At 36.2% G+C, this 144,179-nt stretch overlaps 1 pseudogene; it reads left to right on the top strand.

Moving 5' to 3' along the window:
* The first annotated feature begins 47,804 nt into the window (after window positions 1-47,804).
* Window positions 47,805-112,211, top strand: LOC122915432 (annotated as a pseudogene).
* Window positions 112,212-144,179: the final 31,968 nt, after the last annotated feature.

The following is a 144,179-nucleotide window of genomic DNA, read 5'->3' as shown; positions in this document are numbered from 1 at the left end:
CAAAGTAATTTGAAAATCTTTCTAATCATTGTCCATCTGATATTTCTATTTTAATTTTTATTTACATGTCTAGTAATAACTTTCTTAAATACTAACTAGTCACTTGTCCAGGTTTGTATTTGGGAGATTTAATCTGTCTCTTGATTTACAAGAAGATAACTTAGTTTTTTTTTTTAACATATTGCACAAATTTGTCTTTTAACATCAATCTTTCGCAGACAGTGTATATAAAATGTATGCTGTCATACCTAAAAAAAATAATCTACTATTGATTTCGCCTTTAATCAGATCTTTTTAGATCCAGTTGAACAACAGATGATTAAAACAGCATTCTAATATCACAATGGAACTTGGAGAGGGCTAAAGAGTTTAATTAAAACAGTCCTGGCAGATAATTTCATGTAATATCATACAAAGACAATCTCTCCGAAACCTCGATTTCCATATTTGAAAAAAGAAAAAGAAAGAAAGAAAGAAAGAAAGAAAGAAAGAAAGAAAGAAAAGTACTGGGAATAAAAATGTTTGTCTTGTATAGAGGGATCTTGTGTTGATGGGTTAATGTATATGCTAGAAATTTCTTACTATGTGAGGTACAATTCAAGTGATGTGTTTTCATCCTCTTTTTATCTACTCCAATTATAGAAGCCCAATATGTTATGGCATCTAGTTCTCTAATCTGTATTGCAGAACCAATATCTTTATTTCTTTTCAGAATGTACTTCATATTCACTCTTATGGGACTCCTGCCTTTTTCCGTGATTCTTAAACGTCACTGGCAACATTTCGGACAATCGTAAATGCAAGTCATGTCGGTGCTTAAGATTCAGTTCATCTTTGTCTAGAGACAAAAATACATGTAAGGTCTCTGGGGGCACTCTTGCTACTTCCTTACCTCATCTGAGTTTTCAATTCCCTCTTAAACACTTTTGTTATCTCTTTTGCAGTTTGGAAATTATTCTCCTTGAAGAAAAAGACAGTAGTTTTGTTTTCCTCCTTATCACTAGTTTCTAGCAGCATGATTTCTATTCCTGCTTTTCCTTTGAATATAGCTCGAGACACCCTGTGGTTATGTTGGTGATTTTTTTCAAACTCTCTCCTATGTGGGATTTAACTTTCCAAAATAATTTCTTATGTCTTTTTTTCCCTCAATCTTTTCTGTATTTGTTCTAGGATATGTCCCATTTCCCAATCTGTCAAGATATTATGATTAGGGAAACTGGTTGGGCCAGGTACATTTTGCTAGAGACCACAGAATTTTCTCACCCAAAATCTTGGGAAGTGCCAAAGCCAGGGAAGAAGTTGTAAGAAGAAAAAAACCAAAAAAGTAATCTGGAGGTGTACAGCCAATAGACGAAAGGCCATTGTGAAGACAGCAACCAGAGAGATTAGGTCAAATGAAAACGGAACAGAGAAAACTAATCACAAGGAACCTGCTAAAGCCAAGAGGAGCTGTGTTTGTGCTTGCTTTTAAGAATTGGCTGGAGGGTGGTTTAAAAATGAATATTCTTGCACTCTTGTTCACATGCAGGCCCAAGATTCAGAAATGGCTACGCTTTTGATTCCAGTTATCATCCTCTCTGATATGGACATGGCTGTCCACAGATGAGTGGTTCAGCTTTGTGAAAATGTTGGTCTTGTATAGTTGGCTCGTAAGATTGGGAATCAATAGAAAGTTAGCAGTCCTTTGAATTGGCATACATTAGTTCTGTCACAGGTCATTGGGAATGTGAAAGGAGATTTGTTCCGTTGTAAAGTGCTCTGGTCCTTTGAGGGGAAGATGAAGTCTCCCCAAATGTTGGTATCAAAATAATGGTGGAAGAATTCAACTGAAGGCTGGAAAAATCAAATATGCTGGAGTGGCAGGTGACAGGAAACTACCATTTGGCAGGATTTTATTGCAATCTGATTCCTATACAACAATATAGAGAGAACCGATCTCTTGACAATCGTGAGTGTTCTAATCCATGAGTGTGGTATATAAGCACTTTCACTTAGATCTTCTTGAATTTCTCTTAATAATGTTTATATAGGTTTACATGTTTTTCAATAAATTTATACTTAGGAACTGGATGTAATGATGCTATTGTAAATTATGTCTTTTAAAATTTTATTTGTTAATTGTAACCAACAAATAGAAATAAATTATCCAATGACTTTGATAAATACACTTATTGTTTTTACTGTAGTTTAGTTTTATTGTACATACAATTGTCATTTGTGTAAGATAGACTTTTAAATTTTTTTTTTTTTAGATAAAACCTACATTTTGTAGATAAACTTTTTGGGAAGAGGAATAATATGTACTGGAAGTAGAACAAATAAAATGTAATCTGTTTCTAGGTACTTGGTAAGGACCAACAGGAAGCATGGATATTGTATGAGAAATTACACCAGGTTTTCAGAAATGTCACCATGTGAAGTTTGATGAGGGGATCTCATATATCCCTTCATCTCCCATATAGGAACAGATTCCATTCAATAAAGTTGTAATAGTTGGCATTTCTAAGCATTCAATATGTGCCAAACGTAATATGCTTTGAATTTTAACTCATTTCAATTTCCAAGCAATCCAGTATGATATAAACTTATTCTTAATTTCCAGATGAGAAAACATAGGCACAGAGGGGTTAAATAACTTTCTTACGATAATACAGTAAGAGAATGAAAATGATACAAATTGAGATTCTGTTTCTAAAATTTGTGCTCTTAACCACTGTTACCCTATTTTGAGTTGACCTTTTGGGTCATAGCTTCTTTAGAAAAGCTATTACATATCTCTTCATCTAGTCTGAGGAAGATAAACCCTGTGAATGATCAAATAAAATTCAATTTACCACTTAACAGCTAAAGCCAGGTCACCATGGGTATTTAGGACAAATTCCAATACTTGTCCCTCTTATGGCAGGCTATTAACTTACCCGTTGGTGGTTGTGGTATTGTTTGGGCCAGTATCATGCACATGACTGGCATTGTTACACTAAAGAGGAGATCAACAGCAAACCCAATGGCAGGAATCAGTAGCCTCAGCAGCCAATAAGTTTCCAGATACAGCTTCATGAATTTCCAGCACACCTTGACTTAAGAGACTGCATTCCCCATAGTGGCAAAGCATGACCAGATCCCTTAGTCAGATATGGTTCTTTGCACAACCTAGGAGCTATCAGAAGTCTCCAAACTCACACACAAATCAAACATTACTTAGAGATGGATACTTGTAGCTACTGAAGCTACGTTATCACTTCAGCAGCTCCCAGGAGGGGCCTCTAAATTAAATTTATACCGTTAAATCAATCTAATCCAGATTGTTCCATGTTGACTTTACCCTAATCTTGGAAGTCCAGGAATTAAGGGCTTGCAGCATTTTAGTTTGGAGAGTTTTCAAACATAGTAGGAAGTTAGGAAGTAATATTTAGTTTCAGGCCTGCCATTTCACTAGTACTTGCAGTTTGGTGTGCTGGGAAGGCTGCTCTAATTATAGAAGAAGGATTAGTTACTTTTGTAAAAATATTAGCCATTTTCAAATAGGACTAATATTTCCCATATCCAACTGTTTAATGACAAATGGTCTACATCTTAGCAACCCCAGCATTCGTAAATGAGTAAAGCAATGAACCGATAGGCAGCCCAAGATGTTCAAATCTACTAATCTACTAACACAATCTACTAAAAATTTTGAAGGTCTTCTCAGAGACCATGAAAATGGTGCTCAAGGCCACAGCCACAGCATCGTCTATGGGGACTTAGAGAAGAAAGTGAAAAATGAAATATGTTGTTTTTCGGAATATAGGTGTAACACATCTTACTGTAATATGTTTATTTGCTGATGAATTGTCTATTTGCAGACTATGCATAGACCATTCTACCCAGATTTTTCAAAAGTGAACACCAGAGAGTGAATGAGTTGGGAGAGCTAATGGTCACATATCCAGGGTAAGTATTTTGAAAAGATTATGCTATAATGCATTGGCACGCTCCAATGATAAGAAGACAGATATGATAAAAATGATGACAGTAGCTTTCTCTTGCTACCTGAAAGCTAAGTCAGGTAATAAGAGAGGTGTTAAGTCAGGGGAAAATACACATAAAATCACATATGAGTAATATCTTTGAAAGGAAACAGTGAAAGTCTTTCCTCTCCCCACAAAATAAATAAATAAATAAAGGGGAAAAAGCAACTATACTATTTACCATGAAATAGCCAGTAAACATAGAACCCCAGCCTGGATTTAAAAGACAGGACTACAGATAAGAAACATCCTCTAATCCCAGGAGAATATGGAACCCCTGTCAAGAAGCAGCAACCTGTGATTGAAATGACCACCTCTGTTTCCCCCAGAAAGTGGCAATTAATCCAGAGTGAGAAGGGTCATGCTTTCCTACAGATCAAAGAAATAGAAAATTTAAGGGTGATACAAGGACAGGAACTCTGGATTTTAAAGGAGAAAGGCAGGTGAGTCTGGAAGGCGTTTGAGTCAAGAAGGGAGAGTATCCATTGGTTTGTGGTTTGTTTTGTTGTTGTTTTGTGGGGTTATTTTGCTTCATTTTAGCTTTGTGTTTGCAATGTTCTTATACTGAGGCTGCCAGTGTGGTAGGAACCAAACATCCATTTTCTCATTTAAGACCAAGTTAACTTGGCGAGACACACATTTTCACTCCCGTTTCACAGATCAGTAAACAAATGTTCTGTCCCATTAAGTCCCTTGATGGAGATAAACAATTTAATTATTCAGTGAAGGAGCCAGAATTCAAACCCATGTTTCCTGGGCTACACATGCTGGAAACTTCCTTTTGCCACATATCAGATGTACAAAGTCGAACGGCTTCAATTTCTTCACCAACACAGGTGGACTGTAACACAGGTTTGAAATGGTTGTTATGAGAAATATTTGGGGATGATCCACAGGAAGAACTCAGGACAGGGCTTGTCAGAAAGCGGGGCTCGGGAACTGGTGGTGGGAAGGTTGGAGCCGTGGAGTGCAGTCGAGGACTGGGGCAAAGCCCCAGGCGGGTGCTTTACTAAGAGGTGGGGTCCCAATGGAGAGGGGGACATGGAACAAAGCAATTTTGAAGGAGGAAGATAGAGACATTTTTAAAATGCAGATCCACTTTGAGGAAACATCTAGACAGCTTATCTAAATGAGGTCTACAGGCAAACAGAAAGCAGGATGAAGGAACTGAGCCCTCAGAAGAGCCAGCAGGGAAAAGGAAAGGAATGAAAGCACATTGATCCTATAGAAAAATAAATGAATAAAGAGGTGGGCTTCTGCTGAAGCTTTGTATTTTCCCTCCAACCATAGACAATGTCCCTACTTCCCAGCAGTCATCCTGAAAATGTATTTGAAATTACCCATGTGAGGAAGAGTACAAGAGAATGTGGATAGAATAGTGGAAAATCCACTTTGCTATTGGGAAAGCAGTGCAGACTACTTCCCTGATTTGGTTCAGTGCCATTGTTCCACACAGAGTAAGTCATTAGAGCGCAGATCCCCCAGCGATGTTATACAACCAGATTATTTACAGCTACTATCCAGCACCACCTACTGGTAAATCAACAGAAAATAGAACTCGAACGCTACACTGTTAACACTGAGCAAGCTGGTTGTAAAAAGTTAATCTGTCGTAAGGAAACGATGAAAGGAGACAGCGTACATCCACATAATACAACATTGCGTAGACCTGATGTAATAGGGAGCACGTGCAGAAACATGGGTTTTGGAATAGTGAGTCAAAATTCAATTACAATACTCTAAACAAATACATGAATGTGTGGCTTCAAGGGATTTAGAAGTGAGAGAAAGAGGAAATGCACCTTGTTTGATCAATTGAAAAGTTTCTCTTACAAGTTTTTTTTTTTGTGTGTGTGTGTGCATTGACCACAAACATCCTTCAAAAGTAATCTGTAATCGATTTGCAACTTTATCCAAATATGTATTAAATAATTATTAGAGGGAGAAAGAAAAGAAAGTGGTCATGTATTTTGGGGTGCATTATTTTTTTCTCTTACACTCTATAATTTTATTTTAAAAATTAAACCCTTGTTTAAATTAAAGGGCTAATATATGCACATAGTAAATGAAAACTCTGAATGGGTATGTAGTGAAAAGTAAAGCTCCCTGAACCCAAAACCAGTCCCTTGCCCAGAAATTGATCAGATTTATGATTCTTATTTATTTTTCTAAAACGTTTCTGTGCATATACGTGTGTGTGTGTGTGTACGTGCACCTGCGAGTGCTGCATGTTCTGGTCTGTAGCCTCTGGGACATCCCCTAATTCTATAAAGTAATTTAAGCCTTGGCTAAAAAATTGGCTGGTACAACTGACGATAATAAAATAATTTGAACTTAGGCAACAGAGCTATATTTAATTTTTGTTTGTAGCATTACAGGATTCGTATCAAAAGGATGGGTGAATTTCTTAAACTTGATTTTATTTTTCTCAAAGATGTGCTTGCATGGAGTGAAAGAGATCCAATTCTACAAGGCTCACAGCCAAGATTAACAATCCTTTTTATTGTACTTTGCACCTCACACACATTCCCATTCCTCAGAAGAAACCACTTTTTACTTGTTGAAACCTAACTATATTAGTAACCTTATTTCCATAGAGGATATTTATGGACAAATTTCTTATTTAGTTAACTTTATGTAACACCTACTTCTTTTATACTGTGCAAGAAGAAAATCTAGCTTCTTGAAACTATCCCCCTAAATATACAGGTGCAATTGTCTTTCCCACTCAGCCAGGACAGTTATTTCGTGTTTGGCTGGCTGAATACTCTGTTTCCACCATTACGATTGTGTAACTATTATTTGCAGATGATTTATATTTATGGTTCGGGAGTATCTGGACGTTATACTCGTTTATTTCTTCTTTTTCAAAGACTTTATTTACTTATTTGACAGAAGGAGAGAGAGCACAAGCAGGAGGAGGGAAGCGGCAGGTAGAGGGAGAAGCAGGCTCTCCTCTGAGCAAGGAGCCCCAGGCCAACTTGATCCCAGGATGCTGGGATCCTGACCCGAGCCAAAGGCAGACGCTTAACCAACTGAGCTATCCTGGTGCCCTATTTTCTTTCTTTCTTTTTTTTTTTTTAAAGATTTTATTTGTTATTTATTTGACACACAGAGAGAGAGAGAGAGATCACAAGTAGGCAGAGAGGCAGGCAGAGAGAGGGGGAAGCAGGCTCACCGCCGAGCAGAGAGCCTGATGCGGGGCTTGATCCCAGGACCCTGAGACCATGACCTGAGCCGAAGGCAGAGGCTTAACCCACTGAGCCACCCAGGCGCCCCCCTATTTTATTTCTTGTACACATTTTGCTTTTCCTGGAATTAATATATGTCTTCTTTTAAACTTTGCTTAGATTTCTATGTACCTATTGGTCTTTCCTAAAGTCTCAGATATCTGAAAATTCCCTCTCAGTACATTCAAACACAAGAGATTTTCTGTTTCGTTTCCTTTTCTTTTAGGCAATCCCTGTTCTCTCACTCAAATTTGGGTGGGTTGCCCTCTGGGCCTACTGCCCAGCTGTCATCCTGGATATTGTCTACACTTTTCTGTATTGTATCCCCAGGATACAAATGACTTCATTTGGGGAATAATTTGCTTAGAACCTTTTAAAGAAAAGTTACTTGGGTGTTTTGTTTGTTTGGAGTTTGATAACCTGGATAAAGAAAGAATTGCTAGATGGAAAATAATTTTTCCTCAAAACTTAAAAAGTTTTGTTCAAAAACAATCTATTAAAAATTTTGAAACAGGCAGGTCTTCTCAGGGACTATGAAAATGGTACTCACGGCAACAGCCACAGCATGGTCTGTTGGGACTTAGAGAAGAAAGTGAAAAATGAAATATGTCGTTTTTTTCTGTTTACTGGTTTCAGTGTAAATGTTTATTTTTGTTTCTTTGTTTCTGTTTTGTTTGGAGAAATCTAACACAATTCTAACTCATGATATTTTATATATAACCTATGGTTTTCTCTTGTAGTGCTTGGGGCTCATCTCTTTGTACTCAGGGTTCTGAAGTTTTGTAATTATGTTTTGATGTAGTTCATTCCTCATTCATTTTGAAAAGAATATAGTGGATCTTTTAAAAAAATAATTTCTTCAACGATTGTGTTTTCTAAATTTTGTCCTGTTTCCTGCTCCCTTTTCTAGAACTTATTTTATTAGTAATCAGACTTTCTGGGTCAGTTTTGGAATTCTCTTCTCTTGAAGTTTCTATTTCTCTGTACTTTGAGTCTCTGGCGATTTGCTCAGTTTTGCTTTCCAAAACTTTTGAATTTTCCCTTTCTTTTGTCATATCTTATTTTTCGAGAGCACTTTAGTTCTCTAAATTCTCTACTTTTTTTCTGTTTTTTTTTTGTGACTATCTCTTTTTTCACAGAAACAGTAATTTCATTTATCTCTCAGCCTAAAAGAGCTTCCCCACTCTCTAATTCTATTAAACCTTCCACACGGTTTCTTTTTCCAAGTCTCTTCTTTCCCCCTATTTGTTGATTTTGATCTTTGTCTTTCATATTAAGGACTTTCCTCAACGATCGGGTGATCCTGACTCTATATCATAGCAGACATAGGAAAGAGAGAGGGGGCTAGGAGAGAGATTGAGAGAGAGGTTTATTTAGGGACTCCTGTCAGTATGTGTAGGTCTCTCCTGTTAGGATTGTTTGCCCAGAGAAAAATCCTCAATTATTGTTCCCACTGAATGTAAGCTGCTTTAGGGTTCTAGGGCCAAGCAGAAGAGACTGGGGATCCCATTATTCAAAATGCTGTATTCAGACTCCTATCTCTACCTCTACCCTCCACTGTGTCTGGTGTTTCTAAATCCAGACTTCCTCTTTCCTATTCCCCAGTAATTAAACTTATTATCCCATCATGTTGCAAGAGTCTAGTTTCTCTTTCTGCAGACTTGAGTTCATTAATCTATTTCTTCAGTAAATATTTACTGAATGCCTCTTATATGCCAAACACTGTTTTATATGATATGGATATGTATGTCTATGAGGCAAGCAAAATTCTCTGCCCCGGTGTGGGGCATTCATTCCCAACCAACTCCTCACTTCCAGAACCCATTTATATCTCCAAATTCTGAACTTCAGTGTTCTGTAGTGCACACTGGCTTGCTTCTTCTTTAGCTCTTTGCACACTCTGTTTGGTCTGTTCAGTAAGGAATCACTCATCCTTTGCCTGCCAGTTTCAAAATTGGGTAGCTTTCACGATCTCTTCAATTCTTTTTGTACTTTGAGATTGATTCTATACTCTTGGTTGTTTCAGGGAATTTAGGAAGGAGAGAGAGGTAACTTTGTTTCCAATATACCACCTTGGCTAGAGGCAGCTGTGAGTAATTTCACCCAAAGAGCCCATCACCTGAGCATCTGGCGACCTGTGATGCACTTGGCTTTTGGGTAGCCCCCCCCCCAGTCTCAACAGTTGGGAATCTGGATCTTCTTCTGCTAGGAGTCATTTCTGTATCCAGTACGTATCCAGTCCGTACTACTCTTCTTAGGGTAGCAGCGTCCTCAGACAGGACTGCTATTCCTTTTCTGGCCACTCCACAAGGGATCCAGATTTCTGAGGATGTGTGACTATCAGAACAATGCTGACCCCCCAACCCTACCCCAGGATCATCTATTGCCTGGAACTGAGAGACTTTCTACAACTTCAGTATCTTTTTTTTTCCACTAAGCCTCCTCATATTTTTCCCCTTCTGGATTTTTGTATGCTTAAGGAGGCAGCATGTACATTTGTGTTTTTATCACTATTGTGTGTGTCTCTGTTTTTGAGGAGGGGGGAAACAGTCATTGGTGTCAAAAAGGAAGGGCATTGTCCCTTCTCACCTGGAACAAGAAATTCCTCTTTCACACTTCTCCAATTTTCCAAGTAAAAGAATGTAGACATCTTACATCCTTCAGGAATTCTTCACGGTGGCAGGTCTAGGAGTTGAGGGACGTGGAATCCACTCTGCTGTGGGTGACATGCCTTAGCCCAGTGTGAGTTTTGTTCCAAGAAATCAAAACTGCACATTCTTACATAAAATCTTTATTTTCAGAGTACTGCCTAATGTCTTTCCATATGATCAGAAACTTTGAATTCCTGTACTTTTCAAAACAGAGCGTGGTTCCAGAGATTACAGATCGTGAGGTCTCCTAGGATTTCGACCTTGGGTGCTCTCTTTTATTTGAGCATTAAACCTAGAAAATGCCTTTTAGACTGTGTTAAAGGGATTTAGAGGAAGAGTGAAGGATATACTCATGTAAGCTACTGGGCTACTAAGCTGGTCTGTGAATTCCATACCTGCGGTTGGAAAGGAATGAAGAAACCTAGTGCTTCTGAACTTCTTGTCCCTAAAAATAGCTGTTTTGTGTGAATCTCACAACCCTGAGAGAAAAACCTTTTGAAGGGAACTAAAGAAAATGTCAGAGGATTTTCAAACTATATAAATTAACTATGCAAAAACTAATATTAGAACAGTGAACATTGACAAAGTATAACATTATCTGTAGCAACTCTCTGGCATATATTTATATTTCTTTCAAAATACTTTGCAAATTGACTAGCACTTTAGAAATTATTTTCAGCAAATAAGAAACCCTCATCTATACTTGTTTGAAAACTTTTATACCACCTACAGCACACTTAGGACATTGTAAATATTTATGAATATTTTTTAAGTTGTCCTTTTATTTTCACCCAAGATAAAGAGCAAAGACATCTTCTCTGAAAGGCATATAGAAACACACAAATTAGTTAATCACTTTGTTGCATGCCAAACCATGTATCAGATATTATGATAAGTTTTAAGAGTGTAGGAGTAAATTAGAAGGATGTGGCAATGTATTTCCCAGGTTACAATTGAGTGGTAAAAGGCAGATGATTAAACAAATACAAAATAGGGGATCAGTGCCGTAGTGGCGGAATTGTAAAGCATTTAGATGACATTATAACAAGGGGTTCTATCCTGTTATGGAGGTGTAAGGAGTCTCAGATAAAGCTGTTACTTGATTGACGAATAAATAGGAGCTTTTTAGAAAAAGAAGGGAAACCGGTTTTCCAAGACGGAGAGACTAGCATATGTAAATACTCAGAAAGGGAAAAGGAATAAGTTTTACTGCAGGTAGAACAGATATATGTGAGATGGAGACTGGTAAGAGTAAGCCACTAGGCAAGGAGTCTGCTTGTCCCTTTCTCTCTCCCTCTGCCCCTCACCACTCATGCTCTGACTCTCTCTCAAATAAAATCTTTTAAAAATTACTAAAAAATAACAATTTAACAAAATTGTTGGATTAAAAAGTCAATATACAAACATGAATAGAATTTCTGTAATATACTCTGAAAAAGGTTTTTATTTTTTATTTTTTTTTTGGTGCTCTATATATTACAGAAATTCCATTTGTGTTTGTACATTCAGAGAAAGCCAATTATCATATGATTTCACTCATATGTAGAACATAAGGAATAGCACAGAAGATCATAGGGGAAGGGAGGGAAAACTTAATGGGAAGAAATCAGATAGAGAGAGACAAACCATGAGAGACTCTGGACTTCAGGAAACAAACTGAGGGCTACAGAAAGGGAGGTGGGTGGGGGGATGGGGTAACTGGGTGATGGACATTAAGGAGGGCACATGATGTGATGAGCATTGGGTGTTGTATGCAACTGATGAATCATTGGACACTACATCAAAAACTAATGATGTACTATGTGCTGGTTGATTGAATTTAAAGAAAAAAATAAAAAACAAGCTTATTTATAATAGTTTCAAAAATCAGAAATGAAGGAATAAATTTAAAACACATTTTAATGTCCACACTGAAAACTATACAATATTGCTAACTGAAATTGAAGTTCAAAATAAATTGAAAAATATGCTAATGAATGGATGGAAAAGCTTAAATTTTAAAAAAATATATTTTATTTATTTATTTGACAGAGAGAGATCACAAGTAAGCAGAGAGGCAGGCAGAGAGAGAGAGAGAAGAGGAAGCAGGCTCCCCACTGAGCAGAAAGCCTGATGCAGGGCTTGATCCCAGGACCCTGAGATCATGACCTGAGCGGAAGGCAGAGGCTTAACACACTGAGCCACCCAGGCACCCTGGGAAAACTTAATTTTTAAGAAATTATTTCTCTTAAATGAATTCAAACTTTTAATGCAAGCCCAATAAAAAATTAGGAAAATTTTCTATGGAAATTGATACATGGATTCTAAAGTTTATGCAGAATTGAAATCCTTATTATGTACATCTTTTTTTTTCCTTAACATTTTATTTATTTATTTGACATATAGAGATCACAAGTAGGCAGAGAGGCAGGCAGAAGGCTCCCTGCTGAGCAGAAGCCCGATGCAGGGCTCAATCCCAGGACCCTGGGATCATGACCTGAGCCAAAGGCAGAGGCTTTAACCCACTGAGCCACCCAGGACCCCATATTACATACATCTTGACTAGTCAAAACAATCTCGAAGAAGAAATACCTATTTGGAGGATTTTTCTACCAGGTTTCAATACATATTGTAAAACTACAATAATTAAGACATGATCATATTGGAATTAGGATTAAAAAATATTAGTGGCACAAAATAGGCATTCTAAGTCTAGATTTAAAAATATGCAGTCAATTGATTTTTGTCAAAGGAGTCAGATTCAATCTGAGAAAGGAAATTCATTTAAGGAAATAGTGCTGGAAAAAATAGGTAATCATATGAAAAAATAAACATTGATCTTTCCTCATACACATAAATAGTAATTGAAGTTGGCTCACAGACCAAATGTATAATTTTATTTCATACACTTAGAAGAAAATATGACAATATTTTTCAAGTGTAGAATTGGGCAAAGACTTCTTAGATTCAAGAAGCACTAAATATAAAAGAAAAAATGGTAAATTAGATTTAATTTAAAATGAAAATGTATGCTTATAAAAAAAAGCATTAAGAAAGTGGAAATCAAGCCAAAGTATAGGAGAAAATATTCTCTCTATATATATCTAACAAAGGACAAATATTAAGTTTATATGAAGAATACCTACAACTTAAGAATGAAAGGAAAAATAATATAATTAAAAGATGGAAGAAAAGAGTTGAACAGATATTTCACCAAATTTTATATAACAATATCCACAGAGCTTATGAAAACGTGCTGGGTACTACTGGATCACTGGGAAAATGCATGGAGATATACATTCAGTATTTGTATATTTCACTACAGGCAAATTATATGTCAGTAAAGTACTCTTGGCATTTTAAAAGAAGGAAGAAAAATTAGTTATCAGGATACAGCTGAAAACCAGGAGAAAGATGATGGTGGCCTGTACCATTGTGGAGGTAATGGGAATGGAAAAATATACAGAGATTTAAGAAATAGTCAGGGGGTGTCTGGGTGGCTCAGTGGGTTAAAGCCTCTGCTTTCTGCTCAGGTCGTGATCCCAGGGTCTTGGGATCGAGCCCCACATCAGGCTCTCTGCTCAGCAGGGAACCTGCTTTCCTCTGTCTTTGCCTACTACTCTGCATACTTGTGACCTCTCTCTGTCTGTCAAATAAATAAATAAAATCTTTAAAAAAAAGAAATATTCAGAAGTAGTATTGATAAGAATTTATGATTAATTTGATGCTGATGTTTAAGATGGCATATCCAGGGATTTTCTTATAACCAAAGTAGATGCAAATGAAATGTTTCATTAGAACCAATGAGGAATTCCAGAGCTAGAAAAACCAGTCATTTCTCTGCTCTGTACAGACATCAGAAAGTTCTCCAAAAGAGGATGGAGATGAGGTTGGAGGAAGCTGCAAGCAGAAGAAGGAGATAGGGGAAAAGTGGACAGTCACCGTAGGATTGAACATCCTCTTATAGTCCAGCCTACTTAGATGTTTCTGTTTGCATGAACTCAAGTACATGCTATGTTTGTTTATTTGTTGTAGTCCTTTGTTTAGGAATGGGAGCCTGTCTTTTTAACCAGGATTCTGCCATTTATTAAGCTTTGCTTGCTCCCTCCACCAGATGTATAACAAACAGCTGGTACATCCTCTTTCTCATCTCAGTTTCTGCCGGAACTTGTCCTAGTTGATGAAAGAAAGGATGATGTTATGTCATTGTACAAATAAGGCTTACATCACTGACTACCTAAAAAGTGGGGCCATTATCCTGCAATGGTGAGAAGGGGAGGCTCTTGGGACCCCTTGCAGAAATGCAACCATGTAAACTTAGAAACCATGCTCTTTCTTGAAACTTAGAGTCTTCAAACCAGTTTGCTCTTACTTGTATGGGCAAAGATGAGGACTTGCCTCATTTGTAAATGATTCTTGTGCTTTTAGTGATTAAAAAAAAAAAAATCTCTCATCATGAATTATATAACCTTTGGGTTTTAGTGGATTCATCTCATGATTCTTCAGTTGAATCTCATTTATCTTATCTTTTTCCACCTCTGTATAGGACTTATATATTCCTTAACTGATGTTCCCATAGGGCTTTCATTCCATTGTATGTGTGGCATCATAAAAAAATAAAGAAAAATGTAAGTTACTTAATGATTGGTTATCTGACTGTTGCTATATTGAAAAAAAAATTATGGCTTAAGTTTTAGATATAAATTAAGAATAACATTTCTAAAAAGATTAAATTTAAAATAGATTTGTCATTAAAAAGTATATTATTGATGATTAGGTTTTTATTTTTCAGGATTACCTAACTGGGAAAACTCATAATTTTAGGATACTGTGAATCTTTGTTCAAGGGTACTAAACTTATTTTTAGCATGGAATGGGATAGAAACTAATGACAAGCATCACTGAATACTGAAGATCTACAGAACTGAAAATCACCATGCATAGGAAATATAAGTCTTCACTATAAAGTAAATAATATAAGGCATCTTACACAAAGAAAACCGCTTATGAATTAAAATAATGATTCCTGGCATGTAAAATAAGTGCTTGTCTGCATAACCAGATCTTAACTATGAGTCATGAGAAGACATTATAATAAGAAAATTCCTATATACTTGGCAAGCTTTTTGTTAGCCACTGTATCAATCATTGTGACAATCCCTTACATCAGCCAGATTCTTTTTATTTCTGTCCCCTTCATTATTCTTGGTGGAGAGTCTAATGAGCAGTGAAATGTCCAAAATGTAGGAAGCAGGAAGAAATGAAAGTCCTTAATAAGTCAGAATGGGAAAGTAAGTTGCTCCTAACGTTTCCTGAAACAAACCAAAAGAGCCAATTATAGGAAAGAGACAACTTTTATCACAATGGTTTATAAGGATTCACTATAATTTAATTTACAACTTTTTCTAGAAATGCCCTACACTAAATAAAAATCATGTAACCTCTTCAACTAAATTTACTTTAAGTAAAATTTCCAATTAATTATTATAATTATTATTTTTAAGACAAACAGCATCTGCGTTGTTACTGCAATCATGGGGGATCTGGATAACTTAAATCAAGGAAAGAAAGCCAAACAACTGGAGGATTAAAAATCTGGGTAGGGACCATCTCTGGAGATTTAATAATAAAGCGCTTGCTTGAGACTCAGACAATATCACAGTTCTTCTGATGCAAATGTAGAAGCTCTCATTGAGACTTAAAAGCTCCAAATATAATAACAGCATGGATTGTCTCCCCAGCCAAGTTCACCTCCATATATAAGGCAATTCATATAATAAGAAAGGGCACGAAGAGACATTCCTTACACTATCTTTTCCCAGGGATCTTCTTCCCTTTGGTAGGCCATGATAGGAAATTCAGTGTCCCCACATCATATATTCCAAGTTCTAAAGTAGATCCTACACATATCAGACGTGTGATGTAATAACCCTCGCCTCTTTTCCATATGTACTTCTGTTTACAGACCTTATCACAGGTCCCAGCTAAATTGTTTCCAGTCTTGAAGGGGAATGTTCTAAAGAAAATCTTTAGGGGAGAAAAAAAGAATAAAAGACCAAAGTCATTATACAAATGTAAGGTCATTCAAAACTTTCCTGCAGGGAAGAGATAAGGTATGAAAATGAGAGAAGGAAGACATTTAAACTTTTCTAGCATGTCTCAGACTATTTTAGTTTTCCTTGATAATGCCAATGTATAACTATTTCTTAATTTTTTTAATTTAATTTTAGTTAAAAATTCTTAACCAATGTATAATTATTACTATTTTCCTATATTCACATACAATGTTCAACATATATCCCCTTTGCCAAATCAAAAAGCCTTTCATTTTTTGCTCTATACCTATATTTATTTGTATTTCTTCTGGATAATTTCAGATATTTAGGCTGTCATATCTAGCCTAAAGAAGGATACAATCTTTTTTTTTTTTTTTTGCTGCTTCAATGATTTAATAAATGGTGAAATAGCTAGATTAAGAGTATTAGAGGTTTTTCTCTAAAATGCCTCCCACCTCTCTAGTACCCTCCTCATTTAAGCAAAATCTTATGACATTTCAAAATATTTCATGGTCTGATTTTGTGGAGCACATTTGATTCCCAACCAGCAAAATTAGAAAATAAACAGAAGTTCTGAGAGCTCTAAAAAGACATGGCATATATCTTAACAAATTTAAAAAAGAGAACTCACACAAATTATGTTCTTAGACCATCACAGTAAGGCAGCTAGAAAATCCCAAAATATTTGGAGATTAAAAAGCATACTTCTAAATAACACATGGCTCAAAAATTCTCAAGAGAAATTTTAAAATATTTTGAGCTAAATGAAAATACAACTTATTAAAATTTATGAGAAAAAGCAAAAAAAATAGAGGTAAATTTTTAGCATTAAATGCAATCATTGGAAAAGAAGAAAAAATTAAAATCAATAACTTAACCTTCAGTGTTAAGAACTAGAATAGAAAAGCAAATTAAACCAAAGTAACAGAAGAAATAAATAATAACAATTAGCTGAAATCAATACAATTGAGAATAAGGAATTATTAAAGAAAAACCAATGAAAGCAAAGACTGCTTCTTTTTTTAAAATTAACATATAATGTATTATTTGCCCCAGGGATACAGGTCTGTGATTCATCAATATTACACATTTCACAACACTCACCATAGTACAATATCCTCCCCAATGTCCATAAACCAGCCAACATATTCTTACCCCCACACACATAAACCAGCCAACATATTCTTACCCCCACACACACCCCAGCAAACCTGTTTGTTTTGTGAGACTAAGAGCCTCTTAGTTTTGCAAAGGCTGCTTCTTTAAAAAAAGATCAGTATAGTTGACAAACTTCTAGCTGGACTAATTAAGAAAAAAAGTGAAAAGCCATAAATCATAAATGTCAGAAATTAAAAAGAGGCAATCATTACTGATCTCATGGACATGAAAAAATAATAAATAATATTCTGTTTACACAAACTTGATAACTTAGATGAAATAGATCAATTGAAAGATAAAATTTATCAAAATTTACACAAGAAGAAAAAAAAATTCACACAAGAAGCAATAGGTAATATGAATAGGTGTTTATCTATTAAAGAAATTGAATCAACAATTAATCTTCCAAGACATAAATCACCAGGCTAAGATGGGTTCGCTGGTAAATTCTACCAAAAATTTAAGGAAGCAATTATACCAAGTGTCTCCAATCTCCCAGAAAATAGAAGCAGAAGTACTTTCCAGCTTGCTCTAGGAGTCAGCATTACATAAATATGAAAACTAGGAAAAAAATTGCAAGGAAGGAATATTATAGATCAGTATCTGTGATGAACATAGATGCAAAAATCCTCAACAAAATATTAGCAACAATATATTAAAAATTATACACCATAACAAAGTGAGATGTATTCCAGGTATGCAAGACTGCGCCAACATTAAAAAAATCAATTAATATAATTTATCAGATCAAAAAGCTAAAGAAGAGAAATCATATGATTTATATCAATAGATGCAAAAAAGCATTTAACAGAATCCAGCACCTATTCTTAATAAAAACCCTCAGAAACCAGGAAGAGAATGGAATTTTTCAGGGTAATGAAGAACATGTATTAAAAAAACTTCCAATAAAATAAACAAATAAATAAATAAAATTAAAATTAAAATTAAAAAACCTCCAATAGCTAACATCACACTTAATAGAGAAAACTAGATGCTTTCTCCCTAAGACTGGCAACAATATAAGGATGTTCCCTCTTTACTCCTATTCAACATTGTATTGCAAGTCCTAGCTAAGGCAATAAACAAAACAAAACAAAAAAACCTAAGAGAGAGAGAAGAAGAAGAAAAGAAATCAATTGTATACATATTGAGAAAGAAGAAATGAAACTATCTTTGTAGATATGACTGTCTATGTAGCAAATTCCAAAGACACACCAAAAAACTGGAATTAGGAAGGTTGCAACATGCAAGGTTAATATAGAAAAGTTGATTGTTTTCCTATAAACCAGTAATGAGAAATTGTAACTTGAAATAAAAAACAATATCATTAACATAGCACAAATAAATTATCTATTAGAAATAAATCTAACAAAATAGGTATACAATCTATATAAGAAAAACCACAATATTCTGAAGAAAGAAATCATAGGTCTAAATTAATAGATCTAAATGAAATATACAAAACTATAAAGCTTCTGGAAGACAACAGGTGAAATCTAAGTGACCTTGGGTTTGATGACGATTTTTTAGATACAATATAAAATCCAATACACAATCCAAGGAAAAAAGCTGCTAAGTTCATTAAGATTAGAAACTTGACACCTGGGTGGGCTCAATTGGTTGAGCGGCTGCCTTAGGCTCAGGTCATGATCTCAGAGTCTTGGGATCGAGTCCCATATTGGGCTCCCTGCTCAGTGGGGAGCCTGCCTCTCCCTCTCCCTCTGTCTGCTGCTCCCATTTGTGCTGTCTCTCTCTGACAAAGAAATAAATAAAATCTTTGAAAAAAAAAAAAAAGAAAGAAACTTCTTCTCTGCTAAAGACATTAATAAGGGAAAAGACTGACCACAGACTGAGAGAAAGTATTTTCCAAATACATGTTCGGTAAAGTACTTGTATCCAAAATATATAAGGAACTCTTGAATCTCAACAATCAGAAGCTGCTAATTATGGACAACATCTAAGAAGACATACCTATGGCAAATAAGGAGATGAAAAGATATTTGATGTATGACATCAGCAGACTGCAAATTTAAACAGTTATGCCCTACCACAGCATACCTATTAGAGGACTAACATTCAAAACACTGTTAACGTCAAATGTTGATGGGGTGTAGAATATCAGGAATTCTCATGCATTGCTGGTGGCAATGGAAAATGGTACAACCACTCTGGAAGACGATTTTCAGGTTCTTACAAGGCAATCACACACTAGATATCTGGGACGAGTTGAAAACTTATGTCCACGTAAAAACCTGCACAACAATATTTATAACAGCCTTATTCATAGTTGTCAAAAATTGGAAGCAACAAAATTATATTTCAATAGGTGACTGGATAAGCAAATTGTGGTACATCTATACAATGAAGTATTCTTCATAAATTAAAAAAAGGAGCTATCTTGCCACAGGACTACATAGAAGAACCTTAAATGCATATTGCTACATTATGTACCAAGAATACATAATATATGATTCCAACTATAAGACCTTCCGGAGAAAGCAAAACTATGGAGAGAATGGGAAAATCAGTGGTTGCCAGAATAAAAGTGCTTTAAAAAATAAAGCCCCCGACCCTTTTAAATGTGGTAGCATTTAAGGAAGTATTTGTTCATGTGATAATATGGTTGTGTTTAAAATAAACATTGAAATAATGAATGTCATTAAGTAGCTGTCTTTGGAAGTAACACACCACCATGTGTCCATTGCTCTAAGATTTTACACAGAAGGAAAGGTGCTTAAGTTTTGGAGGGAGGTGAGGTAGATCTCTTTTATTTGTTCTAGATCCATTTTCCACCTTTCCCCACGTTGCCCTGAAGGTTGTTGTAAGAACCGCATTAGCAGACTCTCTTGTCCAACAATGTGCTCTGACTGGTGGTCGAGTCAGCAAGTGGTGAGCAATGGCAGGGACCAGAGGAAAGATAGAGATTGAGACTGTGTTTACATTCTGTTTGTTCATGTGAGTTCATCTTTGTCTGGCTGGGTCCCTTAAAGTGTCTTACCAGCTAGATGGCACAATTTTTCCTTTTCCTTTGCTTTCCTTTTTTTTTTTTTTTTTTTTAAGAGATTTTATGTATTTATTTGAGAGAATGTGAAAGAGAGAGAGAAAGAACAGGCAAGAGAGGCAGAAGCAGTCTCCCCACTGAGCAGGAAGTCCAACGTGGGCTGGATCCCAGGACCCTGGAATCATGATCTGAGCCAAAGACTCAGACTAACGGGCTGTCCCAACTTTCTGTGTATCTCTGTTTCTCTCTTGGTCTCCAGGTTCCAGTTACCACTTCATCCCCTTACTCTTTCAGGCTAGAAACCTAGATGTTTCCCTGCTGCTCCAAGCTGAACTATTCCTTATAGTCTCCATGCTGTCACAACTTTCCAAGCTATCTTTTTAAGCAAACATCATAGTAATATCATTTTCCTACTAGCAGCATCCTTTCTGATATAGGATTAATAAAAGAAATTATCAATCTAAGCCTTGAATATTAAGGAATTTAAAGACATTCATCAAATCATTAGGTAAATAAGCCCTTTGCCTCCAAAGATAGTGTGAATTTATTGATATTTACTAACTTACCCATACTTCTTTCCTAATATATTTATTTTTTTATTCCTATAATGCTGTATATGTTGTACTGCACAATAAATACAAATGAATTTAATATCCCTTCTCTAACTCAAAGAAATCAATGCATTTTCCTTAAAATGGAATTTTTCTGTATTTAGGAAGAAATTAGGCAAATGAAAAACTATGCCTCTGTGTGTGTGTGTGTGTGTGTGTGTGTATGTGCGTGTGTGTTGTGTGTTTCTTAAGAAACTGGTCAGTTAAGGGAGCAAGGAATCTTGCTTAATGGATATAGTAATGATTTTAATAAATCAGTTGTTACTATTGATATTTTCTATATAATATTGGCTTTAAAACAATTATAGATTTGAACTCTTGTGAAAACAAAGTCACTTCCTTAAAAGGGGTAGACAGCATTGCTTATTTTCTAACAGCCAAATCACCTGATATTTTATGTTTTGCCTCTTAGAAATAATATAAATTTATCTATCTATATATACCAAACTTTTTGAATTTTAGTGGTTTCTTTTCTCTTAATTTTTGACAAAATTTAGGCTTTTCACTAGAATTCTATAACAGCAATTTGAAAGACTCACCAAGAGCTTATTTTATTCAGATCATCTTTTGACTTTACTTTAGAAAAGTAAGCCAGCCTAATTACTCTTATGACTACGTCATTATTATAATAATATTTTAAATTGGTACAGTGCTTTGCCATTTTCAAAATGCTTTCACATACACTGTTTATTCTTACAATGGTTTACAGAGAGCTTGAAATGATTTTTTTTTTTTTTTGGATTACAGATGGGAAATAAAAGGCCAGCTAAATAAATTAAATGAATTTCCTAAGAACAGAGAGTTCTCTAGGGAGAAATTGAATTTGGGGAAAATCTGAATCTTCTAATCTTTTTTAAAAAGATTTTTATTTATTTATGAGAGAGAGAGAGAGAGTGCGTGAGCACAAGCAGAGGGAGAGGCAGAGAAAGAGGGAGAAGCAGCAGCTTCATCCCCAGGACCTGGTTATCGTGACCTAAGCCGAAGGCAGACACCCTACTGACTGAGCCACCCAGGCATGCCTGAATCTTCTAATCTTAATTCTAGTGCTCATATCAGTCAGTCTCGTTTAAAAAATAGCAGCCACATGCAACAATCGAATCAAAATAAAAATATTTTTTCTACAATCTAAAATTGCTGGGTTAAACTAAACAAACACACAAGTGAGCAACCTTCGTTTTAAGGATCCGGGTTCAGGTTGTAGTGGCTTGTTGTATATGCTGACAGAAGGAGGGCACAGAATATTTACCCCGAGGATACTAGCCTAATGACCTTCGGTGAGGCCTTTAACCCTCTGTATCTCAGATGCTTCCTCTAAGAATAATAATTTCTCAGAGTAGGTTTGCCAAAGAGAAGGCATTCCATAAATGGTAGTGGAAGCTGTCATTACCATTTTCACTGCTCTTTTGCCATCTAAATCTGGACTGTCATTTTATGCAGAAAGCCAGAATCGTGCTATTTGTTCTTTGCCCTGAAATTTCAAAAGGTAAGAACTGACATCGTCTGTCTACCTGGATTCATTGGCTTTCTTACTGAGGATGCTTTTATTAGCTCAGCTAATTTACTTAAATATTTTAGGGGTTTCTTTTTCTAAGCTATAAAATGGGAATTCCATTAATATGTATTGATGAGAATTCAATGGTAATGTATGTAAAAATTACTTTGAAAACTGCACATATTATCAGTCCATATGGTAGTTTTGATGAAGAATCATAATGTGAGCTAAATAGTCATTATCCATTTGAAGCCTTATATCACTGTTTTGATGCATTCATAATCAAAATATGTGTTGTAGATAATATATTGGGAATCAAATATGACAAATAATTTGCAGCTGGTAAATACTGTAACATGGACACGGCAGAAAATGTTGGAAGTCCTCTGTTCCCATAATATACACAGGGTGCATTTTTGCTAATGAGCTTCAGAATCTGTAACCTTGCCTTAACCTTGCTCAAGGTCAAACTGATAACATTGTCCCTTATTCTGCCGTCTTTGAAGCTTTCAAATTAATAAAGTCATTTTCAGTCTGGAATTTTATTGGTAGATAAACATTTATCTGAAAGTGGACCAGCGAATTTCAGTTACTGTAAATCCTCTTGATTTTCTGTCTATGTAATTAGACTTCTTTTTTTCTTTTTCCTATCAGTGAATTCTGACACCACTACCCATGCTATTGATGCCTTCTATCCACTAGATGTCACTATTTTCAAAGTAATAAAATGGAATTTGTACCATGATGTAATCCAAAAGCTGGATCTTCAATTTGCTTTTTCCAATCTCTTTCTCTATCCCACCCTTTCTCTCCCTCCATCCCTCTCCCAGTGTCTCTCTTATTTTTTTTCCCCTTCCAACATGTAAATTTTGCCTTAATAATACATAAAAGTAGGTTTCTAAGGACCATTTAGAAAGTAAAGAAAATTGATACGCCCAAACCTTATACATCATCCTTTGATATTGAAGATTATCGTCCTGAAATTTCATGTACTGGAAGAACTAGAGCAAAATAAGCAGGATGTTGCCAAGCATTCCTGAGCATTTCCTAAATAATCATAAACCACTTGCAAAGAGAATGACTGAGAGACAACAAGTTGTGTTAGCGTGAAAGAAAAATTTCCCCATTCCTTTTTTCTTGTATGATAATTTAGAGAAAATTCAGCCTCTGCATTTATATAAATAAAAGAACTCACAGCTAGATATGATTCCGTTCTGGAAGAGATTCAGTAGAGATAGTCAGCATTACAACAGAACTCATAAAATCCTACCTTAGGGGAGGAGAAAAAAAATGGTCTGTAGCTGTTCATTGGTTAGAAGAGTAACATTTTTCAATAGTTTTTTTCGAGGAAAGTAAGCTTGGAGAAACATTATATATTTAAAGTGGTTAATATACAATGGAAGGTATACTTTATGCAATTTTTATATTCTGATTTCTGATTCTCTGTATTTTCCAAAGAACAAGTATTACTTTCTTGTTTGAAAAAATATATAAACTGCACAATAAGCTCTTATAAAAAATTAACATCTCCATCCTCTCTCTGGAATATTAGCAACTGAGAACTCATTGTGCTACAGTGTTAAGCTCTGGACCCATGGAGCTCACCAACCATTAACCTGGTAGTAGAGTGAACAAACTGTAATGTCGGGAGAAACATCAAACATATTTTACTCACCTCACCTTTCTTTCAACTTTGCCTGTTTTTACTTTCAAGCCCAGGGGGCATCTGGGAAGCTGTATTCGATTATCCAGCAAGAAGAGTTACTTGTCAACAAACTTCAGTGATTTTCTATCCCTAACTTTTAGTAAGAAAGAGAAATAGACACGAGCAGTATTAACAGAAAGCAATAAGGAACTCGGAGACATCAACTGTACAAAAACAGAGTCTCTGAAATGGAGTTACTGTAGCTCAATCGTGGCCGGATTCTTTCACCAGGATTCACATGGTTACTTGACTCACTCGCTTGAGCGTGATAAACTTTAGGCAGCTTGTGAAGTGAATGCCCTACCTGGTTGGCTGCTTCTTCATCATTTTACTATACTTCCTGTCCCCCTCTCAAAGGAAATTTAAAAATGTACTGGTCAGAAAAATGAAGTTACGTTATTATAATTTCATGACAAAATTCCCTTTTTGCTGAATAGGTTAGAGCTAAGGTTAGTCTGTATTTTTCACTGCTTGTGGAGGAACTGAGGTAGCAATTTTCTTCAAGTGTTAGAAATCAAACAAGTCTCTTTAAATAATATTCATTCGTTCATTTACCAAATGTTTATTGAGCAACTTACTGTGTCTTGGTGTTATTCTATGGACCTGGCATAGAGCAGTGACTGATAGAAGGAAATACGCGGTGCCTTCATGGAGCTTATATTATAGTACAGAAAATGAAAGGGAAAAAGTGGAATTGTCTACTTTTCTTATTTTTTAATTAAACCTAATTTGATTAAGATATTTTTATAAAAATCCTCCTACTAACACTCTCCTATTAACTATTTTAATATCTAACTAGCACTTCTTTAAAAATATCTATATGAAACCATGAAACCATGAAATATTTATAGTCTTTGTAGTAGTGTTTTACCATCCAAAAGCAGTTATTTTTATTTTGTTTAAGAGCTATATTGTCATCAAAAGAGGATATATATCTTTATATATCTATATAGGTATACATATGTTTTATATATATAGATATACATATACATATATACACACATATACATGAAAATAATGTAAAGAAAGCCAAATTATTTGATTTCTTGATAATATTCGTCATTGGTAAATTATCTAGAAACTATTCTCTATGTCAAGCTATTTTGATATTTACAAAGATGATATATTGTTAGTGCGTTTATAACTATTTTTTCTCTTTTTTAAATTTCATTTTACCTTTAAGTCCCCTTCACCCACATCTTCCACTCTCCACTCCCTGCCTCTTACCACCACCAATCTGTTCTCTGTTATCTATGAGCTTGCCTTTTCCCCGCTAGATTTCACATGTGAGAGGAATTATATGGTCCTTGTCTTTCTTGGTATGACTTATTTCGCTTAGCATAACACCCTTGAGATCTATCCATGTTGTCACAAATGGCAAGATTTTATTTGTTTTATGGCTGAATAATATTCCATTGTGTATGTATATACACACATATATATACACACACAGACACATATATATATACGTACATATGTGTGTGTGTTTCTATGTGTGTGTGTGTGTATATATATATATATATATATATATATCTCACAACTTCTTTATACATTCATTTGTCGACAGATTGTTTCCATACCTTTGCTATTATAGTGTTGCAGTGAATGTGGAGGTGCATCTATCTTTCTAGTTTGTTTTTGTTTTCTTCAGACAAATACCCCAAAGTGGTACTGCTAGATCATATGGTAGTTCTTTTTTTTTTTTTTTCTTTTTCTAAAGGATGTAATCAACCTATCAATACAAAAAAGATTTCCATTGTATGTATTGCAATTGGGGATTTTTTGTGATTAACCTATCCAGTGGTCTTTCCTCAGGTTTTTTTTGAGGGTTTTGTTTTTACATTTTACTGTGATATTAGTAATGAATAATCTTTTATTGGTATTATATATTTTTAAATGTACTCACCAAAATTAAGGCATTAAGTGCAAGAAGTGAAGAACAGAATTATCACACAGAAAAATAAGCCTTCATATCAAGAGAAACTTTACAATCTTAGAACTACTTTTTTTTTTTTTTACTGCCTGCATTATTAAGGCCATTTCTTTTTTCTTTTCTTTTTTTAAAATTTTATTTATTTATTTGACAGACAGAGACCACAAGTAGGCAGAGAGGCAAGCAGAGAGACAGGAAGGGAAGCAGGTTCCCTGCCCAGCAGAGAGCCTGATGCAGGGCTCGATCCCAGGACCCTGGGTCATGACCTGAGCTGAAGGCAGAGGCTTTAACCCACTGAGCCACCCAGGTGGTGCCCCCGTTAAGGGCATTTCTTATTTTACTTCTTATTATGGCCCTTCTGTTTTGCTTTTCCTCAAATATTGGTGATATTTGACCTAGGATCCTGACCGAAGCCAAAGGCAAACTTTTACCAGGCTGAGCCACCCCGGTGCCCCTGACTATTTGTATTTATTAATGAATAAATACACCATTTAACTGGTGAAGGTTTCCTTGGTATTTGATAGGTTTCTTGACTACAGCTTCTCATTTCCGAATGTGAGGGATAAGCGAGATTTTAGGTAAATGCACGGTTTTTCTCTTCAGCAGAATTTCCTCTAAGATCACAACCTCCAAATTGCCAAGTTGATTGTGCTTTTTAAGTAGGATTGCTGAATTCAGTAAATAAAAATACAAAATTCCTTGTTAAATGTTAGTTTTGAATTAACAATGAATAATGTAATGTGAGTGTGTTACATGCAGTAGTTGGGAAATACTTATTCTAAAAATATTTTTTATTGTTTATCTGAAGCTCCCACATCCTTTCTATATTTTATGTGGCAACTCTATTACCAGGTGTTTGTGGAAACAGAGCTATATCTTCAGTTCTGCCTTTCATCTCCCCTCATTCCAGTCATCCATTTCATTGTTCCACAGAACTACAGAGATAAATCTTCTACAGTGATTAGTGAAAGGGGTTGGGGACACCAGCCATGCATGTAGATAGTCATTTCTTTATCCACCCAGTTTGCTGCCCCTGAAACTCCTGCTTCAGTTACTCATGGTCACTCTGCTCATAGCTACCCTGTGAAAATTAGTGCCTTTGTGCTGCTTTTGTGACCTTCATTTTGTCTTCCAGAAATGGTCAAAACACCTGTCCTGAAAATGACATAGTTTTATATTTTTCACACTGCTGTGCATCTAACTGTTTGGTATATTTTTATAGTCTTATGCAAGAGATCTTGGAGAGGCAGAGAGACTATATGGATAGCAAGAGCCATTATCTCTCCATGTGTATCCCTACCTCTCATTTAGAATTGTTGATCCAATCTCCAGAAAAAAAACAACAACAACACATATTTGAAGAATTATTTCAGAGAACTCTTAAGTTCTGACTATATTTCTTTCAGCTGCTAATATATTTTTCTGCTACAGTTTTCAACAAAACCCTTCAAAAGAATTGTTCATATTTTTTGTCTCTAAACCTCCCTGCCATTCTATTGTGAAACAACTCAAATCAGGCTTGCATCCACAACCATCCCATCTTACCACTGAGCAGTCAGAGAATTACCTTCATAGAATCTTCCTTCTGGTTGGTAGTTGTCATCCTTATTCAAATCTGTTGTGGCTTCAAATATAGTCTTAATTCAACAGCAACGTGTATGAGCCAAAGAGGGAAAGCTGATCCTCATTTCACAATTTTTCCCAAATAAATATAAGATGATTTAATTACTTACATAAAAAGTAAAAGTATTAGAAGAAAATGCAATTAAATCTTCAAAAAATTTTGGAGTAAAGAAAATGTTCTCATCCAGGGGAAAAATATTGATAGATTAAATAGCCAAGAAAATGAATACTTTTGTGAATCAAGAGAGAACAGCTGCTGTGTAACACTCGTTTTATAGACTTGGTGGCTTAAATAACAAACCATGATCATTCAGTTCCCTCCTCAGTATCCGTCAGTGTGCCTCTCTCAGGCTACGCCCAACCGATGTTGTGGCTGGACTGGCTCTTGTGGTTTTCATGATGATTGCCAGGTGCCCTTCGGCAGTAACCATCAGGAAACTTAGAGAAAAACAGAAAGGTTTCTTACTTACAAGTTTTGGAAATTACATGGCACACTTGTGGCCACACGGCAAATTGGGGTGGGGGGTGGTAGGAGGAGAGAAAGGGTGAGTAAGCACGGGGCCTGGTTTTATTGAGGTTGCTTTTATTGAGGTTGAGGATGAGAGCCTAGAGTTTTGTGGGGTCACTCTTTATTCATGAATTTGAAACATACAAGTGGATATTTAAAATAAGGGAAGAGTAAAAAAGAAAAAAAAAAAAACCAACAACAACCAAGCAACCCAAATGTCCAGTTATGGAATCAACCAAGATCTCTAAAACAAAGGAGCCTCAAGATAGGGAGGAGGCCTGGCTCTCTATCTAGTATGTAGCTGGCAACTTGTTGATACAGAGATCCGTATTTGAAGTGGATGCCTGGGCAGTCAAGGCTTGCCAGGCCCTTGCTTTACAAAAAAGAGAAAACCCAACTGTCAGGGCTTACACTACAATGCTAGAAAATGTCCAAGCTGCTGAACATAAAACGTCCCCAAATCTTTATGATCTGAAGCCTGGGTACTTGTCTGAGCTCATCCCTTATCATTGTGCTCCTTAATTCCCTTCTGTGTTAGTTTACCAGGGCTGCCATAACAAATTACCACAAACTTGGCAGCTTAACAGTGGAGAAATGTATCCTTTCACACTTCTGGAGGCCAGAAGTCCAAAATTAAGGTGTTGGCTGAGCTGGTTTTCTGGAAACTCTCAGGGAGAACACTCACACCACTCTCCCGGCTTTTGATGGCTGCCAGCAACCTTTGGCATTACTTGGTTTAAGGCTAAACATAATGCTAATCCTTGCATCCATTTTTATATGGCCTTCTTTTTCTTTCTCTGGGTGTCAGCTCCCTGTTCTTTCTTTTATAAGAATCCCAGTCATTGGATTTAGGGCCTACCTTAAATTCAGGATGATCTCATCTGAAGAACCCTAATTGGTCTGCCAAGGCCATATTTCCAGATAGGGTCACATTAGTCTATGCTAGGGGTTAGGACTTGGCTGTATCTTTTTGGAGGACACAATTCAATCCCCTAGACCCTCCTTTCTTATGCTGTAGTATTACTGGACCTCATGAAGCTCCCATACCAGTCCTCTTCCTTTATACACGTTGCAGGTAGGATTCCTTATGCCTAGAATTTTATTCCTCATGTGTTTTGACAACTTTCCACTCACTTTGCTAATTGTATCTCAAGGGCTAATTTGTACAAGACTTTTGTAAGTCTAACATGAAGATTTAGCACCTTCTATCATGCTTCTAATGACCTAATGGCTAGTACATCAAAGCACTGCATTAAGGTACTTTTCCCCATGAGTCTCTACTGAACCATGACTTCTTATAGACAAGGACCATCCATTTCAACCTTTGCATTCCTGGGTCTTTGTGATTAGTCAATAAGCTTCTTTTGGCATAACTTTGTAGCAGACAGTGTGCTATACAATGCTGAAAATCCATGCAACAGATATTATTGAACACTAATTCCTCTATATGACATGCTTCCCAGGACCAACAGAACTGCCAGAGAAATGGAAGACATAGTTTTGACCTTTAGCATTTTCTTATAGAGTAAAAGCAAACTTTGAAAGGATTAAGTAATGAATTGGGACTAGCATATAATTACATAACAAAAGAAATGAAATGAATCATCACCATGAATCGGTAGATTTCACAGAAGATGCAAATTTGGTTGAACCTCAAAGAAAGGGTGGGATTTAGAAGACACTTCAAAACATCCTTTAGAGGATCAGATCACGGGAGGAAGTAGTTTATGCAAATAACCAAATCTTCAGTTAGTTCTGTTCATTTGATAGCTCCCATCCATGAAGACCTCCCATGAGAAGGAAAATGTCATATTGGACAGAGCCTTGAATTTTTTTGTACTACTTCCTAACAATGTGACACTCAGTCTGCATTCTTATCCATAAACTGGGGGTAGGAAATCTTGCCTCTTCTGATGATCATGTGGGTTAAAATGATAGTACATATAGAAGGTGCCAACTTATAAATGTTAATAAAAGTGGGGAATGGGGTCTCCATTTAGTTGTTATTGTTTGTTTTGTTTTTGTTTTTCCAGTAAACTGGTACCGAGGTCAATTTAAGATAGTGACAATATGTCTGTCCAGATGACCAGATGATTTGGAAACAGAACACTGAAAACTTTTTGATTCAGCTAAAGAGAACACTGACAATCTGGACACTTAGTGCTGGACCTAGGCTTGGGGAGGTCATGATAACCAGGCTTTGCCACTGAGCAGACAATAGAGGGAGTGTCAATCACCCACCTTCCCAGCAGGGATAAAGGAAGGGGGAGGGCGTGGTGTTTGCTCAGAGTTTAGAGCTTCTCTGTATGAAGAGGTCAGATTTGTACTGAGTTGGTATCTGGCTGGGATTAAGAGCCTGCTGTAGGTTGGTTTCTGACTTTTCTCATTCTGAATTTACAGAAACCTGGGTAGGCAGAAAAATGAAAGGAATCTTCAAGTTGTGGAATTTCTCTAGCAGGACAGCTATTTATTGGTTTTTTTTGTTGTTGTTGTTTTGTGTTTTTTTTTTTTTTGCTATGCTGGTGGGATGGTACTACACAAATAAGTGTGCACCAGACTGCTCTAGAGGGCTTTTAAGCCTGGATTCCTGGGTGCTCACTCCAGAGTTTCTGGTTTAGGAAATCTGGGGTGAGATCTGATCATTTGCATTTCTAAGAAGTTCAGAGGTGACACTGCTCATCCAGGGTTTATGCTTTGAGAACCACTAGATTTGGAGAAACAACACTTAATCTCATGAAAGGGCTTTGTTTTTAGTAATAAGCTTTAAGTGATTAGCATGTAACTAGAATATGTTCTGTCTTTTTGCAGTATCAGGTAGGAAACATAGGAATTGCTTTACTTTACTCTTAAAGAAAAGACACTACCAGCACCTCAAGTTTTTAGACATGAATTCCTTCTCTAAAACCCACTTGCCCTCTTTTTGCTACACTTGTGATGCCTATATGGTTTATGTAACAGTCAAATTCCAACAGATTGACAAGAGTTACCTGAAGTGCTGTCTTAAGACGGAGTCTGATATAGGGTTGCCAGATAAAATTTAAGATGTTAAATTTGGATTTCCAAAATACAATAGACACTTAAAAAATTCTTTTCAAAGATTTTTTTCATTTATTTGAGAGAGAGCGAGAGAGCATGAGTGTGTGGGGATTGAGCATGAGTGTGAGGGGAGAGGGAGAAGAAGACCCCCCCCTCGGAGCAGAGAGCCCAACAAGGGTCTCTATCCCAGGACCATGAGATCATGACCTGAGCTGAAGGCAGACCCTTAACTGAGCCACCTAGGTGCCCCTAGACACTTTTTAATATAAGACTGTCTTGTGCTATATTTGGGATACACCTATACTAAAAAATTATTTGTTGTTCATTTGAATTTTTAAATTCACCTGGGTGCTTGGTACTTTCTTGAAAGGAATTTTATTTATTGAAGAGAGAGAGCAAGAGAGAGAGCACAAGCAAGGGGAGCAGCAGAGGGAGGGGGAGAAGGAGGCTCTGTGCTGAGCAGGGACCCGCAGGCAGAGCTCTGTCCCAGGACATTGGGCTCGTGACCTGAGCTGAAGTCAGAAGCTTAAGGGGACTGAGACACCCAGGTGCACTTTTCATTTGTTAAACCTGGCCATCCTAGTGATCCTCTACCCAGGCTAACAGGGAATATGTGGCGATTGATTTGCTTGGTCTGCTGGTGAAATGGGAGTGGGGGTTAATGGCTGCATACACAAAGAGTGGAACAATCCTTGTATTGGAACTGGAATTGTCTATCAGCTCCTCACTCATATTCAATGTGGGGAGGCTTCTTATCAGTAGGGGAACAAAGCGACATGTTTTCTGTCATAATATATCAACCACTTCACTGCAAACAATTTGACATTCACTACCTGGAATTCACATGGCATGGGACGTGAGATGAGGAGAACGTTGGCAGCAGCTGCTGTGATAAGTGTTGCATCATTTTGTGCTAATGGCACTTAACAGTGGAAGCCGTCAACTGCTTTAAAATTAGGGCAGCTACAACTCTGCATCAAGTGACTGTCACTACACCGGCCTCAGTCTCACAAACACGGCGGCTCCAGAGAGGGCTACGTGATACATTTGCACTTAATCTGTGGGTTTGACCAAATGCTGTGGTATTTTATAGCCAAGATATCCTTTATCCCCGCAGCTCTGAGTCAGTGTTTGAAGAGGGCCCCTGAAATTTTCTCCATACTGAGTATGTTCCTAAGTGAAACTCTATGTTTTTTCATATCTTGAAATAAACGTGTAAGTATTAAGGGATAGTCTACAGTGAAATGCTCTTTGTCAGTGAAAAATAGCTCGTAAGATCCATCAACATCAATGTTGGTGACCTGGACTCAGATCTTTGGTAAAGGGAGTGTAGTTTCCACTCAAACGTAGAAGAACACATCTTCCTCCCAAAAATGTGTATTCTAGGGGTGCCTGGGTGGCTCAGTGGGTTAAAGCCTCTGCGTTTGGCTCAGCTCATGATCCCAGGGTCCTGGGATCGAGCCCTGCATTGGGCTCTCTGGTCAGTGGGGAGCCTGCTTCCCCCCGCCACTTCTCTGCCTGCCTCTCTGCCTACTTGTGATCTCTGTCTGTCAAATAAATAAATAAAATCTTTAAAAAATGTGTATTCTAAGGAAAATTTGTCTTTGAATTTTTATGAGGCAATATGGACTTGTGCTTCCAAGATGACAGAGACATACTTTTCTCTATTCCTCCTGCTTTGTCCAAGTTAAAAAAAAAAAAAATTCCCTGATATTGTATAAAAAACAAATGTAAGATTTTGAAAGACAGAGAGAAGGGAGACAGACTATGGATGCTGAGACTCAAAGAACAAGATGGTGTGAGTTTCCTGGATTTTCTTTTTGCCTCATATATCCCAGATTTGAAGCAGAGAGAGGTGGCAACTTGAAAATACCATCAGACATTGAAGAAAAAGAAACCCTAAAAAAAGCTTTCTGTTTCTAGTCAAAGGGACAGGGAGAAGGGGCAGCAGTAATGGGGCATCCCCCACTCTCCCCACTGGGGTGATATTAGAGGAAACCTTGTGGTGATGGAGGACTTTTGATAACACCCACTAGATGAAATCACTCCTCCCCACTATCCATGGGGAAGGCCATGTGGGGAGCAATCAGGCACTCCTATCTATATCAGATATATCCAGCCTGGCCCCAGAGCTCTGGGAAAGAAAGAAATATAGCAGCCAAAGCTTTGGACTAGCTGAACTCCAAGTCAGTGCTTGGTACCTATGCGGCTTTGGTCAGTACTTGCTACTTATGTGGCTTTGGTCAAATCACTTCATTTCTCTGAGCATCAGTGGAGGCCTAGCACAGAGGATGAAATCAAGCAATACAATGAACTAAAAGAAAGGAAAATACAACGTATTATAATTTTGGGTACACAGCTAAAGCAGTGCCGAGATGGATGTGATAACATTAAATGCACACATTTGAAAAGAGGAAAAGTTGCAAGTCTATAATTTAAGCTCCTACCTCAAGAACCTAGAAAAAGAAGACCAAAATAAATCTAAGGCAAGTGGAAGGAAAAATAATAATAAAAATAAACACAGAAACCAATAAAATTAAAAATAGAAAAAAAATACAGGAAAGTCAATAAAACCAAAAAGTTAGTTGTTTGAAGAGATGGATAAAATTGACAAATTTGTGACAAGACTGATAAAGAAAAAAAAGAGAAGACATAAATTATCAATATCAGAAATGAAACAGGGGAAATCACAACAGCTCTTTATTTTTTTTTTATATAATATTTTTTTTTTTTTAAAGATTTTATTTATTTATTTATTTGACAGAGAGAAATCACAAGTAGATGGAGAGGCAGGCAGAGAGAGAGAGAGGGAAGCAGGCTCCCTGCTGAGCAGAGAGCCCGATGCGGGACTCGATCCCAGGACCCTGAGGTCATGACCTGAGCCGAAGGCAGCGGCTTAACCCACTGAGCCACCCAGGCGCCCCACAACAGCTCTTTAGATATTAAAAGGATAATAAAGGGAATACTATATACAACTCTATGCACATAAATTTGACAACTTAGATAAAATGAAAAACACAAAATGCTACACTTGCACAATATGAAATAGATCAGTTTAATAACTTTATAACTATTAAGGGAATTTAATTTGTAATTTAGAATCTCCCTAAAACAATTCTCAGGACCCAGGGGGTTTCACTAGAACATTCTGGCAAATGTTTAAAGAAGAATTAACACCGATTATACACAATCTCTTCTGGAAAACAGAAGAGGAAGTACCACTTTCTATTTCATTATATGATGCTAGTATTACCTTAATGCCTAAACCAGACACAAACAGTACAAAATCACAGAAACAGTAGGCCATTATGTCTTATTAATATAGATGCAAACATCCTTAACAAAATATTAACGAATAAAATTCAGCAATTGCTGAAAAACTTTTCAGCAATGTGTGAAAAGAATTATGTGCCATGGCCAAGTGAGGTTCCTTCCAAGGATGCAACACTGGTTCAGTACTCAAAAATCAATCAATGTAATCCATTATACTAACAGATTAAAGATCCAAAAAATCATGTGATTGTATCGATTGATGCTGAAAAAGAATTTAAGAAAATCCAATACCTATTTCTAATAATAAGTATCAGAAAAACAGAAAGAGAGGGGGAGTTCTGCTGCTTGATAAAGAACATCTACAGAAAACTTTTAACGAACATCATACTTAATGGTAGATCACCAAATGATTTCCTCTGAGAAACAAGAATAAAGCAAGGATATCTGTTGTCACCATTTTAATTCAATATAATGATGGAAAGTTTAGCCAGTGCGATAGGTAAAAATGGTAAATAAAAAGGCATAAAGATCAGAAATAAGGGAATAAAACAGTCCCTATTTGAAAATGACATGATTCTTTATAGAAAATCCCAAGGAATCAGGGGAAAAAAACGCCCACAAAACTCCCAGAACTAACAAGTAAGTTTGGCAAGACTGCCGAATACAAACCAACAAACCAAACCCAAATTAGTTATATATTTCGATATACTAGCAATGAGCATATAGATACCAAAGCTAAAAATACATTTCTAATTGCTCATGAAATGAAACACTTAGGTAAAAATCTAGTGAAAACTACAGAATTTACATGTTGAAAACTACAAAATCCTGATGAAATAAATCAAGATAGATCTAAATAAATGGAGAGACACAGGTGTTCATAAATTAGAACAATCGATATAATAAAGATGCCAATTCTCCTCAAATTGATATATAAAGTTTAGTTCTGATAAAACCTCCAGCAAAAATTTGTGTATATCTAGACAGGATTTTTCTAATATTTTTATGGAAAGTCAAGGAGACAGAATAGATAAAACAAATTTGAAAAAAGAAAAACAAAGTGGGAGGAATCACTTTACCTGATATCTTGGATTATTATATTGTTATTGTAGTCCATACTCTGTGGTGTTGGTGGAGAAACAGGTATATACCGAAGGAACAGAATAGAGAATCTGGGAAAAAATCTACAAAATTCTGCTCCACTGATTTTTTTTATTAAGTGTGCAAAAAAAAGTTCAGTAGAGGAAAGACAACATTTTCAACCAATAGCATTGGCACAACTTGACACCCATTACAATAAAGAGAACAGTGACTTAACTGTCATACTTTATACAGAAATTAATTCCAAATGGATCAGGGGCTTAAATGTAAAATGAAAAACTATAAAGCTTTTTTTTTTTTTAAAAAAAAAAAAAAGATATTTGACAAAGAGTATTGAAACTTGACAATAAAAGCATGGTCCATAATGGGAAAAACTTTTTTCCATGAAATATCTCAGAAGATGAATAAACAGCTATGAGAAGAAGAAAACATTTGTAAACGGTATATCCAACAAAGGACTAGTATCTATAATATATAAAGGATTCACAAAACTCAAAAATAATCCAATTAGAAAGTCAGCAAAAGATACAAAGAAGTATTTCTCCCACAAAGGACATACAGATGACTAATAAGCTTATGGAAAGATGTTCAATAACATTAGCTTTTTGGGAAAGACAAATTAAGATCAACATATCACTATGTACCTCTCAGAATGGCTTTAAAAATGTGACACCAGCAAATGCTGGCAAGGATGAGAAACTAGATTATTTATACATTGTTGGTGGGCATGTAAAATCATACAATGACTCTGGAAAATAGTTTCACAGTTTCTTAAAAATAAATGCAACTATAATATGTCCCATGCTCCCAAATTTGCACCTCTGGGCACTTATCCGAGAGAAAAAAAATTATGTGCACTCAGAAATATGGGCATAAATATTTATGCTGCTTTATTCATTATAGCCCCAAACTAGAAACAACTTAAATGTTCTTCAATGGGTAAATTATTAAATAAACTCAGACACCCATATCACAAAATACCACTCGACAAGAAAATGGAATGAACTGTTGATACACATAACCTAGATGAATCTCAAGAGAATTTGGCTGAGTGAAAAAGGTTATCTCCCAAAGTTACATAAATTATGAATCCATTTAGATAAGACTCTTAAAATGACAAATTTATAGAAATGGAAAACATTAATATTTGTCAGTCCTTCAGGAAGGGCTGAAGGGTGAAAGGAAAATAAGTGTGGTTATAAAGACACCATGAAGGATCCTTGTGTGATGGGAATATTTTGTATCTCAATGGAATCAATGTCAGTATCATTGTTGTTACATTATACTACAGTGTTGTAAGATGTTATCATTAGGGGAAACTGGGTAAATGTAAATCTTTCTGTGAGCCTAAAATTATCTCAAAATAAAAAGTTGAAAAATTCCCTGATATTCAGACTCAAGTAATCCTGAAGTAAGAATTATCAGTCATTGTCCTATTTAATTTTCATAGCAACAAGTAAGTAATTAATACTTTTCTCTTAACAATAATAACATTGGCACTCTGACAAATTGCATAATTTTTCTAAGGTTATATTTTAGTAAAAGGAGTATTGAAAATTTTTATGGGAAATAAAAGTCACAGCCAAATTTAAATCAGGATCTTCTCATGTCACATTTTAAATTCACTTCTTTCTCCTTTCATATGATTTAAATAGTAAATATGATGTCCAAACCACTGGAGCTTGTGTCACTTACTTGTCACTGGTGTTCAGTTTTGAAACAGGATCACCCTGTCCATTCTATTGTGAGGTATATATCCAGCCTGCTTCTTCCTTCACAGAATAACCTCAGCTAAGCTCATCATTTTCTATAAACTTCAGCCCTATAACAAACTCTTACTTGGTTTTACCACTTTCGATTTTTGTGTCTTTTAATTTCTTCTTCTTCCTAAAATCTTTCAAAAATATATATTGAATGTTTTCACTCATCTGCTCTGTGGTACATTATTGTTCAACAATAATTTCTGCCTTCTCTACTAGGGTCTCCCTGTGGGAGGATTTTGTTTTGGACTGTGCTGTGGTCAGGCTTAGCCATGTGAATTATTGTGGACTATGAAATGTGAGTAGAAGTGAAATGGGTCACTTGGAAAGAAACATTTAAGGGTTTTTGAAGGACTTTGTCATTACTCTTTTTCCCTTGTCATACAGCTTACATGCCTTCTCTTTCAGCTCTGGTCCTAGAGTAAGGAGATACAGAGCAGAGGCCCTGTGAAGCCATACAGACGATTCATATGAACAAAAAATATACCATTGTTTTGATAACCATGAGCACTTTGGGATTTGTTTGGAACGTCTGATACATGGGCTATGTTCTGTGATAGCTCCCCTGTGCACTTACCAGAGAGTCCATAGCAGCCTTCAAGATAATCTAAGTCTTAGCTCACTCTTAACTCCAACCACATTTCTAACACCTAAAAGTTCTCCAAATGCATGAAATGAATTTCTGTTTATTTAATACATTTACTATGCTGCTGCTGCTACAAGAAACACTTTTTTCCTTCACTATAAGTAAAATTTTTGATTCAAGTTTAATATCATTTTCTTAGAAAGTACTCTAGGACTATCTGCAATCTAAATTATGTCTCTCTTTTACACAATCACAATTCTCTACTGTTGAGGGTATATTTAAAATTTTTAAAAGATTTTTAAAAGATTTTATTTATTTATTTGACAGACAGAAGTCATAAGTAGGCAGAGATGCAGGCAGAGAGAGAGGGGAGGAAGCAGGCTCCCCACTGAGCAGAGAGCCCGATGCAGGGCTCGATCTCAGGACCTTGAGATCATGACCTGAGCCGAAGGCAGAGGCTTAAACCACTGAGCCACCCAGGCGCCCCATAAATTTTTTAGATTTTTAATTGAAGTATAGATGACAGGATATTATATTAGTTTCAGTGTACATAGAGTGATTCAACAATTACATTATGAAATGCTCATCATAAGTGTAGTTTCCATCTGTCACCATACAAAGTTATTATGATATTACTGACTATATTCTGTATGCTGTGCTTTTCATCAAATAACTTTTCTTCTACAAAATAAGTGTACTTGGGAAATTGTGAGGCAGTTGTGATGCTATTTTCACTATTCTCAAGAGAAAAACCAGGGAACAGTATGTGATGAACAGTATGTGATGAGATTTAGTTCCCCAAATTTATCAGACTATATTTCTGAGAAAATATGCACATTGAGTTAAAGATTTCTTGTGCTTAAAGTCTAATCAATAAATATTAAATACAATTAATTTTACACTAACAATTTATCAGGTTTTAAAAATTGAACATTGAATTTCTAAAAAATTACATATAAATAATTAAGTGCAATCTTAGTGCAGCAGAAATACATATGATGAGTTCCATGTTCCAGAATCCATATTGCTATAAAAAAGACCCAGGTTAACCAAGTCTTAGACTTTTGGATGTCAAAATATCCACAGATTCTAGGGCAGGTAGAGTCATAGAAGCACAGATTCTAGGGCAGGTAGAGTCATAGAAGCATAGGATTCGTAATTATAACATTTACATTTGTCTACTTAATATCATAATCTGTTTTCCCCCACTTGAGAGCAAATTCAGCAGAGGCCAGGGTTGTATCATTTTATCCATAGTGCCAAAGATTATAGCTGACACAATGTAGAGGTTTGAATAATAGCACAGTAAAAATTTCTTTTTTTTTAAAGATGTATTTATTTACTTGAGAGAAAGAGAGAACGTGTAAAGAGGGAGGGGTGGGGGAGAGAGAAAATCTCAAGCAGACTCCACACTGAGTGGGGATCATGATGCAGTGCTCGATCTCACAACCCTGAGATCATGACCTTAGCCAAAATCAAGAGTTAAATCCTTAACCAACTGAGCCACCCAGGCGCCCCAAAGATTTCCTTTTGTTAAAATATAGCACAGTAAAGATTTCTTTTGTAGAGATATGCAGTCCCCCTGAATTATCAAGTATAATCGAGTAATAGTGACATTTCTGCAAATATAGTGAATATACAAAAATAGTTCTTCCTATGGATCCTAAAACCACAGGATGTTTGGTGTTTGTTTAGGAAAATAATACCCCATGATTTTTATAAAGGTCATTCTCTGTTGATATTTTATTTGAGCCAAAAATAGCTACTATTTATTGTACACATTCTATGTCAGCACTGTTGAAAAGTATAATATATTCTATACTATTTAATTTTTACAACAATCCTGCAGCATAATTTGTTTTCATTTGACAGACAGAAATTTAAAATTTGATGTTGAGAAATTAAGTGATTCGTCTAAAGCCACATTGGTAGCAAGTACAGATTGGACAGGAACTCAGCTCTATCCAAGTCAGTATCCTTGACTCTACACTACATGCTTCCCTATAACTCCAAGCCCAACATTTTCATGGCTGGTATAGATTTCTGACTGCTTATTTTGGAAAGTTACAGGTTGCTTATACTTACCTCCTTCAATGCTAAATTGAAATAAGAGATTACATCTGCTTTTTATTTTAATTCCACCACACAATGATAGAAACAGAAATTTAATGATGTTGAAAATGCTAATATTTCATGATAAGGAATCTATATGGACAGTTTAGTTGATAACTTAATTGATGCCTTTATCTACTGTGAATATAAAACAGCCAACTTCATTATGTAAACTACCTTCTTCTGTATAACTTGACAGGATCAATACTCTGAGATTCTAAGTTTCAAAGAAAACTAAACAATGGGAAGTTGGTAAGTGAGGTGCACTGTTATCATTGAGAAGCTCACATATTTTTAGGTCATTTTTCTTAAAAAATGTAGATGGGACATTTTTAAAGGAGTAACACAAGGTACCTTAGGATCAGTCAGTAAATGAAAAACAGACCTACGTGGAGTGATATGGAATCCCAAACTCCCATTAGTACTTTCTCCTCCTCTCCTAGGAATCCTGTCTACTTTTAGAGACATTTTTTTAAGTACTTATGTTAGCATTCTTACAAAATGCTTTTACTTGCAATTTATTTTAAAAACACTCCCCCCCAAAATACCATTGCCAGAATACCAAATTCCCAGTCCCATATTCTGTGTGAGGATGGTAAGAGCCTTCCAGAAGTGTCACTCAGTCTACAACAATCTACAGAACTTCATGTCATTCATCTTAGTACTGAGATGGTTGGGTGAATTTATAAAGCTGTGGTAAAAAATTTCTTTAAGAAAAAAATCAAGTATGTGATCTCATGATCTCATAGATACTTATATTACCCTTGGTTTCAATATGGTAGTGTCACTTAAAACAAAGGTCATGATTTTTAAAAAATTTTATTGGGTTTTTAATTTTAATTCCCATATAGTTTATAGTGTTATCTTAGTTTGAGGTGTACAATATAATTCTCTATATTACTCATTGTTCATCATGATAACTGTACCCTTAATCTCCTTCATCTATTTCACCTGCCCCCTACCCACTTCCCCTCTGGTAACTATCAGTTTGTTCTCTATAGTTAAGAGTCTGTTTTTTGGTTTGTCTCTTTTTTTGTTTGTTTGGTTTCTTAAATTCCTCATATGAGTGAAATCATATGACATTTGTCTTTCTCTGATTGACTTATTTCACTTGGCATTACACTGTGTAGCTCCATCCATGTTGTTGCAAATGGCAAAATTTCATTCTTTTTAGTGGCTGAATAATATTACATTTTACACACACACACACACACACACACACACACACACACACCTCTTACCAGACATGCATGGGACTACTCCCAAATCAACAGGTAACCAGAACTCCTGAGATGCTAGTAGATATACAGATTCCTAGGAGGCATCTTGAGAGTTTCTGATATAATAGTTTTGGATAAGGCCTGGAACAAAGCATCTTAGCAAGCATTCTAGGAGTTTCTGATCAGCCAATTCAGGGTAACTTCCAGGATGTAAAGAGAAATGTAATGGAATTCTACCTTCTAGGTGATTTGACTATTGTAAAAATTATGAGCCACTGACAATGGGAATATACAATTTGAATATATTTTGCCTCTATAATTCCACCCCAGTAGACTTTAATAAATTCTCATTCAATTAGAGAGTAAATTCTTTTTTTTTCTTGATAATTATTTTCTGTGTTCTTAAAGATGAGAGGAAAGCAAACAAGGGCTTTGAATGACACAATAGACTAGATGCTCTTCACAGATATATTCAGAGCATTTCATCCTAAAGCAATAGATTATACATTCTTCTCGAGTGCACATGGAGCATTCTCCAGAATAGATCACATACTGGGTCACAAATCAGGTCTCAATTAGTACTAAAAGATTGGGATCATTCTTTGCATATTTTCAGACCACAGTGCTTTGAAACTTGAGCTCAATCACAAGAGGAAATTTGGAAAGAACTCAAATACATGGAGGCTAAAGAACAGTCTACTAAAGAATGAACAGATCAACCAGAAAATTAAAGAATTAAAAAAAATTCATGGAAACAAATGAAAATGAAAACACAGCTGTTCAAAATATTTGGGACACAGCAAAGACAGTCCTGAGAGGAAATATGTAGCAATATAATCCTTTCTCAAGAAACAAGAAAGGTTTCAAGTATACAACCTAACCCAACACCTAAAGGAGCTGGAGAAACAACAGCTAAGAAAGCCTAAATCCAGCAGGAGAAGAGAAATAATAAAGATTAGGGCAGAAATCAATGAAATAGAAACAAAAAGAACAGTAGAAAGCATCAACCAAACTAGGAGCTGATTCTTTGAAAGAAATAAAAGATCGATAAACACCTGGCCAGACTTATCAAAAAGAAAAGGGAAAGGATCCAAATAAATAAAATCATGAATGAAAGAGGAGAGATCACACTGAACAATGAAGAAATACAAACAATCATAAGAACATATTATGAGCAACCATTTGGCAACAAATTAGGTAATCTGGAAGACACGGATGTATTCCTACAGATGTATAAACTACCCAAACTGAAACAGGAAGAAATAGAAAACCTGAACAGACCTGTAACCAGCAAGGAAATGGAAGCAGTAATCAAAAATCTCCCAAAAAACAAGAGCCCAGGGCCAGATGGCTTCCCAGGGGAATTCTACCAAACATTTAAAGAAGAAATAATACCTATTTTTCTGAAGCTGTTTCAGAATATAGAAATGGAAGGAAAACTTCCAAATTCTTTTTATGGAGCCAGATCCCCTAACCAGACAAAAACCCCACCAAAAAGGAGACTTACAGACCCATATCCCCGATGAACATGGATGCCAAAATTCTCACCAAGATACTAACCAATAGGATTCAAGAGTACATTAAAAGGATTATTCACCACAACCAAATGGGACTTAATCCTGCCCCTCAAGGTTGGTTCAACATTCACAAATTAATCAGAGTGATACTCTACATTAATAGACAAAAACCATATGATTCTCTCAATAGATGCGGAAAAAGTATTTGACAAAGTACAGCTCTTTTCTTAACTAAAACTCTTCATAATGTAGAGATAGAGGGAACATACCTCAACATCATAAAAACCATGTACTAAAAGGTCATAGTGAATATCATTCTCAATGGGGAAAAATTGAGAGCTTTTCACCTAAGGTCAGGAACATGGCAGGGATGTCAACTATCACCACTGTTGTTCAACGTAGAACTAGAACTCCTAGCCTCAACAATCAGACAACAAAAAGAAAATAAAATGCATCTGAATTGGCAGAGAAAAATTCAAACTCTCAGTCTTCTTAGATCACATGATACTCTCTCTATGTGGAAAGTTCAAAGGACTTCACCCCAGAATTGCAAGAATTCATACAGAATTCAGCAAACTGGCAGGATATAAAATCAATGCACAGAAATCAGTTGCATTTCTATTCTGAGACAGAAGAAAGAGAAATTGAAGAGTGGATCTCCATTTGCAATTGCACCCAAAACCAAGGAATAAATGTTGCCAAAGAGGCAAAGGATCTCTACTCAGAGCACTCATGAAGGAAATTGAGCAAGACACAAAGAAATGGAAAAACATTTCATGCTCATGGATTGGAAGAACAAATATTGTTAAAAAGTCTGTTTCTTGGAGCAATCTATACATTCAATGCAATCTCTATCAAAATACCATCAACTTTTTTCACAGAGTTGAAACAAACAATCCTGAAATTTGTATGGAATCAGAAAAGACCTTGAATAGCCAGGGGAATGTGGAAAAAGGAAACTGAAGCTGGTGGCATCACAATGCTTAATTTCAATCTGTATTATAAAGCTGTAACATCAAGACAGTACAGAACTGACACAAAAACAGACACATAGATCAATGGAACAGAATAAAGAACACAGAAATGGACCCTCAACTCTACGGTCAACTAATCTTTGGCCAAAGCAGGAAAGAATATCCAATGGAAAAAAAGACAATCTCTTCAACAAATGGTGGTGGGAGACTTGGACAGCCACATGCAGAAGAATAAAACTGTACATTTTCTTACACCATACACAAAAATAGACTCAAAATGGCTGAGAGACCTAAATGTGAGACAGGAATCCCTCAAAATCCTACAGAACAAAGACAACAACCTCTGTGACCTGGACCACAGCAACTTCTTACTAGACATGTCTCCAAAGGCAAGGAAAACAAAGACAAAAATCAACTATTGGGATTTCATCAATACAAAAAGCTTTTGCACAGCAGAGGAAACAGTCAACAAAACCAAAAGATAACCTTCAGAATGGGAGAAGATATTTGCAAATGACATTTCAGATAGAGGGCTGGTATCCAAGATTTATAAAGAACTTATCAAACTCAACACCCAAATAACAAATAATCCAATCAAGAAATGGTCAGAATACTGAAAAGAAATAAAATAAAATAAAATAAAATGGGGGGGAGGGATGGGCAGAAGACATTTCTCCAAAGAAGACATCCAAATGGCCAATAGCCACATGCAAAAATACTCAACACCACTCATCATCAGGGAAATACAAATCAAAACCACAATGAGATACTACCTCACACCAGTCAGAATGGCTAAAATTAACCACTCAAGAAAAAACAGATATTGGTGAGGATGTGGAGAAAGGGAAACCCTCTTACACTATTGGTGGGAATGCAAGCTGATGCAGCCACTCTGGAAAGTAGTATGGAGGTTCCTCAAAAAGCTAAAAATGGAGCTACCCTATGACCCATCAATTGCACTACGAGGGGCTTACCCCAAAGATGCAATGGAATACCACTCAGCCATAAAAAAAATAAAATCTTACCATTTGCCAGGATGTGGATGGAACTAGAGCGTATTATGCTAAGTGAAATAAGTGAATCAGAGAAAGACATTATATGATTACATGATCTCACTCATACGTGGAATTTAAGAAAAAAAACAGGATCATAGGGGAAAAAAGGGAAAAATAAAATAAGACAAAATCAGAGAAGGAGAAAAACCATAAGAGGTTCTTAATCATAGGAAACAAACTGAGGATTGCTGGTGGGGGGAGGAGTGAGGATATATAACTGGATGATGGACATTAAGGAGGGCACATGGTGTATTGAGCACTGGGTACTATAAAAGACTGATGATAATCACTGGCCCCCACCTCTGAAACTCATAATAAATTATATGCTGATTAATTGAATTAAAAAATTAAATTATAAAATATCCAAGTTCTTTGTTTAAATTTTAACCTATTTAAACACATGTTAAGTGTCTATATGGAATGCCACCATAACCATTGCATAATTCCAATAGTGAATGCTCTCATAGGGTTAGGTGGAAAAAGTTCTGGTTTTATGGGGTCTTTTAAGTGTCTTTATTCATTTTTTTAAATTTTATTTGATGTCTACATATTCCTCTGCTCTGGATTCCTGAGGTACTCTTGTTATTATGTAATATGTATTATGAAATTAATAGTTAATACCTATTTAAAACTTTCTATGGACCATTCACTTGTTTTAAGCACTTTACTTCAGCACTTTGAATGTGTCATACCACTCTCTTCTGGCCTGCAAAATTTCTGGTGAAAAGTCAGCTGATAGCCTTATGGGGTTTCACTCATATGTAACTGTTTTATTTTCTCTTGGTGCTTTTAAGATCCTTTATCATCAATTTTTGCCATTTTAATTACTATGTGGCTTGGTGTGGAACTTATTGGGTTGATTTTGTTGGGGGCTTTCTGTGTATCTTGGATCTGGATTTCTGTGGGCATTGTGTAAGGTTCATTTTTGCATGGAAAAGGCAACATTTAGTATTTACAGTGAATTAAGCAAATTAGCAACATGCATAAAATCAAGAAATTCCCAGTTGAATTTTCTTCTCATCAAGGTATTTATACACTGTGACTCACATTGTTTTCCTTGTGGATTTTTAAGTACAATAAATATGCATCTAAACATGGATGTTTGTATGATAATTATTGCTACACCTACCATTTACAGAGCAGTTTCTATGTGTTAGGCACTGTGTAAATATTTCTCATGGATTATTCCAATTAATTCTTGCGATTATCTTGTGAGGTAATTTCTTTATTCCAATTTTAAAGATTAAAATAACAGTTCTAGAGGTGTAACATACGTAAGGTCTAATAAAAGGCAGAACTGGTGGTTGAGTGTAGACATTGAACTTCAGAGATCGCCTTTTCAGCGACCATGCTCAGACTAAAACCAAGTTATGCAGATGAATCCAAACATTGAATATTGGCAGTTGTTGGATGACCACCTTCTCCGTCCCCCAAAGAAATCACCTTATAACTATAGGAATGAGAGATTTCACTTTATACTAGTTTAAGTGGAAACATAAAAGGTCTTATTTTTGGTCAACCATAAGGATAACCGCAACACTTTTAAAAGCTCCTGTAACTTTGAACTGTGCTGATATTTGAATTTAATTCACAAAACATTTTTAATTAATTAATTTTTTAAATTTATTTTTATTAACATGTAATGTATTATTTGCCCCCGGTGTACAGGTCTGTGAATCATCAGGCTTACACATTTTGCAACACTCACCATAGCACATACCCTCCTCAATGTCCGTAAATCTCACAAAACATTTTTTAAGAAAGATTTTATTTATTAATTTAACAGAGAGACAGCATAAGCAGGGGGAGCAGCAGGCAGAGGGAGAGGGAGAAGCAGGCTCCCCTTGAAGCAGGGATCCCCATGCCAGATTGGATCCCAAGATCACCAATCCTTGCACCACGGGATCGTGACCTGAGCCAAAGGCAGACGCTTAACCGACGGAGCTACCAGGTGCCCACACAGAACATTTTTTAAGCATCCACCACATATGTAGCACTGTGCTTAGTGTTAGATTTACAAAGGCTTATAAGATGGACTCACAGCTTCGCGGGAACTTAGAGCCCTACAGGGCTGAGAAAATCTGTCTGAAGCTTGGACACAAAATAATATGTCCTATAACAGAGTCAACAAATGCTACATGAATCTCAAGATGAGAATCATGACTTCTGCTGCATTGGAGAAGAACCTGGGACATTTTCAGAGTGGAGACATTCAGAGGGGAGTTTTAGAGCTGGGTAGGTAGCATTTCTCTAGGCTGAAGGGCAAACGTGGAGGAAGAAACACATGCAGTATAACTGGAGAACAGTTCATCTGATGGCGAAGTGAAGGAGGCAGTGGGTCTGGAGAGTAGATTGGGTCCTCTAGATTACTCAGGGCCCAGACTGCCCTGCCAAAGAGCTTGGATTTTATTCTGTAGACAGTAAAATCTTACTTTAAGCAGGGGGTTATCACTATCAGGTGTGCATATCAGATATAATTAGGGCAGTAAAAGAGCCAGAGGAAACAGTTACAGAGGTGACACAACAGACCTTCATCCAAAGCACTGAACACAGAAGGAAAGTAAGTTTGCGGGGAAACCGTTTGATTTTATATTGTGGAGTCTACAGACCACCCAGGTGACAGATGTTTGGTGGGCAGTATGACGTGCGGGTGAGAGGTTGGAGCAACAGATCTGGAGAGCAGAAGAGAGCTCCTCAGCTGTCCCTTTGTGTAAGTTACAAGTCTGGATGCCTGGGAAGCAGCGTCCTGGGGCTGCTTTGCATTATCTAGATTACAGCTGGATTACATTTTCAGTTCTACCTGTCACCTTTTTAGAACACTGAAAGATTCCCCAAGGGCAGCTAGATGATGAGGAATCTAGACCTACCTTTTCTGAGATGTACCCTTAGTCTAGAAAAGAAAATGCAAGAAAGATACGGTAAAGGTCTTCAGCTGTTGGCAGGGCTTCTTGGAGACAAACATCTCAGCAGAAGAATGCAACTTGAAGTCAATGGCTCCCTCTCAGTAGGAGTTTGCAGAGGGAGCTGCAGCCTAGGAAACAGTAAGTGAACTGGTCATCTGGGCTCTTGGGCAGTGGGACAGAAGTCAAATGGAAAACAAACAAAACAAACAAGATCATTACATTTGGGTGTGGGGAAGACAGCTACCACCAGAGGGCAGCCACACCTTGAGATGCCCAGCAGGCTGAACAAAGCAGCTAGACCTAAGGTTTTGACATGGGGTTCATGGCTACGAGGGAAATGCTGCACAACATGGTCACCAGGCTTCAACACATGGTGGGGCAGGAGGCTGAGGCAGGATTTGGAGCCTACACATTCCCAAGCTGGCAGGTAATTTGATCCCCTTTACCTGGCCATTGAGAATTAGCTGGTTACTTTCTCTACGTGAGAAACTGCCTTCTTTCCTGTCTCTAATAAGGGAAGCTTCCCACTCCTTCCAGAACAGGGAGCACTTGATGAACTAGATTTAGGAAGTAACTACCTTTGTATCTTAAGAAAAGGTTGTGATCTCAGTTACTGACCACTTACAAGTTTAAGAAAATAGGAGAGAATAAAGGTGGAGGCAGAAAGAATGATGTAGCCTCACCTAACACAGAAATATCTGTGGGTTTTAGCCGCAGCTAGCCTTTCTGCAGTGTGAAGAAAGCTAAGGGGGTTTTCTCTTTCAATCATCCTACAACGATCCTGCAAACTATGCTGCGTTACTTTATTGAACAGATGCGTGAACCTCAGTGCGAGTGTCTACCAAACCCAGGGGGTCACAACCAGAAATAGGAGGGCTGAGATTTGAGCCCAGATATGTTTTGGTCCAAAGGCCCTGTTCTTTATTCTCAAATTTTCTACTTTGCGTTCAAGACATTTCCCAAGAACAGCAGGAAGGAAGGAGGAAGAAGGTGTGAAGATACTTCCAGGAAAGTATTAGGGATGTCCTGATGTCCTCCAGAGCAATGAACTCCCTGCCCCCACCCCGGGCAGGGAGACAATGACACCATGCTCTGACCTTTTAATGGATGGAATTTGTGCCATGCCTAATATTTAGGGGCTGTCATTGTTCATCTTAATCTGTTTGGCAATTAAACCACATACTTTATCAGCCGTTTTGCAGGTGATCTTTAATGAACCTAGTCATCTCCAGGGAGGAGGAGAGGGAGGGGTCTGGAAGTCAGCACTAAGGAATATGCTATGGAGGAAAAAATAGATTAAATCCTGCTCTTGGTTTGCCAGAGGAAGGAAGATGGAGCGGAAGCCATGCTCCGCCCTAGACGGGTTTGAAAATCCATGACCCAATTTGAGACGGAAACAGAAAATGTGTGTCCCTTTTGAGGACTTGAGAGGTTGAACTGCACCGGAGTCAGAAGATGACACTGGAACTCTTTATTTTTCAATAATATTATAAAGTATATCATAATAATTATGTATATTATAATAATTATAATATTTTATAATATAATAATGATTATTCCAAAATAACAGGCACCGTCTCAAAGTTAAACACAAAGAACATATGCTTTCTTTCCACAATATTGAACTAATGGTAAAGGCGTGATGCCCTTGCCTGAAAGCAACAATTTTAAGCAGCAATAATAACAGCAAAATAAGCGTTTTTTGAGATTCTCCTTTCCCACCCTGCTGGGTGCCCCTGCTCAGTGCTGTTTCAGTACATCGAGCACACCAGCATATGCAGCTCTTCACTCCGGATAAATGTTTTGGAAGCTGGCGTTGCTAAGCTATGGCTAATTTCAAATGCAAAAATACACTTCTCCTGGAAAAATATGCTTGCTACAACCTTCATGCCACCTTCAACTATTTGTGTAACTCCTAAGTGGAATATGTTTGGTTTATGCAAAGCTGAGGAAAAGGAAAATGGAACAAATAACCAAAAACACATTGCTTTTTCTTTTCTCTGTGAACAATACCGCATTTATTCATAAGAGATGCTGAGCAAGGTCATCACATTTAGCGGACACTAGGTTTTTTGAGTTGGTGATATACTGATCATCATTTCCATCACAGAATCTGAATTTTTTGCAAAGCAAGAATTTATATATTCCTTATTTAAGCTCCATGTGCATGGCTATACTTTACTTATACTTCTATTATTTCTTTCCTAATTTTGTGAATTAGTTTGCATATCACAATTATGTATGGAGAGTCTTTCCTATGTCAGTCCCGGGGTGGCCAACAGAAAGTTTGCCCTTGGACTCTCAAGCTTGAACAATAGCGCAGTTTCACTGTTCACACTTAGAAGTTTGTGATATCTTCCTTGGATGCTTTCTTTTGACTCGTTACTAGTTTTCTATTCCTGCTGTAACAAATGTCAATGAAGTTCATGCCTTACAACAACACAAACTTATTATCTTACAATCCTGCAGGTCAGAAGTCTTAAAATCAAGGTGTCAGCAAAAGTGTGTTTCCATCTAGAGGTTCCAGGGGAGAATTTATTATCTTGCATTTTCTTAGTTTTGGGTCCCTCCTCCATCTTCAAAGCCAACAGCCGGTCTTCTTTCTCTCTCTCTTGCTCTCTCTCTCTCACCTCTTCTGTCTTCACATCTTCTCTGACTCTCCTGCCTCCCCCTTATAATTATGATTACAGTGGGCCCATCCAGATAATACAGGATAATCTTTTCATCTCAAGCTCCTTATCAGAGTCACATCTGCAAAGTCCTTGCGAGCATATGCGGGAACATATATACGGATTCTGGGGATTAGGGTGTGGACTTTTAGGTGTACGGGGGGGCATTAATCCACCTACCATGCTCACATAAGTACACTCTTTATGTTAAAGAGTTAAAATTTCTCTGCGTACACTGTTTTGTGTATTCCTGAAGCATCTTCTTAAAAAGGAAGTGTTTTTGAAGCATTTTCCCCAAAATAACATGAACAAATTTACAACTTTTGGGTCTGTGCATGGAATTAAGCATCAATCCTCTGGACACAGAGGCAAATCTTTTAAGTAGTAGTTTATTTCTAGCCGTTGCAGGAGGAGGCTGTTCACGAGTCCAAATTTTCTCAGCACAGACTCCAAAGAGTTTAGTTTCTCTAGTAAAGGTAAAGGCTCTTTGAATTCTACTGGATGGCACTCCAGGGAATATTTTTTTGTGTTGAACACAATTAAAATTGTAATTCTGTTATTGCATATATGCATATTAAAATAGAAAATCAACTTAATATTTTGAATCTTAATGAGTTTTCTCTAAAAGGAAATCATTACTCACAGTTCACGCAGTGTGAAAACCATGAATGTATGCCTTTGGCAGACTGGGACTTAACTGTGACTCTATTTCCATATTGAATACAAATTCATTTAAAATGTATTCATTAGCTCTGGTGACTGGCTGCCTCAGTCAGTGGAGCATGTGACTTTTGATCTTGGAGTTGTGAGTTCAAGCCCACGTTGGGTGTAGAGATTGCTTAAAAATAAAATCTATGAAAAAATGTATTTATTCTCCTATTCTCCCTGCATTCAAGTTTATGAATGAATAAATGACAGTTGAACAATTCTAAGGATATTGGGTCAAGTTCATATGGACTTGTGCCTGCCAGAAGGATCCTTAGAAGCAAGAGAGGTTAATTAATTTATTTCATGTTGTCTAAACTGAGAGAGAAGCCAGAGGGTCTCATTCTGAGCTCAGAATTTTTAAAACTTTTCTTTCCCCAGACTCATGAAGTATTTGCTTTCTGATACTGCTCCCTCTTAAGCAACCTGATGAGGAGGAAGAGAGAAGTGGTGCCCAGTCTTGAGTGAAAAGAAGGAGTGGATAAGAAGGCATGGGGGATTTAGGTCCATGTTTCCTAGACCCAACTGTAACCTGGTTTCATCTGAAGATGGGGACAGTGTAGCATGGACAGCTGAAGTAGGATCTTGTTCTCTTTAGAAGGTATGTTCTGCAAAGTTTTAGATGAGTTGTGAGCTAGTTGGAAGAAACAACACACACACACACACGCATTTAGTTTAAGTTCATATTTTAAGTAACCAATGATACAATATCTTACTGTGAATACAGTGGCCTAGAGTATGAAGGGATGGAGTGAGGCAGAAATTTCCTGAGCCCCAGAGTCTCTGATAGGGACCCATAACTGTTAATACTACTGTCTCTGCCAGAAGGGGGTTCATGTGCTCAAGAAGACTTGGTTTTTGCTACAGTTAAACTTAAATCATCATTGAGGGAGAATATATCTTCCATTTGACTGAAGGTTTTCAAATATCACAACTTCCATGTTCTTAATATGAATTCTGTGACAGGAAAGAGTAAGAGGTTTGTGTTTTCATCAGTTTATAACACATTTCATATTAGCTTATCCTTTTGGACAATATCATGAACTTAAGTTCTTTGACTGACTCATTGTTGTTAATTGGCAATGATCTGTGTTGGTTTTGATGTTCCACTTGTCATAGTTGGACCAATACCAACCACAGCAAGCCAGTTCTTACAGCCATTTTCATACATCTTTAAAAATTAACCTTGCTTTCCAATAACAGCAAACCATTCTAAGATTATCTTGATCTTGAGTTTTCCTGCCCTAAATTTGGCCTCAGCAGCTCTCTAACATGCTCTGATTCTCTTTAGCAAATACTAATTTTAAAGACCAGACTCTGTATAATAGTGTTGCAGATTGTAATGTTTCTTAGGACAACTGAGAACACATCAGGGTGACAACAGAAAAGAGAAGAATTTAAGTCAGAGAAATAGTAAGAATTTCCTATTCTACAAAAATCTTAATTTATCTTAATTTGCTCTTTATCAAGGTTATTACCTTTCTCTAGTATAAGAGCATCCTTATCTAAAATTCAGCCTTGTCTTTTTATACCAGCTTTAATTATAGTTTATAATTATCATTTGATAGCTACAGTTTGATAAACTTATATATTATCATACCAAACTATGTGCATTCAGAATACAGGCTTCCCCCAACTTAAAAAGTTAGAAAAAGTTAGTAAAAAGTTAGAACTTTCAATTTTCTTTTACACACCTGGCTTGAGTATCTCAAAATTGACCTAAAAGGGATGCAGGCCAAAATCACCCAATATTAATCTTACTTGGGCACCAAATCTCTGCAAAAAGAATAGTAAATAAGAATGGGTTTCTTTCTAGGGCTACACCCAAGCAATCAATCAGAATATACAGATACAGGATCCACATAAAATTATGTGTAATTATTGAAGAAGAAGAGGTATAATGCAAACAAAATATTTTCTACTTATATTTAAATTTTGCTCTGAATACTCTATTTTATGTACACTATTATTATCTCTTATCATAAGTTTGTATAATGTTGATTTCTGCTTTTTAAAGAGACATTTAGATAAATATAGTCATTATTTCAATATAGTCCTGGCTTAACTTCCCCAACCTAACTGCAATACCAAAATAAACAAAATAATAACAAAAATTATCAGACATTTTAAACATCTTAACCAAAAATTTTATGTGAAACCACTTCTGCAGAGCTATTTAATTGCTTAGACACACAGGCACACACACACACGCGTGCACACACACAGAAAACAGATATCTCACACCTGCACATTTGGATTGCAACACTCTTCACAGGCATTTTTACACTCAAGCATTTATTGATTTCAAGTTAAGAAGTGGGCTACTTGAGATCTGCTATTTCCCCTAAGGTAGACAGTATTTTCACCAAAATGAAAATGGACCAGCTAAAATTTCCATCTGTTGTGTATGATTATATTAATGTTTGTTGTAATGTTTACATATATTTTTGAATATGTTGCATTTTATATGTTCTACTAATGAACATTAAGGCAGTTTCATGTTTTGCTATTACACACACTGCTATAAGAAACATGCTAATATTTGACTCCTGATGCAAAATACAGAAAATACAGAAGTCCCTCGAGGTTCTATTCTTATAGCTTATATTTATTTTCAAGTTTCCTGGAAAAATCTCAAGTTGCTTTCTAAAGTGGTTATACCAGTTTACAGTCCTATTGGTGATATAGAAAACTACTTCACATCATTGTTGATACCAAGCATAATCAGACTTCAAGTTTTATTTAAACACTGTTTCACTGTAGCTTGTTTTTCATTTCCCTTATCACCAGTGAGCTTGAGTAGCTTTTCAAATGAACTTTTTTTTGCCACTCTTGCTTCCTACTTTGTGAAATGCCTTTTGGCATCTTTTGCCAGTTTGCCTTTGGGTTATCTGTCTTTTCTCTTTCTCTCTCTCTTTTTAAGATTTGATATAGAGAGAGAACAAGCGCGCACAGAGCAGGAGGGGCAGAGGGAGAAGCAGATTCCGGTGCTGAGCAGTGAGCCCAGGGCAAGGCTCCTTCCCAGGACCGTGAGATCATGGCCTGAGCCAAAGGCAGATGCTCAACTGACTGAGCCAACCAAGCGTGCCTGTCTGTTTCTTATTAATTATTCTTAACTGTGGATGTCTCCAGTAGAGACTTCCAGTACTTTGCAAAATATCTAAACTGCTTCAAGTGTTCTAGAATTGCCACCCTATTATCAGACCCTGTCTTTTGTTGTCTTGTCTCCAAAGGCCTCCATCCTCCTTAGGTGAAAAGTCCAGGAGGTCTAGGCCCTCCCTTCCACCTGTCTTGGGGAAGAATTTAGCAGATATCTTTTATCAGGGATTGAAGATTCTTACAAATCCCTAATCTCAACCTAGAATCTCTTCCCTGACTCTCTAGATCCTCTTTCATTTCCAGCAGAGTGGGGAGAACCTTATTCTTGACAAGTACTTGTTTGATTCTCATCCACCTCTCCCTCTTGTTGCCTCTATCAGATTAGCAAGGTTTGTCCCAGGCACTGTGACTCTTCCTAGAGCAGGTTGTGCAGACACGCCTCTAGCTGTTGGTCACTCCCGGCTCTAGTTCTGAGTGTAAAGCTGCTTTCAACTCTGCTCTTCTCCCATATGCCTTGCCCTGCCTATTTCCGGTGAAGTTGTTAAAAATGATGGGCAGTCTCATCCTTCTCAACTCCCCTTTCATTAATACTAACATTTTACTAAATTTGCTGATTTCACATATTCTTACTGATTAACCTAATAGTCATACTCTTCTAATAGAGTCTATTTCCCCTCTGTAAAACTCTAAAATGACCCAAAAGTGAAAGGTGAAGGGACTTCCTCTGATACATAGCCTTGTCGTCAGCCGTTCACATTATGTCACTGACTTCAATCCAATAAATTTTTCTCTTCTCCTAAATAAAACCCAGTTCAAAACATAATAGTTATTTAAGACTTTGGGGATCATTCTTGAAATGATAAAGTTCTCTACGTTTATCCGCTGAGCCAAATACTTTTGGCCAAATTCCTATTCATTTGTTTCAAGCAGAAGTTTAAAAGAGATATGAATACACCATTATCAATGAAAATATTTAAGGAAACTGTGAAATTTCTAGCCACCATCTATATTTTGTACAAACCATTATAAAGCATGGCCAAACTTTTCTTTTAGGGGAATGCTTAAGTCCTCCTTTATTGTAGAGTGTAATTTATAGTTAAAATTTTTTTATTGGAAATTCTCCTGGGCCACTCTTGTAGGAAAGATAAATAGAAACAGATTTTTCCTTAAATTGAAACTACCCATGTGACATCAAAACCTTGACATATATTTAACTTTCCTTGTTTTGTAGTCCCCTCTCCCCTACCCCTTTCTCTAACTTAGCCTTTCTCCAGCAAATTCAGTTAGTACTCTGCACGTACCTTTCTACAGCCATCCAATTTTTGCCTGGAAAATTGCCTCCTGACAGTCTAAGATCTTGAGAGAGTCCTCAGAGCTTCCCTTAATTCCCTTGCATTTCCAGCTCTCTTTTGAGATCCTCAAGTGTCCTCTCTGTCTTAGCTAACCAGAGTAGGAAAAGCTAGGACATAGGAATTTGGGTTGGCCTGCCTTCACCTATCCACTTGGTCAACCTTTCAGAGGTGCAGAAAGAAGGATGAAGCCCTTTGGTATAGCTCTTTCTTTGGAAACTACCCAATGTTTTCCTTCTATGGCTTATTGAGTCTCCACTTGAACATATTTACCTCATGGTTCTCTTCTTCATTTTCCCTGTGCTCACACCCATCACCCCCCACCCAATATCTGAAAATGTCTTCACTTCATTTCACATCTGACAAATATCAAAGGGCTTTCAGTGGTTTAGTTAAAAACAGAAGTAGATCTACAGTATCTTAGAAAGACTTTCCCTTGTCCCTTGATTCCAAAAAAGATTGAAAGGGTGCAAAGCATCCAGTGACAGTGACCCAAGAGTCTTAGTTTTGGAAAAGCAATTCTTCCTTGTTCCTGTTATACTTGAGGCTTACATAAAGTATCTCAAAAGAACACAAACATTCCGTGATATTTAGTTCAAAGACATATTTACAAACATTGGTCTTTCCAGTGTCCTGAGACAAATTAACAGAAATGTAATCTCACCTGGAAAGAAAAAGCAGAGACAGTAACTGTAAATGCCACAATAATTTCTGTGTCTTGTTTTCCAGCTTTTTGGACAGTCTATTTTCTTATAGTTGGTTTCACTAGATATCCTTTCACTTGATTGATTCTGAGACTGAGTTTAGTCTTATAACAATGGCCAACAGGCACTTAACATACACTTCCCTATGTTCCCTTGAAGACTTCAATAGGCATATTATCTCTTAATTGGGTATAGTAGCTCACATTTATTCAATGTTATCTATGTGCCAGGCTAGGGAGCAAGTGCTCCAGAAGTTCTATCTCAGAAAGTAACTTAACCGCCTCTACCCAGGTATGAAATGATAAAGCCAAGACTAAGCCCAGATGAGCTTGGTGCTTGAACCTTAGCTCTTAACCTCTGTTTTCCACTGGATACATATTACCATAAATGATCTACTGTAACTTCCTTAAGAGGAAGTACTTTACCTCATGTAGAATCCTTGCTTTGAATGCTTCATGTCTTGACGCTCTGCTTACAGTAGCACTTGGTATATCATGTTCCACCTCCACTGTGGCTGCCCTTACATTCTCAGCGGACAGCCTCTCTATGTGTCAGAGGGGGGTCCCAGCAGTTACATTGGCCTGGTCATGATTTATATTTATCACTGTTTTAAGATGTGGTCTCATAAGGTTGCTTGATTTTTCACATAATAGAAGCCTCTGAAGTATTTGCTGAATGAAAAATACTTCAGCTTAATCCAAAAAGCAAATAATTTCTGGAAATATAATCACAGTATTTTTTTAGCTTCTCATTACTCTTCAGTTCACCTGTCTGCTTTGCTTCACTGATTACTAAAAGAAGAAGACAGAAAAGGCACCTTTTTTTCTTTGAAATTGAAAGAAATGCAGAAAAACAAAAACAAGATAAATGGAGGCTTACTCAATAGTTGTACGGACCCTTATCCATACAGGGCAGAAGATGTGATTGACAACAGACATATTAGTGAGCTATAGAAACAGGAAATTCACATGCATTCTAGAAAGAAAAAAAAAATGAAATGAGAGAGAGAGAGAAACTAGGAAATAGAAAAGCAGCAACACAGGGAAGAAAAATGATCATGTCAGAAATAGAGAGAGCTAAAATGAACAGTTAATGAAAGAATTTCTAAGGGAAGGACTGAAACATCACACAAGGAAAGATAAATAGCATCAAGGGCTCCTACCCATAGCTGATCAGACTGAGATGCCTGGGTCCTTTTGTTTGGATGTTATGCTGGAGCATAAGACTGGGTACTAACCCTCATTTTAGGCCCCACTAAAGTATATTAGGGTTGGCTTACAGTATCAGGGATGCTTTAAAGCAATACTGTTAGATCTTTCCATTTTTCCCTAAAACTGCATTATAGGCCCTAAAGAATGTTTTTAGACAATATATTTTATATCAAAGACTGACACAGAGGGAAATATAAATAGCAACAAAAAGTGCAAAAGAAAATTTAATTATTTTTCTCTATAAAACTATGGAATTTTCTGCAAATATAACCTTCAAATAAGTAGATACCATAGCCATGTTTTCATTTTCAGAAAAAGATACATGTAATGCATATGCAGATAGAAGCATGCACATGTACACACACACACACACACACACACACACACACACCCATATATCCATACTTCATTGCTATAATTGACCCTAGAGAAAGAAAAAAACGGGGCAGAAAGAGAAGAAAAGAGAAATAGAAAAATGTAAAACAGATGAGAGTGGAACAGATAAATATAGTCTGAAAGACCCATTGTCTTTCTACTAAAAATTTGCCATATTCTGGCTCATTCCCATACCTCTAGTTTTATACCCTCCAAGACACCATCTACACTAATGTTAGCATCATTTTCATACACAAATCTGATTCTACAATTTTCTTGCCTCATTAATTTGAATGACTCCTTATAGTTTCTTGAATTAAGGCAAAATTCCTTAGCTTGACCTTTCTGAAACCCACTTTCCTCTTTTTTCCCCTTTTTTCTTTTTCTCTTTTCTATTTTTTTAACTATCAACACATTCTACCATCTAGCTACAATAGGAGTAGTACATAGCTACTTGCCATTTCTTTCAAGCATGTTATACTTCTGTGCATACTAGTCTCATTTTTTTTTCTTTAACTGAGTTATGCATGAAGGTAAAGAGCAAAATGCTTCACTTATTGAGGCCAAAGTTTTCTGCCTCTTTCCCTGCTCCCACTCCAGAGACAACCCAATTTTATCTTTTTTTTTTTTAAATTTTTAACATATAATGTATTATTTGTTTCAGGAGTACAGGTCTGTGATTCTCATATCTGTTTATTAATTGCTTTGGTGTTGATCTTAGTTTCTTAATAAAATGTTTATATTGTAGCATCTTGATTTTTTTTCTAGCCTTAATTGTTATTAGCTGATCTCTCCCTTTACCTAGGAATTTAGATGTTTTTAGTTTCCCTTTGTTATCCCCACCACACATGGATGCTCTTCCTATCCCCTTGCCAATATTACCATGTAGGAACTTTTATAAGATACTATTCAGTATTTGTATTATTATGGTGGTGTAAATATGATTCACAGGTGAACCAGTACACACACTATAATTGGTTTTCCCTTTGGAACATCTTTTTATTTTACTGGGAGCTAATGATTGTCATGATTTTTATGTACTCATCAGTGGTAAACTCTTTGCTGATTTTCTGAATGTACTCTGAGAACATTTATTTATCTCACATATGCTATCCATTTCATCTTCTTGCATAGGTGCCTCTTCTAACCTGATCTGGTTGCCCTGTGTATTTGAAGCTCAGCTGTCATGCTGGACTTTCCCTTCACACATATTCAAGGAGTCCCTCTACTTCTATCCTATGTTTGATTTCCTGTTTCCTGTTATCCCATCTCTACCTTTTTCTTAGTTTATGTCTTCATCTTGGTGGAGCACATCCTTCCATAATTTCCTATGAATATATACCTGGGAAGTAGTTTTTTGAGACTTTGTATGTTTGAAATTATTTTTCTTAAATCTCATCCTGTTTCATAATGCATGTTTAGAAATTAATAGAACTTGAGGTTGGAAAGAATTTCTCTTCTTAATTTTGGATGAACTTACACAGTTAAACATGCCTGGGAGAAGACACAAAATCAAACTGACTAGTCTCACTTAAAATTCATGGCCATGAACCTCAAATGACCAGAGAATCATACTGTAGTTCCCAAATCCATTTATTCTCCCACTCTCCTGAATGCTTATTTCACACCCCTTCTTTTACCTCCCTTCTCTCTCCAGCTGATGGCCTACTGACAGCTCCTCTGAGAAAACTGAAACAATCAGCAGAAATGGCAATTTCTCACAACTAGGCCTACCTACCTACTGACCCAACTACAGGGCCTTTTTGCCTTGTACCACATATAGACAATAAGCCATCTGTGCTCTGGCCTAAAGACTTTCCTTTCACGTGTGCACTAGATCCAATTTTCTCTACCCTGATCAAGAATATCTTTAAAGAATTTCCCCCATCCTCTACATAAGCAAATTCCCTCTCAATAATTTAGTCTTGTCAGCATAGAAACATGTTATTTCTCTTATTTTGAAAAAAATAGTAATTTTCTCTTGATCCCATTGCTGATTTGAGCTTTACTCTTGTTGCTCTCCTTTAGAGCTAAACTGGAAAGATTCCCTACTTACACCATCTTCTGTTTCTCTCCTCACATCACTATATGATATCCTTTCTAATGAGGCTTTATCCTTTACCCACACGTTAAAGTTCCTTTTTTTAATATAAATTATAATCTTTGTGTTGTTAAATCCACTTGTCAATTCTCAGGTCTCGTCGTTCTCATCTGACTTGACGCATCACTCTTTCTTCCTTGACGGTATGTTTTCTCTTGTTTTCAAAGACACCACATGCTCTTGAATTTCTTCATTAGATCAAATACAGTAGCTTCAATCTCCTTGGTGATTTTTAACATTTTGTTCAACCTCTTAATGTTGAGGTTCATCTTCTTTTCTTTTCTAGTTACACTTTTCCAACTCAGTTAGTGACAACTCTGACTTTTCTGTGGATTTGGCTAAAAGCTTTGGTTTCAATCTTGACCCTTCTCCTTGTGTAATCCATATCAAATATAACCAGGAATCTCATCAGCCATCCTTCAAGATAGACACAAAATGTGAATATTACTCAGCACCTCATTGCCACTACCTGTTCTGAGACACAATCATCTCTAGCCTAAATTGCTAGAAGTCTTCTAATTGGTCTTCTTGATTCTTGCTGTCCTTTGAGTTGTATTATATTCTAAACACAGTGTAGAATTAATAATGAAAGTCAAATCATGTTACTCTTTCACTCAAAATGGTTACCATTTCATTTATCTAAAACCCTGAGCCCTTAGGAGTCTCAACAGGTACCTTTGTACCTGTTACACACTGGCACCCCACTAGCCCCCACTTTAGTCTTGGCACTGGATGTTTTCTATATCTCACATGCTTTCACTGCATCTCCTTCAAAACCTTGTTAAAATGTCACTTTCACAGTGAAGTCGACCATTGCCATCTGACTTCCCGTTGCTCTCAGTCTATCTCCCAATCTTGGCAAGTACCCCTGAATGCCACTCTATAACTCTTTTGTTTTTCTTGTTATAACATTCATCCCTTCTAAGATATAATATAAACATTGTTTTATTAAGGCTATTGTGTGTCTTCTGCCTTTTAGAATATTAGCTCTATGAGCATAGGATTCTTAAGATGTTTATCACAAATGTGTTCCAAACTCATACAATGATGTTTGGTAGATTGAGGGTCACTATGTATTTTTTATTTCTTAGATGATGGTATTGTTCCACTGCCTTCCATTTCTAGTATTGATGCTAAGTCAAAAGCCATTCTGATTCTCAATGGTATAAAACGATGGAGACTGGAGATAGGAGAATGGCTGACCTCAGGATCAAGTAATAAGGGGTGCATTGATTATAGAGCATTTAAAAACAGATATATAAAAACCTACAAGTTAGCCTTTTTAAAAAAATCGGCACTATAGAAAGACAATTCTAAACAACATTGGTTAAAATAATTTCCTTCCTTCCAGGGTGGATCATTTTCATTGCCGTTTCTCCTCACCCTTTGGTACACGCTTGATGGTTCTTGATTAGTTTTATTTCTTGCTTTTTATTTATTTTATTTTTATTTTTCTATTTTTTTATAAACATATAATGTATTTTTATCACCTGGGGTACAGGTCTGTGAATTGCCAGGTTTACACACTTCACAGCACTCACCATAGCACATACCCTCCCCAATGTCCATAAGCCCACCCCCCTCTCCTGACACCCCTCCCCCCAGCAACCCTCAGTTTGTTTTGTGAAATTAAGAGTCACTTATGGTTTGTCTCTCTCCCGATCCCATCTTGTTTCATTTATTTTTCTCCTGCCCCCTTAACCCCCCATGTTGCATCTCTACTTCCTCATGTCAGGGAGATCATATGATAGTTGTCTTTCTCTGATTGACTTATTTCGCCAAGCATGATAGCCTCTAGTTCCATCCACGTCGGCACAAATGGCAAGATTTCATTTCTTTTGATGACTGCATAGTATTCCATTGTGTATATATACCACTTCTTCTTTATCCATTCATCTGTTGATGGATATCTAGGTTCTTTCCATAGTTTGGCTATTATAGACATTGCTGCTATAAACATTCGGGTGCACGTGCCCCTTCGGATCACTACATTGTATCTTTAGGGTAAATACCCAGTAGTACAATAGCTGGGTCATAGGGTAATTCTATTTTCAACTTTTTGAGGAACCTCCATGCTGTTTTCCAGAGTGGTTGCACCAGCTTGCATTCCCACCAAAAGTGTAGGAGGGTTCCCCTTTCTCCGCATCCTCACCAGCATCTGTCATTTCCTGACTTATTAATTTTAGGCATTCTGACTGGTGTGAGATGGTATCTCATTGTGGTTTAGATTTGTATTTCCCTGATGCCAAGTGATGTGGACCACTTTTTCATGTGTCTGTTGGCCATCTGGATGTCTTCTTTGCAGAAATGTCTGTTCATGTTTTCTGCCCATTTCTTGATTGGATTATTTGTTCTTTGGGTGTTGAGTTTGCTAAGTTCTTTATAGATTTTGGACACTAGCCCTTTATCTGATATGCCACTTGCAAATATCTTCTCCCATTCTGTCAGTTGTCTTTTGGTTTTGTTTACTGTTTCTTTGCTGTGCAAAAGCTTTTAATCTTGATGAAATCCCAATAGTTCATTTTTACCCTTGCTTCTGTTGCCTTTAACAATGTTCCTAGGAAGACGTTGCTGAGGCTGAGGTCGAAGAGGTTGCTGCCTGTGTTCTCCTCAAGGATTTTGATGGATTCCTTTCTCACATTGAGGTCCTTCTTACATTTTGAGTCTATTTTCGTGTGTGGTGTAAGGAAATGGTCAAATTTCATTTTTCTGCATGTGGCCATCCAATTTTCCCAACACCATTTATTGAAGAGACTGTCTTTTTTCCATTGGACAGTCTTTCCTGCTTTGTTGAAGATTAGTTGACCATAGAGTTGAGGGTCTATTTCTGGGCTTTCTATTCCGTTCCATTGATCTATGTATGTTTTTGTGCCAGTACCATGCTGTCTTGATGATGACAGCTTTGTAATAGAGCTTGAAGTCCGGAATTGTGATGCCACCAACTTTGGCTTTCTTTTTCAATATTCCTTTGGCTATTCGAGGTCTTTTCTGGTTCCATATAAATTTTAGGATTATTTGTCCATTTCTTTGAAAAAAAATGGGTGGGATTTTGATAGGGATTGCATTAAATGTGTAGATTGCTTTAGGTACCATAGACATTTTCACAATATTTGTTCTTCCAATCCATGAACATGGAACATTTTTCCATTTCTTTGTGTCTTCCTCAATTTCTTTCATGAGTACTTTATAGCTTTCTGAGTATAGATTCGTAGCCTCTTTAGTTAGGTTTATTCCTAGGTATCTTATAGTTTTGGGTGCAATTGAAAATGGGATTGACTCCTTAATTTATCTTTCTTCTGTCTTATTGTTGGTGTAGAGAAATGCAACTGATTTCTGTGCATTGATTTTATGTCCTGACACTTTACTAAATTCCTGTACAAGCAGTTTTGGGGTGGAGTCTTTTGGGTTTTCCACATATAGTATTCATATCATCTGCGAAGAGTGATAGCTTGACTTCTTCTTTGCCGATTTGGATGCCTTTAATTTCCTTTTGTTGTCTGATTGCTGAGGCTAGGACTTCTAGCACTATGTTGAATTGCAGTGGTGATAATGGACATCCCTGTCGTGTTCCTGACCTTAGCAGAAAGGCTTTCAATTTTTCTCCATTGAGAATGATACTTGCGGTGGGTTTTTCATAGATGGCTTTGATAAAATTGAGGTATATGCCTTCTATACCTACACTTTGAAGAGTTGTGATCAGGAAGGGATGCTGTACTTTGTCAAATGCTTTTTCAGCATCTATTGAGAGTATCAAATGGTTCTTGTTCTGTCTTTTATTAATGTATTGTATCACATTGATTGATTTGCGGATGTTGAACCAACCTTGCAGCCCTGGAATAAATCCCACTTGGTCGTGTTGAATAATCCTTTTAATGTACTGTTGAATCCTATTGGCTAGTATTTTGGTGAGAATTTTTGCATCTGTGGTCATCAAGGATATTAGTCTTGGATATAGTTCATCAAGGATATAGTTCTCTTTTTTGATGGGATCCTTGTCTGGTTTAGGGATCAAGGCGATGCTGGCCTCATAAAATGAGTTTGGAAGTTTTCCTTCCATTTCTATTTTTTGGAACAGTTTCAGGAGAATAGGAATTAGTTCTTTAAATGTTTGGTAGAATTCCCCTGGGAAGCCATCTGGCCCTGGGCTTTTGTTATTTTGGAGATTTTTGATGACGTTTCAATCTCCTTACTGGTTATAGGTCTGTTCAGGTTTTCTATTTCTTTCTGGTTCAGTTGTGGTAGTTTATATGTCTCTAGGAATGCATCCATTTCTTCCAGATTGTCAAATTTGTTGGCATAGAGTTGCTCATAGTATGTTCTTATAACTGTTTGTATTTCTTTGGTGTTAGTTGTGATCTCTCCCCTTTCATTCATGATTTTATTTATTTGGGTCCTTTCTCTTTTCTTTTTGATTTTCTGGCCAGGGACTTATCAAAATCATTCATTCTTTCAATGAACCAGCTCCTAGTTTCCTTGATTTGTTCTATTGTTTTTTTGGTTTCTATTTCATTGATTTATGCTCCGATCTTTATGATTTCTCTTCTCCTGCTGGGTTTAGGGTTTCTTTCTTGTTCTTTCTCCAGCTCCTTTAGGTGTAGGGTTAAGTTGTGTATTTGAGACCTTTCTTGTTTCTTGAGAAAGGCTTGTACTGCTATATATTTTCCTCTCAGGACTGCCTTTGTTGTGTCCTATAGATTTTGAACTGTTGTGTTTTCATTATCATTTGTTTCCATGAATTTTTTCAATTCTTCTTTAATTTCCTGGTTGACCCATTCATTCTTTAGAAGGATGCTGTTTAGTCTCCATGTATTTGGGTTCTTTCCAAATTTCCTCTTGTGATTGAGTTCTAGCTTCAGAGCATTGTGGTCTGTAAATATGCAGGGAATGATCCCAATCTTTTGATACCGGTTGAGACCTGATTTAGGACCGAGGATGTGATCTATTCTGGAGAATGTTCCATGTGCACTAGAGAAGAATGTGTATTCTGTTGCTTTGGGATGAAATGTTCTGAATATATCTGTGATGTCCATCTGGTACAGTGTGTCATTTAAGGCCTTTATTTCCCTGTTGATCTTTTGCTTGGATGATCTGTCCATTTCAGTGAGGGGAGTGTTAAAGTCCCCTACTATTATTGTATTATAGTTGATTGTTTCTTTGATTTTGTTATTAATTGGTTTATATAGTTGGCTGCTCCCACGTTAGGGGCATAGATATTAAAATTGTTAGATCTTCTTGTTGGACAGATCCTTTGAGTATGATATAGTATCCTTCCTCATCTCTTATTATAGTCTTTGGCTTAAAATCTTATTGATCTGATATAAGGATTGTCACCTCAGCTTTCTTCTGATGTCCATTAGCATGGTTCATTGTTTTCCACCCCCTCACTTTAAATCTGGAGGTGTCTTCAGGTCTAAAATGAGTTTCCTGTAGGCAACATATTGATGGGTTTTGTTTTTTTATCCATTTTGATAACCTGTGTCTTTTGATTGGGGTATTTAGCCCATTAACATTCAAGGTAACTATTGAGAGATATGAATTTAGTGCCATTGTATTGCCTTTAAGGTGACTATTACTGTATATTGTCTCTGTTCCTTTCTGATCTTCTACTTTTAGGCTCTCTCTTTGCTTAGAGGACCCCTTTCAATATTTCCTGTAGAGCTGGTTTGGTGTTTGCAAATTCTTTCAGTTTTTGTTTGTCCTGGAAGCTTTTAATCTCTCCTTCTATTTTCAATGATAGCCTAGCTGGATATACTATTCTTGGCTGCATTTTTTCTCATTTAGTGCTCTGAATATATCATGCCAGTTCTTTCTGGCCTGCCAGGTCTCTGTGGGTAAATCTGCTGCCAATCTAATATATTTACCATTGTATGTTACAGACTTCTTTTCCCGGGCTGCCTTCAGGATTTTTTCTTTGTCACTAACACTAGTAAATTTTACTATGAGGTGATGGGGTGTGGACCTATTCTTGTTGATTATGAGGGGGTTCTCTGCACCTCCTGGATTTTGATGCTTGTTCCCTTGGCTATATTAGGGAAATTCTCTTATAATTCTCTCCAATATATTTTCTGCTCCCCTCTCTCTTTCTTCTTCTTCTGGAATCCCAATTATTCTAATGTTGTTTCGTTTTATGGTGTCACTTATCTCTCAAATTCTCCCCTCGTGGTCCACTAGCTGTTTGTCCCTCTTTTGCTCAGCTTCTTTATTCTCTGTCATTTGGTCTTCTATATCACTAATTCTTTCTTCTACCTCATTTATCCTAGCAGGGAGAGCCTCCATTTTTGATTGCACATCAAAATAATAGCTTTTTTGATTTCAACTTGGTTAGATTTTAGTTCTTTTATTTCTCCAGAAAGGGCTTTTATATCTCTCGAGAGGGTTTCTCTAATATCTTCCATGCCTTTTTCGAGCCTGGCTAGAACCTTGAGAATCGTCATTCTGAACTCTAGATCTGACATATTACCAATGTCTGTATTGATTAGGTCCCTAGCCTTTGGTACTGTCTCTTGTTCTTTTTTTTGTGGTGAGTTTTTGCGCCATGTCATTTTGTCCAGATAAGAGTATATGAAGGTACAAATAAAATACTGAAATGTGCCAAAGGCCCCAGGAAAATGCACTTTAACCAAGTCAGAAGAGACCCCAAATTGTGGGGGAGGGTAGAAAGGGAATAAAAAGAAGTTCAGAAAAAAGAAAAAAAATTAAAAAAAGAAAACAAATAAAAAATATAAAAAAGAAATATATATATATATATATATATATACATATACATATTAGATAAACTAGTTAAAAACATTAAAGAAGAAAAGGGTAAAAGTTAAATATAATTTGGCAGAAAAAAAATAAAATTAAAAAAAATTAAATTAACTGCAAGACTAAAAAATCATGGGGAGATAGCCATGAGTTCCCATGCTTTGCTTTCTCCTCCACTGGAATTCTTCTGCTCTCCTTGTTAGGTAAACTTTGTCTCAGCTGGATTTCTTGTTGATCTTCTGGGGGAGGGGCCTGTTGTAGTGATTCTCAAGTGTCTTTGCCCAAGGCGGAATTTCACCACCCTTACCAGGGGCCAGGCTAAGTAATCTGCTTGGGCTCACTTTCAGAAGCTTTGGTCCCCTGAACACTTTCCGCTTTCCATAGAGTTCCGGAGGACAGGAATGAAAATGGCGACCTCCCAGTCTCCGGCCCAGAGTAGCAGAGAGTTTGGGGCCCCACTCCTCAGTGAGCCCTCAGAGAGAAGACCCCAATCACTCCCATCTCCCTGGCCTCTGGCCGTGCTCTGAGCTCACCCAGCCTGTGACTGGTTCCAGATAATCCCGAGCTGAGAGCTCACTCTTTGGCTCTGTTTCTCTAGCTGGCTTCCACAGTCTAATACCTGCCAGATCTGCGATACTCAGACACCCCCAATCCTTCTGTGACCCTGCAGGACCTAGGGCCATGCTGGTCCCACGTGGGCTTCACCCCGGTTTAGCCTCTGGAGCTATGTCCCTCAGTGGAGCAGACTTTTAAAAGACCTGATTTTGTGCTCCATTGCTCCGCCGTTTGCCAGGAGCCAGCCCCTCCTCCACAGTTTATCTTCCCGTCGCTTTGGATTCACTTCTCCACCAGCCCTACCTTTCAGAAAGTGGTCAATTTTCTGTTTCTAGAATTGCTGTTCTTCTCTTCGATCTCCCATTGGATTTGTAGGTGTTTGCAATGGTTTGATAAACTATCTAGCTGATCTCCTGCTACCTGAGGTAGTCTCAGCCTGCTACTTCTCCACCATCTTGACTCCTCCTTGCTTTTTATTTTTTGTGGTTTTTTGTTTTTAGCTCTGTATCTTTAAGAACTTTAAAAAAAAATTTTTTTTTTTTATTATGAAACAAGATGAAACCAGAGAGGGAGACAAACCATAAGAGACTCTGAATCTCAGTACTCAAACTGAGGGTTGCTGGAGGGGAGAGTGGGTGGAAGGTGTGGGGTGGCTGGGTGATGGACATTGGGAACGGTGTGTACTATGATGAGTGCTGTGAATTGTGTAAGACTGATAAATCACAAACCTGTACCACTGAAGGAAATAGTACATTATATGTTAATTTAAAAATGTAGGAGAAAAAATTTTTTTATTCATTTCTTTTAGGAGAATGGAAGGGCAAAGAGAGTGTCTTCAAGCAGATTCTCTGCTGAGCACAGAGCCTGACGCTAGTCTTGATCTCACCATCCATGAGATCATGACCTGAGCTGAAACCAAGAGTTGGATGTTTAACCCACTGAACCACTCAGGCTCCCCCTTTTAAGGACTTCTAAAACTTCATCATGATGTGTTTGATCTGAATCTGTTTTCAACAATTAGGCTAGGATGACACTTTACATTTTCAATTTCTTGGCCTTCAAGTTCTGGAGATTTTTTAAAAAATTATCTCCTTGATAATTTCCCTTCCTCCATATTTTCCTATTCTCTCTTTTATGAACTCTTGTTTTTCAAGTATTGGATCTCTTGGTTGGTATCTCTAATTTTTTTTTTATCATTTCCCTTCTATTATTTATTTATTTATTTATTTGTTTATTTCAGTTTTCCTTTTGGCCTATTTTCTGTGAGATTTCTTAACATTTACCTGCCAACCCTGCTATTTTGTTATTATGCCATCATATTTAAAATTATATTTTCAAGAGCTGTTTTCCCCCTTGGTATTATCCTGTTCTAAGTTTGTGGTTGCAGTTAATCTCTCTTCCCTTTGGTGATATTAATGATAAGTTTCAATTTTTAATTTTTAAAAATTAATTTCTTTTTTCCCAAGTCTTCTTTCTGAAGAGGTTCTGTTTTCACAAGGCTGCCTTTATTTTCTTTTTCTATTTCATTTTTTGATCTTCGTATTTCTTCAGAAATCCACTAATCCTTGGCTGGCTATATGTGTTTTAGATGTATGGGGCAAACATTGTGGTTAATAGTTCTGAGCAGTTTATAACTCAAGAAAAATATCCTCTTTTATTTATTTAGGAAACCTCAACACCTCCATCGTGAGGTCATTCCATTTGAGCCATGTTCTCTAAGACTCTGAATCTCCATTTTGGTTAGTTGCCAATATTCTTGTAACAAAGTGAAAAAACAGGGCTGAGAATCTCAGCAACTATTATGCACATGTTTTTTTTTAAAAATTCCTCTGTTTTAAGTACACTACACCCACTCTCAATTTGGTCTGTTCATCTCCCAGCCCAGAAAATCTCCGTCTTATCTATTTCAGCAAATAAAATATCCTTCTTGCAACATTTGGGGAATAGCTTGCAGAGGGGAGAAGAAGATATAAAAATTTGTTCATTAAATAGACTGTCAACAAATCCTCATTTGTGTCAGCCTCTCCATTTTTGTCCTTTGTCCTTCAGGCAGCCCAGCCAGGGAAGAATACCACAAATGAGGTTTGCTTTGCTCTCTCAAGTTTGAGAGAGAAAACTGGGATCTGGGTTGCCACTTCCTCCAGACCAAGACCTTGGCACACTAACAAAAGTGTGCAGCAAGGGCAAGAAAAAATGACTGCATATTCATACCTTTCTGAAGGTGGCTTTTCCTTGATTTTCCATTTGCTTTATTGCTGTAAGCCTTTGATTGTTTCCTGGAGCTTCTGTGCAGTTAATTCAGCCAACTTCTTGTTGTTTCTGTGGTGCAACAAGAACTTGGAGCTTCCTGGTTCACCATTTCGCTGATGTTCTGCAAAGTCAACTCTTTGTCCATTATAATTGTTTCCAAATCTCTTACCAATTTTTTTTAATTTCTTATATCTATTTACTGTAATTATTTTAGTGTCAGAGTCTAACGAGTCATTTAAAAAAATTATTTACCTTTTCAGAGAGGGAGAGAGAGAAAATGTGATGGGAAGGGGCAGAGAGAGAGGGAGAGGGAGAGAGAGAATCTCAAGCAGACTCCCTGTTGAGCACAGAGCCTGACAAAGGGCTTTATTTCACAACCCTGGGATCATGACCTTGGCAGAAATTAAGAGTTGGACCCTTAACTGACTGCACCACCCAGGGGCCCTGAGTCTAATGACTCGTTATGTATGGTTCCAGTAGTCTTTCTCCATTCTTTTTTTTCCTCCTGATCTCTATCAAAACTTGTCTCCCTAAAAAATTGAATTCTAGATTGTATATAAAATGTGTCAGTAGAATTTGAATCCTAGACTGCTATATTTATTCACTGAGGATTTTAACTTTCCTTGCTTTTCTTATGGCAGGCACCTAAACTAGGGACAAATCCAATCAAGGATCAAGATAATAATTAGGGTTTTATGAGGTTTATTCTATTTCCTTGCAGGTAGGGAGAAGAACTTTGGGGGTCCCACTAAAAGCCTTAAATATTTGTGAGTGACCTATTTTTGTTTTTAGCAGCCCTGGAACTGCAGTTTTTGTGTCTGTAGCCCTAAGAGGCCTGAAAGTGCTTAATTTCTCACCCTTTTCAGCAGCCATTGTGATAATTTGTGAAACAAAAAACCCAAAACACACAGGGCCTATCTCTCCAGGTTTCCTGTCTCTGGGATCATGTCCCTGAAAATTATATTTGATATCTTCAGAAACACATTTTTACTTTATTTTATTTGTAAAAAAGTTGTCTATCTTTTCTAGTTTTTTTCAGTGGGAAGATTGGACCTTCATAGCAGATAAGAAGCTAATCTATGACTGTCTGAAGCAGGACCCTTGATTTTTGAAAGCTTTGGAAATTTGGATTAGAAAGGTCATTTAGCTAGTCACAAGAATCTCCAGAATATACAGAATTCCTAAAGTCCTAGATTGTTTTGAAAATTTTAAAATAAGTCACTTATATTTTTATAATGAAATCCTATCCATAAGGATTCTAAAATATGACTAATGGAAAAATCTCCATAACAGAGCCAGTTGAGTCACAGAATAATTATTAATATTGAGCTTTTTCACTCTAAAAATTATCCCAGTATGGCTTAAAAAATATGTGGTCATCTTATAAATAAATAAACAGATTTCACTTAATAACTTTATACTGCCTGAAATGGAAATATTTAATTATGAGTATACAGATATATTTTGAAATAAGTGTTTTTAATTTATGGGTAGCAAATACATCACTTCTTTTTGCTAATGATGGAGTGTGTATCTGTTCATCTTTCAATGTTTTTGCTAGCTACCTTCAATCACAAGGAAAACTAGTAAGTGTAAGTTTTCACAGCCATTTTAAACAAGATATAAATAACATTATGTACTTAAAATAAGTAAGTGAAATGTTCAGTTGTGTTATGTCATGTGTGTGTGTGTGTGTGTGTGTGTACAACCAAGATGTTGGGGTAAAGTGTCACAGGTAATTATGTTATAATATGATTTTACTGTATCGGGGGCATAGATTTATCTTGTATTACATTTTATTAGAATTCAATCATTTCTTAAAATAGAACAAAAAGCATATGTGGGCAAATTCTATGAAGACCTGTGTAAAGAAAGATGGATCCATTTCCCAAAGATCATAAATACTTCATAAGCAAAATGGGTCAAGTGATTGGTATTTCTTGCAGGGTAAAATAATTCAGTTCAAGCTTTTTTAATGCACTTGAAAAAAATTTGTATTCTAAGTCAGTGCTTCTCAACCCTGGTTTTACATCAGGAATCTACAAATGTGTGTGTGTGTGTGTGTGTGTGTGTGTATCAGACTCTATAGGTGTGCTACTGAGGCATATGTAGTTTTTAAAGTTTACAGTTTTTGACCAATGTGCATCCCAAGATGGAAGCCTCTGTTGCACGAGTCCATCAGGTTCAACTCCTCTATTGAGGAAAGTGGACACAGGTGAGAAACCATGTTGGGTCAAATGTACCTACTTCTCTGAATACAGAGATTGGTCCAGTAGCTAAGGGAATCATCTAACATCTATATCACTAAAACCAGGTGCCCAAGAGAAGTAGTCTAATTTGAGAACTCCCAAGAAGAGAAATCTCTCTTTAGGAAATATGAAGGTAAACTTAAAAGAACACATACATATATACAAATACACAGAGGCAGAAAGTTGAATCTAGCTCAGTGACCAGAAAAGCAGAATACAACAGGAGAAGCAAAACTTCAAAGAGAGGAGTTGGAAAGCAAGATATATGAGCAGTCTTAGCCATAATTCAGAAAGCATCAAATAGGCACATCTCATTGGACGATGTGATAACCACATCTCCAGATCTGCAGTTGGGTCAGGAAAGTTGCAGTTTTAACAAGGAAAGAAGCAGTTGTTATTCTAGGTCTTTACAAAACCTGTGTGAAGCTGCTTGCCTAGCTTGGTGCATATATATTTTTTATCCTTCTGTATTTTTATGTGACCTTAAATAACCTGGGTATATCTCTATTTTTGCAACTTGCATGACACTAATTAACAGAGTTATGAATGAATATGTCTTTAAAATTAGAAAAAGAGTGTTATGTGGGAAGAGCAAGAGGCAGCAGATGTGAAAATACCAAAAGGAAGCAATATTTAAATGAGATATTTTACATTTTGTACAGAATCTGTCTTAATTTAGCACAGAAAAATTTCATATTGCTTTGTCATAAATCACTGGGTCATAATTTTAATAGACAAAATAGACAATTCTGCCTCAAAAATATGTCCTTAATGTCATTGCTATTTTTCACTTACTCTTTGCCATCCTGGTACAGATTACATAGTCAATTGCAGCCGACTTCTAGCTAATCTTATGCTTCCTCTCTTCCCCCCACAGTCTATTGTCCCTATGGGAATGAGAGTGGTGCTTTGAATTTACTTATCAGATTATATTACTCCCAGATATAATATCTTTTCAGGTGCTTGATGTTCACCTTGGAACAACCTACAAAGTTCTGACCATAGTCTGAAATGTATTCCCTAAACCAGCACCTGTCCTCCTTTATGACCTGAACTCATACAATTCTCCCCTTCTTCTTCACATTCCAGCCTTACTGATTGTTCTTTCTATTTCTTTAAGTAAGCTCTGCACCGAACATGGGTCTTGAACTCATGACCCTGAGACCAAGAGTCACGTGCTCTACCAACTGAGCCAGCCAGGAACCTCTGTTCTTTCTATTTTTAGCATATGCCAACCTGACTACTGCCTTAAAGGCTTTGCTTCAGCTTTTCTATCCTCCTGCATTACTCTTTCTTTACATCATAGCATGGCTAGTTTCTTCTCATCATTCTGTCTCCCTGGAGAAGCCTTCCTGACCATGACAATTAAGGTGCCATCCATCCCTTCTGTCCCATTATTCTTGTTGTGTATTCATAGTGTTTATTACTATTTGAATTTACTGCACTTATTTTGTATGTGTTTATGTATTTTTTCCTCCTCTAGAATATATACTTTAATCAAGTAGGAACCTTGTCTATCTTCTTCATTGATATAATCACTTATCTAGAATTATAACCACATAATTGAAGTTTAACGAAGGTTTCTAAAATGAAAAACATGTCAGATATTAGTTTTCTTATATTTGTGTCTGGAATTCCTATTATAGCTTTGTTGTCTCCCCTGTATTTCTAATTACACTCTCTTTTTTTGTTTATAGAAAACACATTTGCCCTCTTCGTGACTCTAAGTTATTCTAGTATATTGAAAAATGTAATTTATTGTGTGCAAGCTCTTTCTAAAGTTTCTTTCCCACAGAATACTCTGTTTTAAATTGGATATATTGCTTTCTAGGTTGATGTACAGATGTTGACTTGGTACATTTTTTCATTATTGTCCTGGGTTTAAGTCACTGCTTCTTATTTTCCAAACTTTTTTTATTTTGTAGATTACTATTCTTCTTTTAAAAACAGAGTCTCAAACAAATACTATAAAATTTTATTTACTTATTCACATGATTGGGAAGTGTAACTGAAATTGGAAATCAAGTAAACAAGCTATTCATAATAATATTGCCTGTCAGAAAAGTTCTGTGCCACCTTTTTGAAATGCATTTGTATTAGGGAGAACTTTTTCATGATAGCTTTAACTATCTGCTCAATACTTTTACTTCTATTTTCATAAGATTCTTCATTCACTAAATGCAATAGCAGTGTTCTTCATAATTAACAACTTCTTCTTTGGGAAAACACATGTTCTTTGCCCGGACCCCAGAGTCCTACAGGTACTGATTTTTTTTTTTTTTTTTTTTTTTTTTTTTTGCTGAGCTCTTTGAATTTGGCAAAAGTGAACCCAACTCTGAAACTCCAAAATTGCATTTCTATCTAGCTTTTAATCTGTAGTAAATCCCCATGCTCAATGCTTCTATTCCCATCCGTACTTCTTCACCACTGTCAGAATTTTGTGCTTTTGTTGTAATTACTTATTCTGCATCACCGTCTAAAAATCTCCCTCAAAATTTAAGTTCTCTAAGGGCAGGTACTGGGTCAGTTGTACTAACTTCAGCGCTGAACGCAGGCTTCTGGAACATAGTAAATGTACACACAAAATATCTACTAAATGATCGGAAGTGCAATGGATCAGTAGGTAAACTCTAGCGGTTTTTCTATTTTGGTATTTATGACTTTAACCAGTATCTCAGAGACATCTTCCTGGTGAGATATTTAACAGTTTAAAGAAAATGTTAGCTATGGACAAAGTGTAAATTCAAAGATTAGAATTCAGTAATTATTAAAAGCAGCTTTAAGCCCATTACTGCTAAAGCAGAAAATAATTATCTTCTGATGCCTGCAATATCACTAATGTGAAAATGTGGAGAGTGCTAAAGCATACGGAGAAATTCAGAGAAATGTAATTTACGAGTAATCCTGTTACTATTTTATATAAGGACTTGTGTCAGAACCTCTTTAGCTCCAAGAGGATGCATTCGGGGCATGTTCTTCTGCATCAAAGTTCTCCTAACAGGGAGCCCAAACCTCCTGTATAACACATTTTCTGTAGGTAGTATTAGTGGGGATGGTCTTCTCTTCCACTTCCCATTCTTCCATATGGAAGGCTGTTCATAGATAGATTTTTGTAAGCTAGTTTCTGGTCTCCAGTGAGCACTCAGCATAAGAGACATTTTCAAGAGGATCATTTCATCTTTAGCTGTTTAGAGGAGACCCCTAATGAGTTAGCTGACTCAAAGAATTGGGAGAACAAACTTATCTTGCCAGCAAATGGGATCAGATCTGTCCACAATACCAAATTGCCCCACATGCTGCCGCACCTGCTACAGTAAAAGAAGATATAATATAATTGCAGCTGGGAGGAGATGCCCAACCAGGGACTGCAGGCAGAGCTTCAACAGCTGTTGGTAATGGAAATCTGTCATCTTCTATCTGTGCTCAGTGCTTGGAGACAGTTACACAAATGACATTCTCTTAGGCTGTCTCATAGAATTAGCAGAGCTTTCCTTTGGAAATTTTACCAACATGTCTCTATAAGGAGTCATATTGAGGAAGTTCAATAAAACTGCTGTAATGCTAGGAAGCCTCTAAAAAGGAATTGATAGTTTGGGTTTTCAGTAACCAGTTAAGAACTAGTCTGCAATATGGAATCTACTAAGTTGTAATTCAGCTTTTCATATGCTTCTATCAAATTCCCGTCACTAGCTCACAATCAACTTCAAGGTAGGGTGTGTCTGATCCATCTATGTGTCCACCTACAGCATCTGGCCTTTCAAGTAGCGTATGCTCAATAGATACATGTTAATTAGATTTTTGGCATAAATAGAATGTATACTACAACATTCATTTATGTAATTATAACACCCGTTTTTGTTTTTGTTTTTCTTTAAAGCATGCAATCGGATTATCAGTATATCTGATACCAAACTTCATGTAAAATTGATCCCTTCCCATGGTTAGAATGCAATAGTGTTTTTGTAAAGAGGAACCACATGATTTGCTAAATTTGACTATTAAGCTAAAATCAGGAGACGTCATTTTAAGGGATATTTTAAATAAATGCTATGGCCCTGATCCAGCTGCCTGAGAACATAGTTATAATACACTGGTGAAAGAATTTAATTATGCCAAATCTATAATATGTTTCATTTTCCATGAGTTTTAAGATAGAATAAAAAGTCATTAAAACTCAGATAGTGGAACTAGATCTCAGTCATCCCCTCCACCACTGCTGGATAGGATTCTGATCGATTTCTTTGCTGCACTCGTCTCGCTAGTTTATGGTAGGTCTGTCACTACACATCTAGGTTTCTTACCTAATGCTGTTAGCAAATGATCTTTTCTCTAGCAAGAAAATAAATCAAGCATTTATCTGTGATATGATGGGAGACATTTGTATCTGAACTGTCCATCAATAGCAGAAAAATCACATACACCAAGCACATCCTAATTCTCCTGTTAACAGAAAAATAATATAATACATTCCAGACTTTTGAAAAGGCAGGAAACTTGTTCACTCTGAATAAATTAAAGACACCTGAAGTGTAGAAAAGGTTAGTTGCAGAAATGCCTAGATTAGATTTCTCTTTTTCTTTCCTTGATTTGAAATAAATCATCATCCGCAGGGCTTTTTATTTGTTCTGAGATCAAGCATTAACTGGATGCCAACCTTGCAAAAGATCACCACTCCTCAGTTGTCTCATGTCTAGGAAGATTTTAGGGATTCATAACAGCAGCTGCAATGAGAGCTCAACAAGTACTCAATCTTCAAAATAAATGGATTTTCTTTGTTCTTCAGTTCTTCTTGCAAAGTGCTTTTGGTCCTTTGCCCACTGGTTGTCTCTGGCGCTGTGGTACCATCGATGTCTACTCTGTCACTAGACACCTAGGTAGGTAAATGCTCCTGTGCACATGACCTTCTACCTTGGTGTCGAGCATGGCCCTAAATATTTAATTTAAAATATTCAAACAGCCTTTCCTCCTATAGAATGTAAATTCTTTGATATTGGGATTTATTTTATTTATCCTTGTATCTCCAGCATTTCAAATAGTTCCTGGGATGGAATAGGTGCTCAAAAATAATTATTGAATAAATCAATTTATACATGTATGAATGAATGAATAAATGGATGAATAAATGGATGGCTATTAAGTTGGAGTGAAGATAGCTCTAATATTGTGGGTGTTCGAAAAAAGGATGTGACTTAGGAATACAGGTATCTGTTCAGCCAATTAAACTTTTTGTATGTGTTCTCTGCAGCAAGTCTAGGAATACTTAAATTGCCTTTACCCTATCTCAAAAAGATATCAAAAACAGGAGAAAAAGACTTTGTGCTCAGAATTTAAAAAACCCGTTTTTGTGTGTGTGTGTGTTTCTTCAACGATTTTAAGCTTCTGAAGGACAAAGACTTTGATATGTGTGTAGGATGCAATGGGCAAACTGGATAAAATATTCAGCCTTGAGTTGTAGAAAGAAATTTTATGATTTTATAATATTTAAATTTGTGAGTTTCATAGATGACTTTGGAAGTATATTCCAAATTAATTTATTTTGAATTATAGTGTTGGAACTTATATAGTTTAAAAAAGGAACCAAAAATGATGGGAGTAAATTTCTAGGAAACATCTAAATTGTTCAGGTCCTCATTTCATTTATACACAAAATATAACCTTCCAGCAATGAAAGGATTCCAGTGATTGATATCAAACCACCAGACTGACTATTTAGATCCCGTTTATACAATGGCTATTTTGTGACTTGGTTCACCCAGTCTTAACTTCCTACAGGACTTTGTCCTAACCCTGCCTTCTTTGACTAGGTGATATTGAATACTACTTGCCAGGAGAGGTTGCTGAGGTTTTGATTAATTTTCAAATTAAACAATTTTGTTGTTTTAAATATAAAACAACAGTTAAGTCTTCACATTTAGAGACATTTTAAGTAAATTGAACATGCAATTGATTAGATCTATGATCTAAGTACACTTACCATCCCTTGCTTTTCTATTTCTTTTTAATCCTTAACAGATGGTACAGAATTCATTATGGCTCAGCCAGAATTACAGCGAATTTTTCCTTGTCACCAGAACAACATGCTTAATTCCTTAGAGAGTGAGTTAACTTTTGAAGTCTCTTAGAAAAGACCTAACTTTGAAGAAGGTGGTCATCAAAAGATGCACCTAAGCTTTCAACATCTCCTTCTCATTCTGCCAATCTAGAGGCAAGGAATAAATAAATTAAAAGTTCTGTTAGCCAACAGCGATTTACTGAGCATCTATAATGTGCTTGGCACTGTGCTAAGGCATAGATATATTGAAAAAGAAATAACAAGTTTTTCTGTGAGATACAAATATACTAACATATACTTAAAATATAGAGGGTGCCTGGGTGACTCGTTAAGTGACCATCTCTGAACTTCAGCTCAGATCATGACCTCATGGTCCCGGCACTGAGTCCCAAGTGGAGCTCTGTGCTCAGTGGGGAGTCTGCTTGATATTCTCCCTCCCTCCCCCTCTGTCCCTCTCCACTGTTCTCGCTCCCAAATAAACCTTAAAAAAAGAAGAAAATACATTGTACTAAAAGCTACGATAAAAATAAGAACAAGAAGTTTGGAAGAGTGACTAATTCCCCTTGTGGCAGGGTGAAGCCAAAAGAATCCCATCTATTAACTTTTTTCAGTATTATTTGCCAAAAATTGAAGTGTTTTGTTCCAAAATTGCTTAGTTGCTCTCTGTCTCTATTGTGAAAGAGGATAGGATTCCTCTTCATAATAAGTTACTTAATGACTTAAAAATACCATGGTTTATTTTCCCCCTTAAAGAAAAATGTATTTGATCTACACATTAGGTAACTCATTAAGAAAATAAGATGTCTGAAGACATTCCTGCAAAGTGAAGAAAGAGCACAAGATTAAAAATACCAGTGTTGAAAGTGCATTTGATAAAATTCAGCAACAGATTTCTTATCTAAGAAAATAACTGCAACAGAGAAATAGAACCTATTTATCTGTAAGAAAGACTGTTCACCAACAATAGAAGCAAATACTATAACAAAAAAAACTCTAGATTCACTTCAATTAAAATGAGAAATTGGGCCAAGATGTCAGAATCACAATTATTTGACATATATTGGAATGAATTTAAAAAACAAAATAATATCCTTAACTGAAAAACTTACTTAAAAACATTTATTTATTTATTTATTTATTTATTTATTTATTTGATGGAGATCACAAGTAGGCAGAGAAGCAGGCAGGGGTGGGGGGGGGAGCAGGCTCCCCACTGAGCCAAGAGCCTAATGTGGGGCTCAATCCCAGGACCCTGGGACCATGGCCTGAGTTGAAGGCAGAGGCTTTAACCCACTGAGCCACCAGGCACCGCTTATTTTAAAATTTAGGAGAAAAAATAAATACCCAATATTGATGGGATGGAAAAAAGTAACAATGTATTTGAAGAACAGTGTATGTTAGCTTATAATATAAAGTTACATTAAAAAAGCAATATGGTGTTGGTGTAGATTAGCAATAGATATGTTGTTCAGTGGAGTCCAGCCGTGTTCAGAAATGGATGCCAGAATGTGTATGTAAGAACCATTTTGATTTCTTTTTTCAGTGGAGGAATGTGCAGTTTATTTAATAAATAGTAGTAACATTGGGGGGGCATTTCTTGGAAAGAAAACAATTTCAAAAACAAATTCCAGTTTCATTAAATCATGTCTGATACAAAAGCATTTTATAAATTATAAAGACAGGAAGAAATAACCCAGTAGAATGATGGAGGGGGAGGGCATTGAGACAATTTGGGAAAGAGCAAATGACTAACATCCAAATGGAAAGATCATCTAGCCAATTGTCTGAAAAATGCAAACAAATGTTATCATGACATGACACTTTATATCCATCAACAAACATGTTGATGAAAATAAAGAAAAAAGAATACTGTAGCAAATATTCATTGGAGGATGTGGAGAAATATATGTTCTTTCATTTAACTGATAGAATTGCAAATTGTACATTTTTAGGGTGATTTATTCAAATTCAAATTTGAACATATATATAGATTTATTAAAATTCAAAAATATATATATATCTCTTTTAATCTATTAATATCCCTTTGAGAGCCCAATGTCTACTAATATTTAAGGTCATAGGCACAGTGATGATTATTTCAACATTTCCAATGATACTTTCGAATGACAAAAATGTGGCAACAAAGTGGTCATCAAATACAGAAATTCTTGAATACATTATGGTATAGCTACCTGATAGACTATTAAATCAATGATAAAAAGAATGAGTTATCAAAATGGATGAAGGACCTCAATGTGAGAAAAGAATCCATCAAAATCCTTGAGGAGAACACAGGCAGCAACCTCTTCGACCTCAGCCGCAGCAACATCTTCCTAGGAACATCGCCAAAGGCAAGGGAAGCAAAGGCAAAAATGAACTATTGGGATTTCATCAAGATCAAAAGCTTTTGCACAGCAAAGGAAACAGTTCACAAAATCAAAAGACAACTGACAGAATGGGAGAAGATATTTGCAAACAACATATCAGATAAAGGACTAGTGTCCAAAATCTATAAAGAACTTAGCAAACTCAACACCCAAAGAACAAATAATCCAATCAAGAAATGGGCAGAGGACATGAACAGACATTTCTGCAAGGAAGACATCCAGATGGCCAACAGACACATGAAAAAGTGCTCCATATCACTCGGCATCAGGGAAATACAAATCAAAACCACAATGAGCTACAGTTATTACTGGAATGTCAGAACACTCAGAATGGCTAAAATCAACAAGTCAGGAAATGACAGATGCTGGCGAGGTTGCAGAGAAAGGGGAACCCTCCTACACTGTTGGTGGGAATGCTAGCTGGTGCAACCACTCTGGAAAACAGCATGGAGGTTCCTCAAAATGTTGAAAATAGAACTGCCCTATGACCTAGCAATTGCACTACTGGGTATTTACCCTAAAGATACAAATGTAGTGATCTGAAGGGGCACGTGCACCCGAATGTTTATAGCAGCAATGTCCACAATAGCCAAACTATGGAAAGAACCTAGATGTCCATCAACAGATGAATGGATAAAGAAGAAGTGGTATATATACACAATGGAATACTATGCAGCCATCAAAAGAAATGAAATCTTGCCATTTGCGACAACATGGATGGAACTAGAGTGTATCATGCTCAGCGAAATAAGTCAAGCAGAGAAAAACAACTGTCATATGATCTCCCTGATATGAGGAAGTGGTGATGCAACATGGGGGCTTAAGTGTGTAGGAGAAGAATAAATGAAACAAGATGGGATTGGGAGGGAGACAAACCATAAGTGACTCTTAATCTCACAAAACAAACTGAGGGTTGCTGGGGGGAGGGGGGTTGGGAGAAGGGGGGTGGGGTTATGGACATTGGGGAGGGTATGTGCTTTGGTGAGTGCTGTGAAGTGTGTAAACCTGGCGATTCACAGACCTGTACCCCTGGGGATAAAAATAAATGTTTATAAAAAATAAAAAAATTTATAAAAAAAAAAAGAATGAGTTACAGGTATGGTCACTTACTAGAGGAATTTTCTAAAAATATTTATGAGAGTGAAAATCAAGATGCAGAAAAATGCACATAGTGTGATATCATTTCTTATAAACAAAAAATGACAACAAAATGTATATGTATATACATATGTGTATATGGCTGATTATACTGATTATATGTTTTATGTGTATGTGTGAGAGAAATAGTTTCAGAGTATGTCTGTGTGTATATATACATAGATATTATAAGTATATATGCTTTCGGCGGAAAATGGGATATATTGGCTTAGAGATATGGGGTTGAAGTGGATTGGTGAGCTGATGTAGGATGAGGGAAGAAGGGAAAAAGTGTAAACAAGTAGAAAATTATTTTAAAACTATAAAATATACAAGATATGTTATTTTTATGCATTTATAAAAATTGTATATGTATATATGCATAAATATTTTAAAATAAATTCTTAAAATGATTACAGATTAGAAAACAGCTATATCACATTGATTTGCAATTAAGTTCTCTTTGTGAATAGACTTTAAGGAAACAAATATTGGTAGGCAATAAGGACCATGATTTGTATAATCACTAGGGGATATTTCAGTTTGCAAAGTGCCAAGGAATATAGACCTTCCCATTAAATGAAGCTCATATACGAATGAAATGGTCTGTTAAATTGCTATTCCAACGTTTGGCAGTTTATAGGCATGTAGTAAATGATAGTATTTTTTTTAGGAACTTAATCTCTGAGCATGGATTTTAGCATCTGATAAAGTTCGTTCACATCCTCCTAGTTTATTTAGCTCCTTACACCTCTATCAACTAGAGTAAGATATTAGAACTCTTTAAAACTTCCATTTCTGAGCACCTGGGTGGCTCAGTGGGTTAAAGCCTCTGCCTTTGGCTCAGGTTGTGATCTCAGGGTCCTGGGATCAAGCCCTGCATCTCTGCTGAGGAGAGAGCCTGCTTCCCCGTTTCTCTCTGCCTGCCTCTCTGCCTACTTGTGATCTCTCTCTCTGTCAAATAAATAAATAAAATCTTTAAAAAAATACGAACAAACAAACAAAAAAAACCTCTTCCATTTCTGGAATGGAAAAAACTTCCATTTCCTCATGATGCTTAGCCCTTCTATTTGTGAGGATTCAGTAAGATAACAGTTCCTAGTAGAGTGCTTGGTATTAGAATAAGTGTTAATAAATACTCCTATAAATAGAATCTCACAATATTGAGTGCTGGTACAGTGATATAGTGGTGAAAAGCACTTTCCAATATCTGAGGAAATGTATCAAGCCAGAAAAGACTGACAGTGATATATATGAATGAATTTTAGGGTATGGTTTTTGTTGCATTGAAACTAGTGAAAGATAGCAGTGAACCTCTCTTTCAAATGCTCCTCAGTAGAAATTCACTTATCACTAAGGAGAACCTCATTTTAGTTAGGCCTTCAACAGAATCAAGTCTGAAAGGTATTTGCTTTAACAGGATATTACAGTTATTACTGGGATGTCAGAACACTCTGAATTGGAAAAACTCTAGATCTGTAAGTGAATGCAGTAAAAAAAAAAACCTTGTGTATTTTTCCTTTTTTGGGGGCTTTCATTCAATTTCTTTTCATCCAATCCTAACATGAAATATGACACACTGTGATAACATATCTTATTATGAGAGAGAGAGAGAAGGAGACAGAGAAAGAGAGAGAAAGAGATCTGAATATGTTCACTTCCAGTCTTTTTCAGACACCGAGAATGTCTATGTTGTTGGCACTGGTGTCTCAGCTCATTTTCACATGCATTGGCAAATCTCTGTTAATCTCTTATTCTGTACAGTCTGTGTAAATGATGGTTTAAAAGATCTACGTATGACTCTTATATTACCAGTAAACTGTACATTCCTTGAACAGGGAGAGCATAAACAACATGGTGAAAGTTAGTGGACTAGAAGTAAGTAACTTCTGATTTCTCATATCAGAAACTAATTAGCTCTATAGCCTTAAGGACTATTGACTATAGTCAAGACTTTCTGAATATTTTTTCTCATTTCATTCCCACAATTACACTTCAAGAGAGATGTTATAATCCCCAATTTACAAATAAGGAAACTAAGGCTTGCATGAGCTGTTATTTGTTCCAAGTCATGTAATCTCCAAGTGGCAAAGATAGTATTTCTACCTATGACTATCTTAAGGCCACAGCTCTGTCTTTTATTAATAAACTTGCTTTCCTCTCCCATCAACTCAATTACATCTTAATTTAAGAAAAAAAAAGTAGCTTATATGAACACTTAACTCCCTTTTTGACTATAATTCTATTCATCTCCATAGAATTTGGTTATATCAAGTGCTGAGTGCCTCAGAATAAAGGGTTTTATAAAACAAGAGATGAATAAAAGAGAAAATCTTGAACATTTAAAATTTACTACTACATCCTAAAGCAAGTTATTTTTCAGGATGGATATTTCTCTTTTATTTTTGAACAACTGGGCATTGCAACAGAATTAAAATCTCATATAGAAGTTTCATTTTCCTTTTGGCAGAAAGTAATTGTTCTTAGGGGAAGGAGGATATTATAATAACCCTACTTTGGTACATGCTTATCCTAAATGTTTATTCACATGTTAAGTACCCTCTTATATCATGGTCTTAAAAAAGTTAAAAGAAATATAGAAACCAGGAAAAATTAGTGACCAAAAATAGGACTTCTCTAATGAAAAGAACAGGAAAATGTCTATTTTAAGATTGAAGCTAGAGCACACAATTCAGTTTCTAAACTTGATTAGATTTCTTTACACAGCCTGAGAAAAACAAGCCTCAAATTGAGGCAATTATAGAATACAGAATAAAACTATTCCTTAAAAAAAAAAAAATGTCTTTTATGTAAGGAAAGGTCTGAAAGGGCACCATCAATCTGTAAGATACTTGGCTGCCCAAAGTAATCCCAAAAGAAATAGAACTTGAATTGGGATAAGGAAAAAAAAAATTGAAAAATAGCATTATCTTACTAAAATGCCCTGTACAATAAGGGAACATTTTGTAAAAAGGAATCACAGCTGTAATCACAAATTACCTAAGACACTTCATTTCTTTATTCTGTCATATACCTATGAAATAGTTGTAAGAAGTGACCTTTATCCTAATGCTTCAAAGAAAAAAATATTGCCTTATCATTCTTTGTCATTTCTCCTAGTTGTCTATTTCAGCTACAAGTCTACTGATGACTACATGTAAACCCTCACACAATAGAGTGGTATATGTTGTCCCATATTTCTTTGTCAAATCGACATTCAGCACCCCTATCTCTACACAGGAAAATGAAGAACAAACTGAGCAGATTTGGCTAATTGAATTACTCTTCATACTTCCTATACCCATACCTCAATGTTTTATCCCTCCTGTATGCAAGTCCTTTGCCATATACTTTGCAGCCCTGACCCTAAAAGTGGTGAAGTATTTAGTTCCCTACCCATTAATGTTGAGTTTAGCCCTCAGACTCTCTTTTCAATAAAATGAAATACCAGTGTGCCGTCACAGAGCTCAGAGCCTCCAGAGTTCATGTGGGCTTCTGGCTTTGCCATGAGAAAAATATTCATTAGACCTTTGACTCCAGAAGGACAAAGAGAAACATGAGGTACAGAGCTACCCCAGCCAAGCCCAACCTAGATCAGCCAATCCCAGGGAACCCAAGATAAGTGAGAATTAATAACTTCTCTTTTAAGTCACTAACTTTCAAGTAGTTTTTTACACAGTGGTTTTTGCCAGTAGATTAAATGGTGCAGCAGATATATTTGAGATCTGATCTGGGAGATGACCCCACACACATCTACATGTATTCAGCAACTACCGTGTTTTCACGTCAGCAGGGTTTTTACTTGAGGTAAAGATTTTTCAACTCAACTACTTAAGACGTATTGACACTATGAAACCAGATATGAAATAAAGTCAAGTTTTTGTTTACTTTCCTCTAAGTAACAGGAGTGCTTGTTATGTAATAATAAGGTCTGTTGTATACAGTCTATTGTATTCTCTCAAATATCCTGTAAATCCCCTTCTTGACATATATCACATTGGTAATACATTATTAATTTTGTTTAAATTTTTGCTGTCCCATTAAGATGAATAATGGCCACAAAGCATGGTGGCCTTTTGTAGTCACACAATGTTATAAGTAGCTCTTAACATCACCACTTGAGATGAAGAAACTGAGATCCAGGGATGCTAAGTAAATTTCCCAACATCACACAGCTGGGGAGTAGAAACATTCAAGTTCAAATCCAAGCAGCCTGGTTCCAGAACCCTTGCTCTAAGTATGACACAGGCCATTATCCTGCCCCTAACATCTTGCGCAGCACATGACACGTGGACATGGAACAGTTGTTGAACAGTGTGAATGGGCATGCCTGAGCTAAGGTAGCATATGTACTATGGAAAGAGGAAAGCTAATATCACGTTGACACCAATTATTTTATTTCATTAACATTTTTGAGTATAACCAAAGCTGTGACACGTGCTGATGATTTACAAGCTGGCAAAAATTGACAGACACGATCCCTGCTGTGCTGGTGCATATATTCTAATTGCTGGATGTGGAAATAAACAAACAAGAAGTGATAATTATAAAATACGAAAGTGCTGAGAAGGAGGCAAACATGATGAAGAGAGAAAATAATGGGTATATGAGCCAGAAACATTTTATCTTCTTAGTGGTCAGGGAAGGTCTCCACGTAAGAGGATACATTTCATCTGGGAACTGAAAAGTGGACCTGGGACCTTTAATCCAGGAGCAGAGGAGGTGGTCGTTCAGGCAGAACATAGGAGTCCTGAAGCAGGAAAGCCCTACCATCCTTCTTTGTCTACATCACTGCTAAGATCTTTCAATGCTTTGTCTGCATTTACTCTATGCCCTTCTCAATATATTCTCCACATTGTAGCCACAGTGATCTTGTTTGTTTTAAAGAAGACCTGCAAGTTTGGCTCAGGGCTTTTTCCCAAAAAACATCATGTCCTGTTTTGCTTTCTTTGTTATCCTTTGTCCTTCCATCTCTGTGCCCCTCTTATGCCTTGTCATACTTTAAATCTGCACACTTATATGCCTCATTGTCTGCCTGGGTCTCTCTTTTTTAGATAATTCATGCTAAAGAATTAGTATCTCAGCATTTCTTGTTTGTTTTCAGCTATCTAAAATTCCTATTTGAAGATATTCATAGCACTGTTCATTACTCCTCTGTATATTTGCCACAGTTAATAGATTATAGGTAGGTGTGTGTGTGTGTGTGTGTGTGTGTGTGTGAGAATATTGGATAAGTATAAATTAAACCAAGTTAGGAACCATGTCTTTCTGTAATTACCATTATGTCCCCAATGCTGTGAACAATGCTTGATACAAAATAGATGGTTAATACATATTTTTTTAGGGTATTGAGTAAAAGGTGTTCAAGAATTTTAGATAAGGGAGTTACATAATACAATGTATTTGAAAATGATCACTTTCCCAATCTTGAGAATGAATGGGTGAGGGACAAAAGTGAAGGAGGAAACAGTTCACAGGCTGCTGCAGTGGGCTGGGTGAGACAGAATTGTGGGTGGGTATGGAAGTGATGGCAGAGCAGATCTCAAAAAGTGGTTGGATTTCAGATGATTTGTGGGAAAGAGTTTGCAAGTTTTACCAATATTGGCTGAGAAGGATAAAGAAAAAAAATGAATTAAGCATAATTCTTAGGTTTCTGAAAGCAGAGTGATATTTCTGGAGATGAGGAAAATTCATATGGATGGAGCAGTTCTGTAATTGGGGACATTAGGACTGATTTTAGCTATGTTAAGTTTAAGATGTCTTTAATTTATTTATTTTTAAAGATTTTATTTATTTATTTATTTGTCAGAGAGCAAGAGAGCAAAAGAAAGCACAGGTAGGGAGAGTGGCAGGCAGAGGTCAGGGAGCCTGATGCAGGATTTGATCCCATGATGCTGGGATCATGACCTGAGTCGAAGGCAGACACTTAACCAACTGAGCCACCAGGCATCCCTAAGATATCTTTTAAACACTCAGTGGGCAATGTCAAATAGACAGCTGAAATGAATTATCTGGAGGCCAAGCGGAGAGTGTCCAAATGCCAATATACACGTAGGCATCATCAGAATTTCAATTTCATTGAAAGTCATGGGAAAGGCAAAACCGTGTAAGAAGAAAGCGTAGTAAAAAAGGGCTTAAGGCTTATAAGATATTCCTGAAGAATATCTACATTTAGAAAAAAGAAATAAGAGTTTTAGGAAGGACAGAGTAGGAAATATTTCAAACAAAGAATGCTGAAATATCTGGATAACCAATTTGCAAAAAATAAAACAGGAACTTTGAACTCTACCTCTCTTTATATAAAAATTAATTCAAATTGGATCATGGACCAAAAGAAAAAGCTGAAGCTCTAGATGATATGGAATAAAACACAAGAATGTGTTTTGGGTTAGGTAAGTTTGTGTTTTGTTTTTTGTTTTGTTTTGTTTTGTTTTGGCCAGGATCCAAACTATGCTAGACTTAAAAGGAAAAGAAACTGATAAATTAGACTTAAGACTGAGAGTATTTATTCTTCAAAACACATTATTAACAAACTTAATAGACAAAAAACAGACTGGAAGAAAATTTCCACAATTTACATACTTGACAAAGAACTTGCAGAATCTAAAGGCGTTTCTATAATTCAGTAATAAAAAGGCAAATGACCCATCTTAAAGTATTAGCAAAATGCTTGACCAAAAAAAAAAAAAAAACCGAAATGCTTATCTGTAAAAGATCTACCTGGTGTGACTTTTGCCTGTTTCTCTGACCTCATCCTCTCACTCACTACGTCCCAGACACCCTGCACATTTTCCCATTATTTGAACATACTCTTTCCTGCTTCCACAACTTTGTCCTTGATGATCCCTCTGCCTGGAACATTTCCCCCCTTTTTTCTTCACAGCATGTAGTTTCTTTTCATCTCTCAAGTCTCAGTTTTAAAGTAATTGCTCCTGAGAAGACGTACTGACCCTGCCCAGCAAAAGCTTTTCACCCTCTGAACACTATCTACTGCCTAATCCCACTTCATTTGCTTAGAGCACAAATCACCTATCAAAATTCTCTTATCGCATTGTTTCTACGTTATCTCTTTCCTCTGTAGGACTCGAGTTTCAAGAGCAGAGAATATATCTGACTTGTATTTTTCTGGTGTCCTTCGCTCAGAATATGTGTACAATAAATATTTGTTGAATAACTGAATGACAGAGAAAAAACAGGAATAAATGAAATGAAATGAAGATACAATGGTGTGTGTTGGATTCCTAGTTCCTCCAGTTGGACAACTTAGAGCAGATTTCTTTCCTTCCCTGGGAAAAAAACAAACAACAAAACAACAACAACAACAACAACAACAACAAACGGGGTGAAAATACCAATCCAGCATGTCTATGGCGAAGATTTCTTGAAAAGCCTCATGAAATGAGCCCAGAACAGTGACTAGAAATGAAGAGTATCTCAAACACAAAAAAGCTTAGAATTGGAATGAAGGGCTGAGAATCTGGGGCCAGACCACTTGCGTTTTACTTCTGACTCTACTACTTCCTGGCTGTATGAGTTTAGGCGAATTTTTTAAGCTCTTTGTACCTCGGTCTGCCCTACCATAAATATCTGTACTTACCTTATAGAGTCACCCTTGGGATTAGATGTGACCCTGGGGATTAGATGCGTTAGCACATGTGTAAGTCTTGGGGAAATGATTGGCAATGGTAAATGATCTAGAAGTGTTTGTTAAATCTGCATTGGTCTTCCTTGAAGCATTTTTACCTGGAGGGTATCAGCCTGGACTAGTTGTCAACAACTCCTGGCATTATTGGTTCTGATGTTAGCCCACCTATCCCACGCCCTACCTTGCTTAATTAAGTAGATGTGCAGGGTGAATGCAGCCTTGAGATGGTTTTCTCTGAACTCAAACTCCTAAATTTCTGTCCCATCTCCGTCTGGGTAAGCAACTTCCGTGTTCCCCGCCCCTGGGTGCATGCTCCCTTATAACAGAGCCGCTGGGAAGCTCTGCAAAGCCACCTGCAGCCAAATTGGACACAGGAGACCCGTTGGGATCTACACAGGTACCCAAGTGTTTTTTTATGAAAGAATCAGCCTTACATAAAAGTTGAAAGTAGTTTTGCCTTGAAAACTCATGCATCCACTAGCTAGATTCTTCTATTAACATTTCTATACATACCGCATACTCGGTTCATCTAGCCATTCATCCATCATTCATCTTGTTTTACATATATTTCAAAGCAAGCTGCAGACACCGGCACTCTTCACTCCTAAACACTTCGGCATGAATATCATTAACTTCATGTCAGTATCTGATTAGCATTTTTAAATTTTTTTTCTTTTGATGTAAAATTTTCCTACAAAGAAACACAAAAATTATAAATATGCTGTTCAATGAGTTTTGACAGTCGCATACAATTATGTAACTTAAACCCCTATCGATATATAAATTATAACACCACTACAGAAAGTTCCCTAAGGTTTTTCCCAGTCAACCTTTAACTCCATTCCCTAATAACAATCATTGTTCGACACCCATAGGTTAGTTTTCTTGTTCTGGAACTTCAAATTAATGGCATAATTTGGACAAGACTTCTTTTACTCGGCACGAGTTTTGAGTTTCATTCATATTTTTGCATGTGTCCGTAGTTGCTCATTTTTATGGCTGTGTAATATTTCATTATATGAATATACCACAGGTTATTTTTATCTATTCACCAATGGATGGATATACATATTTTTTCCAGTTTTACACCATTACAAATAAAGGGACTTTGAACTTTCTTATACAGTGTATTTATTCATTTATTTATTTGTGGATATATGTTTTTGTTTCTCTGTCTACACCTAGAATTCGAATTGCTAAGTTATAGAGCAGTTATATATTTAACTTTATAAGGAAATATATGACTTTCTCCAAAGTGATTATAACCACATTGTACCAGAATTCCAGTTTTTTTTAACCTCCTCTCCAACATCAGATGTACAACATCTCATTGATTTTGCCCATTCTGTGTCATCTGTCCCAAATGTTCTTTCCTCAGATATCTATGTGGATTGTGCCCTCACATACTTCCAGTCTTTGCCTGGTGACAGATGGTAACTGAACTTGTCATGGTGATCACTTCATAAATGTTGAGTCACTACATTGTACACCCAAAACTAATACAATATGTCGATGATACTTTCATTAAAAAAACAAGTCATTTTGTCAGTGCAGCCTTTCTTTTCCATCATATTTTAAATTGCACTCAGCATCCACCTTACCAACCATCAACAACATCATCTCCCTTATTTCTTTGATTTTTCCAGAGAGTTTATGTACTTGTCAGTTTATCTATTCCCTGTAATGGATTGTGAGTTCCATAAATAGCAGGGAATGTTTGCTGTTTCTTCCATACATGTTTAAAAAGAAAGCGTGTTCTGATACGGTAGGGTGGATTATTCTATAATGTAAAATGTAAATTCCTGGCTCACAGTAGCACTTAATATGTGTTTATTGAATGAGTGAATGTCCGGAAACACTCGTGGAGTGGAAAAACACAGCATTAGACTCCTTGAAAAAGTGTACTTGTAGTCAAAAGTCTTCTAGGGACAAATTTGAAATACTTGAGTTAAACCTGATCACCTGATTGTCAATTAGAATGTGTTATTCCTTTCCTTTGCTTGAACCTAAAAAGGGACAACAGATGTGATAGTAATTCATCATGACCCGTAGTAGATGTTTTGATGCCTAGCAATGAAGGAATATCTTTGTCAAAGCCAACAACTAAAACTTTTAAGAGAAGAAGTAGATAGTTTTCCAAACTAATTTTAACATCTCTTAAAATGTCTGGAAGACTTGCATGGTAAAAATAAAAATCTGTGAAATGTTTGCAGCCCTTACCTCATTATGTATTGTGTATCACTCATACAGAAGAAACACATATGGCAGCTTAATTGTATATTGTTTCTTGAAATTGTTTTAAGATCTTCTTATCTTCCCAGCATCCTCTGCCTTGTTAATGAGGTTCTCATTTGAATATATTGAGGGAAGTTTCAGAATTGGTACAGCTGTTTAGTGAAACACTGTTAAACTTTTACATCTATCTTTTTCCTTTCTGAGTGTTTTCTCTTGGGTATATTATAACTTTGATTCTTTTTCATTAGAATAAGGCCACAAATTCTCAAGGTAGCCTTAATTGGGATATATAATACATATTGTGTTTGCTTTAAAAATGGTTACATTATTGAACACAGAAGTCTTTCTACTTACAAGTGGTTAAGTTCTAAAAGGCAGATTGAGAATACATTTATTTCTAAGTCCACAGAGTGTTCAAGGCAAGGGAAATGGGAAGTTATGCTTGCAGTCCATGAATATACTACTGACAGGAAGTTCATTGTCTCCTTAAAGCTTTAAAAATATAGCTTTTTAAATATTTTAAAAATTCTTTTCTTCCTTGATGATATAACAGCACTGACATTTTAAAATCATTAATGTGATTTTCTTACTTGCCTTTGTGAACTTATAACCTTGGTCCTTTTCTGCTTGAGACATCCATTACTTCTGGAGAAAGTGAAGATTTAGAAAAGAAAGAAACAGAGTTTATTAAGGAAAGAATGTATAGAATAATATTTAAAAATATAAATAGAGGCATTATTGTCCTTGAGTAGATTTTCCAAAATTTTACCTTTTTCCCTCTCCTTTTTAAGATATCCAGGATCATCCAGTCCATGTCATAGTTTGAGGCACAATGCAGGCAAGATACCCATTTGTCTATGATATCAAGACTATTTCTCCCATAGAAAGAAATCATAGCTTAGGAAAATTAAAAGGGAAAGCCAATTTCCATTCCTGAGAATTATGGGAAGATAGAAGGAGAGAGAAGCAGGGGATGACATGGATATCCTTTGCTTATTCTTAGGAAACATCCTAATTTAAAAAAAAAAAAGTGTAAGTCCCATGAGAAGACTAGCATTTCGTGTAATGTGTATAAGAACTAGATAAAATTTCAAGCACAATTTATTATAAGTAGGCCTTCAAGGAAAAAGTTAGACCAAAGATTTAAATATCTCTTAAAGAACAAAAGGAGCCATACTGGGTGTGTGGGCAAGTGGGTGCTTGTGACTAGTCTTTCAATTACTGCAAGGCTTGTGAGCCCATTTCAAGTTTGCATGAGCAAATTCAGTTTTCCAAAATAGATATGATTTGCAGGCTTGGGGGCTACCACATGTCTTGCAGTTAAGATTACATTTTAGAAGATTAAAAAAATGTCTTGCTATTAAACTGCTAAATGGCTTGAAGACACTTTGCCCTTTTCTTTTTGAATGAAGGAATATATAAGGAACTATAATCACAATAAAATGAAATGGAGCATGCTTCACTTCAATTTTAAATAAAGTATTTTCTTTAGCCGTAACCTTTGTTATCCATGCTTCTGGGATCACCGGGTAGTTTATACTGTAAAACTCTGCTGTAACTTTCATAGCAGGAACTTAGATTAGGCTATATTGTCATTGCTTCCGTCCCCTGCCAGCTCTGAGAATGAAGGTTGGAAACAGGGTAATGTTCTTATTTTGGGGAGTAAGATGTGAGGAAGGAGAGTAAAACAGGCTCTGTCTTGTCAAAGAGAGAGCTCCAGAATTCTCCATGGCCATCAGCAAGAACACCGAGGCCACCCCCAGCTGCATCAGACGGATGATCTGCAAGAACAAATATGGATTGGCACATGGTCACATAGGCAGAGCCAGCACCATCCTGTGCAGCCAGAAGCTTGTATTGGTGAAAAGGAAGTCAGCCACTCACCAAGAGATCTTGAGCAACCCCTACCCCCACACCCAAGCAATAAAGATGTCAGCCAACTTTTCTTTAAAAAAAAAAAAAAAAGTGCCACTGAGTCATGCTAAACTGCAGCTAGAACAAAGATGTATTTGGATTATGAAGGACCTTCAGAATACCAGGTCAACTAGCCATACAGGTTTGCCGTAGTGATTTCATTAATTTCCAAATAATGCAATTCTGCATCTTCGTATTTTTGGACTCTACTTATTGTGGTCTGGCAACCTTCTCTTTCCTATCTTACAGAAAAGGACAATAATTAGCTCAGTACTTGTATTAAGAAAGTTTATATTAGGAACAAGATTATTTCCACTTCAATGTCTTTTTAACAAACAGCGTTGTGATCTATAATTTCTTTTAATTAAAAAAAAGAATATTTACATTTTAAAGTTTATGCTATAGATTGTAAAGACTGGAGTGGGAGAGGCGTATCTGACAAATGAGGGTTTTCTTGCCTTCTCGTTTGGAAGTCTGGGAAGTGGTTTCCTTGAAAAGCTGCCCAGGGGCTCTGTTTCATTAAATCAAATGTGTTAGTTCCAAAGAGGAGCTGTGAGGCTCAGCTTTCTCAGCTACTCTTGGTTTCTAAGTGGCAATGATCCCGAAGTAACTGGTATCTTAATGGAGAACTTGCTAAGGGGGCCCATTAAATAGTAAGATGACTCTGGGTTGAAGGTTACAGAAAAATCTCCCTGAGCAAAGCCAAGAGGGGCCATAACAGGAGCACAGAGGAGTCCGGACTACCAAATGAAGGGTTGAGGTCCTGTGGTAGTAAATTTAAGTATTGGTAAGAAAAAGGGAAAGTCTCTGAGTTATACCAGGTGCCCACTTCAAAGAATGTGTCTCAACAGCTGTACAAACTACATCATCCAGCGATTAGAAGACCTACTTTTCTCCCTGAAAAAGTCACGTAATCTCCACCCTTCCCCCTGTGTATGCAGTCACCCGTGGAGGAAGAGAAGCAGAGAAAGGGGGAAGTTATTGAGGAATTAAGAACTGCTCTCCAGAGAGCCTTCCTTCTCCCACTGCCTCTGTATCATGTATCTTGGATTTATTAAGTACATCAAAATTCCTTTATATGCCTTTGTTTTTAATATGGTTTTGAGATCCATGGGGCATCTGGGTGGCTCAGTTGTTTAAGTGTATGACTTCAGCTCAGATCATGATCTCAGGGTCCTGGGATGGAGCCCTATGTTGGGCTCTGCATCAGCGGAGAGTCAGTCTGCTTCTCCCTTTCCTTTGCCCTCCCCCCACTCATGTTATCTCTCTCTCTCCCCCAAATAAATAAAAATAAAATCTCTAAAAAATATATTGTCGTGAGATCCTTGAGGGTAAACACTGTGCCTCGGTATACTTGTTGAAATGCCTGGTGAGGGCTCCTAGGAGGCTCAGTTTTTGAGTGACTGCCTTCAGCTCAGGTCATGATCCTGGAGTCCCAGGATCTTGTACCACATCGGGCTTCCTGCTCAGTAGGGGAGTCGGCCTCTCCCTCTGACCTTCCCCCTCTCAGGCTCGCTTTCTCTCATTTTCTCTTTCTCTCAAATAAATAAATAAAATATTTAAAATAAATAAATAAATAAATAAATAAAATGCCTAGTGAGAAAAGACACATCTAAAGAGGTCAAATTTCACAGGAAAACATGGTAGGAAGAAAAAAAAAGAGGGATGTGCCAAAGGCATCCATAGCTAGACTCAATCTTCTCCCTCTTTCTTTTATCAAAAATTCATAGAAAATTCTAGAACATATAAGCAAGCTAAAATCAATTAAAAATGAAAAATCACATGTAATTCCATTGTTCAAACATGTTTCCTGTTAAATTTTTGTTACCTCTGCCTCCGGCCCTTTCTGTGGAATTGTATGAGGTATGTAATGGTTATCCTCTTGATTTTCAGTTATAGGTATAACCTAAACAATCCTCTTCAGCAATAAACCTGAATATACATCTATTCTTAAAGGCAGAGCATGATTCTTTGCTTTAAAGGTTTTACAGATTATATTAGCCATTTAAGTAAATTTTTATTTTTTATCATTTTAAAAAATAATGTAATGGGAAGCCATGTATATACATAATCGGTTGCACAGTGTTTATGTTTCCTTTTATGAGATTATGCTTCATTATTTTCTAACTCTATTTCATATATTTTCCTACATAAACGCATATTTATTTGTAAAGATTTTCTCCAGACCCTCGTTTGTATTAATTCAGAAATATTCAAACTCTTCAGCGTGTTGTATTCATTTAATAAACAAATTGGAAACTCCTGTTTGGTTGGCACAAATGAAGGTAACAAATATGGCTTTATAGTGTAGTGGAAAGAGTCATAAGAAAAAAGGTAATTAGAAGAATAAATAAATGATTTATATTTGCAATGAGAGTTCTGAGATAGTTAATCCAGTGGATAGCCAGAAAAGGTGTCTTCATGAATGGAAATTTAAGCTGAGACGTGATATATGCAAAGTGTAGGAGGAAGAGCATTAGAAGAAACAATTTGTACAAAGGTCCTAAGGCTACACATTTTTGAAGACCTGAAATATTGGCATAATTAGAGCATAATGAGCAAGGGAAACAATCATACAAGATGAGCTGGGAGAGATAAGGAAGCGTCTTGTAGGCTTTGGTAAGGTCTTCAAGTGCTGGGGTTGCATTATGCAGCTATTAAAATTGTAGTCATCTCTGAAACATATTTCTAATTTGCCTGAGGAATATTTGAAATCACCTCATGTTTATTAAGAAATATGCAGCCATGTCATTTTCCACTGTGAAACAGTTCTAATTAATTAAGATTTAAGACAATAGGGATAATTAGAGGTACACCATTTAAAGAGGCAGTGATTCAGTCAGATTTATGTTTTAAGCACATATTTGGGATTGGATAGAGAAAAGAAATTATTGTGTGAATGTAGTGGAAGCATGCATCTTCTAGATGCTGTTATTTAAGTTCATCTTTATTTTTAACCCTGAGTCTTCTCAGTTCGGATTAGCAGAGTGTGGCTCAACAAGAGCTGGGGTAGAGCCAGGACCTAACTGGGTCCTGTTAGCGGGTAAAGACCCAGGCCTACAGGAAGCTATCACAGGATGTGATTTTACAGAGACAATTCTTTCTGTGCCAGGCTAGATTTTGAGAACTACACAGAAAATTAGAAAACTAATTTTGAAAATTTGAAAATTTTGAAAATCCAAACTGACAGATTCTTACACAAATACCTAGGAGTATTTTGTTTAGGAGTGTTTTTCTGAATTGAATTATAACATACTGCTTTCTTTTATTCTTCCTTCTGTGGCTTTAACCAGTGAATTATATAACTACATACCAAAAATAGAATTGCAGAGCTCTGTATCTATCATAAAACAAACACAACCATGGATTAAAAGTTTATGACAACATTCCCCTTAGAATGTATTACGGATGCTATTTAAGTAATCCCTACTCTATTAGACACTGTGTTTCATGCTTCCTGTGGATTATTAGCTCCATTTGTCATATCAGCTCTGCAAGACAGGAATTGATATTTCCATTTTCTATGTGAGGAAACTGAAGGTGCATCACCTTCTCAAAGTCACAGTACCTTAAGTGGCAGAGGTAAAGTTCAAACTGCATCTGTTTTTTTATACCAAGATAGTACTAACTTTTCTATTACACAATTTTCTTTGAAGGAAATTCCTCTAACATCATGTCTCATCATCAGGGACTCTACTAGCCCATATGGCATCATTGTTATGCAAATTTAAGAGATCACCTCCCATATGTATTCTGTGCAGCCTGGTGCCAAAATACAGGTCTTGGCAAACAGCACACCCTGAACTTCAGTCTTCACTCCCTCTCTCAACCAGGATCCTAGGGATCTGAACATGTACACAATTGCAAGTGAGGACTTCAAACGTGATGAAAGTATATTATATCCATAAGTGATCTAAACTGAAATAAGTCTACTTATATTTGAAAACCAATTAACAAGTTGAACTGGAATAAAACAAAAATAAGTCCTTAGTGTTTTTGGTGAATTTGGTTGTTCTGAATATTAAATTTTATCCCCAGGCACAATTCAGAGTACAGTTTTCTGTTATTTCCTGACAAATTCTATACAACCTTGTTAATTGTGTGCCTTGTATCTGTTTCATAATGGGATTGAAGCTTGCTTTTCCAACTTCCTTTTCTAAATTATTAAATCTAGGTGAATTAAAATGCCCAATTAAGTTTTACTTTATGATAGATATTTATTAACTAAAAAGTTAACTATGCAAAATTGTAGACATTGAAAGAGTAACATAAGCCTTGGGCAACTATAATTACCAGGAATCAAAACACTGGCTTCACTTGTCTATTAAATAAAAAACATCTTTATTTGCCTAGCTCTTTTTGATAGTGGGATATGGAGTGGGTATGAGGAGTCTAGTGCAGGTAGGTGAGGTTAGAATGTCATTTTAAAATGAGATCTGGGTGTGTGACTTCGGAGATTAGTTCAGAAATGTAACACAGTTCCCATCAGTCTTTTTCTCTCATGAGACATCCACCCTTGGAATCCAGATCATTTCCTAAAATAATATTTTCCCTAAATTTTATTTTGCTGATGGAATTTTAATCACCCCTATAATCTACAAGTGAAATTCTTTTGTATATATTCTACCTCCATCTAGATAAGTTTGAAGGATGCTGATGTCTTCTTAAAGAATCAAACACAATCAGCATGATGGCAGATAGCTTCTGTGAAACCATCTTTTAGTATATGAGGTAATGTGAGGTGTGAATACATTTTTCTTTGAAAAATTTAGTTTATAAGTTTAGTTTAAAAATTTAGTGAGTAAGTGATATTCTACAGATAAATAAGTTTTCTTATAGTGCTATACTTTATAACCAAAAAAGAAGACAAAAGTCAAAATCAAAAAAGAGTCAACCGATAGAGAAAAGAAATTATTGTGTTACATAGACATATCACTGATATATACCCCCGACAATCTTCTTATTACTCAATCCATAATTTCTCTTCACTTAATTTTAGTTTATAGTAATTCCTAAAATTTACTCAACCACCCTCTGGATTGGTTATCAGGTTTTGATTGCCTCACACATACTTCTTTGCATAGAAAAATTGTGTTGGGAAGTTCAGCGATCACCTCCCTAAACTTTCTTATTATATAGAGTAAGATCTTTTTGATGAATGTATGATAAAACTACCACTTAAAATGTAAGTAAGTATTTCAGTTTCCATTCCATGTCCCACTCTGCTTTACAATTTTAGTTCTGGTTTATAGTCTAACTGAAGCTTAATTTTGAACCAAGTTAATCTGAAGACTATGTATTTTCTTTAATCCTTCAATGAATATGTTCTTCTTATGTTTATCTTTTAAGGTCATAAAACAATATTCAGTTATTCTAGAGATGCATGAATCTGGTATGCAAAGTGAAAAACCGAGGGGTCCACTTTTATGAAATTTGAACAAAATTCTCAAGTTAAATAAATAGATAATAATTTGAGTTGGATCACTTAGATATTCACTTGCTTTAAAAAGAGAAAAGGGTCATTTGGGAGGCCAATCAGTTAAACATTTTTGGTAATATTTTTTATTTCTTTAAGATTTCTTAAGCTACTGTGGTACTTGATTCTTCCAATAACCCTATGAAAAAACAAGGAGTACATCCCAAAACATAATAATCTGATAAATGATAACTGCTGAAATACTTGGTAAGTAACCGGATCCATTTGGAAAATAAAAGAAAGAAAATCAGATTTCTGCCTTACTATTTTTACTTTATATAGATTTTTCAATTGGATGAAATATTTATTGTCAGATAAAACTATAACTGTACTAGAAGGAGTATAGATGATTACTTGTTTATTTTGTAAAGATTTTATTTATTTGGGAGAGAGAGATTGAAAGAACATGAGTAGGGGTGGGAGAAGCAGGCTCCTAGCTGAGCAGGAAGCCCGACATGGGGCTCCATCACAGGACTCTGGGATCATGACCTCAGCCAAAGGCCAATGCTTAGCCGCCTGACCCACCCAGGTGCCCCACAGATGAATATTTAAACAACATTAAGTGGGGCACATGGATGACACAGTCAGTTAAGCAACAGACTCTTGATTTTGTCTCAGGTTGTAATCTCATGGTTGTGAGATCAGTACCCATGTGGGTTCTATGCTCAGCATAGAATCTACTTGAGATTCTCTCTCCCTTTCTCTCTGCCCCTCTGCCTGTTCTTTCTTTCTCCCTCTCATAGTGAATAAACAAATCTTTTAAAAAATGACATCAGGATAAAATGGCTTTCTGAGCATTAATACAAAAGTTGAAATTGAGGGAGGCTTGGGTGACTCAGTCAGTTAAGCTGCTGCCTTTAGCTCAGGTCGTGATCCCATGGTCCTGGGGTTGAGTTCCACATCCGCCTCCTTGCTCAGCGGGGAGCCTGCTTCTCATTCCAACTCTGCCTGCTTGTGTGCACGTGTGCTTTCTTTCTGATAAATAAATAAAATCTTAAAAAAAAAAAAAAGCTGAGGAGTACCTGGTGGCTCAGTGGGTTAAAGCCTCTGCCTTCAGCTCGTGTCATGATCTCAGGATCCTGGGATCGGGCCCTGCATCGGACTCTCTGCTCAGCGGGAAGTCTGCTTCCCTCTCACTCTCTGCCTGCCTCTCTGCCTACTTGTGGTCTCTGTCTGTCAAATAAATAAATAAAATCTTAAAAAAAAAAGTTGAAATTGCAAGGAAAATGATATTTGATGCAAATACATTAAGAACATTTTATTATAAGTACATCAAATACCAGTAAAAATATTAAGAAATTCCAAATTAGAGATATATTTGTAACATACATTACAGAATCAGTTGGGTTTCTCTGTAAGAAACAGATGATATTCATAGATGGGTGATAGAGGAGATTTTGATAAAATAACTTCTTACGAATATGTGAGCAGAATTAAGAAGACTCCTGAGTAAAGAAACAGTTGATTGGAAGTTATTAACTTCACTAGACCCAAAGATGCAAATAGAGCTAGTAATTATCAGAAACTGTTTAGACCAGTAGCTCTGGGAACAGCTAACAGAAGCTGTGGGCTATGGTATGGATAATTGACTGCCCAGCAGAGATAGAGTTGATTTTGATTCCTTCTGATTTCTCTCTGAGCTTCTGCCTCTTACTGGCCCACACCAATCAGAAGTCAGAGGACAAGGTAACTGAGTTTATGTGGCCCATAGGGATTAGCATTCTGAGGCACAAAGCGGGTGGGAGAGTGAGTTTGTAAGGACAAATGGAGAGTATACCAGTATAGTCTATCATACCTTTGACATATCCACTTTTCCCTTCTAACCAAATGGAAAGCTTTATCTGAACTTGGATAATGTGTCTCAGTTTCATAATACTGTCACCTAAAACTTAAACTATTAACCCTTATCAGTGTTCTCAGTATCAAGTAATGGATGGAGAAAAAGCAATGTAAAGCCCAGCTGATACAGGCCTGCTTCTGTGGATTACAACACGTTAGGCTTGTGTTGATAGTTCTTTCTTCTTTCACATCCTATTCCAATTTTTATTCAATGGCTTTCAGCATCTTACTGAATGAGTTTCATTATTTGAAAGGATCACCCAAATGTTTATCTCCACATAATCTGAGTATTTGGTGATCTTTTGAGTAAAGAACTATTAAGAATCTTCGTGAAATCCTTTGGTTCCAACTACGTACCTTACTGCTTCAACTGGCTTGGAGTAATCTAATCACCTTGTCCCCGTATAGCACCCTCATCTGTCATTTGCTTCAGCAGCACAGCATCAGAGACTCTCATGGATGAGAAATAGCTTTAGCTTCCAAATTACCAAATTCGATTGTGTTTCTTAGTGGAACATTCTTTCTTGGTCATTAAAAACCTAAAATCTACTGAGTTAGCTGCAAGGGTAGGAAGTAGGAAGTAGGTTATTGGGTGAAAAAGTTAGAGGAGCCATTCTCACCCTGCCTCTTTATTCTTGAACACATGCATTCTAACATTGAGAAAGATGACACCACATATTGGCTGCTGTTTTAAGGCATGTAACGTATCTCAAAAGACAGCATTCTAGTCTCACAACGTATTCCCCATGGGTACTATAACAGCGACTTCAGCAGCCGTTAGACTGTTGTATCAAGCTATCTGTGTCTGGGTGATGGGATACACCCTCAAACTTATGAATCTTGCCAGAGGCAGTCGATTGCCATACTATCGTCATTTTATGATATTGGGGTGAGGGGTATCTATTTGTTTGTTTTGTTTTAATCAGAAGCAATGCGGAGTGTCATATGGTGATGAGTAAGTCATTCTGAAAGCCTGGGGTGGCATAGGCAGAGAAGACAATCCTTATCTAGAATATATTTCTCTTCTATAGAAGAAAAACTGCTGCTTCTACCATGAACTTGTCACCACACGGTGGTGGTGTCCTGGTCTCATCAGATGGTGGCTTATTGCGGGCAGGACATTGGCTTCTGCTATTGGCAGGTGGACACTCACCTGCCAGTGCTTTTAGTAATCAGCCTTGGAATAAGAAGTTCATGATATTGGTCCTCTGTGCACATTGGGAGAGCAGTAGAGTGGTTAGGAAAGTGGTATCTAAAGAATGGGAAATTTCTTCCACTTAATTATTGAAAGACTCTCCCACAGTAGATTGATTGGGATTGTGACCTGATGGAGTAATACAAATGTTTATTTCCATGTGATCTGAGTAGGCGTGTGTTTGGATACAAACATCTTCACCCGCAGTCATTTAGGTGTTTTGTCCATCTACCTCTCCTTTCAAATTCCTAGTTCTAAGTCTACTGATGCCATTTTTTTCCTATTCTGAGCTGCCAATTATTAGGCACTGCCCATAAATTGATATAGTTTGTGCCTCAGGATTTCTCCCCTATGTGATGTGGATAAGCAGATGTATCAACTGACCTTATTCTAAATACTGGGAGAATTTCATCAAGAATAGCCCTGGGAATGACTGTAATTCTGTAAATCTGCTTCTCACTGGCACCATTGCACCAACAGATTCATCTAAGAACAGATCCATACTACTTCATCTGTTAACTAATTACAGAGAACTTTCCACAGGGCTCTAAAGGTTGGTGGAGGTAGAGGCAGCAAAGCAGTAGGAACAGAAACCTTGGGAGTCTCAGCCATCTCCTCATGCAGCTTCCTAGGGTCTTCCAGAATTGTTCAAGCTTCTATATACTATTTTTATTTTTCAGTGTAAGGCTGCTCTGCCTACCAATTTCTATAATCTGAGGAATCGTATAAAGCTCAAGTCATAGTAGGCATTGTGGGTCACTTAAACATTTGCTGTTTCATGGTCCGTGTTAAGTGTCTACCAGGGCCCAGTTGCTTTTCAAATAGAGGAAATGTTTTTAAGCATAGGAAGGCATGACCTCATGCCAAAACTTGTGCTGTGATTTTCATAGCGTAGTTTCCCATGGATCTATATAACACCTGAGTTTGTCGAAGACACTTTGAATACCATTTTGTCATTTAATTATAATGCCTGAAGATATAATGTAATGATATATATGTTTAATACCTTGCATCTGAGCTTGGGAAATGCTGCTGAGTATTTTATACTCTGAATCTTATTCAAAATGGGTAGCCAGGTAAATGGGCCAAAGCATCACACTCAAATGTGGCAAATACTGCCCAAAAAGGCCCAACAAGCATCATGTCTCTTCTTACTTGTAGGTTGTGCTAAACCACATAATTATCAAATTGAATAAAAGATGGCAATGGACTGTAAATACTGCTTATCTTTGAAGTATGCCTCTATTTTTCTTGGACTTTGCATGAAAACAGAACATAAATATCCATGTATCTATATTTGTATCATCGATATCTGTGTTTATATTTATCTATGTATTCATATGTATATACTTATAGCACTTGACCCTTGGACAACATGGATTTGAACTCTGTAGGTCCATTTACACGTGGATTTTTGTTTTTAAAGATTTTATTTGAGAGAGAGAGTGCGAGAGCAGGGGCAGGAGGAATAGAGGGAGAGGGAGAAGCAGATTCCCCACTGAACAGGCTGCCTGATGCAGGGCTCCCCATCCAAGGACCCAAGGATCATGGCCTAAGCCAAAATGCTGGAATATCATTTTGCAATTTTCTATGACTTTAATTAGTACAGAAAATAAAAAGGGAAATGGAAACTTGCCATTTAATAAGTAGAATTTTTATTAGTCAACAATTTAAAAAGAAGACTACTTTGCAAGAATAATTAAAAAATGAAAAAAAAATAATAAAATGACCCTATTACTATTCATATGTGCCCCAAATAAACAAACATTTAAAACTAAAAGGGATGTGGTAAGAACCCAAAATGGAATATAAATACTAACAAATGAACCTAGCTGTATTACAAATGAAGCTAACTGTATTATAAATGAGTAACACATCTAAACTAAACGGAGTGGGGAAATCAAGAACTGATATAAGTACCCGTGGAAAACAGTATCATGACTGGATAATGTCAGGCTAGAGATAAAAAATGAATTCTAGTCCTTAAAATGTTTTTCATGGGGGTATGATTAGCAATTCTGAAACTACTTTATGTGTATGTTAACACTGAGCAAATTAGAAAATATAGTGTGAACACAATGAAAGCCAGATTTCTCATTTGAGGGAAATTACAAATAAGGAAAGGAAGAAGACTAGAAGGAGCCAGGTGGTGTCAGATTTGAATTGGCGGCATCTATATAAACTCGTGGTTTTTGATGGATAAATAGAAAAATATCTGTGGGCTATACATACACTTAAGCTCATATGGGGTTAGTACACAAACATTTATTTCTTAGTTTTATCTGTGGACATGACCTAGAAGCCATGACATCCCGCTAACAATGAGCACACCGAGCTCCCAGATCTTTGTTTTTAAACACCATTCTCCTATAAAAGAACTAGAGCTCCTTAAAGGAATGCTTGATTCCAGAACTATGGCAAGAAAATATGAGTAGTCTGAAACTTCTGGCCCCTGAGAGTAAGAAAATTAAAAAAGGAAGGAAGGAAGGAAGAGAGGGTGAAGAAAGGAAGAGGGAAAAAAAACAACCTGAATCCTAGTGGTCAAAGTTGGAACAACGTTTCAATAGAATAAATAATGAGAGCATTGGAATATAACTCGTTGAATAAAATAAATGCTCATGGAAACTTACTGATACAAATAATCAGATTAATGAAGAAATGGAGGAGACATCACAGGTCTTCTTTTCAGTAAAATTCTAAAGAATATGTATGGGGAGGAATAAGAGAAATAAAGGATATTCATAAGTCAGTCAATATAGCAATAATTGTTGCAGAGAAGATCACCTGATGTATACTAAAATTAGGGAAAATTAGGAGAAAATTTTGATGAGGAAAAGGTTTGCATAGTCTCAAAAGTGTCCTCCAAGACACTGACAAACTTCTAAAGGAAAGAGTGACTTTCCTGTGGGGAAATCCAGCAGACACCATCTTAACCAAGTGATCAAGATAAATATCACCAGGAATAACACATATCAACATCATGAACTCCTTCTCAGGACATTTTTTTTTTTTTTTTTTTGGTGGTACTTTCAACAAGAAGGCATAATCTCAATCTAAACACGAGGAAACATCCAGTCCCCAGTTCAGGGTCATCCTACAAAATTATTGATCAATATTCTTCAAATGTGTCATCTTCATGAAAGGCAACAAAAGACTGAGGTACTGCCCTAGATTGTTTAACAGGTACAAATAACTGGATGTAATGAAGAACACTGGGTAGAATCTTGTAAAAGAAAAAGAGCATGGAAATTTGGTAAAATTTAAATAAGATTTGTGGTTTAATTAGTCTTATACTGGTGTTACTTTTCTGTTCTTAATAATTTTATTATGGTTATGCAAGGTAGTAACATTAGAGGAAGAATGAGAGGTATAAGGAAACTCTTTGTACTATTCTTGAACACTTATGTAAGTCTAAAATTAGATTAAAAAGATTTTGAATCAATTTTTAAAAGGAACTTTGAAGTAGAAACTTGGGGCCCATGATGTCTTCAACTTCCTCATTTTGTACATTATAGGCTCCAGAATATTAAAGGACTTACCTACAGTACAGAGCTTGGGAAAAGCCAAGATGAGAACTTAAAGCATTGCCAAGTTTTCGGTATTATTTTCCCGTGGTCCATTGTATAAAAATAGGAGCTTCATTCCTCAGAAGTTGGAAACTGTTGGGCATCCTGTCTGAAATAGACCTTCTCTAGGAAGTTTCAGCTTCCTCAGTGTTTACATAATGTGGAGATGAATGTCAAAATTCTTTTACATATCTTTTTTCGTATTGTCAGTATGCATTACATTGAACAAATTACATTGAATAAATACACAGGGACAAATATGCTCTATCTTAGAGAGCCCTGCTTGTCTATACTGAAGATTAATAAAGCTGCCAGATGTTACTAATTTAAGGGGAAAAAATCAAAATTTGTAAACAAGATATATTTAATTATATTTATTTACATTTTTTAAAGTTCTCAACTTTTGAAATGTGAATATCAAGATGCCTTAATTAATTTGGGAAGAAATGTTTGATTCACAAATTAGTAAGTTATACAGGCTAGAAGCACATTTATTTCAAAAACATTTTTCTTTAATTTCAAGACATCAGTTATAACTTAAAGAATTTGTATTTGTTTTTAGAACAGAGACAAGTATTTAATTAACAAAGTTGTCTCATTTCTTTATTCATTAACTGTCCAGTTTAACATTCAGTCAATAAATGTCATCTTTAGACCTGATAATAATTTTCCCAAATTTCTTTTTTGAAAGGTATTCTTCTCATGTCCATCAAAGTAACAACAACAAAAATATATAAAATGTTAATGATGGAAGCAAAAAAAAAGGGGGAGGGATCACCTCTTACTTAGATTCATGTTATTTATAGATACAAGTCATTGGGCATCTATTTCCCAGCTGAGCACCTTAGAAGCTTGGTAAGCACCAGAACTACTCTTTAGAGTTACTTATGTGGTATGAGGTGAGTTAAGCTGGTCAGAGTTGCCTGTTCCCACATATTTCCACTGCTAAATTGCCCATAACCTAGGAATCCAGCATTAGTATTTCACAGATAATACATATCTATGATGAGAGGAGAAAAAGTTTATCAGAGAGCCTTGGATCTGGGATTGTAGAATGTTTTACCAATAATTATTTTTGTTTTCTTAGACATATCACTTTATATCTCTTGCTCTTCATTTCCCTCCTGAAAAAGTTTCTTTAATTTTATCATTCTATCGCTAGTAGTAAAGAAGATGCCACTTCAAGTTCATAGAACCACTGTGCCTGGACCTTGCCTGACTCTATCACCATGTTTTCTACCTTCCTTGCTACAAATATAATTCATATACCAAATTTAAAACCATTTTTAAATATTTGTATATATTCTTTTTTTTAATTTAAATTCAATTAATTTGCATATAATGTATCATTAGTTTCAGAGGTAGAGTTCAGTGATTCATCAGTATATATAACACCCAGTGCTCATTCTATCCCATGCCCTCCTTAATGCACACCACATCATTACCTCATCTCCCCACTCCCATCCTCTCCAGCAACCCTCGGTTTGTTTCCTATGGTTAAGAACCTCTTATGGTCTCTTTCCCTCTCTGATTACAACTTGTTTTATTTGTCTCTCCCTTCTCCAATTTTCATGTTTTTTTCTTAAATTCCATATATGCATGCAATCTCTGACTGACTTATTTCACTCAACATAGTATCTTCTAGTTCCATCCAGGTCCTTGCAAATGGCAAGATTTAATTTTTGATGGCAGAGTTATATTCCATAATATATATATTTGTAACTTTGGAGTATATACCTAATAGTACATTGCTGGATTGTAGGGTAGCTCTATTTTTTAACTTTTTTGTGGAAACTCCATACTGTTTTTCAGAGTGGCTGCACCAATTTGCATTCCCACCAACAGTGTAAGAGGGTTCCCTTTCCTCCGCATCCTTGCTAGCATTTGTTGTTTCCTGAGTGGCTAATTTTAACCATTCTGACTGGTGAGAGGTCATGTCACATTGTGGTTTTGACTGTATTTCCCTGATGCCGAGTGATGTGGAGCATTTTTTCATGTGTCTGTTGGCCATCTGGATGTCTTCTTTGGAGAAATGTCTGTTCATGTCTTCTGCCTATTTCTTGATTGGATTATTTGTTCTTTGAATGTTGAGTTTGATAAGTTCTTTATAGATCTTGGGTAATAGCCTTTTATCTGAAATGTCATTTGCAAATATCTTCTCCCATTCCATTGGTTGTCTTTTGGTTTTATTGACTGTTTCCTCTGCTGGGCAGAAGCTTTTTATCTTGAAGTCTCAATAGCTCATTTTTGCCTTTGTTTTCCTTGCCTTTGGAGACATGTCTAGAAAGAAGCTGTTGTGGCCAGGGTCACAGATGTTGTTGTCTTTGTTCTTCTCTAGGATTTTAGGGGATTTCTGTCTCACATTTAGGTCTTTCATCTATTTTGAGTCTATTTTTTGTGTATGGCAAAAGAAAACTTCATTCTTCTGCATGTGGTTGTCTAATTTTCCCAACACCATTTATTGAAGAGACTATCTTTTCGATTGGATATTCTTTCCTACTTTGTTGAAAATTAGTTGACCATAGAGCTGAAGTCCATTTCTGGGTTCTCTATTCTATTCCACTGATCTATATGTCTGTTATTGTGCCAGTACCATACTGTCTTGATGCCTACAGCTTTGTAATAGAGCCTGAAGTGGGGCATTGTGATGCCACCAGCTTTGGTTTCCTTTTTCCACATTCCCTTGGCTATTCAAGGTCTTTTCTGGTTCCACACAAAATTTAGGATTGTTTGTTCCAGCTCTGGGAAAAATGTTGACAGCGTTTCATGGGGATTCCATTGAATGTACAGATTGCTTTAAATAGCATAGACATTTTAACAATATTTGTTCTTCCAATTCCTGACTATGAAATGTTTTTCCATTTCTTTGTGTCTTCCTCTATTTTTTTCATGAGTATTTTATAGTTTTCAGAGTACAGATCCTTTACCTCTTTGGTTTATTCTTAAGTGTAGTGAAGAGGGAATGGGACAAAACTCTCTTATCAAAAACATACATTTGTCAGAGATAGTAAATATTATTTCCAGTTAATGTGTTTAAGTTTCAAAAAATATTTTACACATATCACTTAATCTTCTAAATAGCCCTAAAAATAGATATTATGATGATTTTATGGAAGTTGGATCTGGAGCTTAGAGAATGGATGCCCAGGATCATCCATTAGTCAGTGAAAGTTGGAGCGTGTCCAGCTACCCCACTTAACACTCAAACATACTGTCTTGTGGACACACAATTTAACACAAGTTATTTGAAAGACAGAAAGCTCTGGAACCATATACTGACTCTGGAGTCTTTGCTTAAAGACTGTGCTTAATAATAATTAATATATCTGTGCTTAATATTATGCTTAATAAGATCTGTGTTTAATATCTGTGCTTAATAATAAGTTGGTGAAAGGAAAGGAGGAAGACAAATGTGATTTTGACATTTTATTTTGTTTTATCCTGTGCCTCCTTTGGGCATTTCTCCCTACCATCTCCTTATTGCATTCACATGGAATTAGAAGCAGTAGTTTGGGAAATTCTTTTATAGGAATAGCTCTCTTGACTTTGAGGTATAGAAAGAGAAAACTTTGAATGAATATACTTGAAAGTGAACACTGCATTATATGAGACTTGAAATACATCAGACTTAAAGAGCCTTACTTCTGAGCCTGTTCTTGAAAGGGCCTGAGAAGGCAGAATGAGTCATATATACGATCAAAATTAAAGAAAAACTGTCCAAAATTCTCATTGACTGCTACATTTCTGAAGTTAGAAAAAGTGAAAAATGTGATTGTACAGCAAGTTTCATCCTGATATCCTTGAAAATGACAGTTCTTAGGAAGGTAGGAGGGGGCAAGAGAGGAAGACAGGTATACAGAACAAAGAAAATTAAAGTAAAAATTCTTAGAGCTTAGAAAATATTAATTTTAGGCAAGAGAATAAATGAAATCTTTACTTAGGGAATCAGCAATAATAAGGTTAATTAGTCAATTTTAAAACCTTTGATTTTAGAATCATGATTACATAGATATGGGCAAAATCCTAGCTTGTGGTTCTGGGTAGCTCCTTAATTGCTATATGTATGTACCTTATAGTTTAGTATGATATCTGCAATACAAAAAATTTTGCTCTGGAAAATCTGAAATAGATACCATATACCTTCACTACTTCCTTTTTTGGTCTCCCTTTAACGAATACACACCTAGTGCAGAGTTTGGGTAATGGCTGTTTAGTTTCTATTCTGACATCACTTACCTACCTACAGACCTTTGGCCAGTGTAATACCTGGGAGAATCCAGGATGCTTAGTGCAGTGCTAAGGCCAAATCTATTCTAATTGGTTAGTATCTGTACAATACTGATTTTTTAATGTGACTGATAATACTCCCAGAATCAAGCATTAAAACATTGCATAAACATACAAAACTGGTAACAGTAGTTACTACTAGGGATAGAACTTAGATAAAGGAGGGAGGAGGAATTTCTTTTCACCATAGATGGTCTAGTTAAGTTTGTATCATGAGTATATATTGTCTCATCAAAGCAGTAATTTTTTTCTTAAATTGAGCAAACTTAAATAAACATAGATCTAAGGAATCTATAAAATAATTAATTGAAATAAGCATTTCTATGATTCCCCTTAGAGAAGCAGTATATAGGAATTAATGGCCTCCTATATGCAATATTTGGGGTTTTTAAAAATATTTTATTTATTTATTTGAGAGAGAGAGAGCATGAGAAGTGCCGAGCAGGGAGCCTGATGAGGGACTCGATCCCACGACTCCAGGATCATGACCTGAGCTGAAGGCAGTTGCTTAACCAACTGAGCCAGCCAGGTTTTTCATTAGTTTTTCATTAGTTTTCATATTTGTTTTTCATTAGTGTCTGAGCTGAAAGCCTCTCATCCAATTTAGTACAAGTCAGTATTTGAAAGTATTCTGTAAAATCATTCTTTTTTTCATTTTTACTTATGTGCAATAATTCCGAGAGGCCGTGCCTTTATTGCCGCATTTTATAGATAAGTATAGTGGACTACAAAGGTTTTTTTGGTTGTTTTTTTTTTAAGATTTTACTTATTTATTTGAGATAGAGAAAGAGAGAGCAAGAGAGAGAGAGCATGAACAGAGGGGGAGAGGTGGAAGAAGAAAGAGAAGGAAGCAGCCTGACTCAGGGCATGCAGGGATTGATTCCAAGACCCCAAAATCATGACCTGAGCCAAAGGCAGATGCTTAACTGACTGAGCCAGCCAGGGACTCCTGGACAAAGATATTAACGAGCTTGCTTAAAATCACACAGTATGTGAAAGATAGGATTAAAATTTTTCTTTATTTTTTAAAAATTTTATTATTGTTATTTTAAAACAGATTTTATTTTTAGGAACAGATTTAGGTTCATAGCGAAATTAAGCAGACGGTATGGAGAATTCCCATATAGCTTGTCTTCACACAAGCATAGCTTACCACATTAGCATCCTTCAGCAGAATGATACTTTTCTTATAACTGATGAACCCACATTAACATCTTATAATTGCCCTAAGCCTATAGTTTAGATTAGGATTCATTCTTGGTGTTTTATATTCTGTAGGTTTTGCCAGGTATATAATAACACGTATCCATTATTATGGTATCATACACAAGTATTTTCAAAGCCTTAAAAATTCTCTGTACTTCACCTATTCATTCCTCTCTTCCCCCTAAGTTGTGGTAACTACTGATATTTTTACTGTTTCATGGTTTTGTCTTTCCTGAATGTTCTATAGTTGGACTCATACAATAATTAACCTTTTCTGACTGGCTTCTTTAACTGAATAATGTGCATTTAAGTTACCTTTATGTCTTTTAATAGCTTGCAGCTCATTTCTTATTGTCACTAAATAACACTCCATTACCGGGATGCACCACAGTCTATCTATTCGCCTACTGATGGACTTCGTTGTTTCCATGTTTTGGCAATTATGATCAAAGCTGCTGTAAACACACAAGTGCAGGTTTTGGTGTGGATATACATATTCAGCTCTTTGGGTAGATACCAAGGAATATGATTGCTGGATCATATGGTAAGAGGCTATGTTTAGTTTTGTGGGAAACCTCCAAACTGTGTTTCAAAATGACTCTATCATTTTGCATTCCCACCAGAAACGAATGAGAATTCCCGATACTTCACACTTCATCAGTATTTGGTGTTGTCTGCTCTGGAGTTTAGCCACTCTGACAAGTGTATAGTGGTATCTTCTTGTTGTTTTAATTTGCATTTCTCTAATGACATATCCTGTGAAACGTCTTTTCATATGTGTATTTGCCATCTGTAAATTTCAAAAATTTGGGCCACAAATCTGTGCATATTTTAAAACATTTTAAAACATTTACCAGCAGATGTGGGAGGGGTCACCCTCTAGAATTAGAAGTGAGTGGTGGCTGATATCTGAGGGCTGAGGGGCTGTGTGTGGAACAGGCTGAGACAGATACCAGAGGACTTGGATCCCAGCTAAATGACAGTATTCCAGTTACTAAACTTATAATGAGTGGACCTATTGAAAGTCATGATTTTCTTTGGAAAGACTTTTCTTACGTGAAAAATTAACTTTTCCCCAGTTATTCTCTTGAATTATCAGGGGGAAAAAACTACAACACTTTGCAGCTTGTTAGGTACTGAATTGTACCCCCTAAATTCATATATTAAAGCCCTAATTCTCAATGTGACAGCATTTGGAGATAGGGCCTTTATTGAGGTGATTAATGTGAAATGAGGTCATAAGGGTGGGACCATAATTTCATCAATGTCCTCATAAGAAGCAGAAGAAACACCAGAGATTTGCATGTGCAAAGGCCATGTGAGGACACAGAGAGAAGGCAGCTGTCTGTGAGCCAAGGACAGAGATCTTGGGAGAAACCCCCTGCCAATATTTTGATTTTGGACTTCCTGCTTTTGCACTGTGGAAGAATAAATTTCTGTTGTTTAAGGCACCCAGTCTGTGGTGTCTGTTTTGTTATGGCAGCCCTAGTTGACAAAAATACAGCTCAACCAAAATGAAATGAATTTATCCACATTAAGGCACACCCAGGGTATATGTGCTTTATGAAAATTAAAGTACAAATGGATACAAGGCAATGCAGTATATTCAGTATCTTCCAGTTTTTCCTAGCTCAGATCTCTCACTGGGTATTTTGAGTAGTAATGATTAAATGACTGATTTTTTAAGATATTTTGAATGACCCATAACAAAATGAAGGAATGGGAGAACCCCACATGTTGGTAGAACATAAACCCAGTTTACTATAATGCAGTTGTATCATTCCTGAAAATAGAAGAGTTGCATCTTATTCATAGTTGTCTTTTTTTTTTTTTAAGATTTTATTTATTTATTTGACAGACAGAGATCACAAGTAGGCAGAGAGACAGGCAGAGAGAGAGGGAAGCAGGCTCCCCGCTGAGCAGAGAGCCCAATGTGGGGTTCGATTCCAGGACCCTGGGATCATGACCTGAGCCAAAGGCAGAGGCTTTAACCCGCTGAGCCACCCAGGCGCCCCCCTTAGTTGTCTTTTTACTATAATTTGATGTACACAACATTAAAAGTACTGACATATAGAAGTTTTAACCCCCAACAAAGTAAATTTGGCTCCTGTGAAAACCTCTCTACCAACAGAATATGTGCTAAAAGCATGAAACCTCCAGTATAACATTTTGTCTGATTTAAAATGATTCAAAACATTTAGCAAATGACCTGACAACTAAAGGAACACAGTTGGATTTTCTTGCCTCAAAAACTTTACTTGAATATTTTATATCATGTTGATATATTCTTACATTTATTTTTAGTTTATTGTAGAAAAACTCAGCTATATCTAGAAATAGAAAGAAAAGCATAATAAAATCCTTCACCATTACCCATCATCAACAATTACCAACACCTGGCACATCTTGTGTTATTTACACTCCTACCTATCTCCTCTTTTTAAGCCATTTCTGAGGAAATCTAAGATGTTGTATTATTTCATCTGTAAATGCCTCAGTATGTTTCTTTGAATATGTAGTCCTTTTTTTCAGATACCATGTTTTCATTATTATTCCAAAAATTTCTAAATTTTTGGAGTAATAATTTATTCCAAATTATTTCAAATAATAAATTCCTAATATTGGAAAATTTCCTAATATTGGAATAGATTGGAAAAGATCCAATCATTGTTTAAATTTTACCAATTTTCTCACAAATTCCACAATTGTTTTTATAATTTTTTAAAAAAAATCAGGAATCAACTAAGTACCAAACATTGTAATTAGCTCAAATATCCCTTAATTCCCTTTTAGTATATAAGTCTTCTGTCATCTCTCTCTCTTTTTTTTAATTACTTGCAACTTATTTATTGAATTAGAACTAAGATCCTTTGTCCAGTAGTTTCCTACAGTTGGTATTTGCTGATTGCATCCCTCATGCACCTTTTAACATGTTCTCTCTTTTTCAGTAGAGGTCATGGAGAGAACATGACTGCCAGTTGAGGTTCAAGTTGGACCTGGGCAGTCAGAGGCTTTTTGCCCTTGTAATGTAGTTCTATCCTCCATTCCAATAGTGAGAACCATTTTCAATGGCTTAGCCTTCAAAGAAAGTAATGTGTTATTGAGATCATCTGGAGGGTATACATGACTGAGCCCAGTTAAGGCCTCTGCACAACTTTTAAGATTCTGGTGGACAGGTGTGGAGATCTACTCATCTGGTGGCCATCCAAGACAAATATCGTGAGTAAGTTTTCTTGCTTATTAAATCTGCCACCTAGGTGCCTCGTTAGCGCAGTAGGTAGCGCGTCAGTCTCAGAAACCTGCCACCTACCAATCTGAAATGGTTTGCCTCTTTCTTTGATCTCTCCTTGACCTCTGTGTATGAGGTCAGTTTCGATTTCACCTGGGAAATTCCAGAGTTTGTGAGCTAACATTCTTGTGTATTTTTCTGTAGATTAGAACTGGAGGCGTGATAGGATTCATTTTTATCAATTTTTTAGCAATTTTTTAGTAATACTATTTCATAGATAGAGGTCTCAAATGAAGTGCATGATGTGTGTTTGTCTTGTTTTCTGATCTTAAAAATAGTTGTTGATCATTAGCTAGATTAATATATTTGAGTATATAAAATGATATTATAATTCTATCTATTGCATTATTTTGTTATTTGAAGTTTTCCCTTAAAAGTAAACTTCTCATCTGCTGTGGTGATTATCCAAAAGAACAGTTATTGTAGAAAACAGTGGGGTACATGTTTAATTTTTTACATTTGTTTCACAGCATAATGAGTCTATTTACCAGCATTGAAGATAATAATGAGTAATTATTATTTTTTAGTATCATGATAAACTCATATATTTAAATGTTTTTTAGGTGTTCAAATTATCTTGCTTTCAATGCTTAAATTTTCTTATCTTCACTGAGTGTAAGACTCTTCAATTACTACTAAGTCCCTTAACATTACCCTCACAGTGTATTGGGGAGATATTTTTTGCTATCTAAGCTAAAATGTTTCCATGTAGACTTTGAATGTTTCCTTCCATTTCTTTCAAGGAGCCTTGGTTTGTTTTGTATGAAAATTATATATTGAGACCACAATGTGGGCAATGAGAATGTTCTTTGCTACCAGGTTGTCACTGTTTTAAGAATTTTCAGAGAGAGTCAATTATCGTATGGTTTCACTTATTTGTGGAGCATAAGAAATAACACGGAGGACATGGGGAGATGGAAAGGAGAAGGGACTTCGGGGAAATTGGACAGGGAGATGAACCATGAGAGACTATGGAATCTGAAAAACAATCTGAGGGTTTGGATGGGCTGGGGGTGGGAGGTTGGGTGAGCCTGGTGGTGGGTATTATGGAAAGCACATATTGCATGGAGCACTGGGTGTGGTGCATAAACAATGAATTGTGGAACACTGAAAAGAAATTTTAAAATAAATAAAAATTAAAAGAAAAAAAATTTTCCTGTGACTGTGGATAGGAAAATCACTTTCTAAATTTTACGTTTAGTGACTACATTTCAGTTTAATTATATTTTATAATTGTTACTATATTTTATAATTACAAACTCAAACTTATTAAATGACATATACAAGTGATATATAGATAGATAGATAGATAGAGATATATATATAGATATATAGATATATCCCTATCAATAGCAACTTAATTCCTAACTCTCTTGAGTGACCAACTAGGAGTAGTTTTTTTATTTGTTTTATTTTATATTCTCTCTCTCTCTCCTCCCCCACCCCTGCTTCCAAAGCAGGAAAGTTAGAAAATGTTTTATATCAGTATAGTTGAAAAACAATGGACCAGGTTTGTAGCAGGTGTTGAAAAGATTTGGAAGGTAGAGCCAACAGCATTTGATAACAGATTGTATGGGAAGAGTGAAGGAATGAGGGAAAAGGAGTAACTCTCAAGTTTTTGGCATAAGAAAGAGGGATGACACTTACTGAGCTAGGAAAGACTGGAGGAGAAATATATTTGAAGGAGAGGAAGATTGAGAATTATTTGGATTTTTCAAGTTTGGTAAGCCTAGTGGACATCCAAGATTGGATTCAAGTAGAGTTGGATATAGTCCCAAACCAGAATGTAAGCTCCAAGAGAACACCTACTTTTGTGTGTTTGTTTCACTGCTATAGCTTCAGAACTTAAAAGAGATATGTAACAGGTGTTCAATAAATGGTCATTCAGAGAATAAGCAAATGAATAAGCATTAAAATATATCTTAGAATGTAGAAAATATGTCTCTTCTTATTCCAAATGTACACCTCTCCAGTCCCTATGAATTTTAATCTTCTACTTAATCTGTACATAGTTTTAGTTTACAGAAATCATGATACAACAACCATTTAGTTCCTAAAAGAAGAAATAAAAAAGTAACAGACAGATGAAACTTATCAGTCAATCAACTACTTAGGTTTGAGTCCTTTGTTATCTTTACATCTGGTAACTTATCAATTTCTTTTTTTTTTTTCCACTTTCTGAGGTAAAATTCGAAACACAAAGAGTACCAATGGATTCTCAGCGTGGTCTTGAATACAGTTGAATCTCAGTCCCAGTGTTTCACTGTATGTCACTAGAGCATAGTAATACAAAGTAGCTTTTCTACCTGCTCAGACATCTCTAGTCTTGGTCTATCCATATAAGATGATTTTCCATATACTATTTTAAGCTTTCATGAGGCTTTTATACTTGCTTTGCCAATATTTTCTGAGGTGACTACAAAAATGATATTTATTGTTGATTAACATTGGTCTTATTTTTGGCCTCAGAATTTCAGAGAGAGATGCCTTATTTTCTCACCAAAGCAAATATTGGGAAAAAATGCCATTGGCGTTTATTCTAGATCACACATTACATCATTACTTAAAACTGAATTAGCCCTTATAGACCTAGGCATGACACCAAGTCATTATTTTTAAATTGTGCCATGGGTGGTCAGGGATAGTGACACTCAGGTATGCATGAACAAGGAATCTCATACAGGAGGAGAATGTGAATTACTTGTTTTTATTTAACACATGTTTTCTAGTGCCTTTCTATACTATGCTATGAGTCTGAGATCCTAGGTTTTGTTTCAATTGTTACCAACATAAGCTGCTGTGATATTGACTGATTTGTAAGTAGTTTCATCAAGGTTTGTATAGAATCCTGCAGAATTTTGTCTAGGTACAACTGAATGTAAATTTCACAATCATGATTGAAGTGCTAAAATAATATTATACCACTATGACTGTATTTGTAATTTAAGGGCTCACATTTGAGTATTCAATACGTTTGAGCTTGAATTATATAGAAGGGTTTTTTTTTAAACTGTCTATTCTCTAATACAGTATAGTTTGAATCTCAAACGTGCAAGTTAATTCAGTAGTAAAAAAACCACTATAAGGAAGTTTAAATAGCTGCTAAATAAAAGTTTCAGGAATCTTTTCTATATTTATGCTCCTATCCCACATTTCAGAATATGCTCAATTAATATACCAGGTTATAGATTGATTTTTTTCAGTACTATAAAGCTGTTGGGAATATAAGTTTTGGTATACTTTTCTCATTCTGTAAAGGCATAATTTGAAATTATTTGTTAACTATAAGCCATGTAGTCTATCGTTCTAGAAATAAATTTTTAGCTTTTTGTAGACCTGAGGGCAAATGCCTCATTAGTCTTGAATTCCTAAGATCATTATATTACATTCTAAAATTAACTTAGTAATGTACTTGTTAATTTTATAACCTTTTAAAGACTTTTCTTGTGAGCTCAGACCCTTTTACAATGAAGAAAGGTGAAATATTGTATAACTTTAGGTAGATGCATTAGCTTGATGAGAATGTCCATGGGGTGAGAGGAAAAATAAGTCAATGTTGAGACCTAGAGAAATCTGCCTGATTTGGCAGAATAACTCCCACTTGACTCAGTAGAAGTTATAAGAAAGGGAATAGTAAAAAGAAAAAATTCCAAGAGGAGACATAAGAAGATGAATATGCTTAAGTTGATCTTTGAAGGTGAAGGCAAGAATCATATCCGTTGTGGTTCTCAGTAGAACATGGATTCTGGTTTTTATAGTGAGAATAGTCTTGCTTTTTTTCCTAGTAATGAAGATCAGCCTATGTACATTAGGGGAAACTGGGAATGTACAAACATAAATTTGCTTGTTTACCCTATCTCCTTTCTCATTATATTGTTATAAAGAACTAAACTGGGTATGTATAACATCCCATTTTATTTCTTTTATCTACCTTCAGAGTAATTTCTAATGAAGACTAAAGTGTTTGAAATACCACATTTTGCTTGAATAATGTAAATATGATTATATAGAATTATTGTATTTATAGTTTGCAAATACATACTATTTCGTAAATTTTTACACTCCTGCGATGTGTTAGGTGCTTTTGCATGTCTTATTATTGTTTTAGATTTTAGGCCTTAAAGCCAAAGAAACAAAAACAAAATTATAGTCGTGGATGAAGTTATAAAATTGCTAGTATCCTATGTTTGTGATGAAAAGAAGCATGACTTACTCTTTTTCAAATGTTTATTACACTTAGGAAATATAAAAAAGGAAATACAAAACAGAGAGATAGGTGAAGAAGCTGGATATACTTAGTCGATTTTTCAGTGAAGGCTAACTGAAGTGTTAAAATTTAAGTACAAATGCACATTTTTATACAGAAGTATTTATGAAACATTTTGAAGTTTTACACAGAAATATGTATGAAACATCTTCTTTAGAAAATGGAGTTGACCAGAAAGGAAGGATGAAAAAGAAGTAACAGTTAAGTAAACTAAGTAGCTGCTTTAAAAATGGTTTTGAATATGGTTACTGACCTTCTTCCTACCATGAGCAATGATTAAACTGGAGATGTTAAAAATATCACCTTTGAAATTATTTTATTGCCTTGATACATCCTTAGAAGGGAGCAGAATGATTAAAAACGGGAATTTCAACTGCACAATTTTAGAATCACATAATTATTTACAGAGACACTGAAGGTGACCCTTCACTATTGGGATGAACTACTCTCTGATATTAATAAGAATAAGTAATTTAACCTGCCAAACAAACTTGATGAAAGAACTTCAGAATCTGTAGCTTTTTAAATCCTTCAAGGTTTATTAGTTTCTGTACCTTGACAGAACAAGAAGCTAATAGCTATAATGGATTAACTTCCAGTGAAGAAAGTATTTAAAGTCCAGGCAGCCACAAAAATAGCTTACAAGATGTTAGGAGGATGAGAATTTTTATAGTACAGTATCTCTAAAAAGTAATTCAAGTATTGCTCATTAGTTCTAATCCTATACCTAAAATTGAAACTGAATAAATCAGATTATGAAGTTAGTGCTGATTTCAATAGAGTGCTAGACCAAAGAACTCTCAATTTTTGGAAATGACATTCATCCTGATGCAGTAGTAATGTGAAGGAAGACCCTTGGGAAAACAATTAGACTATGATATTTTAAACTATGATATTTTAGAGTAAGTTTTGCTGACTTAAAATATAACCATTTTATTAGACATCTATAAATCAAGACATAGCAATAGAAGAATGAGTCACTGTTCAGTTGAGGGAGGGACCTAACTGCAAACACAGCAGTAGGGAGATTAACCTCTTAGACTTATCAGAGGCTCTGTATGGTTCAGATGGTTCCAGAGCTTTCTGAGGGAGGAGGCAGAGAGCAATTTGCACCTTGCTCCAATTCTCAGCATAGTTCTACACAAGTGGGGGACAGACTGAGGGGAGAGATACAACACAATGGGTATTAATTTGGGAGAGAGTTTAACTTGTCTCCTTACTGGGGGTAAGAGTGCTAAGGGATCCAAGCGTATGACTTGCCTATGAACCCCCACCGTCTTTGATACTGTTCCCCAATCACACAATTTTTTCTTTCATTTTCTGACCCCAAGTTTCTCTCATCATCAAAAACTAAATGTGTTTACAATAAATGGAAGAAAAGAGTGAGTCTAGGTTTGGTTTCTCACTCAAATTTCCCAGAAAATAGTAATTAATAACTATTCTGAAGATAATGAAAATTATGAGCTAGGTAACATTCTTAGCACTTTACCTGTACTAACTCACTTAAACCTCTCAACAACTCAATAGAAGAGCAAACTAAGGAATGGAGTGAGTAAAAATTTGCCTCAAGCCACAGAGCAGCAAATCCAGCATTTCGAACCTACTAGGCTGATCCATGTCTACAGCCTTTAATCACTGTTTTACACTGTTATGCAAGAACCAACCTCAGTTCATCTACCTTAGCTCAAAAATTCAAAAGTGTAATGCCGTAGAGCTTTCTCAGAGTTGGCATTCCGTATATGCATCTTCACTGCAGTGGAACTTGGAAATACATTAAGGTTTTAAGATGGCTGCCAAGGAAAAAACATATCAGCTCAATTATGTTTCTTTGAGCGCTAATCCTATGAAATAGACTGTGAAAATGTTCAGAAACATTTTCAGGTCACATCTTTCTGTATATTAAAAGCATGTACAATGTTGTGCAAAACCCAGTTGCTCACATTTCATTTGAAAAGAGACTACCCCCTATTTTGGGGGGGACACCTCATAAACGCTGGAGAAACTAATTTCCCCAGAAACACCAGTTGAGAAATAAACACTAGCTTCTGGAAATAGATCAGATGCTGAGTGGCCCACAGTAGCCTAATATGAAGTCAAAGTACTGGGAAAGGCTGGAAAACGACTCCCATGCTGTCAGAATCAGACCTCAATGCACTGATACTATTTTAAACACTTTTCCTAAATTTATGTATTTGCCCGTGCACCTTGTTTTTACTAGAAATATTTAGGTGCTTGCTTTTAATTTCCTCTGTGTCTCATTCCATTAACAGAGGGAGAGCCATTAGAGAGCTGGAAAACACTTTGCTTTAACATACATCTGTAGTTAAATCTGGGCACTGCTGGTTCTTTTAATCTGTAACAATACCAGCTGTAGAATGGAACCAAGAAATACAATATAAAAGGTCATTTGGCTCTGGATCTTTTCCTTCAACTATGAATACAGCACACAAATCAATTTAAGGATTAGAGCAATGATTTGCAGTTTTATTTTACCATTATTTGCCACCCCAAGTTATCTGAGGTGATGGAACACTTCTAAATGTTTTTCTTTCTTCTTTTTGTCTAGAAAACTTTGCTTTCCAAAAGCTAGTTTTAAGAAAAGTAGCAATCAATTACTTCATTGGAATTCTAAGCCTTACTGGATAGTGGTTGAAATTACATCTGGTGCATGGAAATAAAACTCACCCAAATGAGAAGAGAGGATACTTATTCATCTCTTGCTATAGGAAAGGATTCAGTTACCATCATTTGTATTTGGCAGAGACTAGAAGTCAGGCAGGGAAGTGGGGAAGCTTTGTAAAAAAGGAAATGCTTCAGGAATACTCTGATTGGAGGCTGTTGTCAAAGCGAAGCTGAAGGTGGACTAAGTGAAAGTGGGATAGCCTATGTGATTGGCTTGGGAGCATATTGGCTTTCTCTGGTTGGTCAGATTTGGACACAGATGGGAATGGGGAGAATAGGGAAGCTGGCAGTCATTAAAACCAGAATACTTACTTTATCAGGCATTGTGAGGGCAAAATGAAATTTAAAAATAAATCACTGTATGCTTCGAACATAACAGTCACCCCACCGGTAAAAGTTATGGTTCTTGTTGTTAAATAAGGCTCCAGCCTCTAAAATCATGCCCAGTCAGTTCACACTCCAAAGCCAAGCAAAAGACAAGAAGAAGGGAGCTCTGGGCTGAGTCTCATTGGATCATTGTCACAACCTCTGCTTCCTTTTGGTTGGGCCTGGGGCTTGACTACAGGAACGACAGAGTACTCTTTCTCCAAACGATAAGGTTTCTTGAAACTTCCTTATTAAAGTGCCTTATGATTCATTCTGTCTTTCCAGAAAAAACTGTCCAGTGATTCATATCTTGACTTCAGCCAATCTCTTAGCCTTTGATTTGCATTGTTATGGAAGAACTCAGCTGGACCAGTATCTCTGGTGGTTTAGCTGATAATCACATTCATAAGAGTTCTGGTGTTATTTTTCTATCAAAGAAAATTTTGTTAATGTACTATTTTATCTCTCCAAACATAAAATAGCTTGTGATCTCAAAAAAAAAAAAAAAAGCTCTTGTTACTGTTATCATGTTAGTATGTCCTTTTAAAGTTCATTTTGAGTAGCTTTAATGAGAAGATTCTTCTTTCCAAGTTGCTGTATTTGAAAACAGGTTATTGTCTCTAAAGTTTTGACAAAGTTTATGCATACTGATAAAGTAGCCTTAAATACATTTCCCAATATCTCTTCTCTGACCCACTCAGATGTGAGAAATGAAACAACCTTTTCTTTCTTTGAGAAATTTGAGTGAAACTCCTATGTTTCTGGTTTTTTTTTTTTGGTTTCTAGTCATCTGGTCTATATTTAACTCATTTCATTAATCTCTCCACAGAGAGGTTTACAATGTAAAGTATTCTTATTTATTTGCTTTATAGCTATAATTCATTCTTCTATAATTTATTAATGCATGATTATGAAAGTTACCAAAGGAATAAGCAATGTCAAGTATATTGATACTGTATTTTTCCTTGCCATGCAAGCAGTGTGCTGGAATTACATTGATTTATCTACATTTTAAATACTCTGATTCAATGTAAAATGAACTAAGCATCAAGTTGAAATAAATTCTTCTTTTATATTACCTTATTATATTCTACCATATTCTCATTTTTTTCTCAACCTCTCAACTGCACTAATTTTTCTGTGGAATATTATTTTTCCTATGCAGAGATCTCTCTTCTTCAATCATCAACCCTCTGTCAAATCTCAGTTCATGGAACCTAAGCCTGTGGCAGAATTATGATCCCTGGATAACTCCCACCACACTGTTCTTCAAAGATGTAAACTCTGCTTCTTTTCTATTATTCTTTCTTTGATTTGCATCCTTAAGTAATTTATTAATATAAAAGAGGTGCCTTTGCATGTCTGAAAATATTACCATTTTGTCATTGTACTGGTTGTGATTTTTAAAGAATATGAAGATGAGTTGAAACTTTAGGATGACAATAATTTAATTCAGCAACTGGGAGGCATTCAAACTTATAGCTTTCAACATCGGATGTTGCTAATAAAAATTCTGAGGCAGTTGATTCTTGTTTTTCTCCTTCCATTTTCCCTTACATAGGAAACATGTAGGCTTTTCTCCTTATAATATGGATTTTCTCCCCCTGCTCATTTCTCTATACAGTTGAAGAATCGTTTCAAACTGAAGATATATTCTCTTTTTCAGTTGTGAGATTTTCTTCTATTATTTCTTTAATTATTCCATCTTTCTCTGCTTTCCCATTCTTCATGAAACCATTTTCAGTCACATTTTTGACTCTCTTGCTTGATCACTAAATCAGGTAAAGTACCAGATTGTGAATATTTTCGATTTTATTAGGGAAGTGGCAGAATCAAAGATATTGAGTGGTGCTTACCGAATAAGAGAAAAAAATCCTGCTCTACCCACTCCCATTTTCCTGTGATGGACCCCATAAAATAACAGGCATGCTTTGCACCCAATTGCTATCTGCTAGAGACACTCTGGGGATGAAAGACAAAGAGCCACCACCCAGGAGAGGAATGTTGAGGATGAGGGTGAGGGGTTGTAGGTGAGGGGTGGGACAGGAAGGCACCTTCATCAGTTTCATTCACTGCCTTGGTGATACCTGATCAAGTTGTGCCACTCTCTCCCTCATGAGAGGCCAGTGGTTTCAGTTTGGACACCTAGCTGGAAATGAGGAAATTTTCTCAGTCTCTGAAAGCTGAGTGGTATTCCACTTTGTATGCCTAGTAATTGCTAACTGCAGAGATGCCCACATGCAGGGGGTGACCAGTCCAAAGCTTGAGCACTGCTGTTTTGGCAGTGAAGGAGGCAGGCAGGAGCTAGGAGTGAAGCAGGAATGGGACAGAGGGAGATGCTCCAACTTGGTTTCTGGGACTTACAGTGCTAACATCCTTGAGCAGTATTCACAGGCAAACAGGAAATAATAGCAAACCAGATTTGACCCATGTACCGTAGTGTGCCAGCCCCTGCACTAAACGTTCATTTTCTTCCTCATATTTACAATTCGTTGTCCTGTTCTGGAAGAATTTCTTTTTCATATTCATTTGCCTTTTATTCAACTTTTTATTTCCAATTTCAATTACATTTTCAAGATGACTTTCTTATTCTGTGATGGTTTATTTACTTTTTCAATGCCATCTTTTTGGGATTTATGAATTGTCTGTCTTACCAAATCTCTCTAAGAATAGTAGCTTTCTTGTGGCTAGGATTGTCAGATTGATTAAAAAAATAAAATAAATAAATGAAGAAAATTTTTTAAAAATATAGAATATCCTGTATTGCATGGGACATATTTATCCTAATAAAACTTGTTTTTTATCTGCAATTAAATTTAACTAGGCATCCTGTGTTTTACCTGGCAACCCTTCCTCTCACCCTGGAGATATTTTAGTTTCCTTTCTTTCTTCTTACTTTTTACAAAATGTATTGAAGTATCCACTGAAAGCTATCTTCAGATTGCATCTATTTTTGTAGATTTATGTTTTATTTTTATCCTATGTACATGTATGTATGTATTTATCTATTTAGAGAAAGAGAGAGCATGAGCAGGGAGAGACAGAGGGAGAAGGAGAGAGAGAATCTTTAACCAGGCTACACACCCAGAAAACCTTGGTGGGGCTCAGTCTCAGGACCTGAGCCATCAAGAGTTGGATGTTCCATTGATTGAGCCTCCCAGGTGCCCCCTTTATTATCCTCTAAATGAAATTTCAGGGAAAGAGAAAACAAATGTGAGTGTGAAGACTTCAACGTTGAAACAGAAATACTGTCAAAACGTCCTAAAAAGTAGGGGCACCTGGATGACTCAGTTGGTTAAGTGTCTGCCTTTGGCTCAGGTCATGATCTCAGAGTTCTGGGATCAAGGGTCCTAGGAACAAGCCCCATGACTGGCTCCCTGCTCGGTGGGGAGCCTGCTTCTCCCTCTTCCTCTGCTGCCCCCATGCTTGTGCTCTCTGTCTCTTGAATAAATAAAATATTTTTTAAAAAGTTTTAAAAAATATAGAGTGGGACTATTCACACAGCAAACATTTTTTAAATGTTTAAAATTTACATAATTTCTAATAATCATTTTATAATTTTGACACTGGTCAAAATATTGGATATTTTTATATTCTCTTTCAATATTGTTTGAATACTCACCATTTGTTATCTGAATTTACTTGTATCTGTAATGTCAAAGAATCCTATAAGCACTAATTTATAATATTAGCATGCTGTTTTCCAGGAGTACCTAAAGCTATAAGCTCATTGGAAGTTATCTGCCTCTCAAGTTATTATAGGTGAGAGTTTTATCAAGTCTTTTGTAATGACTTGATGACCTGTCAGTAATGACTGTCCTTCCACTCCAAAAGAAACTGTTGTTTTGCTGGTTGTAATGGCAACACCCCACCTCTTGAACCCACTGCATATCAATCAAGATAGGTTCAGTTAAATTTCTGGTAATGAATGAGTAGTTAGTTGCCAAATCGCAGGAGCTTAAAATAACAAAGTTTATTTTTTACTTGTTATCTTTACATATCAGCAAAAGGGACTCTGATCCTTCTGGTCCTGTGGGGTGCCCCCCAAAGTGGGAAAAAATTAAGTTGGAAATTCTATGCTTTTGTTCAGAAAAAAAAAAAAGTCTTATTTCTGTTCATCTTGTCTTGGACAACCCAAGTTACATTACTCTACTTTATTTCAAGTCAGTGACAAAGTAGAATCTTACCATGTGCCCAAAAGGCAAAGAATCAGAATATTTGGTGAATAGCTCAAATGACTACTACAATGGTGAAACTAATTCTTAATCAGATTTTAAACATCAGTCAAAATCCCATAAAGTTTTAAAAAGGGCAATTTAACATCAAGAAACACATAACTGAATTAAGAAAAAAGTGAAAGGAACAATGAAAGGAAACAAGATTAAGGAGGAAATTCAGAAACCATTTTTTTTCTTCCTATGTTGTTTTAAATTATACTCAATCCTGATAGACTAGTGTAGGCATCATCAAACTTTTTCTTTATAGGACCAGATAGTAAATATTTTAGGCTTTGAGTGCCTTATGGCTTCTTTCTTAGCTCTCAACTCTGCATTAAAATGCAAAATCAGCCATAGATAACGTTAATAAATGGGTGCGGCTGTGTGCCTATAAAACTTTATTTACAAAAACAAACTGTCCACCGGCAGTATTTGCTGAGCTCTGCAAAAAGAATTCATATGTCTACATATATTTTGACAAATGAGATATCCGCTAATGGCCAAACAGAGACCAGTGGAATCTTTAGGCTCTGAATGTGAACAAGGCCTACACTGGAGTCTTAATGGCATTACTGAAGAAAAGAGTAATATGTAAGTTTGTGGATAAAAAATGAAATTTCGAGGTAGCAAATATGTGAGTACATCATTTTTTGCACTCCCTCTTGAAGATATTATTAATCTGACAGTGAACTTTCAAATTAAAAGAGTTTTGTGATGAAGTAACCATACTGTTGATATATACAAGTAATATTCAGAGAAACATAATTTGAGCATGTAATATAAGAAGAGACAAAAAACCAAATTCATAGATCTCTGAAAGAATCTGTGAGGAAAAGTTCTGCTCTTCCATAATCTCTCCCTGCAAATGACAGATGTCAATGTGAAAAACCTCTTTGCTGGTGGGGATCTTCCTTCAGTGTGAAAATCCATAAACAAAATTATGGTCTTTTAGAAATATAAAAAAATTCATTCTGTTCTGCTTTATAGAGACCAGATGTCTACATATCCATGGAAAAGAAATGTGATTGAAGCATCGAGACATACTTGGAAATCTAATTTAGCTGTCTATGTTATCAGAATCAATTGCTATAACTGGATAACTTGGGCAGTGAGGCATAGTTGTAAAAGAATGCCATAATGATCAAATTAACCATGCATTGATTTTTAGAATCATGTCTAATTATGCAGTACTTCTCCCTAATAGAATTTTGATTTGGGAATAGCATAAGTGATAAAGAGTGATAAGGAATGAGTTCTGTTTTAGTGATTTATTTGTGCCCTCTAGACTAAGAATAAAGACAGAGGAACTGGCTTGGGAGATTAGGAGGTGAAACAGCAAATCATGAAATCATTGTTTCAGTGTTGGCAATTTCTAATAAATTGGAGCATGCAGATAACTTACAACCTAGGAGTTCGCCCTAGAAAAACTCTTGTGTTTGTTTAGAAGACACATAGAGGAATGATTTTAATAGTATTGTTTGTATTAGCATAAGTTTAGTAACTAAATGTCCATAAACAACAGAGTAGATAAGTAAATAATATATTCATGTAAGAAAATAACCCATATCAATAAAAATGAAAAAAAAAACTACAACTATTGTATTATTATGAATTAGAAAAATATGTTATTCAAGCCCCACATTGGGTGTAGAGATTACTTAAAAAAATGTTGAGCTAAAGATGTTACTTATACAAGAATATTTACAGTATGATTTCATTAATTTAAATTTTATAGGCATTACAAATTAAGCAAAATATTGATTAGGGTGCATATACAGGTGGAAAACTGTAAAATGAAGTAAGGAAATAACGGGCACTGAGGTGAGGATACTGCTTAACACAGAGTGGGTAGGTAAGGGGAGGAGATCTGGAAGAATATAGGGAGCATATAAAGAATATGATTTTCTATGTTTTCACTTGTAAAGGCATCGGTGGGTGTTCTTAAAATTATTTGTATAGTGTTTATGGTCTTTTTGTAGATATTTCACGTGAAGAAATTAAAATAGTTCCTGATCCTCTATGCTGAATACATTAAGGGCAACTTTCTTTTCACAGATTAGTTGCGAGTAACAACAGACACGTGAGCCTTATCTTCCTCACTCTCTCTTCCACATACACACACGCACCAGCACACCGAACCTGCGTTTAGTCCCTGGTACTAAATGCAATTTTTAACAATCAACAATACATACAAATTTTACTCTGTTGTGGGTCTCAACATAAGCAATCAACTGACCTAATTGATTAAAATCATATTTTCTCTAGCTAAAATAGTCTGTTCTCCTGTATAAGCCCAAGGGAGTAACCATAGTAAATCTTGTGTTATAAAATCAGTGAGGCAGATAAAATATGTGTAAAATTTATAGAACCTAGCTTAGAAACTATGTTTTAAACTTGAGGGCAACTTGGATTGACTTAGGGAGAGTAGAACAGTCAGAAAAAAGAAAACCTCCAAGAAGCCAAATCCCCAGAGAAGCATGATGAAAAGGGGATATGACTTGATTTACTCACTCAAAAGCACTTACATAGCTATTATATTCCAGGAAATGTGCTAGTTTTAAGGTAAAGATATGGGAAGATGGTGATCTGATACTTGGCCAGGAATAAAAATCAGAATAAGTGGCTATTTTCCCCCCAAAATTAACCCTAGAGAAATTTTTAAAGGTAACAGAACTCAGAAAATAGCCTCACCACCAACTGAAGCTTTCCCAGGGAGAGAAATCTCTTTCAGACTAGAGGTTGAATGATCCAGTCACATGTAGAGGTTGATCAGAAGATAAGGAGAACTAAACTGCGCGAAAGCTGCTTATGTTATCATTCTTCTCCAATATGCCATGAGACATTCTTCCTCTTCCACTTCATTGCAGAAATTTGCTCAGTAGCCAACATTGTTGGAAAAATTTTGCTGTAGTACAGAGTTTGGGTAAACACTTAGGACTGAGCGTCTGTCCCTCACTCTGCCCCAACAGTGAGGGTTGGTAAAGTTCAATCTAAGAAGACTTTCTTTTCTCAGATCTTGAATCCCTCTAACTCTTTGAAGAAAGGGGATATGTTGGAAGCAGAAACATCAGAATATATAGATCAATAATTAAAAATAAGTATAATAAACAGGCAAAATAGTTATATTACAGGAGATAGAAAAACATTGACAATATGAAACAAAAATGTGATCAGGTAGAAATATTGGAATGTGGGAATGATAATAAAGTAGATTCAGGAATAGAAGGATGCATACACTTTTATTTATAATAATAAGACTAGATTGAAGAATTGTTCCAGAAGAAAACAAGGAAGTAAATGAATATTGAAAAATCTAAGTGAAAAGATTAAAAATTTCCCAGAAAGTGAAAATAATTTTAAAAATTCATGGGAAAGGGGGGCGCCTGGGTGGCTCAGTGGGTTAAGCTGCTGCCTTCGGCTCAGGTCATGGTCTCAGGGTTTTGGGATGGAGTCCCGCATCGGGCTTTCTGCTCAGCAGGGAGCCTGCTTCCTCCTCTCTCTCTCTGCCTGCCTCTCTGCCTATTTGTGATCTCTCTCTGTCAAATAAATAATAAAATCTTTAAAAAAAAAAAATTCATGGGAAAAATATTTTGAGAAATGCAAAATAAGCTTTCCTGGAGTTAAAGAAGAGGAACGACCTCACCATGAAAGGGTGCATAAAATGTCAAAGGAGAGAGAAAGGAACATTGTAAAAGAGAGCCCCATAGAGATGACAGAATTGAAAGGCTAGTACATTAAATAAAATTAATAAAATGGACAAAAGAAAGGGTCAGTGAGCTTAAAGCAGATGAAAAAATTGTGCAATGTGCAAAAAAAAAGAAGGAAAAAATAAACAGAGCTTCTGTGACTCCTGGGATGATATCAATTAGGAAACATACTTATACTTGGAATCCATTAAAAAAAGGTAGAGAAAAAAATCGAGTCCAAAGAAATATTTGAAGAAATAAAAGAATGTCTAACACTTTCTCAAATTTGGTAAAAAATATAAACATAAGAATCCAAGGTACCCCAGAAATCCTTATCAGTATAAATAAAAACATAACACTTCAACATATCACAGGAAAATTGCTGAAAACTGGGAGAGAGAAAGAGGAAGAGAGAGAAATTGAAACCTACCACCATAAAAAAACACTTCACTCAACAGAGTAAAAATGATGGCTGGCTTCTCATTAGTAGCAATAGGAGCTGGAAGACAATGGAATGACATCTTTAAAAGGGATGAAAGGGATAAAAACCTGTCAAAGAAGAATTTTTACCCAGTGAACATACCCTTACAAAATTGAAAGCCCAAATAAAGACACTTTCAGATAAATGAAAGGTAAAAACTACTACTAGCAGATCTGTACATAAGAAATGATATTCAAAAATTTTCAGTATCTTCTAAAAATGTTTAAAAGACAACTAGCTTTCCACTGCAAAGTATGTACCAAAACAGCACAAAAACTGAGGAGTAAGTGGAGTTATAATGATTTAAGATTTTTAGATTTTATATACTATGATAAAATATTAAAAGTTAATATTAAAATATTAAACTATAAAAAGGCTATGATGAGTTAAGGATTAATATTGTAATGTCTCAACCAACCACTAAGAAAAACAGCAATGAATGAGTGTAGCTAAAAGATAAATTGATGAAATAACATGAAATACTAAATGAATGCTAATATTCAATCCTCCAGAAAGAAATCAAGGAAAGAGGAAGACAGGAATAAAAATCAGAGAGACAGACAGAAATAAATAGCTAAATGATAGGCCAACAGACTCATATATCAGTAAGTAAATAAGTAGTATAAATATGCCAAACATTCCAATTAAAAAGCAGGGATTATTGGACTAGATAAGAGACACCCAACTCCACCTCTGAAAAGCACATACTTTAATATAAAACCAAAGATAGAGGGGCACCTGGGTGGCTCGGTGGGTTAAAGCCTTTGCCTTCGGCTCAGGTCAAGATCTCAGGGTCCTGGGATCGAGCCCCGCATTGGGCTCTCTGCTCAGCAGGGAGCCTGCTTCTTCCTCTCTCCCTGCCTGCCTCTCTGACTACTGGTGATCTCTCTGTCTCTGTCAAGTAAATAAATAAAATCTTTAAAACAAAACAAAACAAAAAAAACAAAGATAGATTGAATAATAAAGCAATAGAAAAAGATACACCACATGCACTTCACATAAAAGACAACTGCTATGTCTATGTTAATAAGAAGAACACGTGCTTCCAAATGTGTCTTTCAAGAGATAAAAAGGGACACATTTTCAGTTCTTTAGGAAACAATAACCACATATGTGTATGACCTTACTGAGATTCAAAATGCATTTAGAAAAAACAGACATAGATACACTGGGAGATTTTTAACAACAGATTTTAACAATCTGTTAACTTTCCAAGGTGCCGACACTGAGATGGAGTTAGAAGAACAAGAGGTTAAAAAAAAAAAAAAAAAAGAAGGAGAGGAGGAACAAAAGGTATATTTATATAACTAGAAAATGAAAACAGGAGAGCCAATATCTAGCAAGAGGAGATCTCAAGTTGTGATGCAAACTTGTCTTTCCAGGCAAACAAGAATTCCCCAGCAAAGGTAATGTATAAGAAGAATTTCTCCATAGAAAACTGCACAAATTATTACTGGAGAAATTAAAGACACCCTAAGTAAATAGAGATATGCCATGTTTGTGAATCACAGAAGGTAGTCTCCATAAGCTGAACTATAGATTCAACACAATCTTAATAAAAATCCAAACAGGCTTTTTAAAAATAGAAATTGATAAATTGTTTCTGGAATTTATATGAAAGAGAAAAGAAAATTTTGTAAGAGAAGTTGAAAACTATTAAAAAAAAACTATTAATGTTGGAGAACTTACATGATAAAGGTAAATTTATTCAATGTGCTGTTGGTATAAGGATAGACAAAATGATGAATGGAACAGAATAGAGGCCCCAGAAACAGATCAACACATGTCCTGTTGATTTTTTTCTACTTAGATGCCAAACTAATTGAAAGAGGAAGGATCCTCTTTTTAATAGATGTGGATGGAGAAATTAGATAAATGTAAGGGGAAAGAAAAATGAACCTTGATCCATCATCACATCATAAAATTTAATTGTAGATGTATTTTAGATATAAACACAAATTAAATCTAAAACTCCTGGAAGAACGCGTAGGAGATTATCTTTGTGACCAAGGTTTCTTAGAATGCAAAAAGTCCTTCTTAAAGTATATATGTAATATATATATATTACATATATACATATATATATTTAGGGCATAAACCCCTTCTATCTGAAGACTTTTTGTTAAGGATATGAAAAAGCGAGTTAGAGACTAGAGAAATATTTGCAATATTTATATTTGACTAAGTATGCATATATCTATTTGTCCTTGTTTAATAAATAATGAAAACACAAACAACTCAAATATAACTAATGTAAGACTTGTGGTCCCAAAGCATGCAAAAAGGTGCTTAACATGTCTAGTCTTCATAGACACACAAATTAAATTTTAAAATGAGAAATAATTTCACATCAAGTAGAAAAGTTAAAATGTAAAAACTTGCGACACAAAATGTTGGCAAGGACGTGGATTAATTAGAACTCCATCTTTGCTGGTAGGAATATAAATTAGTCCAACTACTTAGCCAAACTTTTTGGCTATTTTTTATAGTGTTAAATATATACCTACCCCATGACCCAATTCTAAGATAAACTGAAGCATGTCCAAAAAATGTGTAAGAAAATTCACAGAAGCTTTAAAGGGAAAAAAAAAAAAGTTCCCCCTGGAAACAGAGTGCCCATCAATTGGAGAATGGATAAACAAATTGTAAAAGTGGCCAAATATTGAGTGCATACTGTATGATTCCATCCATACATGTGAAATTTTGGAATATTCCATATAAGTCTATGGAGATAGCAATAAGAATTGTGGTTGCCTACGGAGAAAGGGAGAATGCTTTTAAAGGGAATCAAGAACACTTTTTAGGTTGATGGAATTATATATGTGGTGATTGAGGTAGTAGTTACATGGATGTAGACATGTATCAAAATTTATTGAATAGTACATTTAACACCCCCTACGCACACTCCAGTTTATTAAATGAATCTCTGACAACAAATCCTGATATCTTATTTCATTTCCTCTGTGTTTTTGTTTTAATGAAAATTAAAATAAATTGAAATGCAAATCTCTTCCCAAATGTGCCATATTATTGAGTCTTATCCCTTTTTCTGGTCTAATTGAAGCTTCACACAGTTCGTACCCTTTTGGAGTGACTGATCCATAATTATGCTCCTAACTTCATGCATTTCAACTGAATGGCATTATTTATTTCTTAATCATTTTGGCCGGATGTACAGGGCTCTTCACAAGGTCCTCTATTATGTTCTGTTTACCACATATCCACTTAGCTACGGGGCATATTGAACCCCACCTGTGTTCAGTTGTAGCTTCCTCTACTTCTCTCCTCCCCTGCAATTTTGCCTGATTAGTAATTCCAGCTAGCTCACAGCCATTTCCTTTCTCTAGATCATTTATAAAGATTAAAATCAGCAGAAGTCCAAGGACTAATTTCAGCAGGACGCCAGAGAAGTCTGTTCTCAATATATAAGTGTTTGTTAACAAGGAAATAAGGTAAAGGAAAATATCTACTTGAATAACTGTTGGTAGGTAGGAGAGAGTTAGGTTCAAAAGTTGACAAAATGTTGCATGTCCAGAATCCATAGCAACAAAGAAACTTTGCTGTTGGAAGCCTAGGTTAAAAAGGGAGCTGTTTGGAGAAGATAATAACGAGGCTAGAACATTCAGGCACCTACAATAAGCAGAGAGTGTGATCAACCCACAGGCAAGCATTTTATTAAAGATGTGGGGAATCAGGCTTCCAGGGAGAAAAAGGTGTTAACGGAGTTATTAGGAAGATTTTAAGATGCTACCAAAGATCTTGGAGAGCAGGTGCAATGGACAGGGAGGCATATCTGATATGGATCAGTTTCTCTTGCAAATTCAGCACAAAGATACCCACTGTCTTTAATACTCTGAGAAAGTGGGAAAGGGCTGTGCATTTGAAACAACCTCTCATATGATTTTCAGCCTCAGCCACAGAGGCACTTATGTATTAGAGCAAGGTGTGATTTATTAAACCGTATTTCTATTTGTGAAATATATTCAATAATGCAAAGAGCAGTCTTCTTTCTATATTTTACACCCATTTCCAAAATGTCTGACTCTTCCCTTAGATACTTCTTGGATCCTTTCCTCACCAACCCTACCAACACTATCTTTGTTTAGAACCTACTTCTGTCTAATATGATCTATTGAAATAATTCAGAATTTGTCTTCTTCTGCCTAATGTAACTTAGCTAATTCACAGAACTTCTATTGCTGATGAAGACGAAGGTAATGCTAGAGTTGCTACTACCTCTTTGTCCGACTATTTATTTAACCATAGGCAAAGAACTTTCTACACATTACTTCAATTTTCCTTGAGGACAAATAGGATAATATTATCTCTTATTATAATTGGATAAATAGAAAGTTGAGTGACTTCCCACTCAATGTATATATGGGATCAATATATATATATGGGATCATATATTGTATTAATTTTCTCTTGCTAATGTAACAAATTACCACAAACTTAGTGACTTAAAACAATACCATCTGTATTATTTTAAAGCTTTGGAGGTTAGAAGTCCAAGATGGGTCTCAGTGGGCTCCGTGGCTGAGGTTTTCTGAAGGCTGTGAAGTAGAATCCATTTTTTTGCTTTTTTTGCTTTTTTGTAAGAGAAGTTGAAAACATCTGACATCTGATGTCTTTCAGACAGCAATGGCCAGTCAAGTCTTTCTTACACTGTATTCATTCTGACACTAACTCTTCTGATTCTCTCTTCCACATTTAAATGACCCTGGTAATTACATCAGGCCCATCTAGTAATACAGAATAATCTCCTTATTTTCAGATCAGCTAATTAGCAATCTTAATTACCTATTGCCATGGAGCCTAACATAGTCACAGGTTCCAGGGATTAGAACACCTACATCTCTGGGCGACTGTTATTCTGTCAAGTGCAGATATAAAAGGAGGTCTCTGAGACTCTGTATTTACTATTCACTACCCAATTTTAGCAGTACCATTTTTTTAAAAAAGATTTTATTTATTTATTTGACAGAGAGAGAGAGAGATCACAAGTAGGCAGAGAGGCAGGCAGAGAGAGAGGAAGGGAAGCAGGCTCCCTGCTGAGCAGATAGCCTGATGCGGGGCTCCATCCCAGGACCCTGGGATCATGACCTGAGCCAAAGGCAGAGGCTTTAACCCACTGAGCCACCCAGGCGCCCCTAGCAGTACCATTTTAACAATGAAATGGGATTGTGTTGTACTCCCAGTCTATGTTTCTTTTAAGATGAAGAATTAACTCAGTATGTGAGGTCCTTTATAAGTCAGACTCAGCGTATTTTCCTACAGTAGGTTTTCCCTCCTTCCTGCGATGTTATTATGGATGGCCACACTGACATGGGTGCTTCTCACTGAAAGCACTGTTGTTTCTCCTACCCCCTTAAATGTATACAATCTAATCTGTGCATCTGTACCAATCTTTCTAAAATTTTAATTCCAGCGTATTTAACATACCATGTTATATTAGTTTCACATACACTATATAGTGATTCAGCAATTCCATATGTCACCTGGTACTCATCAAAAGGGCCCTCCTTAATCCCCATCATCTATTTCACCCATCCCCCACCCGTCTCCTCTCTGCTAACCATCAGTTTTTTCTCTGGAGTTAAGAATTTGTTTCTTAGTTTCTCTGTCTCTCTTTTTTTCTGTGCTCACTTGTTTTGTTTCTTAAATTCCACATATGAGTGAAATCATACGGTATTTGTCTTTCTCTGACTGACTTAGCATTATACTCTCTAGCTCCATCCATGTCACTGTATGGCGATTTCATTCCTCTTTATGGCCGAATAATATTCCATTGTAAATATATATGCCACATCTTTCTTATCCATTCATCAATAGATGGAAACTTGGGCTGCTTCCATATTTTGGTTACTATAAATAAAATTGGGATGCATGCATCCCTTTGAATTAGTGTTTTTGTATTCTTTGTATAAATACCATAGAGTGAGTGTTGGATCATAGGGTAGTTCTATTTTTAACTTTTTGAGGAAACTCCATACTGTTCTCCATGGTGCTACACCAGATTACATTCCCACCAACAGTGCAAGAGGTTTCCTTTTCCTCCACAGCCTTGTCAAGACTTGTTGTTTCTATTGTTTTTTATCTTAGCCATTCCAACTGGTGTGAGGTGATACCTCATTTGGTTTTGATTTGCATTTCCCTGATGAGTGATGCTGAGCATTTTTTCATGTGTCTGTTGGACATCTGATGTCTTTTTTTTTTTTTAAGGTTTTATTTATTTATTTGACAGAGAAATCATACACAGGCAGAGAGAGAGGGGCAGGCAGAGAGAGAGGGGAAAGCAGGTTTCCTGCTGAGCAGAGAGTCCGACGTGGGGCTCGATTCCAGGACCCTGAGATCATGACCTGAGCAGAAGGCAGAGGCTTAACCCACTGAGCCACCCAGGCACCCCCATCTGAATATCTTCTTTGGAGAAATGTCTGTTCATGTCTTCTGCCCATTTTTTAATTGGATTGTTTGTTTTGGGGGTGTTGAGTTATACAAGTTGTTTACATATTTTGGATAATAACTCCTTATCAAATATGTCATTTGCAAATATCTTCTCCCATTCCAAAGGTTGCGTTTTACTTTTGTTGATTGTTTCCTTTACTGTGCAGAACATTTTTATTTTGATGTAATCCCAATAATTTATTTTTGCTTTTGTTTTCCTAGCCTCAGGGGACATATCTAGGAATGTCGTCCTATGGTGAACATCATTGTCTTTGCTGTCTTCTATGGTTTTTATGGTGTCTGGTCCCATATTGTCTTATATCCATTTTGAATTTGTTTTTGTGTATGGTGTAAGAAAGTGGTCCAGTTCATTCTTCTGCATGTAACTGTCCAGTTTTTCCAGCACCATTTGTTAGAGACTGCCTTTTTCTATTGGATATTTTTTTATGCTTTGTTGAAAATTAATTGCCTATTTAATTGTGAATTTAATTTCTGAGCTTTCTATTCTTTTTCAGTGATTGCTATGTTTATTTTTTGCCAATATCATACTGTTTTGATCATTACAATTTTGTAATATAACTTGCTGTAATTTAAGTTGCTATCTGGAATGGTGATACCAGCAGCTTTGCTTTTCTTTCAAGTATTAATCTTTCTATGAAGCCACCTTTGATGCTTTGGGGAGACAGTGTATTTTCCTTCAATATGGTTCTTTAGAACTGTGGGTTCTTCCTTTTTATACATTATAGATTTTTATTATGTATATAGAATCCCCATTGGAATCTGGCAATATCAATTCAGGGCTATGTCCTTTTGCCTTTCTATGTAGAAACATGCTGAGTTCTAGAAAATGGTGGAAAATTATAAAGACTTTGTAAGCAAACAAACCCATGAAAGTAAGAACAGATTATATTCCTAAACTTTCTTTTCACAAAGTTTTAAATTTTGTTTCTACTTGTCATTTTTGTAAATACTTACAAAGTTAAGAAAAGCTAATTAAAATCTGAGAAAGCAGTCCATGAACTAATACAGCAACTTTTACCAAATGATCATTTAGTACAGAGATATGTGCATAAAAATACATGTATCATTATTAAATTAACTGGTAAGAAGAGTCCAATATGTGATTTTTGCATGAATAACAATATTTGCAGAAAAGTATACAATTTTGGGACACTTGGGTGTCTCAGTCGGTTAAGGATCTGACTTCGGCTCAGGTTACAATCCCAGGGTCCTGGGATGGAGTCCTGTTTTGAGCTCCTTGCTCATGGGGGAGCCTGCTTCTCCCTCTGCGTGCCACTCCCCATGCTTATGCTCTTGCTTTCTATCGGACAAATAAATAAAATCTTTTTTTTAAAAAATATTTTTATTTATTTATTTGACAGACAGAGGTCACAAGTAGGCAGAGAGGCAGGCAGAGAGAAAGAGGGAAGCAGGCTCCCCGCTGAGCAGAGAGCCCAACTCGGGGCTCGATCCCAGGACCCCGGGATCATGACCCAGGCGCCCCAAATCTTTTTTTTTTAAAGAAAAGTATATAATTCTAACAGTTAAAATACTATAAATTTTATGTAATAAATTTCCCTAAGAAGTCCATTCAAAGGTTTAACTCTTGCTTTTTGTATCTTTTTCCAGATACAGGTTTACAGTGCCAAAAACAATTTTCTCTGGTTTAAATTTTGAAATTTGAGATAAAGTTATTATGCAAATAAATGAAGTCCACTTAAGTGAGGACAAGCTGAGGCTATTTGTTCAGAACTTAGCTATAGCAAGAAAGTCAGCCACCACCACTTGTGTCTGACAGGGGCTCAAAAGTTAGGTTGGAGAGTTGGCAAACTTTACAGTGAAAAAAAGGGAAGGATTCAGGTGTCCTCTGAGGATTGCTGCCTTGGGGAAGCTGGAAGTATTTTATGTAGAGATAAGAAAGCCATCTGATAGGATTGGTTTGGTGAGCATAATCAGCTTTTCTGCTTGGTCCCAAAATAGAGGCAGGGTTAGAAATCAGGGTAGTTGGCACTTTTACTAAATCCTGACCAAGACGAGCCAGATGTGTGCTCTGGCTTCGTGCACTGTTTGCTGCAGAAATTGTGGATCAGAGCTCTATTTTTCATATATGATCTGGAAATTTTCCATTTGTATGTTCAGTCTCTCCATACATCTTTTGGTCATCTTTAGTCTGGGAGAAGTTGAGTAATATAGGGAAGGCCAGTGATACAGATCTTCCCTGCTCAGAGATTGTTCAGCAACCTCCACAGTCAGCTCTGCTGTGCGATCTTGACCTTTTTGTTGTTGCATTATCCTAATGACCATCTGAGGAGAAGGCAACTGTGAAGACACATGTAAGACTCTATCTAGAATACACTGGACCAGCCTCATGAACAATATGAAAAAAATAAACAAATTAATAGTCCTTATAAGATGCTTCAGAATCAGAAGCCTCAACTGCCCAAACCAGGCAGAGAAAACAAATTCCATAGGCCAAATAGACCCTAGAGAACTAAGTAGATTTTCCTTAAGATGATTCATAGCCTCTTCTACCTTGGCTTTTCTATTGATCTAAGTACAGCAAGTAATAGTACAATGACACAGAAGCCACCATGACTGGCTAACAAAAAAATCCAGAGAAATGTGATTGGCCATCACTGTTTGTGCCAATGAGTTGAGACTGATCATTTTTCTGGGTAGGAGAGAGGTGGTTTCATTACTAACTTCCCCCTGAGTGAGTGATGCATTTCTTACAGACTTTTCAGTTTGAAAGCATGCTACTGATGGGAAGACTGTTCTGATTCCTTACATAAAAAATAGGTCAGTAATTCCCCCAGGTAGACTCCCTGAATAATCAAGGTGGCCTCATTGTGGAGCTTGCTTCTGAGTTGGTATTTCCAGACTTTGTGATTTATAAAACTAGGGTCTTAGTGTATGAACAAGTCTTAGAATATTATTGATAGTGTTCATGAGGTATTATTATGAGGTTAGTGGGATAGATGCCATGGCTTCCAAGGAAATTGTATTTAGTAGGAACACATAGAGATTTGGGGGAAAAAGAATTGTTTACAATGTAAGATCAGAGCCAAGGCCTTACATGAACTAGGTTACATATATAGACTTCCATTAGTATTTCTTAGGTGGGAAATATTTGCCCATTGTTCTATGAAGATTGTTGAATTCAAATTTAAAATTCCTATGGTCTGATCAATAGATTCTAATAGTTGGTTCTTTTTCTGGGACACAGAGTCATTAGCGAAGCAATGGGTTGATTTGTTTACCATCATTTGTCCATGTAAATAAAGGTAGAAATTCCACCGGCTGTAATTCTCTATGGTCTCATTTGAGGTGTCCAGCATTGCCCAGAGGATTTTATATATCACCGAGGTCTTGTGATGGATGAGGATGTTCTAGATTAACAATTATAGTAAAAAGGGAAGAAAAGAGGAAAAAGGTTACCATGGGTGGATGACAACCAGGGCTCTATAGAAAATGAGAATGATTATAAGAAAGCATATCAAAGACAAAAGGGGAGTTAACTATGAATGTTGGTTCTACATCTTGGGCAGGAGCTGTTTACTATTTGAAGTCATCACTTATTCTAAAGGTCTTGAATCAACTGTCTGCTTTCAAAGATCAGCTGCTTCTAGGGGATCTCTGAGAATTTTCAATTTGAGGTTCTGTATGGGCATAGTCTTAGAGTTTGTGTAGAATTCTAAATTTCTTGTTTGTTCTGAAATACAAACTCAAAGTTTGATTCCCTGGAGTTTGTTTGGAATTTGTTCTTCACAATACCCACTAAAGTCTCTCCTGACAAAGTTCAAGAGCATCTTTTCTCTGATCTCTCCTCCAATAGATTAAATGTCTTGGCTGACAATCATGAAAAGTCTGTTTAGGAAGATGTTGTGGGAAGGCAGCCTTGATGTGTGTAGTGCATGGATATAGTACACGAGTATCTTTCAATGTTTTGCCATATCTGCATGCAGTATAGCAAAGCCTTGTATCAGAGATAAATTCCCTAATGACATCGGCCTTCAGTTCCCAGTTCATAGGTAGATAACTTACATCTCCCTGAGGCAGTGGCCCAAATGACCATCACAAGTAGTGGGGAGAGTACCATTGGCCAGTGGAGCTCAAGGATTTCTGAAAATTCTGCTAATTTTAATTTAAGGATGTCACTGGTCATTTCAACCTTTCTAGGAGATAGTGTGTGTTTGAGGGGGTGAGTAATAAAGTACATTTTGTGAGTGAAGGGTTACACTGTGTGTGTGTCTTTGTATATGGTCTAAGAGAGAATGCTTTTCCCTCCCTAGTTGTGTCATTCCCTGACTAGTGAACTGTGTTTTGGCAAAATTGTTTTTTTTTGTTTTGGAACTTTATGTCCCTTTTCTGCTAAGGCTAAGGAAAAAAGTGGAATTTTTTGTACGCTTGTTCTCTGAACAAACTAGAATATCTATATCTCATATCAGAACTGAATAACAAAGGAAAATTTATATCTTTTAAGTCTGGATTGAGGACTTGAAGAAAATAGAAGGGGCAACCATATTCTATTCTGTGACTCTGTGCAGGGATAAGTCGGTTCCTTTTATTTAGGGTTGAGATGAATATTCCAAAAGGGGAGTTTCATCATAGCAAACAAAGGGGGTGTGCAGGTATACTTAGAAAGCATGCCCAGGGTTGCCTGGGTAGCTCAATTGGTTGAGCGTCCCACTCTTGATTTCAGCTCAGGTCAAGATCTCCGGACTCTGAGATGGAGCCCCACCTTGTTCCGCATGGACACTTTAACATTATAATGAAAACACGGAACTCAGAAAAGGAGGAGGAGCCATGGGCATGCTCCAAGAGTCAGTGTAAACTGGATGGGGTCCCAGCATCCTTATCTCCGGTCAGGTCAGGAATGCAGAGCCTTCCTTACTTTTGAAACAGCCTTGGCTATTTCCAGGCCTTATAAGGATGAAAGTTTTTGCATTTCCCTTTTTTTCCCTTAAAATCCTTAACTACTGATCTGATGTTTTTGCATTTCTTTGTAATTCTGACACCTCCTAGGAAGTTCTGCAAGAACTGTGTTAGGGCAAGTAGAGCCAATAGCTGGGTGCCTAAAATGACCTCTTTCTTTTACTGGAGACCCCCTAAATCTTTCTGCTTACATTGTGAGAGGTTTTTTGGGGAGTGGTGAGATGTTCTAAAACTGATGAGGTAACAGTTGGACAACTCTGTGGATAAGCTAAAAGCCATTTATAGTATACTTTAAGTGGGTGAATTGTATGATATGCAAATTATATCTCAGTAGAGCTATTAACAAAAAACCCCACAGATTTATAGTCCTATAATCAGAAAAACAAAAGAGAATCAACTACATTAATAGACACTGAACTTGAAATTGTGTCAGTGGAAATCATCCAGTTTAAAGAAGGAAAAAGTGATTTTTTAAAAAATGAACAGAGACTCAGTGACTTGTGGGAGAATTTTAACACACAAGTAATTGATATTCCAAAAGCAGAGGAAAGAAGAAAAATTATTTGAAGAAATAATAATGTAAAACTTACCAAATTAGGTGAAATATATAAGTTTTAAAAATTTACAAATTCTGAGCCTCCTGGGTGGCTCAGTTGATTCAACATCTGCCTTTAACTCAGGTTGTGATCCCAGGGACCTGGGATCAAGTCCCACATAGGACTCCCTGCTCAGCGGGGACTCTGGTTTCTCCCTTTTCCTCTGCTGTTCCCTCTGTTTGTGCGTGCTCTTTCTCTCAAATAAATAAAGACTTTTAAAAAATGTACAGATTCAAGAAATTCAGTGACAGTATCCTCAAATAGGGTAAATTCTAAGGAAACAATGCTTGCAACATTATCAAATTATAACTTTAAAAAATTATGAAAGCATCTAGGTAAAGATGATATCTGAATTATAGGGGTATAAAAATTCAAATAAGCAGAGAGATCACATCAGAAATTATGGAAGCAAAAGAACATGGATTTTAAAACACCAGGAAACTTTCAAAGCATGGGGAAAAAATGTCGACTAAATTTCAACAACCATCAAAATATCTTCTGATTATTAGGCAAAATATAAATAATTTTAGATTAACTTAACATATGAGAATATATTATCAGCAGACCTACATGCCAAGACATAGATTTTTTTTCTTAGTTGAAAGAAAAATAATACTGATGTGGGAAACAAAGGCAAAAGAAAAAATTAAATATCCTTACTACCTACAGGCCATTGACAAGCCCTTGAAACAGGTAGAGTGACCCTCCTCTGGGATCTGTTGCCTCAATGTTGACCCTTTGCTAATGGAAAAGGCAATCTTGGCTTAACATTATCCTGACCCCGCCCCCCCAAGATCCTATGAGTCTACTTTAACATATGAAAATTCCTTTGAAAACTTCCTTTATCTCTACTCCCCAAGAGAGAGGTTCCTAATCATCCTCCAACCATTTGGCCCACTGGTAAACATCTGAAGGGTCTCCTGGACTGAGTTTTTACTAAACAATAATAAATGGCATTTTCATAACAATAGCTAGCCCCCTCAGGGTCCTGGAAACATTGTTTCCAAAATACCTTGGAAGCTTGTGCTGTCCTTAATCCCCTCCCACTTGAAAGAATATAAATCAGTCACCCATCACAACCCCAGTGCAGCTTTTTGCCAACAGAACCTGTCCCGATACTTTAATAAACCCACCTTTTTGCACTAAAGACAGGACTCAAGAATGCTTTCTTCGCCATCAGCTCCAAACCCCAACATTTCTACATCAATACTATAGGAAAACTTAGATTTTCAAGCATGAATAAAAAAAACACCAGAAATTAAATATTATGGTAAATATAAAATAATGTCTCTCTTAATTTCTTTAAAGTACATATGACTGTTTAAAGCAAAAATTATGACGCTGAAGGAGAGCAGACACTTGCATTTATAAGGGGAATTCCATTTGTAAGGGAGTCTCCCTCTCTTTTAGGAAGAGAAGGACTAAAATGCTAGACACTCATATCAAGGGAAAGGCAATGACTTAAATCTGTGTAACAGCCTTACCCACAACTGCCCTGCCAACATCTTCCTTGGTCTTTAGCTGGAAATGTTTTTACTTGTAAGAGGTGATGGCTTGAGCCCTTTTGGGGAGTTACTGAGTTTTCCTGTACACAGGAGGTATGCATGTTTTTAAAATTGTTTGTTTTTCTCCTGTTAATCTACCTTCTTATTACACGGTAGGGGGTGGACCTCAACCACCTTTAACCTAGAAGGGTAAAGGAAAATCATTTTTCCTCCCCAACAGAGTTCTTATGAGGTTTATAATATATGCTAATGTAATGCATATGAAATGTATGGCTTAAAGGAGAGCAGAGAATGGTTAATGGACCTATAAATTCTGTGTTTATATGTATTAAATAAATTATTGAATATTAACTCTAATTAGACTGAAAAGTAAAGGATGCACTTGTAATCCCTAAAGCAACTATAGAAAATGAAATACAAAAAGGTTTAGCTAAAAAATTTTAAAACTACTTAAAATGGAATTTTAAAACATTCAAATATCATGAATAGAGGCTTAAAATGGGAAATAGAAGAACAGAGAAACATAGAATATAAAACCATACCTTTGCTCCAGACTGAAGGTAACGTCTACATATGAGGTACCTGAATGAGGTGACTACTTTATACATCTGGCGACTCTGGGGACATCCACAGAGACATCCTGGGGGGTGTCCACAGGGCAAACTCTGTCCTAGGAGGCGCAGCCCTTGACCCAGGTCTCTTCTGCTGGCGCCCTTGAGACCTTTCCTTGACCTCTTCTTGTGGAGATAATGCCACACTAGCAGCTTACCTAGAGGTACAGCAATCTCAAAAACACTGATTTCTTTTCCCAGAAATCTAGAACTTCTGGGTCTAGCAATTTAGTTTAGGATTAGGATTTCACGGGTGCACCTGGGAGTTAGGAGTTCTTTTCTCATGTATCTATCTGCATTATGTGACTCTTTCCCATCTGCTTCTTTGTCTGAATTTTTATTTTTTCCTTAAAGAAGGGGATGGAGAGAGCATAACAGACCAAATTTAAAAAAAAAAAAAAAAAGGAAGAAGAAGAAGCAGCATCAAAAATCACTTAGCTAAAATTTTGTTTATGGAATAAAAAATGAATTACAAGGAATCCTCCATTCAGTAACAGTCCCCAACACTGGGGTCTGGAAGGATCAGCAGGGTGGCTGGGGGTGCTTGGAGAGTAACTTGGTAAGAGATGAAGAAGTGTGTTACAGGAATACGGAGTCTCCAACAGCTGACATTTGTAATAAGCATCTACATCACAAAATTGTGTTTGTTTCAT

The sequence above is a fragment of the Neovison vison genome, chromosome 8, assembly GCF_020171115.1.
Source record: "Neovison vison isolate M4711 chromosome 8, ASM_NN_V1, whole genome shotgun sequence".
NCBI lineage: Eukaryota > Metazoa > Chordata > Mammalia > Carnivora > Mustelidae > Neogale > Neogale vison.
Note: the sequence above shows the minus strand (reverse complement) of the source record. Positions and strands in the feature narration are given on the sequence as shown.